Raw genomic sequence first — 144,179 nt, forward strand, 5'->3', positions numbered from 1 at the left:
GGAATTGATTGTATTCATCTTGATAACAGGATATATTTTGGTCTATGGACTTGGATCCAAGGAGGATGCCTTGTCCATGAGACAAGAAAAAGGAATTAAGGATTAATGTGTGGATACCTGAGTCAAGCTTTTGAACGTACTAAGCACATGTTGGGATATATGGTAACCGTTAAACCTAGTACCTGAGTGAAGCCGGGCGCGAACTTTATCCCTCAAGCGACCTGAGACTAGGTCTCCCATGCTAGCTATGGTGGGTACAAGTGCGGTCACTGCACGGCGGCAGCCGGGGTCAGTGGAGCATTGTATGCCAAGGTGGTGAGGCCTGGACTTGAACGGGATATCGATGGGGATGGTTGACATGTGTGGGGACAAAGTGCCCTTACATGTCGTGTGTTTAGGTTTACCTTGCAAGGTTAAAACTCAATTCGAATCATCTGCTTCTCGCAGCTAATGAGACTGCTTGACCCCTTGTACTACATTGAGTAAGAAGTGAAATGAGGTTACATGAGATAACTTGTTGTTTGCACTAAAATGCTTGTTACCATGTATGCTTAGAAGGAGCAACATAGTTAATCTAATGATGCTAGAAATTGAAAAGCTAAAACTTGATTTTAGATACAGCTAGTGCTTTTGGCAAACCATACCCCTCAGCCAAACAACTGCTTGGTCTAGAGGTAGAGGAGTAGTTTCCTCACACCGAGTAAGTCTAGCTGAGTATTAGTATACTCAGCCTTGCTTGTGGCATAATTTTTGCAAGTACGCTTCAGGATATGGTTGATGGTGTGACTTGGCCTACCACCCTGCCACCACCGGGTTGGACGGTCGAGTGGGATGCTGCTCCGGCAGGAGAGGAGCAGGAGGAGTAGTGGGCTAGGCCTTGCCCATTTCCTCGCTACCGACGATATCGATTATCCGCTGCATCTTTTTTTATGAACTTTTACCAGCTACATGAAAAACTCCGATTTATGTAATAATTCAGTACTTTAATTTGAGGTTTTCCTATTTTATTGTATTTCTTCTGTGACTCACCTTCGAGTGAGTATGTGGTATTTGATCCTGGTTAAGTGGCTTTATCAGACTAGATCTGAGGGACTGACGGGTTATTCTGATTTAAGTGTGTTACGGCCCCCGAGGCGTTACTTAGGCACTTAAGCTAGAATAATTCGGGTGGTTCTGCCACAGCTGGTATCGAAGCAAATACCACCATAGAGAAGGACAATAAACCATGAATAATAATTTCAAAATCTAAAACTTGCTTAGAAACCTTTGTCCAGAATTAGGTGGCTAATTAAGTAGGCCCTGTGGGCCAGTACTTAGATTTTTGAAGGATGCCCTAGGAGCACCCTGTTATTCTGAGAGGAGACGTTACTTTCAGCATGCATGCATTATGAAATTTGAAGGATTTAAAAAAATTAAAGAAGTAAAGGTTTGAGCTAACCCACTTCCTTTTAACCCATCAGGCTCTTTTATTTTTTCTTTCCACCATAATCTTTACCATCTGATCCCCTTCCACAGATGAATTCACCCACCCCCGCCAGTGGAGGAGACACTCGTTTTAGCTCTGACTTCCTTTCTCACGATGCAGTTGTACGAGGAGCATCGGGTACCACGTTGCCGAGTCTGGCTGACTTTGGAGGCTCATCCCCTTCAGCCGGGTTGGCGTTCCCTTGACTTCGAGATGATTGGATTCAGGACGGATGACACCACTGAAGCGGCAGCCATGAAGACTCTGACGACTTTCTGTGGCTACCATCCCCTGGAGATGGTGATGCACCCCTTGGGACTCTCCGTGCTGAGAAGAAGGATGACCCCATGTGGTGTAACCGTGTGAGCCATGTGAAAGATGTGTGGGCAATGTATCTTGACTTGGTTGGGAGGGTCACTGTTTAGTGCATGAGTGCGATGTACCGCCTTCAGGCCCTGCAGAGCGGCGCTATGGCACATCTTGCTAACCTCGCTCAAACAACCAAGCTCACCCTCGACAGTCGAGAAGACTTTGTGGTCGACTTGTCCTCCGAGTTGGTAGAGAAGGATTTGCAGGTGGAAAGGCTGAGCCAGCGCATTACCACCTTGGAGCAGCAGGTGGAGATCCGAGACAACACTATTGATGTCTTGGAGAACCAGTTCCACGATGTGCAGCAAGAACTCGAAGAAGCTAATGATCACCAGGACATGCACCACTTAGAGATGGAGGCCAATGAGGCCGGAAGCGAGAATGAAGAGACTCCTGAGGAGTTAGGACCAGCCCCTGGTACCAACGGGACTACCTCCGCGATGCCCCCTTCACCAGCATCCAGTGTCGCTTCCACCACTCAGGGTTGATCAGTCATTTTGACTTCCTAGAGGATAGAAACCTATGCGAGCTTAGTTAATGTTAGATTTTGGACTAGGCTTACGGGTACTTTCCCCTAGTTGATGTAACCCTTGAGAACTTTTAAGGTCTGTGGGATGTTGTAACCATGTTATCTTCTTTCGAACTTAATGATATGATTATGGCAATTTTCTTTCCATATGAGATAATAGCATGTCGTTCAAAATTATGGGTCGAGATAACAATGGCGACAATCTCTGTTTTCAGATGGCAGCTAGGCAGCGTCGTGGGCATAACAAGCAAGTTCCCCCGCCACCTCCTCCAGCTCCCACAGTGCAGGAGCTGATGGCCCAGCAGAATGAGATTCTGCGATAGCTCTTGCAGCGCCAGCCCCACCCCCAGCATCATGGTGGAGGCCAGCAGCAGCGACCTCCGACAGCGGCGACCTACCAGGAGTTCTTGAGCACGCAGCCACCCTTGTTCACCAAGGCAGAAGATCCATTGGATGCTGACGTGTGGCTCCGCGTCGTTGAGTCCAAGTTTCCCCTCCTCAGGGGAGACTACCCTGATGAGACCAAGGCTCGCTTCGCCGCGAAGCAGCTTCGTGGCCCTCCTCAGACTTGGTGGGACCACTTCCGTGCTATGCTACCCGCTGATCGTGACGTGTCTTGGGAGGAATTCAATCTTTCAGAGGGCACCATATTCCAGCAGAATTCTTAATCGCAAGCTGAATGAATTCCTGGCACTCAATCAAGGAACCCACACGGTATTGCAGTACGCTCAGGCTTTCAACGACCTGTGCCAGTATGTAGGTTATCATACTGATTCTGATGAGAAGAAGAGAGACCGCTTCCGCAGGGGTCTGAACACCAAGCTGCGGGAAAGTCTCAACACTGTTCGGGATGATAGCTTCAATGAGTTGGTCAACCTGGCCATCTCCCAGGAGGATTGTATTGTAGCTCACCGGGCAGAGAAGAAGAGAAAGGCACCAATGGCAGCACCATCCGCTCAGGCCCAGAGGTTCAGGATTAATTCTCACAATCAGAGCAGGGGATTTCAGCAGCAGGCAGGCAGATGGGTGATCAGGCCACCTCAGCAGCAGCAGCCGGCACCCACCCGTTTTCCAGCTCCCGCTCCAAGGAACAATCACCTCCGCAGCAGCAATAGTTCCGCCAGGGCAATGGGAACAAGTGCTTTACTTGTGGAAATGTGGGCCACTATGCCAAGAATTGCCAAAGGAACCAGTAGAGGCAGATGCCAGCACTAAACCAAGACAAGGGAAGGAAGCAGAAGATACAAGTCAGGCAAGGGAAGCTCAACTTCACTACTCTGGAGGAGTTACCTGAGGGATCCCCCGTCATGACTGGTACCTTTTTAGTTTATAATCAACCTGCTTTAATTCTGTTTGATTCTGGTGCATCTCATAGTTTCATTAGCCAAAAGTTCAGTGCTAAATATCAACTGCCTTTCTATCACACAAAAGGGTCATTTATGAAAGCCACACCTGGAGGTAAAATTGCAACTAATCAATTCCAAAGTGTGGCTATTCAACTGGTAAGCCACATTATCAAAACCACCCTTCTTGTTTTGGGTTTGGAAAATGTGGATATTATTCTGGGAGCTAATTGGATGACCCTGCACCAAGTAGTGCTTTATGTAGCCAGTCGTATCATGGAAATCAATTCCCCAATCTGTGGGAGTTTCACCTTGTTTTTGCCTAGTCAAGACTCTACTCTGTCATGTGCTTTTGCTATGACGGAGTTGCCCGTGAAGATGATTCCAGTGGTCCCTGAGTATGCAGATGTCTTTCCTGATGAATTGCCAAGAATGCCACCAGACCGGGATATTGAATTCCCCATCGAGTTGCAACCGGGAACGACACCCATTTCTAAGAGGCCTTACCATATGCCACCCACTGAGTTGGCAGAATTGAAGAAGCAATTGCAAGAATTGCTGGACAAAGGTTTTATTCGCCCAAGTACTTCGCCTTGGGGATGTCCAGCCTTGTTTGTGAAGAAGAAGGATGAAAGCTTGAGGCTGTGTATAGATTACCGCCCTCTCAATGCGGCGACTATCAAGAACAAGTATCCTTTGCCTCGTATTGATGTTCTTTTTTATCAGTTGGTCGGAGCAAGAGTGTTTTCCAAGATAGACCTTCGCTCCGGCTACCATCAGATCAAGATACGGGCAAGCGATATTCCAAAGACTGCTTTCTCAACCAGATATGGGCTATATGAATTTTTGGTGATGTCTTTTGGGCTGACGAATGCACCAGCATATTTCATGTATCTGATGAATTCTGTTTTCATGCCTGAATTGGATAAGTCCGTAGTGGTTTTCATCGATGATATCTTGGTGTACTCGAAGAACGAAGAAGAACATGCCGGGCATTTGCATGTAGTGCTTCAACGTCTGCGAGAGCACCACCTTTATGCCAAATTGTCAAAATGTGATTTTTGGCTAAAGGAGATCAAATTCTTGGGTCACACTATCTCTCAGGCAGGTATAGCTGTTGATCCTGATAAGGTGCAAGAGGTGATGAACTGCAAGCCACCCACGATTGTCTGTCAGATTCAAAGTTTTCTGGGATTAGCTGGTTATTATCGAAAATTCATTCCGGATTTCTCTCGAATTGCGAAGCCCATAACTGAGCTCTTGAAGAAAGAAGCCAAGTTTGTTTGGGGTCAGAAGTGAAAATATGTCTTTCATGCATTAAGGCAACATCTAACCACAACACCTGTGTTAGCGCAACCCGACAGCAGCAAGCCATTTGATGTGTATTCTAATGCTTCTGGCACCGGACTAGGTTGTGTCTTGATGCAAGACAACCGAGTCATTGCTTACTCCTCAAGAGCACTCAGGCCTCATGAGAAAAATTATCCCACTCATGACCTGGAGTTAGCAGCTGTGGTTGATGCATTAAAAATGTGGAGGCACTATTTGATGGGAACCCACTACAACATCTTCACTGATCATAAGAGCCTTAAGTATATTTTTACTCAGGCTGATCTCAACATGAGCCAGAGAAGATGGCTAGAGCTGATCAAGGACTATGACCTGGAGGTACATTATCACCCCGGAAAAGCCAATGTGGTAGCAGATGCCTTGAGTCGGAAATTGCAATGCAACTGTGTTATGATGGATTCTCGCATTGACACCTAGTGTGATGAGCTGAGCAAAATGAAGATTGAAGTGATTCCTTCTGGTGCTTTGTCTCACATTTCCGTTGAGCCAGCTTTGCAAGACCAGATCCTCATGGCCCAGCTCAGTGACAAGGGAGTGCAAATTATTAAGGAGAATCTCCATCAGAAGACTGAGAAGTATAAATGTTTCCGCCAAGATGGAAAGGGTATAATGTGGTTTGAAAGCAGATTGGTGGTTCCTAAGAATAAGGATCTCAAGAAGAAAATCTTGGATGAAGCCCATCTCTCCAAATTTTCTATGCATCCAGGGAGCACCAAAATGTACCATGATCTGAGGGCCTTGTACTGGTGGACCAGAATGAAGAGGGAGATAGCCCAATATGTATCAGATAGTGACACCTATCAGAGGATAAAGGCAAGCCACTTGAAATCAGTTGGAGCTTTGCAACCCCAGTCGATACCTTCGTGGAAATGGGATGACATCAGCATGGATTTCATTGTGGGTCTACCAACACCTCTCGTCATCATGATTCAATTTGGGTTATTGTGGACCGACTGACGAAAGTGGCACATTTTCTCCCAGTGCACACCACTGATAAGGCTCAAAAGTATGCAGAATTATACATTGACCGGATCGTGTGTTTGCATGGATTACCTCGGACCATTGTTTCTGACCGAGGAGCCCAATTTGTTGCCCGATTTTGGGAACAACTGCAAGAGTCTTTGGGAACCAAGCTAATTAGAAGTTCAGCTTACCACCCACAGACTGATGGTCAGACCGAGAGGGTAAATCAAATTCTTGAAGATATGCTAAGGGCTTGTGCAATCGATTGTGGCAAGAACTGGGATAAGCACCTCTCCTTGGCAGATTTTGCTTATAACAACAGTTATCAATCCAGCCTGAGGATGGCACCTTTTGAAGCTCTCTACGGGAGAAGATGTAGAACACCTCTCAATTGGTCTCAGCTTGGAGCAAGAGAAGTTTTCGGACCTGACTTAGTGACTGAAGCCAAAAGGAAGGTCAAGCTAATCAGGACGAATCTAGAAGCTGCTGAGGCCAGGCAAAAGAGTTACCATGATAAGAGGAGGAAACCTTTCCAGCTTGAGGTGGGAGATTTCATGTATTTGAAGGTATCACCCACCAAGGGAGTGCAGAGATTCGGGATCAAAGGCAAGTTAGCCCCTCGTTACATTGGACCTTATGAGATCATAGAGGCATGTGGACCTGTGGCATACAAATTGAAGTTACCTCCAAAAATGTCTGCCATCCACAATGTGTTCCATGTATCCCAACTGAAGAAGTGTGTTTGATTGCCGACTGAGATCATAGCAGAACTAGAATTGGAGATAGAGCCAGATCTATCGAACCAAGAGTACCCTTCCAAGGTTCTGGATTGCAAAGAAAGATCAACTCGGCCTAAATCGATCAAGATGTATAAGGTCCAATGGAGTAGTCACTCAGAGGAAGAGGCTACTTCGGAGACTGAGGAATTCCTGCGTTCCAACTTCCTCGATTGCCTACCTAAGGAAATTGGTACGCAATCATGCCCAACCCCTCCTCCTACCCTTCGAATCTAAATTTAAGAAAAATGATCTTAAAATAGAATGAGTTAGTTATAAAACTAAAGTTAAAAAGTACTTCCTTCTGAAGTTGCAAAGAGAATGACATTCGAAGAGCAGTTGCCCTAATAAATAAAGCACCCACTTCATGAAAGTCTCACCCCTCGCTTCACCCCGGGAGGACTCCGACCCGAATCTCGGGACGGGATTCCTTTAAGGGGAAAAGGCTGTGACACCCCAGTGTCACTTAGGGTTTTCTCAGTGCTAACCCAAGAACCATCATTTCATGTAAGCAAATTGAGCAAGAAGCATCAAATTAACTTGAGAATAAAAGATCCACTAAGTCTATATCTAAAAGGATCATGTTCAAAACAAACAAGATTTTCAAAAGGGGGAAAATGTTGAAACCCTAACACCAACCATAATCAGGCTATTTCAGTAGAGATAAAGAAAAGGGGTAAAAGACCATGAAAAACATGAAATCATGGCTTAGGCCAATTATAAACATTGAAATACACTAAATGAGCTACAATAAAGATTATGAAAGCTTGACCAAAATAGTTTATTAAAAACTCCAAACAAGCCATTCAAGTGGAGGTTCAATGGGGATTTCTGAAATTCAGATTTCTGAATTTTCAACCCTTGAACCAAAACCGAGCGTGTTCACCTTGACCCTTAGCTCTAATCCTAATGCTCCCATTGACAAAAACGTGTCTAACTAACCCCTCTATCAGATGCCAGAAGATGGCATTGGGATGCAAGCCCTTAACACGACAAAACCAAGGATTTGCCTTGGGCTCGGGCAGGGAGACAGACCAGACTTCAGGGCTCCAAATCTTTGAAACCAGTAGGCAAAATTCTATGACCCCCACACAAGATCGGTAGCTTATAGGGAGGCGAAGAGGTTTTGTGCACTGACCAAGGCGAGAGCAGGCTCGGATGAATGACCACACGCGCTAGAACTTGGGCAGAATGAACGCACACACGTGTTCGACCCTGGTCGTCACGACGGCATTCGCCAAACCCGGGCGTGCACTCTCCCTAGCGTTCGGTCAAGTCCGCCGCGCGCCCTCGCCCTCGGCCATGCCCGCCCTCGCCTTTAAAGCCTCCCCGGGGGCGCCTCACCTCACCCCGTGCTCACCCTCGCTGGCCAGATGCCCCTCCTTAGCTCCAGCGAGCCCTCTTCTGCCCGCCATCACTGCCCAAGCCTCGGCCACCGTGGCCAGCCCACTCCAGTCGCTTCCAAGCCAGGCCTGCCGTTCGGATAGCTTCGCCGGTGGCCCGTAAAGCTTTCCAAGCGCTCGGACCTGGCAGAACTTCATCGAAGAACCAAGATCGTCCTCGCCGGACTTCAGTCGCCCGCATGCGCGCGTGGAACGAGCAATCCAGTGAGTCATTCTCCGATTCCTTGCACACACACCTTCCTTGATCTCTGGTGAAGCTCGCTGACCCATTTGATTGACCAATCGTTCCCTGGTTAGGCCGGACTCCTTGCCACCAACGAGCTCCCCCGCCTGCGCACGTGGACCGACCGACTCCGACCATCCCTGACGGCGACCCGCACATCGTCGTGACCCTCGAGACCTGCCCTACACCCTTGACCACCTCACCGGAGCAGTCTCGCCGCCGGTAAGCCCCTCCGCCCCTTTCTTCCTCCGCGGCCACTGTTCCATTAGGGAAGGACCGCAGGTTCGATGTCTAGAAACCCTAGGGGGTTTTCTGCAGAGCCGTAGACTCACGTGAATGGTCCACCGGGCACCTGTCTGTAATTCACTTAAGAACTTTCGCGAGGGACCCCAGCGCAAAACTATATTCCCTTTATCCATTTCTTTTTAACCTTTTTCTATTCAACAGAGAACATAGAAAAATTATATCTTGAGTTATATTCAACCAAATTGAACCAAACCAATTTTGCTGGATTCAAAATATTATGGACTATCAATTAAAAAAATTGAACCCCATGCTTTCTGTTTTAAATTTTAGAGTTTGAAATTAATTAGAGAAACAAACCAAACCTTATTTAATTAAAGAAAATTGTTATGCTTCTGAGATAGGCATAAGAAAATTTGTAGATGTTCAAACTTCATTTAGGCACTGTATAAAAATAACAAGCACCCCAGTACTAAAGATTTAAGTAGGGATATCTATTAAAGGCCATTTTTGCCCAAAACTTAGGAAAATCATAAAGGCATTAGAAAATTGTGAATAGTGAATCCAATTATTTTTCCTAATCTACTTAAGTGACAGAGAACCTAGGAAAAATGAAAGGACCCCTAGTCCAGAACAGATTCAAAGTGAAATGTTTTATTAGGCATTAATCAAACCAGAAAAACAATTATTAGAATTATGAAAACGATTTCAAAACTGTTAATAAAAATCCAGTGGACTTGCAACCACTAGAACCCCACTACAAAAAGGATAACCACCCCAGCACATCATTTTAAGTAGGGTAAACAAATAGAATTTGATATTGGGTCATATCTCAATTAAATCATGAGCAACCCCAAAATAGTGCAATAATGGACAAATAAAATTTTACTAGATCAATAATGAGGTAGACCACAAGAGAAAAATGCAAAACCTAATTAAAAGCTGCAAATTATTACCCATTGCCAATACTTCATGAAAAAGGCCATTTAATCCAAATAATTCCAACCACCCTTCCCTTAAGCAAAAAGATACCAAACTTCAGAATGATTACTCTTGCACAATGAAGAAGATAGGAAAAATTAGAAATTTGTTGTTTGACATTTTTCAAGGATAGTGGTAGTAGAAAGCACCCCTTTTGGCTAGAAACTTTGGAAATACATAGCAAAATAACAAATAATTATTAATGGCTGGAAATTTGTACAAAGTCATGTTATAACATCTAAATGCCAGCAAAAATATGTCTTAGAGAATAACCCACTGTTAAAAAGGAGTTGTAGTTCAAAACACCCCTTCTGCCCTAATGTTTGATAATTTTATCCAAAGAAAACTATTCACTTTTTAAGCCCCAAAATTTAAGACAGAGAATAATACACCAGTAAGAAGCCACTGTAATTTGTGCAGCTGTTTTGGAAATTAATTAAGTTAACTTGTAGTTCAAACCCACCTCAAAAGCATAAGAGAAATAGAAGGGAAGAATTGAAAGATAAACCTCGCTCCAATAATTTCAACTAGAAATCTTGATAAATTTTCACTAAGACATTAAAAGGAATTCAATGGAACACCAAAATGGACTTACCACTTAGTTAGCTAAGCTTGACCCTAAATTGCTATGTATACCCCAAGGATCTTCAAGTAACAAGATTTAGCCCTAACTTATTAAAAAGATCATTCACCATCCAAGTTTAATTGCTAAATTGCATATCATACCATGCATATATCTTACTCATTGCATTCATTAGATTGTAAGCTTGCTGACAAAGAGTACGTGCTCATCCCCGAGCAAGGAGCTGTCCACAAGGAAGACCAGGAGCAAGCTCCCGAGACTACCATCGAGGATCTCCCCTTAGCCCCAGCTATTGAAGGCAAGCCCCGATTTTATGCATAACCGCGTCTATATATGCTACTTTACTACACTTAATGTTTGTAGGATTGTAATGTGCACTTAAGTGTAGGAATTTCTTGAAACCTCTAGTTGCATGAACTTAGGATTCCTTTTTGAGATGGATACTAGTATGCTAGGTCGAGTAGCTGTTTTGCTAATCAGGATCTCAGTAGAAGTCGAGTGATTTTTCTAGCACTCACACGAGGTCAGGAATTGATTGTATTCATCTTGATAACGGGATATATGTTAGTCTATGGACTTGGATCTAGGGAGGATGCCTTGTCCATGAGACGGGAAAAAGGAATTAAGGATTAATGTGGGATACCTGAGTCAAGCTTTTGAACGTACTAAGCACATGTCGAGAAATATGGTAACCGGTAAACCTAGTACCCGAGTGAAGCTGGGCATGGACTTTATCCCTCACGCGACCTGAGGCTGGGACTCCCATGATTGCTATGGTGGGTACAAGTGCAGTCACTGCACGGCAGCAGCCAGGGTCAGTGGAGCATTGTATGCCAAGGCGTTGAGGCCTAGACGCGAACGGGGAATCGATGGGGACGGTTGACATGTGTGGGGACGGAGTGCCCTTACATGTCGTGTGTTTAGGTTTACCTTGCAAGGTTAAAACTCGATTCGAATCGTCTGCTTCTCGCAGCTAATGAGACTGCTTGACCCCTTGTACTACATTGAGTAAGAAGTGAAATGAGGTTACATGAGATAACTTGTTGTTTGCACTAAAATGCTTGTTACCATGTATGCTTAGAAGGAGCAACATAGTTAATCTGATGATGCTAGAAATTGAAAAGCTAAAACTTGATTTTAGATACAGCTAGTGCTTTTGGCAAACCATACCCCTCAGCCAAACAACTTCATGGTCTAGAGGTAGAGGAGTAGTTTCCTCACACTGGGTAAGTCTAGCTGAGCATTAGTATACTCAGCCTTGGTTGTGGCATAATTTTTGCAGGTATGCATCAGGATATGGTTGATGGTGTGACTTGGCCTACAACCCTGCCACCGGGTTGGACGGTCGAGTGGGATGCTGCTCCGGCAGGAGAGGAGCAGGAGGAGTAGTGGGCTAGGCCTTGCCCATTTCCTCGCTACCGACGATATCGATTATCCGCTACATCTTATTTTATGAACTTTTACCAGCTATTTGAGAAACTCCGATTTATGTAATAATTCAGTACTTTAATTTGAGGTTTTCCTGTTTTATTGTATTTCTTCTGTGACTCTCCTTCGAGTGAGTATGTGGTATTTGATCCTGGTTAAGTGGCTTTATCAGACTAGATCTGAGGGACTGACGGGTTGGTCCGATTTAAGTGTGTTACGGCCCTCAGTGTGTTACGGCCCCCAAGGCGTGACTTAGGCACTTAAGCTGGAATAATTCGGGTGGTTCTACCACAGCTGGTATCGGAGCAAATACCACCACAGAGAAGGATAATAAACCATGAATACCAATTTGAAAATCTAAATCTTGCTTAGAAACCAATAAGAATCGTCAGGACTAGACCGCTAGACCTAGGACGAAAGGCCTTAGGAATATAGAGAGAATTAGGTGGCTAAAAAAGTAGGTCCTGTGGGCCAGTACTTAGACTTTTGAAGGATGCCCTAGGAGCACCCTGTTATTCTGAGAGGAGACATTACTTTCAGCATGCATGCATTATGAAATTTGAAGGATTTAAAAAAAATTAAAGAAGTAAAGGTTTGAGCTAACCCACTTCCTTTTAACCCATCCAGGCTCTTTTATTTTTTCCTTCCACCATAATCTTTACCATCTGATCCGCTTCCGCAGATGAATTCACCCACCCCCGCCAGTGGAGGAGACACTCGTTTCAGCTCTGACTTCCTTTCTCACGATGGATTTCCTTCCATCCTGTGGGAAGTGCTTAACTCCGCCGGTTACCCTACGCCCTCTTTGTACACGGTGCAGTTGTACGAGGAGCATCGGGTACCACGTTGCTGAGTTTGGCTGACTTTGGAGGCTCATCCCCTTCAGCCGGGTTGGCGTTCCCTTGACTCCGGGACGATTGGATTCAGGACGGACGACACCACTGAAGCGGCAGCCATGAAGACTCTAACGACTTTCTATGGCTACCATCCCCTGGAGATGGTGATGCACCCCTTGGGACTCTTCCCTGCTGAGAAGAAGGATGACCCCATGTGGTGTAACCGTGTGAGCCATGTGAAAGATGTGTGGGCAATGTATCCTGACTTGGTTGGGAGGGTCACTGTTCAGTGCATGAGTGCGCTATACAGCCTTCAGGCCCAGCAGAGTGCCGCTATGGCACATCTTGCTAACCTCGCTCAAACCACCAAGCTCACCCTCGACAGTCGAGAAGACTTTGTGGTCGACTTGTCCTCTGAATTGGTAGAGAAGCATTTGCAGGTGGAAAGGCTGAGCCAGCGTATTACCACCTTGGAGAAGCAGGTGGAGATCCGAGATAACACTATTGATGTCTTGGAGAACCAGCTCCACGATGTGCAGCGAGAACTCGAAGAAGCTAATGATCACCTGGACATGCACCACTTAGAGATGGAGGCCAATGAGGCCGGAAGCGAGGGAGAAGAGGCTCCCGAGGAGTTAGGACCAGCCCCTGGTGCCAACGGGACTACCTCCACGATGCCCCCTTCACCCGCATCTAGTGTAGCTTCCACCACTCAGGGTTGATAATTCATTTTGACTTCCTAGAGGATAGAAACCTATGCGAGCTTAGTTAATGTCAGATTTTGGACTAGGCTTACGGGTACTTTCCCCTAATTGATGTAACCCTTGAGAACTTTCAAGGTCTGTGGGATGTTGTAACCATGTTATCTTCTTTCGAACTTAATGTTATGATTGTTGGGGACTTGTTCTCAAATGCTATGAGTTAAGAACAAGGCAACACAGAAAATGTTAAACGGTAAAGTCCTTCGTCCTTCGAAGCATTATTTCCCTAGGGATATAATGATTTTCGGACGAAGGTTATGAAGGGCGCACCTTCATAAACACAACATACGATGATGAAGAATGAACCATATGAAATATGAAGGATAATATAGACAATTATATATTATTATCAACTTATTTTTGCATCATTATTATGAATAAATCAAAATGACATCAGATTACAAATGTACCTTCGGCTTGGAAGGAGATGAAAGTACAAGTGTAACGTAAAAGCAAATGCCAAGTCAGCCTGAACAGTACGGGGATACTGTTCTCCTATTTATAGGCACGGGACACAGCCCATATAAAATTACATTCATGCCCTTTACATTTGGTAGTAATTCTATAGTAATCCACCGAGGTCTGAATAGCCTTTTCATCTTTAAGTCAGTTTCCTTTTCTACTACCACGCCGAAGCTTTCCCGCTCACATCTTCGGCGTTGTATCAACCTTCGTATTATTTTGGGCTTCTCCTACTATGATATCGACTCGAGTCCGAAGATACCTGTTCACACATTATACTCCAGAAACACTGTTAAATCCTGTTTTTGAGGACCTTCGGAAGCCGAAGGCCCCCAACAGTAGCCCCTCGCAATATTAATTTGTTAACATAATAAATTTAGATTGCGACATGGACGAAGGCTTTAAGCCGAAGGTCCGAAAAAACACCTTCCCTTTGCTAGAATAGCAACATTCACTGACAGGCGGGGTCTTTCAATTTTCAACGCACTGGGCGTATAAATAAGGGCATACCGTGAGCTCATTTGGTACGCCTATTTTGCCATCTGCTCTCGCTCACTCAATTTTTAGCTCTTGCGCACCAAGATTTGCTTAGCTTTTTAAGTTTTGAAGCTTCGGCGTTGAAAACAGTTTTTTAGTGTTTTCGAAGATGTCTGAAGATAAGAAGGCTGCTGCCGAGATGAAGCTGAGTCTCTTTGAAGAGAAGAATCTGGGGTTTCTTATAGCAATGTCGAAGACCAATACAGAAAAAATCACCAAAGAGATTTTAGAAGGTTTGTCTGAAGATACTGATGACAGCGACAGTTATGATGTGGATAGCGGTGGTGAAGATTCCGAAGATCGCCCTTGGCGACCAAGCCATGCGGTTTTCGGCAAATCAAGTATCAAAGAAAATCATCTTGTCAACATGAGAGGAAGATATTTCCGGGACTTGTCCGTTGTGAGAGCCGACGAAGGAGAAAAGACTTGTCCGAACCCTGAAGAAAATGAAGTCGTAGTGTACCGAAGCTTTTTGAAAGCTGGACTTCGATTTCCCCTGAGCAACTTCGTCGTAGAGGTGCTGAAAATATTTGAAGTCTATCTTCACCAACTTACCCCCGAAGCAATCGTAAGGCTGAATATCTTCGTGTGGGCCGTGAGAAGCCAAGGTCTGGAACCTGATGTAAAAAGTTTCTGCAACATACACGAATTATCATACGAGACAAAACCTTGGGGTAAGGAACAGTATCACAATAATTTTGGCTGCTACAGTTTCGTTTCTCGGTCTGGGTCAAGCTGTCCCGTGCCAACCTTTCGGAAGAGATGGCCCGGCGACTGGATGACAGAATGGTTTTATGTGAAGAATGACCTGAAAGCACGGGAAGATATTAAAGGTATAATTATGCGCCCTATTTGGCAAAGCTTCGGCCTGCGGAGGCCGAAGGTTGAGATGAATGAAGCTGCCGAAGAATGCCAGAGAGCCTTCGGAGTTATTTGTTCTTTTATTGGAACGAGAGATTTGGTCCAAGAGCATATTGCCTTCAGAGTATGGCCGCTCGCGGAAAAATGGGAAATGCCGCAAGAGACCATAAAGGAGGCTGACGAAGGTGGACTTATCAGGCTGAAGTATACTTTCAAGTTCGGAGATAAGTTCGTTGAGCCAGATGATGACTGGCTAAAAAGCATTGAAAATTTAAGTGATGAACTACTTGGGGCTTACTCGAAGGCCGAAGATACTGCATTGTCAGCAGCCTTCGGAGGCCGGAAAAAGAAAAGACTGAACCGAGTGTTTGACGCAATCGGGTTCGTCTACCCTGACTATCGTTATCCCATTCGAGGGCAGAAAAGAAAAGGCACGACCTCTGCGAAAGAAGAAGCTGCAGCTGCTCCTAGTGAGCCAGTACCAAAAAGAAAAAGGATAAAGGTCCTCACACATCGGCCACGCTATATTGAACCAGCCTCGGTGCCTGAGTTCACCGGAGAGACCTCTTCGGCCACCGAGGCTGAACAGCCAACCTTGCTGCCGGAAATCGCAGAAATGGCCGAAGCGCCAACAAGAACAGAATTGGAAGAATCAAAGATTTTGTTATCAGAAACCAAAGAGATGGTTGAAGCGCCATCGACAGAAAAAATGGAAGAAGCAAAAGGATCAGCTGAGGGATCAAAAATATCAGAAGTTTTAAGTCCTTCAGCAAATGTTGATACAACAAAAATCCAAAAGGGGCCAGCGGTGACTCCAAAAAGAAAAAGAATGGTCAACGTGCTAGATGTTCTAGAAACAATTAAGTCCTCAAGCACAACTCCGAAGAAGACTGTTGAATCTTCCGAAGCGAAAACTGAGATTTTTGATACTAAGGCTCCAGAGCAAGAAACTGAAGCTGAAGCTGGGCCCCCAGAGCCCACGAAGGTAAAATCCTTGGAAACCGAGGAAGAAAAAATGACGGAGCCAATTCTTGTTGAAGAAATCAGTGCTGTTGCCCCCGAAGCATCCCCCAAAGTCCTTGATTATATTGTTCGGCATGCTTCGGGGAAAAGATTATCAGAAAAAGAAAAGCAAGAGGCCCAGCTTTACGCCCAAAAACTGAAGTATCCAAAGGGGGCGTTAATATTCAACGGCAGTGGAGAAGAAGACTTTTTGTATTGTCTCCCTGACAGCAAGGAGATTTCTGTCTGTCGGGAGATGAGCAAGAGCTTCGGATTCCCAACACTAGAAGACGGGCTCTCGTTGCTGTCGAAAAACGAACTGGCCGATAGCCTGGCATACAATAGCTTAAAGGTGCAAAAAATAAGATCTTTGTATTTTTTCTTGAGACCAAAATTTTTTGTTTGCTTAAATTTATTGACGCACACACATTTTTCTTTGCAGGGCCTTATACTTAGCAATGCCCTCAGGGCCCAAAAAGATGCCGAAGACGAAGGATGCGCTATAGCCCTGAGCAACCTTCGTTCCGAAGTAATTGAACTGAGGAACAAAGGTCTCGAAAAAGATAAAATATTACATTCATTGATAAATAGAATAAAAGAAGATGAAGCTACTTTTAAAGGTCAAGCTGAGGCTCAGAAGCGTGAAATTGAAGATATTCGAAAACAACTGGCCAGAGCTAAAGAGGAACGCATACTTGAAGAAACGAAGCGAGAACTTAGCGATCAATGGGCAAATCATTTAGAAGGAACTGTTGAAGAGCTTCGTTCGTCCAAGAAAAGATGCTATGATAAATCTATGGAGTGTGTTAAGAAGATGAAAGCTAGCTTCGCCAGCGTCGGCGCATTCTCGAGCGAAGAAAACTTTATAAGAGGCAACCCCGAAGGTCCCATCGAATGGATTAATCATGAAGCTGAGGCCTTCGAGGAAATTTTAAATAGCCGCGGAAACATATGTGCTTTCTCGGGTGCCAGGGGGATTGCCACCATTTTGGAGAAAAAGGGCTATGAGCATGTAAAGATTTTAGCGCAATCCGAAGCTGCGTTGCCCTTCGAAGATGCAAAAGATCCTTCAGCCGAAGCTAGCATGGTTGGTGGAAAATTTTTCACCGATGTCTGGGATAATGGTGGTCGAGAAATGGCCCGAGAAATTATCCAAAAAAGCGAAAAGGGTATTCACGATGCTAGAAAAGTAGCAGAGGCTGCTGAGAAAAGCGCAGAGCCCGAAGGGCAAATAGGTATTAACTAATGGTTTTTATTGTGTTGTAATTTTTGGTTTTAAACTTCGTTCGCAATTTGTAATAGCAATGTAGCCGTATCCTGTCCTCCTTCAGATCCTACTAAAGCGTCTCCGGGCCTTCACCCGAAAGGAGACGACGAAATTAAAAAGATGGTTGAAGCTATCATGGATGAAGTTGTTAATCGGCTCCTGAACGAAGCTGCAGAAGTTGTACTTAGAGAAGATTAAGTGCTATTGTAAAAACTTCTGAAATGTAATATGTGTAACATCTTGTAACCCTGAATGTAATACACTTGCTTTTATGGTTCAATTCTTTACGATGCATGAAATTTTACATACGTACCGTTTTTGAGTCTTTGACGAAAAAAAACACCTTCCCTTCTTTTCATGCTTCGTGAAGAAGAGTTTTCATTTATCACAATAATATCCGTAGTGTTCTGAAGAAAATCCAAGCTTCGTGAAGATATTTTCCGAAGCTACACCTCCGAAGATCAATAGTGCATCTCCTTGTGATTTAGCATGATTTTCCCCTTTTTCAAAACATTCTTCTGAAGATCGATATTGTGTCCCCTTCTTGTGTCATATGCAGCATGATGTATGATGCTTATGCCATGCGAAATGATGTGATGATGTTATGCTATGTGAGATGGTATTTATTTCGAAGATACACGCACATCCCTGTAATAAAACACATAATCTTTTTATATCAGCGTTGACTTTTCGCTGTAAGCCTCCCTTAGGAGCTTCTTCGCCTTTTACTTCAGCGGAATCAGCGTTTATTTTTCGCTGTAAGCCTCCCTTAGGAGCTTCTTCGCCTTTTACTTTCAGCGGTATTCACGTTGACTTTTCGCGCTTCGCCTTTTACTTAGGCGGAATCAGCGTTTATTTTTCGCTATAAGCTCTGCATTCCCTTTGGAACGACTTTGGAGCAGAAAACTTACACTGCGCTCCCTTTGGAACGGCTTTTTGTAGCTTCGGCAAACTTACTCTGCGTTCCTTAGAACGACTTTTTGTTGCTTCGAAGAATTCATACCGTGTCTTTTTAAAATAATTTTTTGATAATTCGAAGGTCCTCCTTGCTATTGCAAATCTTCAAGCTCCGACAACTTAAACCTGTGGAGAAAATATATTTTCCTTATGACAGACAACAAAACTATTACTTGAAATTTAAAAAGTGTCCTTTATTATACAGAAAATAAAACTGAAATGAAGAAAACTGCTATCAAAATAGGATATTTGTCAATAGATGTGCTTCGACTCCGGCACAGTGCTATTGACTGTGCGAGCTTCGGATTGTTCTCTGAAGTCCCTTTGGTGTGGAGCATATTGGCTCCCTTCTGGCTGTTGGCCTTGTTGCAGCGGTGGTGGAGGCGGAGGCTGTTGCCAGGAAGCTTGAGGTTGACTTGCCGAAGCAACAGAAACTGCAGGGTGGTTGCCTACATATTCTGGGATGTAAGGCGAATGATACGAAGCAGTGTGCATGACCTGCTTCGGCTGAGCCTGTTGTGCTGCAGCTTCGGCTATTTCCTTTTGCTTCTGGATGGTAACATGGCACATCCTGGTGGTATGGCCCTTGTTCTCACCACAGAACAAGCAAAAAATTCTTCTTGGTTGATCTCCAAATCTTCCGCCGAAGCCCCTGGCGCCTCTGCCTCTTGGAGCTGGCGGTCGGAAGGAGCTTTGTTGTTGCCCCGAAGCCTGTGAGGAGCACTGTGGCCTTTGCTGCTGGCTCCCCCTATCATCATTTTGAGTAGAGTTGTGAATTGACCTAACGTGCCTCGGATAGAATCTTCCTCCGAAGCCCCTGGTCATTTCAGAAAACTTGAAAGCCTCCTCCCTTCTTTGACGAAAATCATTATCGGCCCGAATATACTCGTCCATCTTCTGGAGCAGCTTCTCCAAAGTTTGAGGAGGCTTCCTAGCGAAGTACTGAGCTGAAGGTCCTGGCCGAAGCCCCTTGATCATGGCCTCAATGACAATTTCGTTGGGCACTGTTGGTGCCTGTGCCCTCAAACGCAAGAACCTCCGGACATACGCCTGAAGGTATTCTTCGTGATCCTGGGTGCACTGGAATAGAGCTTGAGCAGTGACCGGCTTCGTCTGAAACCCTTGGAAGCTAGTTAACAACAAGTCCTTCAGCTTTTGCCATGAAGTGATCGTTCCTGGTCGAAGGGAGGAATACCAGGTTTGAGCAACACTCCTGACAGCCATAACAAAAGATTTTGCCATGACTGCAGTATTGCCACCATACGAAGATACTGTTGCTTCGTAGCTCATCAAAAACTGCTTCGGGTCTGAATGGCCGTCGAATATGGGAAGCTGAGGCGGCTTGTAGGACGGAGGCCAAGGTGTAGCCTGCAGCTCAGCGGACAGAGGAGAAGCATCATCAAAAACAAAATTCCCATGATGGAAATTGTCATACCAGTCATCTTCGTTGAGGAAACCCTCCTGATGAAGGTCTTGGTGCTGAGGCCTTCGGTTTTGGTCATCCTGAGTAAGATGACGAACTTCTTCAGAGGCCTCGTCTATCTGCCTTGGCAGTTCAGCTAGCCTGGCCATCTTTTCCTTTTTCCTCTGCACCTGTTGATGAAGCATCTCCATGTCTCTGATTTCTTGGTCTATCTCATCCTCTGGCGGTGTCGGGCTGACAGCCTTCCTTTTCTGGCTTCGGGCCTCCCGAAGGGAGACAGTCTCCTGATTGGGGTCGGTTGCAGAGCTGCAGCCCCAGTTGCTGAAGCTTTCTTCGGCGCCATAGCGAAGGTTTATGATCGCCTAAGGTGTTCACAAACTCTAAGAGTGGAAGTGAGTTCACCGGAGGTGGGCACCAATGTTGGGGACTTGTTCTCAAATGCTATGAGTTAAGAACAAGGCAACACAGAAAATGTTAAACGGTAAAGTCCTTCGTCCTTCGAAGCATTATTTCCCTTGGGATATAATGATTTTCGGACGAAGGTTATGAAGGGCGCACCTTCATAAACACAACATACGATGATGAAGAATGAACCATATGAAATATGAAGGATAACATAGACAATTATATATTATTATCAACTTATTTTTGCATCATTATTATGAATAAATCAAAATGACATCAGATTACAAATGTACCTTCGGCTTGGAAGGAGATGAAAGTACAAGTGTAACGTAAAAGCAAATGCCAAGTTAGCCTGAACAGTACGGGGATACTGTTCTCCTATTTATAGGCACGGGACACAACCCATATAAAATTACATTCATGCCCTTTACATTTGGTAGTAATTCTATAGTAATCCATCGAGGTCTGAATAGCCTTTTCATCTTTAAGTCGGTTTCCTTTTCTGCTACCACGCCGAAGCTTTCCCGCTCACATCTTCGGCGTTGTATCAACCTTCGTATTATTTTGGGTTTCTCCTACTATGATATCGACTCGAGTCCGAAGATACCTGTTCACACATTATACTCCAGAAACACTGTTAAATCCTGTTTTTGAGGACCTTCGGAAGCCGAAGGCCCCCAACAATGATTATGGCAATTTTCTTTCCATATGAGATAATAGCATGTCGTTTGAAATTGTGGGTCAGGATAATAATGACGACAATCTCTATTTTCACATGGTAGCTAGGCAGCGTCGTGGGCATAACAAGAAGTTCCCCCGCCACCTCCTCCAGCTCCCAAAGTGCAGGAGCTGATGGCCCAACAGAATGAGATTCTGCGACAGCTCTTGCAGCGCCAGCCCCACCCCCAGCAGCATGGTGGAGGCCAGCAGCAGCGACCTCCAGCAGCGGCGACCTACCAGGAGTTGCTGAGCACGCAACCGCCCTTGTTCACCAAGGCAGAAGATCAGTTGGATGCCGACGTGTGGCTCCGCGTTGTTGAGTCCAAGTTTCCCCTCCTCACGGGAGACTGCCCTGATGAGACCAAGGCTCGCTTCGCCACGCAGCAGCTTCGTGGCCCTGCTTGGACTTGGGGGACCACATCCGTGCTATGCTACCCGCTGATCGTGAAGTGTCTTGGGAGGAATTCAAGACTGCTTTCAGAGGGCACCATATTCTAGAAGGAATTCTTGATCGCAAGCTGAATGAATTCCTGGCACTCAATCAAGGAACTCGCACGGTATTGTAGTATGCTCAGGCCTTCAACGACCTGTGCTAGTATGCAGGTTATCATGCTGATTCTGATGAGAAGAAGAGAGACCACTTCCGCAGGGGTCTCAACACCAAGCTGCGGGAACGTCTCAACACTGTCTGGGCTGATAGCTTCAATGAGTTGGTCAACCTGGCCATCTCCGAGGAGGATTGTATTGTAGCTCACCGGGCAGAGAAGAAGAGAAAGGCACCAATGGCAGCACCATCTGCTCAGGCCCAGAGGTTTAGGATTGTTTCTCACAATTAGAGCAGGGGATTTCAGTAGCAGGTAGGCAGATGGGTGATCAGGCCACCTCAACAGCAGCAGCTGGCACCCACCCGTTTTCCAGCTCTCGCTCCAAGGAACAATCAGCCTCCGCAGCAGCAGCAGTTTCGCCAGGGCAATGGGAACAAGTGCTTTACTTGTGGCAATGTGGGCCACTATGCCAAGAATTGCCCAAGGAACCAGCAGAGGCAGATGCCAGCACCAAACCAAGACAAGGGAAGGAAGCAGAAGGTACAAGTCAGGCAAGGGAAGCTCAACTTCATTACTCTGGAGGAGTTACCTGAGGGAGCCCCCGTCATGACTGGTATCTTTTCAGTTTATAATCAACTTGCTTTAATTCTGTTTGATTCTGGTGCATCTCATAGTTTCATTAGCCAAAAGTTCAGTGCTAAATGTCAACTGCCATTCTATCACACAAAAGGGTCATTTATGATAGCCACACTTGGAGGTAAAATTGCAACTAATCAATTAAACCAAAGTGTGCCTATTCAACTGGGAAGCCACATTATCAAAACACCCTTCTTGTTTTGGGTTTGGAAAATGTGGATATTATTCTGGGAGCTAATTGGATGACCCTGCACCAAGTATTGCTTTATGTAGCCAGGCGTATCGTGGAAATCAATTCCCCAATCTGTGGTAGTTTCACCTTGTTTTTGGCTAGTCAAGACTCTACTCAGTCATGTGCTTTTGCTATGATGGAGTTGCCCTTGAAGAAGATTCTAGTGGTCCGTGAGTATGCAGATGTCTTTCCTGATGAATTGCCAGGAATGCCACCAGATCAGGATATTGAATTCCCCATCGAGTTGCAACCAGGAACGACACCCATTTCTAAGAGGCCTTACCGGATGCCACCCGCTGAGTTGGTAGAATTGAAGAAGAAATTGCAAGAATTGCTGGACAATGGTTTTATTCGCCCAAGTACTTCGCCTTGGGGATGTCCAGCCTTGTTTGTGAAGAAGAAGGATGAAAGCTTGAGGCTGTGTATAGATGACATCCCTCTCAATGCGGCGACTATCAAGAACAAGTATCCTTTGCCTCGTATTGATTTTCTTTTTGATCAGTTGGTTGGAGCCAGAGTGTTTTCCAAGATAGACCTTCGCTCTGGCTACCATCAGATCAAGATACAGGCAAGCGATATTTCAAAGACTGCTTTCTCAACCAGATATGGGATATATGAATTTTTGGTGATGTCTTTTGGGCTGACGAATGCACCAACATATTTCATGTATCTGATGAATTCTGTTTTCATGCCTGAATTGGATAAGTTCGTAGTGGTTTTCATCGATGATATCTTGGTGTACTCGAAGAACAAAGAAGAACATGCCGGGCATTTGCATGTAGTGCTTCAACGTCTGCGAGAGCACCACCTTTATGCCAAATTGTCAAAATGTGATTTTTGGCTAAAGGAGATCAAATTCTTGGGTCACACTATCTCTCAGGCAGGTATAGTTGTTGATCCTGATAAGGTGCAAGAGGTGATGAACTGGAAGCCATCCACGACTGTTCGTCAGATTCGGAGTTTTCTGGGATTAGCTGGTTATTATTGAAGATTCATTCCGGATTTCTCTCGAATTGCGAAGCCCATAACTGAGCTCTTGAAGAAAGAAGCCAAGTTTGTTTGGGGTCAGAAGTGCGAAGATGCCTTTCATGCATTAAGGCAACATCTGACCATAGCACAAGTGTAAGCGCAACCCGACAGCATCAAGCCATTTGATGTGTATTGTGTTGCTTCTGGCACTAGACTACGTTGTGTCTTGATGCAAGACAACCGAGTCATTGCTTACGCCTCAAGAGCACTCAGGCCTCATGAGCAAAATTATCCCACTCATGACCTGGAGTTAGCAGCTGTGGTTCATGCATTAATAATGTGGAGGCACTATTTGATGGGAACCCACTGCAACATCTTCACTGATCATAAGAGCCTTAAGTATATTTTTACTCAGGCTGATCTCAACATGAGGCAGAGAAGATGGCTAGAGCTGATCAAGGACTATGACCTGGAGGTACATTATCACCCGGGAAAAGCCAATGTGGTGGTAGATGCCTTGAGTCGGAAATTGCAATGGAACTGTGTTATGATGGATTCCGCATTGACACCCTGTGTGATGAGCTGAGCAAAATGAAGATTGAAGTGATTCCTTTTGGTGCTTTGTCTCACATTTCCGTTGAGCCAGCTTTGCAAGACCCGATCCTCATGGCCCAACTCAGTGACAAGGGAGTGCAAATTATTAAGGAGAATCTCCATCAGAAGACTGAGAAGTATAAATGTTTCCACCAAGATGGAAAGGGTATATTGTGGTTTGAAAGCAGATTGGTGGTTCCTAAGAACAAGGATCTCAAGAAGAAAATCTTGGATGAAGCCCATCTCTCCAAATTTTCTATGCATCCAGGGAGCACCAAAATGTACCATGATCTGAGGCCCTTGTACTAGTGGACCATAATGAAGAGGGAGATAGCCCAATATGTATCAGAATGTGACACCTGTCAGAGGATAAAGGCAAGCCACTTGAAATCAGCTGGAGCTTTGCAACCCCTGTCGATACCTTCGTGGAAATGGGATGACATCAGCGTGGATTTCATTTTGGGTCTGCCCAACACATCTCGTCATCATGATTCAATTTGGGTTATTGTGGACCGACTGACGAAAGTGGCACATTTTCTCCCAGTGCACACCACTGATAATGCTCAAAAGTATGCAGAATTATACATTGACCGGATCGTGTGTTTGCACGGATTACCTCGGACCATTGTTTCTGACCGAGGAGCCCAATTTGTTGCCAGATTTTGGGAACAACTGCAAGAGTCTTTGGGAACCAAGCTAATCAGAAGTCCAGCTTACCACCCACAGACTGATGGTCAGACCGAGAGGGTAAATCAAATTCTTGAAGATATGCTAAGGGCTTGTGCAATCGATTGTGGCAAGAACTGGGATAAGCACCTCTCCTTGGCAGAGTTTGCTTATAACAACAGTAATCAATCCAGCCTGAGGATGGCACCTTTTGAAGTTCTCTACAGGAGAAGATGTAGAACACCTCTCAATTGGTCTCAGCGTGGAGAAAGAGAAGTTTTCGGACCTGACTTAGTGACTGAAGCCGAAAGGAAGGTCAAGCTAATCAGGAAGAATCTAGAAGCTGCTCAGGTCAGGCAAAAGAGTTACCATGATAAGAGGAGGAAACCTCTCCAGTTTGAGGTGGGAGATTTCGTGTATTTGAAGGTATCACCCACCAAGGGAGTGTAGAGATTCGGGATCAAAGGCAAGTTAGCCCCTCGTTACATTGGACCTTATGATATCATAGAGGCATGTGGACCCGTGGCATACAAATTGAAGTTAACTCCAAAAATGTCTGCTATCCACAATGTGTTCCATGTATCCCAGCTGAAGAAGTATGTTCGATTACCGACTGAGATCATAGAAGAACAAGAATTGAAGATAGAGCTAGATCTATCATACCAAGAGTACCCTTCCAAGGTTCTGGATTGCAAACAAAGATCAACTTAGGCTAAATCAATCAAGATGTATCAGGTCCAGTGGAGTAATCACTTAGAGGAAGAGGCTACTTGGGAGACTGAGGAATTCCTGTGTTCCAACTTCCCCAATTGCCTACCTAAGGAAATTGGTACACAATCATGCCCAACCCCTCCTCCTGCCCTTCAAATCTAAATTTAAGAAAAATGATCTTAAAATAGAATGAGTTAGTTATAAAACTAAAGTTAAAAAGGACTTCCTTCTGAAGTTGCAAAGAGAATGACATTCGAAGAGTAGTTGCCCTAATAAATAAAGCACCCACTTCATGAAAGTCTCACCCTTCGCTTCACCCCGGGGGGACTCCGACCCGAATCTCGGGACGAGATTCCTTTAAGGGGGGGAATGCTGTGACACCCCAGTGTCACTTAGGGTTTTCTCAGTGCTAACCCAAGAACCATCATTTCATGTAAGCAAATTGAGCAAGAAGCATCAAATTAACTTGCGAATAAAAGATCCACTAAGTTTATATCTAAAAGGATCATGTTCAAAACAAACAAGATTTTCAAAAGGGGGGAAAATGTTGAAACCCTAACACCAACCCTAATCAGGCTATTTCAGTAGAGATAAAGAAAAGGGGTAAAAGACCATGAAAAATATGAAATCATGGCTTAGGCCAATTATAAACATTGAAATACACTAAATGAGCTACAATAAAGATTGTGAAAGCTTGACCAAAATAGTTTATTAAAAACTCCGAACAAGCCATTCAAGTGGAGGTTCAATGGGGATTTCTGAAATTCAGATTTCTGAATTTTCAATCCTTGAACCAAAACCGAGCATGTTCACCTTGATCCTTAGCTCTAATCGTAATGCTCCCATTGACAAAAACGTGTCTAACTAACCCCTCTGTCACATGCCAGAAGATGGCATTGGGACGCGAGCCCTAGACACGACAAAACCAAGGATTTGCCTCGGGCTCGGGAAGGGAGACAGACCAGACTTCAGGGCTCCAATTCTTTGAAACCAGTAGGCAAAATCCTATGACGCCCACACAAGATCGGTAGCTTATAAGGCGGAGAAGAGGTTTTGTGCACTGACCAAGGGCAGGCTCGGATGAATGACCACATGCGCCAGAACTTGGGCAGAATGAACGCACACACGTGTTCGACCCTGGTCAGCACGCCTGCGTTCGCCCAACCCGCGCGCGCTCGCCCCAGCATTCGGTCAAGTCCGCTGCGCGCCCTCGCCCTCGGCCGTGCCCGCCCGTGCCTTTAAAGCCTCCCTAGGGGCGCCTCACCTCACCCCGTGCTCACCCTCACTGGCCAGACACCCCTCCTTAGCCCCGGCGAGCTCTCTTCCGCCCGCCATCACTGCCCAAGCCTCGGCCACCGTGGCCAGCCCACTCCAGTCGCTTCCAAGCCGCGCCTGCCCTTCGGATAGCTTCGCTGGTGGCCCGTAAATCTTTCCAAGGGCTCGGACCCGGCAGAACTTCACCGGAGAACCAAGATCGTCCTCGCCGGACTTCGGTCGCCCGCATGCGTGCGTGGACCGATCAATCCAGTGAGTCATTCTCCGATTCCTTGCACACACACCTTCCTTGATCTCTGGTGAAGCTCGCTGACCCATTTGATTGACCAATCATTCCCTGGTTAGGCCGGACTCCTCGCCGCCGACGAGCTCCCCCGCCTGCGCACGTGGACCGGCCGACTCTGACCATCCGCGACGGCGACCCGCACATCGTCGTGAACCTCGGGACCTCCCCTACACCCTCGACCACCTCACCGGAGCAGTCTCGCCGCCGGTAAGCCCCTCCACCCCTTTCTTCCTCCGCGGCCACTGTTCCATTAGGGAAGGACCGCAGGTTCGATTTCCAGAAACCCTAGGGGGTTTTCTACAGAGCCGAAGACTCATGTGAATATTGCACCGGGACCTGTCTGTAATTCAATTAAGAACTTTTGCCAAGGACCCTAGCGCAAAACTATATTTCCTTTATCCATTTCTTTTTAACCTTTTTAAATTCAGCAGAGAACTTAGAAAAATTATATCTTGAGTTATATTCAACTAAATTGAACCAAACCAATTTTGTTGGATTCAAAATATTATGGACTATCAATTAAAAATACTGAACCCCATGCTTTCTGTTTTAAATTTTAGAGTTTGAAATTAATTAGAGAAACTGACCAAACATTAATTAATTAAAGAAAATTGTTATGCTTCTGTGCTAGGCTTAAGAAAATTTGTAGATGTTCAAACCCCATTTAGGCACTGTTTAAAAATAATAAGCACCCCAGTACTGAAGATTTATGTAGGGATATCTATTAAAGGCCATTTTTGCCCAAAACTTGGGAAAATCATAAAGGCATTAGAAAATAGTGAACAGTGAATACAATTATTTTTCCTAATTTACTTAAGTGACAGAGAACCTAGGAAAAATGAAGGGACCTCTAGTCTAGAACAGATTCAAAGTGAAATGTTTTATTAGGCATTAATCAAACCAAAAAAAAACAATTAATAGAATTATGAAAACAATTTCAAAACTGTTAATAAAAATCCAGTGGACTTGCAACCACTAGAACCCCACTACACAAATGATAACCACCCCTGCCCATCATTTTAAGTAGGGTAAACAAATAGAATTTGATATTGGGTCATATCTCAATTAAATCATGAGCAACCCCAAAATAGTGCAATAATGGGCAAATAAAATTTTACTAGATCAATAATGAGGTAGGCCACCACAAAAAAAATGCAAAACCCAATTAAAAGTTGCAAAATAATACCCATTGCCAATACTTCATGAAAAAGACCATTTAATCCAAATAATTCCTACCACCCTTCCCTTAAGCAAAAAGATACCAAACTTTAGATTGATTGCTCTTGCACAAAGAAGAAGATAGGAAAATTAGAAATCTGTTGTTTGACATTTTTCAAGTATAGTGGTAGTAGAAAGCACCCCTTTGGCTACAAACTTTGGAAAGTCATATCAAAATAACAAATAAGTATTAATGGCTAGAAATTTGTAAAAAGTCATGTTATAACATCTAAATGCCAGCAAAAATATGTCTTAGAGAAGAACCCACTGTTAAAAAGGAGTTGTAGTTCAAAACACCCCTTCTGCCCTAATGTTTGATAATTTTATCCTGAGAAAACTATTCACTTTTTTAAGCACCAAATTTTAAGACAGAGCATAATACACCAGTAAGAAGCCACTGTAATTTTTGCATAATTTTTGGAAATTTATTAAGTTAACTTGTAGTTCAAACCCACCTCAAAAGCATAAGAGAAATAGAAGGGAAGAAATGAAAGATAAACCTCGCTCCAATAAGTTCAACTAGAAATCTTGATAAATTTTCACTAAGACATTAAAAGGAATTCAATGGAACACCAAAATGGACTTACCACTTAGTTAGCTAAGCTTGACCCTAAATTGCTAAGTATACCCCAAGGATCTTCAAGTAACAAGATTTAGCCCTAACTTATTAAAAAGATCATTCACCATCCAAGTTTAATTGATAAATTGCATATCATGCCATGCATATATCTTACTCATTGCATTCATTAGATTGTAATCTTGCTAACGGAGAGTACGTGCTCATCCCCGAGCAAGGAGTTGTCCACAAGGAAGACCAGGAGCAAGCTCCCGAGACTGCCATCGAGGATCTCCCCGTAGCCCCAGCTATTGAAGGCAAGCCCCGGTTTTATGCATAACCGTATCTATATATGCTACTTTACTACACTTAATGTTTGTAGGATTGTAATATGCACTTAAGTGTAGGAATTGCTTGAAACCTCTAGTTGCATGAACTTAGGATTCCTTTTTGAGATGGATACTAGTAAGCTAGGTCGAGTAGCTGCTTTGCTAATCAGGATCTCGGTAGAAGTCGAGTGATTTTCCTAGCACTCGCGCGAGGTCAGGAATTGATTGTATTCATCTCGATAACGGGATATATGTTGGTCTATGGACTTGGATCCAGGGAGGATGCCTTGTCAATGAGACGGGAAAAAGGAATTAAGGATTAATGTGTGGATACCTGAGTCAAGCTTTTGAACGTACTAAGCACATGTCGAGAAATATGGTAACCGGTAAACCTAGTACCTGAGTGAAGCCGGGCACGGACTTTATCCCTCACGCGACCTAAGACTAGGTCTCCCATGCTAGTTATGGTGGATACAAGTGCGGTCACTGCACGGCGACAGCCGGGGTCAGTGGAGCATTGTATGCCAAGGCGGTGAGGCCTGGACGCGAACGGGGAATCGATGGGGACGATTGACGTGTGTGCGGACGGAGTGCCCTTACATGTCGTGTGTTTAGGTTTACCTTGCAAGGTTAAAACTCGATTCGAATCGTCTGCTTCTCGTAGCTAATGAGACTACTTGACCCCTTGTACTACATTGAGTAAGAAGTGAAATGAGGTTACATGAGATAACTTGTTGTTTGCACTAAAATGCTTGTTACCATGTATGCTTAGAAGGAGCAACATAGTTAATCTAATTATGCTAGAAATTGAAAAGCTAAAACTTGATTTTAGATACAGCTAGTGCTTTTGGCAAACCATACCTCTCAGCCAAATAGCTGCATGGTCTAGAGGTAGAGGAGTAGTTTCCTCACACCGGGTAAGTCTAGCTGAGTATTAGTATACTCAGCCTTGCTTGTGGCATAATTTTTCCAGGTACGCTTCAAGATATGGTTGATGGTGTGACTTGGCCTACCACCCTGCCACCGTGTTGGACGGTCGAGTGGGATGCTGCTCTGGCAGGAGAGGAGCAGGAGGAGTACTGGGCTAGGCCTTGCCCATTTCCTTGCTACCGACGATATCGATTATCCGCTGCATCTTATTTTATGAACTTTTACCAGCTACTTGAAAAACTCTGATTTATGTAATAATTCAGTACTTTACTTTGAGGTTTTCCTGTTTTATTGTATTTCTTCTGTGACTCACCTTCGAGTGAGTATGTGGTATTTGATCCTGGTTAAGCGGCTTTATCAGACTAGATCTGAGGGACTAACGGGTTATTCCGATTTAAGTGTGTTACGGCCCCCGATGCGTGACTTAGGCACTTAAGCTGTAATAATTCGGACGGGTCTGCCACACCACTCAGGTTCATTAATGGTGATATCTTATGACCCTTTTTAATGAGTTTTGAAGTTTTCTCATGCTTAGGGCTTGATCATCACTCCTATGCCTGGTTTAGGGCTAAGTACCCTACCTTAGGGTTCCACACATAACAAGTCACATCAATACAACTTGTTTGAAATTTTTGCCTAGTGAATGCACTCTAAGTGTAACAATCACATGATATGCTAATGCTCATGATGTTATGCTCAGGTTTTAGTGGCAGTAAAACCAAGGGTGTTACATCCTTCCCCCATAAAAGAATCTCGTCTCGAGATTTAAAAGTCCTAGGGCAAGTAATGGAAAAGGAAACACGTCATATTTTTATTTCCTTATTTTTGGTACAAGGCAGGGTGGTATGGGGTCTACTCTTCTATTACAACAACTCTATATATCTCACAATTTACATGAAGCTAAAAAGCCTGGGAAATTCCTTTCTAAAAAGTCTTGGGTTTCCCAAGTAGCTTCATCTTCCGTGTGTTGGTTCCATTGTATCTTATAAAACATGAGTGTTCTTCTTCGGGTAACCCTGTCCTTTTGATCCAAGACTCGAATAGGATGTTCTGAATATGTCAAGTTTGGTTCTAAGGCAACATCCGTCGCTTCAACAGTTCGATCTGGAACCCAAAGACACTTCTTCAATTGGGATACGTGGAACACATTGTGTATTGTAGACAATGTTTCGGGTAATTGGAGTCGGTATGCCACTGGTCCACATCTTTCAAGGATAGGAAAAGGACCAATGTTCCAGGGTGCAAGCTTCGCTTTTACCCCGAAACGAGATGTACCCTTCATTGGTGAGACTTTCAGGTAGACATAATCTTCAACTTGAAAGTACAAGGGTTGGCGTCGTTTCTCTACATAACTCTTTTGACGAGCTTGTGCTTCTTTCAAATTATGTATTATTCATTGAACTTTTTCCTCCATGTCTTTAACCATATAAGGCCTGAAAAACCATCTTTCTCCTGGTTCAGACCAATTCAATGGAGTACGGCACCGTCGTCCATATAAGGCTTCAAAAGGTGCCATCTTGATGCTTTCTTGATAACTATTGTTGTATGAGAATTCTGCTAGTGGTAAACAGTCATCCCATTTTTGTGGAAATTCTAAAACACATGCTCGCAACATGTCTTCAAGTATCTGGTTCACTCTCTTAGTCTGCCCACTAGTTTCCGGATGATAGGCCGAACTGTGGAGCAACTTAGTACCCAAGGATTTGTGAAGTTCTTCCCATAATTTGGATACAAATTGAGGTCCACGATCCGACAATATTGTCTTCGGGACACCGTGCAAACTATAGTTTTGCATATGCGATTACTGGATACTTTACTTTAACTGGGAGGAAGTGGGCGATCTTTGTAAGTCAATCAATGATAACCTAGATGGAATCAAACCCTTTTGCTGTCCAGGGTAATCCCACAACGAAGTCCATGCTAATGTCCTCCCATTTCCAAGTTGGGATAGGTAAAGATTGCAATGGGCCAGTAGTTTTCATATGTATGGCCTTGACGCGTCTACAAGAGTCGCATCTCGCCACATAGCGTGCAATTTCAATCTTCATCTTCGTCCACCAATAATGTTGCTTTACATCTTAGTGCTTCCGGGATGAATAGAATAGCGACTAAGATGTGCTTCATCTAAAATTTGCTGGTGGACTTCATCATTCTTGGGCACAACTATTCGGTTGTTAAACCATACAACGCCTTGATCATCTTTTCTGAAACAGTTTGCCTTACCGGCCTCTATTTTCTCATGAATGTGTTTCATACCCTCATCGCTTCTTTGTGCATCAATTATCCTTTGTAGAAGAACCGACTCAAGCTTCAAGTGATTCAAGGTTCCATGTTGAATCATTCCCAGGTTCAACTTCTCCATTTCTTGGCATAATGCAATGTCAGAAGTCTTCACCGTAAGACAATGACAGGAAGCATTGTGACTTAGTGCATCTGCCACTACATTGGCCTTGCCTGGGTGATAGTGAATTTCCAATTCATAATCCTTAATCAGCTCAAGCCATCTCCTCTTCCTCATGTTTAGTTCTAACTTGGTAAAAATGTACTTCAAGCTTTTATGATCTATGTATATATGGCAGATATTCCCCAGCAGATAATGACGCCATATTTTCAGGGCATGAACCACAACAGCTAATTCTAGGTCATGAGTTGGATAATGTTCCTCATGTCGGCGCAACTGTCTTGAGGCATATGCTATAAATCGGCCCTCTTGCATCAAGACACAACCTAAACCACTGCCTGATGCATCACAATACACATCAAAAGGCTTTTCAATGTCCAGTTGAGCTAATACCGGAGCATTGGTTAATAACACCTTCAGTTGCTTGAAGGCTTCATTGCATTTTGAGGACCAGTTAAATTTTGTATCATTCTTCAATAAACTTGTGATTGGCTTCACAAGCTTGGAAAAATCTGGAATAAATCGAAGGTAATAACCAGCCTGTCCAGGGAAACTTCGGACTTGATGTACAGTGGTTGGCGGTTTCCACTCTAGAATATCCTTGACCTTGCTGGGATCAACCGCAATCCCCTTGGCAGACAATACGTGTCCCAAAAATTGGATTTCCTCCAGCCAAAATGCGCACTTGCTGAATTTAGCATATAGTTGATGGTCCCTTAAGCGCGTCAATACGATCTGCAGATGCCGAGCATGCTTCTCTTCATTCTTGGAATAAACCAAGATACCATCAATGAAGACCACTACAAATTTGTCCAACTCGGGCATGAATACCGAGTTCATCAGATATGTGAAGTGGCCAGGAGCATTTGTTAATCCGAAAGACATAACCAGATATTCAAATAATCCATACCGCGTAGTAAATGCAGTCTTGGGTTTATCGTTGGGTCGGATACGGATCTGATGATAACCCGACCTGAGGTCAATCTTGGAAAATACCCGAGCTCTGGTAAGCTGATCAAATAAGATAGCAATCTGGGGAAGAGGGTACTTGTTCTTGATTGTGACCTCATTAATGGGTCTATAATCCACGCACATCCAAAGCGTTTGATCCTTCTTCTTGACAAAGATGGCTGGACAACCCCAAGGCGACGAGCTAGGTCGGATGAATCCCTTCTCTAGTAGATCTTGTAATTGTGTCTTAAGCTCTTCCCACTCATTCGGAGGCATTCGATACGACCTTCTAGAAACAGGAGCCGTACCGGGCTTCAATTCAATCACAAACTCTACATCTCTTTCTGGAGGTAATCCAGGCAGACCTTCCGGAAAGACGTCCGGGAATTCACATACTACTAGAATATCTTGAATTTTTGGTATGATGGCTTCATAGACTTTGCCAAATGGTTTAGCTAGAGTAGCTACAGGGATGGACAAGAGAACCTCTTCCTGGCCATAGCTCAACCTGATGGTTCTCAGATCAGTGTTGAGGATAGCTTTGTGCTGGGCTAACCAATTCATGCCCAGAATTACATCCATATCTTGGCCTTTTAGAACAATCATGTTGGTGGGAAAGTCTCGTTCATCCAATGTTACGGGCACATGGAAAGCCACTTCTTTAGTGAATATTTGTCCCTCAGGCGAATGAATAATAAACCCTTCCCTTGATTCAATGCAAGGAATGCAATATTTTTCCACAAATTTCTTGCTTATGAATGTGTGCGAAGCACTAGAATCAAAGAGAATGACTGCAGGGTGATTGGCCACGAGAAACGTACCCATCATAACCAGCTCTCCCTCCGGTGTTGTGGCCACTTGTGTATAATAGATTCACCCAGTCTTCTTCATATTCTTGCCCGCTGCATTATTTGTCGTGTTCCCCTTGCCTTGGCTTGAACTTTCTGGGTTCTGCTGATAATTGGACTTGTTCTGCTTCAGATATGGGTAGTCTTTGATGAAATGTCCAGGCTTCCCACAATTGAAGCAGTCGGTTGAAGAACTCGGGAGGGCGGGGAAACGAGCACCAGGGGCACTCGGCTGAGTTGTTGAAGTGGGGGCAGTGGCAGGGCGGATGAATACAGGCTATTTGAAGGGGTAGGAGGGTGGACGAGGCGAAGAACGGTTTTGATTGAAAGGTAAGATTACCAACCTTTGTCGCTTTTCAGGCCCCTGGTTGGACCTGTCACCTCCAATTCCCTTTGATTTGCCTGGGCCTGCATAGTTAGCTTCAACTGCCAGCGCTATGCTGACAGCCCTGCTGTAGGAGAGATCAAGACAGGTGGCCATCTTTCGTTGTAGCCGGTCATTGAGGTCTCTCATAAAACAATTCCTCTTTTTCAGGTCATTATTGACTTGGTCAATTGCATACTGGGACAAATGATTGAATTTGTTGAGATACTGCATAACAGTATCTCCTCCTTGCTTGAGTTTCATGAATTCTTCTTGCTTCATATGGAGCACTCCTTCCGAAATGTAGTGCTCATGAAATGCCAATTTAAATCCGTCCCATGTGACCTGATGCTTGGTAGGTTGAATGGCCACATAATTTCTCCACCAGGTGCTGGCAGGGCCTCGTAACTGCTGAGCTGCAAATAATGGATTCTGGGTCTCCGTGCATCGGATGAGTCCAAATTTCTGCTCAATGACCCGTACCCATTCGTCAGCTTCGAGGGGATATTCAGCTTTGACGAAAAGTTGGGGACGGGTTTCCGAGAAATCCAGATACAAAGTTTCGCGGGGTCCCATCGGATAAGCCCTCTCGCCTTGTTGCTGAAGTTGATGTCCCGCCATTTCACGTAGGAAGCGGGTGTTGTCAGCAGTCGTGCTGACCAAGGCAGCAATAACCTCAGCCAACGTGGGCGGTACTGGCGGTGGATTGGGTGCATCTTCTTGACCACAGGACGTTCCCGCGCCGTCATGTGCACGAGTTCGAGATGGCATCTGAAGCAATGAAATATTTGGAAAAATATAACATGCTGATACATACCATCATTTTACATTACTAAGATGTAATGCTACAAACTCATATGTACAACATGACTTCATTACCTATTTTACATTATTTCTAAACTATACTACTGCTAGTATTTATCATCCTTGGTTGCCTCGCTGTCGATTGTAGGGGACCGTTTGTCAGCCAGGTTCATTGAAGGAGGGGGCTTGAAAAGGTCCAGTTCCCCACCAAGTGCTTCACCTGCTATTCCACAAGGTTCGGCTCCCATTCCGACAGGGTCGGCAAGTATGTCGGGGTGCAGTCGCGAATACAATTCATGAACTTCCTCATGTAATGTATTGCAGTACACCTGCAAGTTGTCAACGGCTGTGCTAAGCTCCTCCACACTGGCTCGAGCTTTGGCTACCTGGTCCCAAGCAATGTAACGTGAGTTGACAGCCCAATCGAGTGCCAAATCCCGTTCGGCAAGCTCCTCTTGCAGATGTCGGATGTCAGTTCTTAACTCATTTATACGCTCACCATCCTCAACCCACACAATATTTCTATGACATAGCTCCGTTCGAAGCTGCTCCACCTGGGCTTCTAGATCTCCAATGGGGTCATTGCTGCCGTTGCTGCTCTCCTCATGCCTTGGAGCCAGCTGGTGGTGAGGCACGCCAAGCGGTCCAGTGGACTTACGTGCGGTTTTCCTCGCGCGCGGCGGCATATCTCCATAAGGGGAAAACTTTATTAGTATAGTTTTTAACATGATGCATGCATAATTATAGAATCAACCTTAGTTGATTCACAACCTTCTATACATTGCACTCTACTACCTGGTCTTAAAATAAGTACTTCAGAAGGTAGTTAGATAAGAAGGAAAGAAATTTTCTTAGATAAGTCTTTGAAAATTCTTTTTGAAATGTCTCATAATATCTATAGAGATGGGCTTCGCTCCGATACCAGCTATGACGGAACCTCCCAAGTCATTAGGCCCACCTACAGTTGTCCTTGTCCATCGGACCTCATACAACCCTGAAGGTGCACCTGATCAATTGACAAGTTCGGTATCTGAATTCTTTACCTTGCCCAAGAGCGTTTCACCCATCACACATATATTACAATAGATCGGAGGTACAAATATGCAGAAGCAGTTACAACAACTTATTTTATATTAAAGTATGGAAAGAGTATTATTATTACAGAACAGTAAAATATAAGAGTGCTGGAGTAATATTATTACAACCCTGGAGGCAAAAACCCCTCCCGATTAACAGCAAAAAGGTTTTAGAGGAGGACACTTCTTCCCGAGGCTTCAATCCTGGTTTTCTTCCTTAGGCACCACCTTGGAACAAAAGCAACAAAAATTTGCTGCCTCCTCACCTACAACAACATGGGTTCGAAAACCCTGAGTAGGAAGTGTACTTTCGCAAGTCTTACCCGTCAAAATAAAAGACTCTCAAGGATATGTTGGCTTAAGGGAGTCAAGGTAGGGCTTAATCAAGAATCAAGACTCTGTTTGCAAAAATGCTTACTAATAATGGATCCTTAAAAGTACAGTTTTATTAGCAAGTTAAGTCATTACCTGAGTCTAGAGTTCTTTCTACCCTAGTTCAAGCACATGGCCTATACTAGCCATTTTCTTATCAACCCTTCTTGTTCACTGGAATGCTACGTGTAGGGAAGTGACCAAGTCTTCATGTCCGAGAAGTAACGACCACCTGAATCGATTAATACCCAGCTGGGGATCTCCAATCACACGACATATGTAGCACTTAACCCTTGCATATGTCAACTCGACACCGGGGTTCTTAAGACCAGATCAGGTTCACGCCAACCGAGAGCACAGATACACCACCGTCCAGCCTCTTGCCATAGAGGGTACACGCTACTCTCGCCATCTCTCCACTCCCATTGCGTGTTATCTTATTCTGGTATTAGTCTGCCCGAGGCAAAGCATACCCATGATGAGGCATGTGACCAGTTAAAAGGTCCTCGATCATCAAGCCTACGTCGAGACGGTCCTTAATCGACTCAGACGGAGACACTACACCGAGACTCCCTTCTCTTGCAAGTCAACCGCCCGGTCTCAACTTTATTAATTTCAGCCCAAAGTTTGGTACATGGCAGAGGTACATCTTTTCCGATGTTGAACCCATCACGGCCATGACAGATCCACCATCAAGTTTTATTTTGAAAACATCCCACCCACTTAAAGCATCATCTTTTGTCAAAACAAAACATTTTGTTTTTCTAGAGCAAGGCTAAGCATAAGAAAAACCTTTTTATAACACAGGGGATCAAGGAGAGGTAATCCAATTCTCAAGGAAGGAAATGCGGCAATTTGTTTAGCACACAACTCCTATCACCTAATGCATCAAGCAATTGAGAAAGATTTTAAAATAGCAAGGAGGTGGCAAATGCACCGAGGCTTGCCTTGTGTTATAGGGGAGTCAGGCTCTACTCCACAAATGTCAAAATAAAAGCAGTTCCCGGCCGGTGGGTCTTCAAGTGGTGGTGGTGTAGCTCTTGCTTCTTCAACTTCTACTTCTTCCTCGTTTTCTATATATCACATATCTAACCATGAATGCTCATGTAATGCTTATGAAAATGCAAAGATAATAAAAGTATATTATCTTAGGTCTTGAATACAATTTTCCTTCACGGGAATATTGGAAACTAGGGTTTTTGGAGTCAGTATTGTAGTTCATAGGGCATGCATCACTAGAAGATTAGGGTTTTGGGTTTAGGCACCAAACATTGTCCAAATCATGCCAAACTTTACCCAAGGCTTCTAAGTAATATTTAAAGCTTATCTAAAAAGTTTAGTGATTTTTTGTGTTATTAATAAATTTCTAAAATTCCAGGAGTATAGATTTTGGCTATTTTAAATACTCCATAATTCCTTATTTGGACTAAAAATTATAAAACTATTTTTATTAAATATTATAGAATTTTAGGAGCCTAGCAAAATTGGTCTTACATTTTTAGCATTTTTATACAATTTCCTAGAAATTCTCTAATCCTGGCAGAAAAAGAAAAAGGAAAAATATGAATAGTACTGGGCCGAAACTGGCCCAATACAACCCAAGCCCGGGTGAAAACACGCGCGCCCGCGCCCGCGTTGCCAACTTTGCGCAGAAGACCTTGGCGATTTGAATAACTTGAAAAGGGGTCGCAACACTATTTCTTTGTTTCATAGACAGCTACAAACCCCCCCCCCCCCCCCGGACTTCTATTTCTTTACAAAGCTAGGTCCACGACGTCGCACGGCGGCAGCCCGAGCTCCGGCAAACCCGTACCGGCCACGACACTCAATGACCGGTGCTCTAACTTGAGACCTAATTCAACACCTAACAAACGTTTCCCCTTGATCAATTGCATAGTTCGAGCTCTAAATCACCCTGTCTACGGAGACAGTGCGAACAACGGATGAGCAGAAGTGTTCCCGGCGATCTAGGGCAGTCTAGATTAATCAAACGAGTCAAGGAGCATCAAGGCATGTAAGGGTGCTGAAACAAGAGAGCAGAGGACAAGATCGGACCAAAAACGAGCTAGCCACGGCGAGGACCTTTTTACGATGGCGGAAACCCGATTTGGGGAAAGTGAGCAATTCGGGGGCTCAGTTGAACAATTGGAGGGACGAACGGGTGGATTGGATGCTTGAATACCTAACGGAGCCGAGGGCGTGCTCAATTTATAGGGCTCTTGAGTGGTGGCCAGTGAATTTGAGCTCGCGCGGTGGCGGTCGGAGAGGAGGTGCACTGGCGCAAGCGATTGGTGGCAATTACCGTGGCAAGCTCACCGACGATCACCGGATGAGCTAAGATGACTCACTGCGACACGGTTAAAGCACCAAGGCACGTGGCCCAAGGCTGCGAGGTGTCTAACTCTAGCGAGGGTAGATCCGAAGCGGCCCTGAGCTGAGCGGACACGGTGGCCGGAGTCATCCACTGGGTGATATTTCTTACTCCCTCTGCGTTATCCAACTGCGCCGAGCACAAATCACCACGGCGGGCGCGAGGTCACCGACGGTGAGTTAACTGAGCTGGCGCTCTGATCTGGTTACTGTACCATTGAAGCCCTGATTCAGAGTGACTGACAGGCCGAATTGCAATGCCTAGATCTCGAATTTTTGTACATCAACTTGCCAATACATCTGTAGAAAACTTGTAGCCCTTCATACCAGCTACATTTCTGCTATAGCAACTACCCTCAATCGAGCAATAGATCTTACTCTAATTCGACCCAAAAGTCTGGCCAATGTCACTGGTGACCTAAATTCAGCCAGTAGAGTGACTGGCAGCACAACTTTGAGCTTAATTTTCTCCAAACTTTGTATGTGATCAAAGGTTAGTTACTTAAGCAAAGTTGTTCTCCTATTATAGCTCTAGACTTTTGATGTGTTGAGCCTAGGCAAATTCTTTGTATTTTTAGAACAACAGAGCTTCAAAGTCAGCCATGTTCACTGATTTTCAGACATAGCCATATGAGAGGTGTAGAGTGGCTTTTTGCAAATAAGCCCAAATCACATGGTTTAAGTTGCAAATCCTCAAATATGTGAACCATATGATTTGAGGTACCCTAACACCTTGGTTTTTGCACTTGGATCCAAAAGTGTGCCAAATTTAAACATAACCCCCTAGGGTTTCAATCGAGGGTTTTCCAGGGGTTTGTTTAGGGTTTTTGGCACTTCTAGGGTTTGGGTGCCACTCAGGTTCATTAATGGTGATATCTTATGACCCTTTTTAATGAGTTTTGAAGTTTTATCATGCTTGGGGCTTGATCATCACTCCTAGGCCTAGTTTAGGGCTAAGTACCCTACCTTAGGGTTCCACACACAACAAGTCACATCAATACAACTTGTTTGAAATTTTTGCCTAGTGAATGCACTCTAAGTGTAACAATCACATGATATGCTAATGCTCATGATGTTATGCTCAGGTTTTAGTGGCAGCAACACCAGGGGTGTTACAGTAGGCTTGTAATGTGCACTTAAGTATAGGAGTTGCTTGAAACCCTTAGTTGCATGAATTCAGGATTCCTTTTTGAGATGGATACTAGTATGATAGGTCAAGTAGCTGCTTTGCTAAATCAGGATCTTAGTAGAAGTCGAGTGATTTTTCTACCACTCGTGCAAGGTCAGGAATTGATTGTATTCATCTTGATAACGGGATCTATGATGGTCTATGGACTTGAATCCAGGGAGGATGCCTTGTCCATGAGACAGGAAAAGGAATTAAGGATTAATGTGTGGATACCTAAGTCAAGCGTTTGAACGTACTAAACACATGTCGGGAAATATGGTAACCGGTAAACCTAGTACCTGAGTGAAGTCGGGCACGGACTTTACCCCTCACGCAACCTGAGACTAGGTCACCGATGCTAGCTATGGTGGATACAAGTGCGGTCACTGCACGACAGTAGCCGGGGTCAGTGGAGCATTGTATGCTAAGGCGGTGAGGCCTAGCCGCGAATGGGGAATCGATGGGGACGGTTGATATGTGTGGGGACGGAGTGCCCCTACATGTCGTGTGTTTAGGTTTACCTTGCAAAGTTTAAAACTCAGTTTGAATCGTCTGCTTCTCGCAGCTAATGAGACTGCTTGACCCCTTGTACTACATTGAGTAAGAAGTGAAATGAGGATTACATGAGATAACATGTTGGTTGTATTAAATGATTGCTACCATGTATGCTTAGAAATAGCAAACTTAGCTAAATTAATGATACTAGAAATGGAAAAGCTAAAAGTTGACCTTAGATACAGCTAGTGCTTTTGGCAAACCATGTCCCTCAGCCAAACAGCTGCATGGTCCAGAGGTATAGGAGTAGATTCCTCACACCGGGTAAGTCTAGCTGAGTATTAGTATACTCAGCCTTGCTTGTGGCATAATTTTTGTAGGTACGCTTCAGGATATGGTTGATGGTGTAACTCGGCCTACCACCCTGCCACCGGGTTGGACGGTCGAGTGGGATGCTGCTCCGGCAAGAGAGGGGCAGGAGGAGTAGTGGGCCAGGCCTTGCCCTATTCCTCGCTTTCGACGATATCGATTATCCGTTGCAATTTATTTTGTGAACTTATATCAGTTACTTGAAAAACTCTGATTTATGTAATAACTCCAGTACTTTAATTTGAGGTTTCCTGTTTTATTGTATTTCTTCTATGACTCACCTTCGAGTGAGGATGTGGTATTTGATCCTGGTTAAGTGGCTTTATTAGACTAGATCTGAGGGACTGACGGGTTATTCCGATTTAAGTGTGTTACGACCCCTGAGGAGTGACTAGGGCACTTAAGCTCGAATAATTCGGGCGGTTCTGCCACAGCTGGTATCGGAGCAAATACCACCACAGAGGAAAACAATAAACCATGAATACCAATTTTCAAAAATCTAAAACTTGCTTAAAAACTAGTGTGAATCGTCCGGACTAGACCGCTAGACCTAGGACGAAAGGCCTTAGAAATAGTGGGGGAAATAGGTGGCAAAGTAAGTAGGCCCCGTGGGCCAGTCCTTAGCTTTTTAAAGGATGCCTTAAGAGCACCCTTTTATCTGGAGAGGAGACGTTATTTTCAGCATGGATGCATTAGAAATTAAAGAAGTAAAAATTTGAGCTAATCTGGTTCCTTTTAAACCACCCAGGTTCTTTTTATTTTCTTCTTCCACCATAATCTTTACATCTGATACCCTTCCGCAGATGACCTCACCTACCCCCACCAATGGAGGAGACACTCATTTCAGCTCTGATTTCCTTTTATCACGATGGCTTTCCTTCCATCTTGTGGGAAGTGCTTAACTCCGCCGGTTACCCTACGCCCCCATTGTACACGATGCAGCTGTACGAGGAGCATCGGGTACCACGTTGCCGAGTATGGCTTACTCTGGAGGCTCATCCCCTTCATCCAGGTTGGTGTTCTCTTGACTCCGAGACGATTGGATTCAGGACAGACGACACCACTGAGGCAGCAGCTACGAAGACCCTGACGACTTTCTGTGGCTACCATCAATAGAAAATCCATCTACGGGGAACTGTTTTTACTTTGACATCTGTGGAACAGAGCCCGACTCTCCTACAACCCAAGGCAAGCCCTGGTGCATTTGCCACCTCCTTGCTGTTTTAAAACTTTTATCACCTTGTTTGATGCAATAGGTGATAGGAGTTGTGTGCTAAACAATTGATGCATTTCCTTCCTTGGAAAATTGATTACGCTTCCTTGATACCCTTTTATGAAAAGGATTTTTGATGCTTAGTCTTGCTTTAGAAAAACAAAATGTTTTGTTTTAAAAACAAAATGTGATGCTTCACAGTGAATGTGATGCTGGATCCATCATGGCCATGATGGGTTCAACATCGAAAAAGATGTACCTCTGCCAGGTTCCAAACTTTGGGTTTGAAACGATAAAGCGGAGACCGGACGGGTGACTTGCACGAGAATAGAGTCTCGGTGTAGTGTCTCCGTCTGAGTCAATTAATGACCATCTCGATGTAGTCCTGATGATCGAGGACCTTTTAACTAGTCACATGCCTCATCATGGGTAAGCTTTGCCTCGGGCAGACTAATACTAGAAAGGCCGACATGCAATGGGAGTGGAGAGATGGCGAGAGTAGCATGTACCCTCCGTGGCAAGAGCCTAGACGGTGGTGTATCTGTGCTCTCAGTTGGCGTGAACCCGATGTGGTCTTAAGAACCCCGGTGGCGAGTAGACATATGCAAGGGTTAAGTGCTACATATGTCATGTGATTGGAGGTCCCCACCTGGGTATTAATCGATTCGGATCGCCATTACTTCTCGGACATGAAGACTTGGTCACTGACTTACACGTAGCATTCCAGTAAACAAGAAGGGTTGATAAAAAGATGGCTAGTATAGGCCAAGTGCTTGAACTAGGGTAGAAAGAACTCTAGTGACAGGAAATGATTTAACTTGCCATTAAAAACTAGATTTTTAAGGATCCACTTTTAGTAAGCATTTTTGCAAACAGAGTCTTTGCTACTAGATTAGCCTCACCTTGACTCCCTTAAGCCAGCATATCCTTGAAATTCTTTTATTTTGACGGGTAAGACTTGTGAAAGTACACTTCGTACTCAGGGTTTTCGAACCCATGTTGTTGTAGGTGATGAAACAGCAGACTTTTGCGGTTTTTGCACTAAGGTGGTGACCAAGGATGTGGTGCCTAAGGACGAACCTCAATAGTAACGTGGTTGCGGAAGGACGTGGTCCTTCCTTTTACAAAACATTATACTTTTATGTGGGAGGGGTTTTTGCCTCCCAAGTTTGTAATAATAATACTTATGCACTCTTATACCCTCGGTTGTAATAACTCTAATACTTTTTCTGTATTTTAATGTATGTAAATTAAGTTATTGTAATCCACTTCCGCTTATTCGTTCCTCTGATGTGTTGTAATATCTGCGTGACGGGTGAAATGCTCTTGGGAAAGGAAAAGGATACAGATACCAAATTTGTCGAGTGATTAGGTGCATCTACAGGGTTGCCCAAGGTCCATTGGACAAGGACAACTGTAGGTGGGCCTAATGACTTGGGAGGTTCCGTCACAGCTGGTATCGGAGCGAAGCCTATCTCTTCAGATATTATGAAGCATTTAGAAAAGAATTTTCAATACTGATCCAAGAAAATTTCTTTCATTCTTACCTTGCCACTTTTTGGAAGTACTCATCTTGTAATACCAGGTAATAGAGTGCAATATATAGGGGGTTGGGAATCATCGAAGGTTGATTCCGTAATTATGCATGCATCATGTTTAAAAACTATACTAATAAATTTCCCCCCTTATGGAGATATGCCGCGTACGAGGAAAACCGCGCTTAAGTCCACCGGACCTATTGGCGTGCCTCGTCATCAGTTGGCTCCAAGACATGAAGGGATCAGCAGCGGCAGCAACGATCCAATCAGAGACTTAGAAGCCCAAGTGGAACAGCTTCGGACGGAGTTACGTCACCGAAACAGGGTGTGGGCAGAAGATGGTCAGCGTATTAATGAGTTGGCAGCTGACGTCAGACGCCTGGAAGACAAGCTTGTTGAACGGGATCTGGCGGTCGATTGGGCCGTCAACTCACGTTCGGTTGCTTGGGATCGGGAAGCCAAAGCTCGTGCTCGTGTGACCGAGCTTAGTGCGGCCCTTGACAACTTGCAGGTATACTGCAATACTCTACATGAGTAAGTGCATGTACTGTATTCGCGACTGCACCCGGACGTGTCTGCCGACCCTGTTGCAATGGGAGCCAGTCCATCAAGGACAACAGGTGAAGGGACTGATGGGGAGCTAGACCTTTTTAGGCCTCCTCCTTCCATGAACCTGGCTGACGATCGGTCTCCCACGGCAGGAAATGAAGAAACCAAGGACGACGAAGACTAGACTACTATAGTGTAGGAACTATAACTATGCAAAATAAGTAATGTAGTCATGTTGTACACTTGAGTCTGTATCATTACATCTTGGTAATGTAAAATGATGGTGTGTATCGACATGTTATATTTTCCCAAATGTTTCTTTGCCTCAGATGCCATCAAGGACTCGTGCGCATGACGTGCGGGTACTTCCCGTGGTCAGGAAGATACTCCTAATCCACCACTTGTACCACCAATGCTGGCCGAGGCTATCGCTGCCTTGGCCAACGCGACTGCAGATAATACCCGCTTTTTACGTGAAATGGCGGGTAACCAATTCCAGCAGCAAGGCGGAAGGGCTCCTCCCCAGGGACCGCGTGAAACCTCATACTTGGACTTCTCTTAAATGTCTCCCCCACTCGTTAAAGCTGAAGATCCTCTTGAAGCTGATGAGTGGATCAGGGTAATGGAGTAGAAGTTCGGATTAATCCGCTGCACCGAAACACAGAAGTCGTTGTTTGCCGCCCAACAACTAACAGGTCCTGCAGTATCCTGGTGGGGAAATTTTGTGGCGATTCAACAAGCCGGACATCAGGTCACTTGGGATGAATTTAAATTGGCATTCCGTGAGCACTATATTCCAGAAGGAGTGCTTCACATGAAACAAGAGGAATTCATTCGACTAAAACAAGGAGGGTATACTGTGATGCAGTATCTCAACAAGTTTAATCATTTATCCCATATCCGATTGATCAAGTAAACACTGACCTGAAAAAGAAGAATTGCTTCATGAGAGGACTCAATGACCGGCTCCAAAGGAAAATGGCCACCTACCTAGATCTTACATACAACAGGGCTGTCAGCACGGCGTTGGCAGTAGAAGCTAAGAATACATGCCAAGAAAAATCCATGGGATTTGGAGGTGACAGGTCCAATCAGGGACCTGAGAAGCGAACAAGGTTGGTAATCCAACCTTTCAATCAGAATCATTCTTCGCCTTGACCACCCTCCTATCCGTTTAAACACCCTGTTTTCATTCATTCTACCACTGCCCCACTTCTACAAATCAACCGAGTGCCCCTGGTGCTCGTTTCCCCGCCGTCCCTAGTTCTTCAACTAGCTGCTTCAACTGTGGAAAGTCTGGTCGTTATATCAAAGACTATCCATATCCGAGGCAGAATAAGTCCAACAGTCAGCAGAACTCTGGGAGCTCCACTCAAGGCAAGGGAAACATGTCTAATAATTTAGCAGGAAAAAATGTTAAAAAGACTCGGCAAATTTATTACACTCAAGTGGCCACTACACCGGAAGGAGAGCCGGTAATGATGGGTATGTTCCTTGTAGCCAATCACCCAGCAGTCATTCTCTTTGATTCTGGTGCTTCGCATACATTCATAAGCAAAAATTTGTGGAAAAATATTGCATTCCTTGCACTGAATCAAGGGAAGGGTTTATTATTCATTCGCCCGGGGGACAAATATTTACTAACGAAGTAGCCTTCCATGTGCCGGTAACATTGGCTGAACGGGATTTTCCCACCAACATGATTGTCTTAAAAGGACAAGATATAGATGTGATACTAGGCATGAATTGGTTAGCCCAGCATAAAGCTATCCTCAACACTGACTTAAGAACTATCAAGTTGAGCCACGACCATGAAGAGGTTCTCTTGTCCATCCCTGTACCTGTCCCCGCCAAACCATTTGGACGGGTCTATGAAGCTATTATACCAGAAATCCAGGATATCCCGGTAGTATGTGAATTTTTGGATGTACTTCCTGAAGATCTGCCTGGATTACCTCCAGAAAGGGATGTAGAGTTTGTGATCGAACTGAAGCCCGGTACAGCTCCTATTTCTAGAAGGTCGTACCGGATGCCACCAAATCAATTGGCAGAGCTCAAGACTCAATTACAAGGCTTGCTTGAGAAGGGATTCATTCGGCCCAGTTCATCACCTTGGGGATGTCCTGCAATCGTTATAAAGAAGAAGGATCAACCACTTCGAATGTGCGTGGACTACAGATCCCTTAATGAGGTCACAATCAAGAACAAGTACCCTCTTCCCCGGATCGATATCTTGTTCGATCAACTTACTGTAGCACGAGTATTCTCCAAGATTGACCTCAGGTCGGGCTATCATCAGATCCGTATTCGACCCGAAGATATACCCAAAACCGCATTTACTATGAGGTATGGATTATTCGAATATTTGGTTATGTCCTTCGGATTGACAAATGCTCCTGCCCACTTCACATATCGAATGAACTTGGTGTTTATGCCCGAGCTGGATAAATTTTTGGTGGTCTTTATTGATGATATCTTGATCTATTCCAAGACTGAAGGGGAGCATGCTAAACATTTACGGATCGAATTAACGCGCTTAAGGGAACATCAATTATATGCTAAATTCAGCAAATGCGCGTTTTGGCTGGAGGAAATCCAATTTTTGGGACATGTATTGTCTGCAAATGGGATTGTGGTTGATCCGAGCAAGGTCAAGGATATTCTAGAGTAGAAACCTCCAACCACTGTACATCAAGTTCGAAGTTCGATTGGACTGGCTGGCTATTACCGCAGATTTATTCCGGATTTCTCCAAGATTGTGAAACCAATCACAAGTCTATTGAAGAATGATACAAAATTTAACTGGTCCTCAAGATGCAACGAAGCCTTCGAGCAGCTGAAGGTATTGTTGACCACTGCTCCGGTATTGGCTCAACCGGACATTGAAAAGCCTTTTGATGTGTACTGTGACGCATCGGGCAGTGGCCTTGGATGTGTCTTAATGCAAGAGGGCCGAGTTATAGCATATGCTTCAAGGCAGTTGCGCCGGCATGAGGAACATTATCCAACTCATGACTTAGAATTAGCTGCTATGGTTCATGCCCTTAAAATATGGCGTCATTATCTGTTGGCGAATATCTTCCATATATATACAGATCATAAAAGTTTGAAGTACATTTTTACCCAGTCAGAACTAAATATGAGGCAGAGGAGATGGCTTGAGCTGATTAAGGATTATGAATTAGAGATTCACTATAACCCAGGCAAGGCCAGCGTGGTGGCAGATGCACTTAGTCGTAAGGCTTCTTGCCGTTGTCTTACAGTAAAGGCCTCTAACACCACATTATGTCAAGAAATGGAGAAATTAAACCTGGAAATGATTCAACATGGAACCTTGAACCAACTAAAGCTTGAGTCAATTCTCATAAAAAGAATCATTGATGCACAAAGAAGTGATAAGGGTATGAAACATATTCATGAGAAAATAGAAGCTGGCAAAGCAAATTGTTTCAGAAGGGATAATCAAGGCATAGTATGGTTTAATAACCGCATAGTTGTGGCTAAAGATGATGAAGTCCGCCAGCAAATATTGGACGATGCTCATCTTAGTCGATATTCCATTCATCCCAGAAGCACTAAGATGTATCAAGATTTAAAGCAACATTATTGGTGGACAAAAATGAAGATCAAAATTGCACGCTATGTGGCGAGATGTGACACCTGTAGACGTGTCAAAGCCATACACATGAAGACTGCTGGTCCATTGCAATCTTTGCCCATCCCAACATGGAAATGGGAGGACATTAGCATGGACTTCATTGTGGGATTACCCAGGACAACAAAAGAGTTTGATTCTATCTGGGTTATAGTTGATCGACTTACAAAAATAGCTCATTTTCTACCAGTCAAGACATCCTATCCGGTACTCACCTATGCCCAGGTGTATATTGCCCGTATTCTCAGTTTACACGGAATTCCAAAGACTATAGTGTCGGACCGCGGGCTGCAATTTGTATCTATGTTTTGGGAAGAACTACATAAGTCCATGGGTACTAAGTTGCTCCACAGTTCGGCCTATCATCCCCAAACAAGTTGGACAGACTGAGAGAGTGAACCAAATACTTGAAAACATGTTGCAGGCATGCGTTCTGGACTTCCCACAGAAATGGGATGAATGCTTACCATTGGCAGAGTTTTCATATAACAACAGCTATCAAGAGAGCATCAAGATGGCACCCTTTGAAGCTTTGTATGGACGACGGTGCCGTACTCCCTTGAATTGGTCTGAACCAGGAGAAAGGTGGTTTTTCAGGCCTGATATGGTAAAAGAGATGGAAGAGAAAAGGTTCAACGAATAATACATAACTTGAAAGAAGCACAAGCTCGACAAAGGAGTTATGCAGACAAATGACGCCAACCCTTGTACTTTCAAGTTGAAGATTATATGTACCTAAAAGTATCACCAATGAAGGGTGTGACCTGTTTCGTTGTCAAAGGAAAGCTTGCACCCCTGTACATTGGTTTGTTTCCTATTCTTGAAAGATGTGGACCAGTGGCGTACCGACTCCAACTACCCAAAACTAATGGAGTATAACTTTGTTTAAGTCATCAAACAAAAGTGTTGTGCAAAAGATGGAGTTAAATGGACTCAAAGTTGGGCTGTCAGTCAGCTAAGAATGTGAAATCTTACTGATATTGTCTTGGGATGAACTTTGGGAGCTCTTTTGAAGATAATCCAGTGAGTATTTGAGCCTGGCCACTATAGCAAGATTGTAGCTGTATTATAGGGCTAGTACTTTGTTACAGAGAGATTAACAAGTTGCTACATAGAAATCAAAGTTTAATGCCCTGCAAATGACCCTGTCAGAGTGACTGAATGGGGTTCTGATGATATAGTGCCACAGAAAGATCTCAGGATTCAGTCCCCCTCACCGCCGATGACCTTGCGCCCAGATTTGCGCCGGTCGCCGTGATTCGTGCTTGGCACGTAGTGGATATTCACGGGGAGGCAAAAAGATCTCGCGGGGGTGAGGATTTGGTCGCGACAGAAGCTTATCACCAAGCCTGTAGCCGTGCGACGTGGCTGGATCGCCGGTGTCGCCGTGGAAGTTCTGGTGACCTCAGTTATGCCATGTCGTGGCTCGTTACTGCACGGTAGTAACCGTGGCACACTTAGAATTACCATCTTTGAGCCATTCCACCGTTGAACGCCACGATTAAGCCACCAGTGCTCTCCCCTCTCTCCGGCCACCAGCGCGCCATCTCAAATTCACGGGCCACTGCCCTCGGGTCCTATAAATTGAGCGTGCCATCAGTTTCGCTAGGTAGTCAAGCATCCAATACACCAACTCGTGCCTCAGATCGTCCACCAGAGCTCCCTAATTTGAGATTTCCCCCAAATCGGTCAAGAACACCGCGTGGGTGAGCACGCCGTGGCCAGCTCTCCACAGGTCCGATCATGCCCTCCTCGCTCTTGCTTTAGCATCCCTGTGTGCTTGTGATGCTTCTGGACCCGGCCAATCGAGCTAGAACCCATAGGATCATCGGGAATGCTTCGAGTTGTCAGTTAATCGCGCTGCCACCGTGGGTAGAGAGATTAGGGGCTAGAACCTTGAAATTGGTTGAGGGGAAATGGTTATTAGGGGTCAAATTAGGTGTCAACCACTCCAGAGCATCGGTCATTGAGTATCTTGGCCGGTACAGGCTCGCCGGAGCCACTACTCCGCCGTCCATGGTTGGGGACCTCACCTTGCAAAGAAATAGAATGGGGAGGGGCCTTAATGGAGATGTCAGTGAGACAGAGAAACAGTAAAGAGGAGTCTTTACGGGTTATTCGAACAGCCAGGTTCCCTGTGCAAAGACGCAAGCGCGGGAGCGCGCGCGGGCGCGTTCTGCCTGTATTGGGCTGACTCTGGCTAAATTATGCCCATCACTATTGACGCTTTTCCTTTTTCTTTTTCTACCATACTTAGGAAATCCATAGAAAATTATAGAAAATGATAAAAATATGAAACTAATTTTGTTGGATTCCTAGATTTCTCTAGTATTTAATAAAAATGGTTCTAGGATTTTTAGTCCAAACAAAGAATTAATAAGTATTTAAAAGAGCTTAAGCCTATACCTCTAGAATTTTTGGAATTATTTAATGACTCCAAAAATCACTAAAATTATGGATAAGCTTAATATGATATTTAGATCCTATGAGTGAAGTTTGACTAGCTTTGGACATTGTTTGATGCCTAAACCAAAAACCCTAGCTCCTTAGGATAAAAATGTCTAATCCCACTAAGGTATTGACTCAGAAAAACCCTAGATTCCCTGGAGCACCGTGAAGGAAAGTTGTATTCAAGATACAACTTAGTGTAGTTTCTCTATTATTGCATTTTCATAAGCATTACATGAGCATTCATGGTTATATATGGCTATATATAGAGAATGAAGGAGGGATAACTGTTGAAGAGGAAGAGACTACTCCATCAACAGAAAATCCACTTGCCGGGAACTGTTTTTACTTTGACATCTCTGGAATAGAGCCCGACTCTCCTACAACATAAGGCAAGCACCGGTGCATTTGCAGCCTCCTTGCTATTTTAAAATTTTTATCACCTTGTTTGATGCATTAGGTGATAGGAGTTGTGTGCTAAACAATTGATGCATTTCCTTCCTTGGAAAATTGATTACCCTTCCTTGATACCCTTTTATGAAAAGGATTTTTGATGCTTAGTCTTGTTTTAGAAAAAGAAAATGTTTTGTTTTAAAAACAAAAGGTGATGCTTCACAGTGGATGAGAATGTTTTCAAAAATAAAACTTGATGCTGGATCCATCATGGCCACGATGGGTTCAACATCGAAAAAGATGTACCTCTGCCAGGTACCAAACTTTGGCTTTGAAACGATAAAGCGGAGACCGAACGAGTGACTTGCACGAGAAGAGAGTCTCGGTGTAGTGTCTCCGCCTGAGTCAATTAAGGACCGTCTCGATGTAGGCCTGATGATCGAGGACCTTTTAACTGGTCACATGCCTCATCATGGGTAAGCTTTGCCTTGGGCAGACTAATACCAGAAAGGCCAACACGCAATGGGAGTGGAGAGATGGCGAGAGTAGCGTGTACCCTCCGTGGCAAGAGGCTAGACGATGGTGTATATGTGCTCTCGGTTGGCGTGAACCTGGTCTGGTCTTAAGAACCCCGGTGACGAGTTGACATATGCAAGCGTTAAGTGCTACATATGTCGTGTGATTGGAGATCCCCAGCTAGGTATTAATCGATTCGGATCGCCGTTACTTCTCGGACATGAAGACTTGGTCACTGACTTACACGTAGCATTCCAGTAAACAAGAAGGGTTGATAAAAGGATGGCTAGTATAGGCCAAGTTCTTGAACTAGGGTAGAAAGAAATCTAGTGACAGGAAATGATTTCACTTGCTAATAAAAACTGGATTTTTAAGGATCCACTTTTAGTAAGCATTTTTGCAAACAGAGTCTTTGCTACTTGATTAGCCTCACCTTGACTCCCTTAAGCCAGCATATCCTTGAGAGTCTTTTATTTTGATGGGTAAGACTTGTGAAAGTACACTTCGTACTCAGGGTTTTCAAACCCATGTTGTTGTAGGTGATGAAACAACAGACTTTTGCTGTTTTTGCACTAAGGTGGTGCCCAAGGATGTGGTGCCCAAGGATGTGGTGCCCAAGGACGAACCTCAACAGTAACGTGGTTGCGGAATGATGTGGTCCTTCCTTTTGAAAACATTATACTTTTATGTGGGAGGGGTTTTTGCCTCCCAAGTTTGTAATAATAATACTTATGCACTCTTATACCCTGGGTTGTAATAACTCTAATACTCTTTCTGTATTTTAATGAATGTAAATTAAGTTATTGTAATCCGCTTCCGCTTATTCGTTCCTCCGATGTGTTGTAATATCTGTGTGATGGGCGAAACGCTCTTGGGAAAGGAAAATGATACAGATACCAAACTTGTCGAGTGATTAGGTGCATCTATAGGGTTGCCCAAGGTCCATTGGACAAGGACAATTGTAGGTGGGCCTAATGACTTGGGAGGTTCCATCACATCATCCGCATTCCAAGATCTGGGTATGTCGTTGCCGTCCATATCCTTCAATCTATAAGAACCGGGTCTTGACGAAGATACTACCAGAAAAGGACCTTCCCACTTCAGTTGCAACTTGCCCAATGTATCTGGGTTGGCCACTCTCCGAAGCACCAGATGCCCTAGCTTGATGTTTTTCAATCAAACTTTTCTATCACGCCACTTTATTGTTTCGGCCTGATATTTATTGATGAGCTCTATAGCCTAAAGTCTAGTGCCTTCTATAGTATCTTTTGTTACTTGATAATTAGCTTCGTCTTCTGCCGAAGCTATTGTTCTTATTGACCCTGTCTTTGCTTCTTTTGGAGTTATTGCTTCGTCACCAAATAAGAGCTTGAAGGGTGTAAATCCTGTTGACCTTGACGTAGTTGTGTTGTGGCTCCACACCACTTTAATCAGCTCATTTGGCCACTTTCCACTAGGCTGGTTGAAGATTAGCTTCATTATTCCTGTCATTATAATGCCATTTGCTCTCTCTACCAGCCCATTTGATTCTGGATGCGTAACTGATGCAAAAAGAATCTTTATACCAATTTGGTCACAAAAATCTTTGAATGCTTCGGCATCAAATTGTGTACCATTATCCATAGTTATTGCCTTCAGCACACCGAAGCGACAAATAATATTTTGCTAGAAGAATTTTTGGACCATGACCGAAGTTATTGTAGCTAAGGGCTTCGCCTCGATCCACTTGGAAAAATATTCTACTACCACTACAACATACTTCAAGTTGCCTTGTGCTGGTGAGAGTGGGCCCAACAAATCTAGGCCCCATCTTTGCAATGGCCAGGTTGGCTGTATTAACTGAGTTAGTGACGAAGGTTGTTTCTGGTCTCTTGCACATTTTGACAATTTTCGCACTTCTGAACCAGATCTGCTGCATCTGAAGCTGCCTTTGGCCAATAAAAACCTTGTCTAAAAACTTTTCGTAGCAAAGGCCTAAACCCAATGTGAGATCCACACAAACCTGCATGTATTTCCTTCATTAGCTCTATACCTTCAGTTCTAGATAAACACTTGAGAAGTGGAGAGCAGACTCCATGTTTATATAACTCCCCTTCTATTATGACATATGGTCTTGTCCTTGCTTCCATTCTTTTGTTATAAACTTCATCGTCTGAAAGGCAGTTACCTTGGAGAAAAGATATGTTTTCAGTCCTCCAATCTTCAATATGTATAGGTGATATTGCAAGCACTGCTCTCTCCAGAAGTTCGACCGTAGGTGCTTTTATTGTTTCAAAGAATACTTCCGAAGGTAAAGGGAGCCCATGTGCTGCTGACTTAGCTAGTAGATCTGCATGTTCGTTTTCCCCTCTTGGAATATTTTTTAAAGAAAAACCTTCGAAGGAAGCCTCCAACCTTCGGAATGTGTCCAAATATTTTTCAAGCATCGGATCCCTTGCCTTGCTGCTTTTATCTACATGGCCAGCAATGACCTAAGAATCAGTTTTAAGGACTGCTCTTCTTATTCCCATTGCTTTTAGCTTCCGAAGCCCAAAAGAAGGGCTTCGTACTCAGCAATGTTATTGTCGGTGGGAGAAATCCACCGGCCGGGTGGCGGAACGCACCCGCCGTAATCCTAAGATGAGGAGGGGGCCTAAGCGATTGCCTGTTTGGTGAATTCGGGGTGAACACACGAGGACACGAGGGATTAAAGTGGTTCAGGACGCCGGAGCGTAATACCCTACCTCCACTATGTGTAAGTAGTATTGAGAGTGTGATTGAGCGTGTCCCTCGTAACGTTGTGTGCCCTCCCTTTTATAGTTTAAGGGAGGCACATACAAGGATGCTGAGCCCCGACATCCGGGCCTAGGAGCATAATGGAAGAAATACATTATGGGAATAACTAATGCTGACAGAGTAACGCATGACTAATCAGCGGAAGTCATGATGGCTATAGTCCATGCAGCATTGATAGGCAGTAACTCGCACGAGTATTGGTGAGTGATTGCCCTTGATATAGTAACGTGCGAGTAATTGCGCGGCCCACGTATCATGGACTGGGCATGTCGCCCGTCAGTGGAATGGGCAGGTGCACGCCTTATCCGTAATGAATGCGAGCCTGCAGGTGGGGCCAAAGCTTGTAGTTTGCCTCAACATGGCCTGATTGATGATTGGCGCGCCGTTTCAGTGCGTCTGCTGACACACCCACCGTCAATCAACCTTCGGTCACGCCAACTGCCATATCTCTCCCCGTGGCTGACTGACCCGCGTCCCATGCCTGGTGGTTTCGTCGGGCCACGCGCGGGGTGCCTCGTTGCTGCTGCATTGGTTTAAAATATTACCTTATGTCTTCCACAGCGGGGCCCAGGGAGGCGCACTACAGGCGCGCGAGACGGTTCGCCCTTTCCTCACCAGAAGTCCGGCACACAAACCGTATGACTTGTGGACCCGGGCCCCAGTGTCATAGACTGGGCTTGTCTTCTACAACAGCCCCAAGGAGGTGCACTATAGGGACATGCGGCGGTTCGCTCTATAGGTGCGTGCGGCGGTTCGCTCTTTCCGCACTTGAAGTCCAGCACACAAACCGTATGACTTGTGGACCCAGGCCCCCGTGTCACGGGCTGGGTTTCCTTGGTCCTTGGTGCGCGTTGGGCGAGATTTCATGCGGCGATTGAGGGGCACGCAGAAGGGTTTACCTAATAAGGACTCTGGTTTCCTTGAAAAAGATTCACCCCGCGTGTAGCAGGTACCCTTTCTCATTCTCTCCCAATTGCTTGCGCCCCATTGCCTTCGTGCTCCTCTACTCTACGCTCGCGCCGCCGCACATGCCATGGCTTCGTTTGGTCACCCTGGCGCACGGCCTGCTCGGCTGGAGCGCGCCAGGGCTCGCCGGAAGAATCCATGCTGGAACTGCTCTCCTCGGTGATCTCGCCGCCGGGGAGTTCGTGCTGTTCACCTCCTACATCTCCTGCGGGTTGGCACTGCCGATCTCGCCCTTCTTTCTGCTGCTGCTGGAGGAGTTCGGGCTTCAGCTTCAGCACCTCATGCCCCACTCCGTCCTCCAGGTGGCCATCTTCGTCCACCTCTGCGAGATGTTCGTAGGTGTGCCCCCTGCACTTCTCTCTTCCGCTACTTCTTCGTGCTGGTCTAGTCCGGGAAGACTAGGGACAACATTGGTGCCTACTACTTCCGTCGTCTACATCCCCACCTTCGGCGGCGCGAGGTGGGAAAATTGGCGCAACGAATGGGTGATTGCCAGCTGTTGGGGACTTGTTCTCAAATGCTATGAGTTAAGAACAAGGCAACACAGAGAATGTTAAACGATAAAGTACTTCGTCCTTTGAGGCATTATTTCCCTTAGGATATAACGATCTCCGGACGAAGGTCATGAAGGACGAACTTTCATCATCACAGTATACATTAATGAAAGACGAAGCATATGAAACATAAAAGATAGCACGAATAATCATATAACATTATTCATTTAACTTTATTATATCATCATAGAGAAATAGAGACAATATCGAATTATAAATGTACCTTCGGCTTGGAAGGAGATGAAAATACAAGTGTGACGCAAAAGCAAATGCCAAGTCAACGTGAACAGTATGGGGGTACTGTTCACCTATTTATAGGCACGGGGTACAACCCATACAAAATTACATACATGCCCTTTACATTTGGTGATAATTCTATAGCACTCTATCGAGGTCTAAATGGCCTTTTCATCTTTAAGTCGGTTCCCTTTTCTGCGAACATGCCGATGCTTTCCTGCTTCACAGCTTCGGCGCTGTGTCAACCTTTGTAGCTTTTCCCTTTCTGATACGAGTCCGAAGATACCTGCTCACACATTTTAAGCCGCTTCTCCCTTGAAGACCTTCAGCGACGAAGCATAGACCCAACAGTAGCCCCTTTCGCGGTGCTAGATCGTTTTTCGTAACGAGCTTGATCCGTGAAAAAAGTCTCTTAAGCTTCGGGGAGCCGAAGGTCCAAAAAACACCTTCCCTGAGCTCGTTGCCGAGAAACGATTTAATTTCCCAGCACGCAGCGGTCCCACCTTGCAGAGTTTACTGTTTGTCCCTGCGGTCCACCGCGCAGCGAGCGCAAGCGGGTGTGCGCCTGGTGTAAAAACTCTGGCGCTTCGCCTTCTTACCTGCAGCACTATATAAACAGACGAGTAGGTGTGAAGTTACCACAGCATTCATTGCTATTTGCACTGTTTTCCTGCCAAAATTTTTAACCATCGCCGAAGCTTGTCCGTTAGAAACGAACGAAGCTCCAGTTTGAAACCTGCTTTGGAGGAAGAAAATTTTAAAGTTTCACAAGTTCATAATTGAATGGCCAGAGTCCGCTCTACCGCCAGGGTTGAGCGCGAGGGGGAGGAAACTGAAGCTTCGGAGACTCTTCCCATCTCCGAAGCCATGCAACGATCGGGTCTAGTGACTTCAGAAAAGATCCCTCATGATGATGCAAAACAAGCAGAACAAGCAATCGCTGAAGCAGAGGAAGAAGATATTGAGGAAACTGATTCCGAAGATGATTACCGCATTGCCATGCCTAGCAAGCCGAGCCACTTGGACTTCGGGAAATCTACTGTTTCGAAGGCTGATTTGTCCAAGATGGTAAAAGCGGGCTTTTTCACTGAAAATCAGAAGAAGTTGTTGCGCTTCGGTGGAGAAGAGACTACCCCGAAGCCAGAGAAGGATGAGATTGTTATTTTTAAAAGTTTTCTAAAGGCTGGATTAAGGTTCCCCCTACATGGGATTATTGGAGAGGTACTGAAGAGGTTCGGTATCTATTTTCATCAGCTGACCCCTAACGCTATCGTTAGGCTTATTGTTTATATCTGGGCACTCCGAAGCCAAGCAGTGGAACCATTTGCAGACAGCTTCTGCCGGGTTCACGAGCTACATTATCAAACAAAGGCTAGAAAAGATGGATTACACGATAATTTTGGTTGCTATAACTTTGCCTATCGGAAAACTACAAAGTTCCCTGTAATTAGCTACCGAAGCAAGTGGGCAGCAGGCTGGAAATCAGAGTGGTTCTATGTCAAGGTTGATGACGACAAGGAAAAGCTTGTACAAAGCCCGCTGGAATTAATCTTCGGAGAAACCCAACCTCGCTGTAACATGACACCCGAAGGTCCAACACAACAAGCAATGAGTGAATTCAGAATTATTGCAGAGCATATCAGCACAAGGGACCTGGTTCAAGAGTTTTTAGCATTCAAAGTTTTTCCCAGTTTGAGAGAATGGGAAATGCCGAAGCTACAGTGGGAAAAGAAAGAAGGTGAACTCGTACGTTTACCTTACTATTTCAAGTTTAAAAAGTACTTTAAAGCACCTTGCCAAGAGTGGCTAGATACAATTGAAGCAATGTGTAATGAAATACTTGGCAATTATTCCAAAAAAGAAGATCAATTGATGACCGCAGCCTTCGGCACTCGTCCGAAACGAAGGCTAAATCGAGTGTTGGACGCCTTGGGTTTCGAATACCCAGACTACGAAAATCTGAACAAAGGTGCCGGAGGCCAAAAAAGGAAAAGGGTAAATGAAGCCTTAGATGAAGGTGAAAAAGAGCCAGTAACGAAGAAAATTCCGAAGAAAAGGAAAACTTCTTCTCCGAAGCAACAAATATCCGAAGCAGAAGAAACTCCCGCATCACCTTCTGCTGCTGTTGTTGAGGAAATTCTGAAGGTAATGACTGAATCCTTACCTGCGAAGCTAAGTCCACTAGGTCCTCAACTGACAAAGTTTTTTCAGAAGGACGAGGAGCCCGAGAAATCGAAGAAAACAATCAAGGCAAGGAAACAAAGAATCATTACCGTGACAGAGGTAATTGACAAAACGCCACCAAGAGCTTCGGCCCAAAAAACACGAGCAGCTTTAGAGGGGGCAGATATTGAAATTGCACCTTCGGAGGCCGCAGCCGCCGAAGTTACCTCAGCTGAAGATTTGAATTTAGAGAGCACAATTGAACATATTGACCAAATGCTGCTAGACATGGCTGCAGAAGAAGCTGCCACTGCTGCCGAAGAGACTGTGACCGCAGCGTCAAAGAGAGGAAAAGAAATTCCTGATGAAGCTTCAGAAAACGAAGCCTTCGCGTTCCAAAACTTAGTTGGAGAACATCTAACAAAAGCTGAAATAGAAGAGCTTAAAGAGTATGCCCAATCCTGTGGATACAAACCTGGGGCACTCCTCTTCGGAGGCGTTGATGACGAGAAATTAGAGTGTATTCGGGACCAAACAGGGGCCAAAGTTATCAGTACTCTGTCCAAGAGTATTGGATTCCCGAAGCTAGAAACAGACATCAGCCGCTACCGACGACAACATGTCATTGGTAGTTTATTTTACTCCAACTTCAAGGTGAATGACTTGTCCCTTAACCTTTATTGCTTCTAATAAAAACATGTCTGACGAAGGTTGTGTTTGTGTAGAGTATGTTATTGAGCAAAGCCTTGCAAATGCAGCAAGATCTTGAAGATAAAAAGCATGAAATTATAATCGGAAATTTGGAAAACAAAATAAAGGAGCAATCAGATGCTTTTGAGAAAAAGAACTTTGAGCTCCAGGCAGCCGAAGGCTTACTGGCGGAAGCTGAAGCAAAAATATCAGAACTGAACTCGAAGCTTCTCCGCCAGTCTGAGCAGTTCGAACGAGAAAAACAAGATCTCAATGCAAAACTTGAAGCCGAAGCTCAGCAAAATTCGGATTTGAGAAAACTACTGACAAATCTTCAAGAAAAATGCCTGGAATTTAGCAACAAGTGCATTCAACGACTAAGAAAGATTTTTTACTCGGTTGGAGCTAGCAGCGAAAAATTTACCCCCTCAGCTGAAGATCTACCAAAAACCTTCGAACACATTGAGGGGGAGATTGACGAGCTCGACGAAGTCATAGCTGGGCATGGTGACTTCTGTGCCTGGGTGGCTTCTCGAGGGACTGCTGCAGCCTTCATGAAGGCTGGCTGTGATCATGGGAAAATTGTCAATAGGCCAAATTTTTCTTTGTCACCATCAATCCTGGATGACATCCCTGATCTCGCCCGAAGCATCTCGAATCGATTTGTAAAAATGATATGGACAAAAGGTGGTCGAGAGAAAGCTGGAGACGAAGCTCGTAGCCACCTTGATCCAGTAAGAAATCATACCTTGTGCTTACCTTTTCCTGTAAACTTGATTCTGACTTCCAACGACCTTATTCATGTAGGATGACGAAGCCGAAGCTGATGATCAAAAATAACGCCGAAGCCGAAGCTCCTTGGAGATTTAGATAGTAGACTGCAGACAGTACTTGAAAAACTTTTGAGATAACTTTTGTAAATGTAAACAAAAACTTGTTTTTAATGTATGCTGTTCATACCTTGTAATATATCCTTAACCTTTCACTGATGCATGAGAAATGCTTTGATGTGGACGAAATTTCCTTTTTTGAGCCGAAGGCGAAAAAACACCTTCCCTTCTTTTCGTACGCAACGAAGCATAGAAAACAACATTTTCCTTTTTTCCGAAGCTCTCCTTCATAGAAAACAACATTTTCCTTTTCTCCGAAGCTCTCCTTCATAGAAAACAACATTTTCCTTTTCTCCGAAGCTCTCCTTCATAGAAAACAACATTTTCCTTTTCTCCGAAGCTCTCCTTCATAGAAATTTTTCCCCTTCTTTTTTCTCTTCTTGCCGAAGCAACCATTTTATGCGATGAAGATGATTATCCTACATATGCCTAGATGAATGTTTATGAATGCAAATGCTATGATGTAATGTGATGTGCAAATGAATGGCCAAATACGTATCCGAAGCCATATTCATAGCCATTATTTTCTTAAAAACAATCACACCTCAGCTCTGCATTCCCTTAGGAACGACTTTGGAGCTTCTTCGCCTTTACTTTTGGCGGAATCAGCGTTGACTTTTCGCTGTAAGCTCTGCATTCCCTTAGGAACGTCTTTGGAGCTTCTTCGCCTTTACTTTTGGCGGAATCAGCGTTGACTTTTCGCTGTAAGCTCTGCATTCCCTTAGGAACGTCTTTGGAGCTTCTTTTTTTTTTCTTTTTGGCACTCGATGGTGCATTCTCAGCTTTTACATTTACATTCTTTGGGGGATTTTGCTCTTATAGAACTAAAAAAGAAAATTACACGTGATGGCCCCATTAAAAACCTTTCTCCCCCTTCGGAAAGGAAAAGGGTGCCATGAAAGAAGAACTAAAAAATAAAAAATTTGAAAAATTACATCGAATTATACATAATATCGCCGAAGCTCATCCGCATTCCAAGATCTAGGAATGTCATTGCCGTCCATATCTTTCAATCTGTATGAACCGGGTCTTGACGAAGATGCTACTAAGAAAGGCCCGTCCCATTTCAACTGCAATTTGCCCACTGTTGGCCACCCTCCGAAGCACCAAGTGCCCTGGCCCAATATTTTTTAGCCGAACCTTTCTATCCCGCCATTTAACTGTTTCAGCTTGATATTTATTGATATTCTCCACGGCTTGCAGTCTGATCCCTTCTAAAGCATCTTTTTCTATAGAATAAGCAGCTTCGGAATCTGATTCTGTCGAAGCTACTATCCTTATTGATCCGGTTTTAGCTTCCTCTGGAGTTATTGCTTCGTCACCGAATAACAACTTGAATGGAGTGAAGCCTGTAGACCTTGATGTTGTCGTGTTGTGGCTCCACACCACTTTGATTAACTGATCTGGCCATTTTCCTCTGGGTTGATTGAAGATTAACTTCATTATTCCTGTCATTATAATGCCGTTGGCTCTTTCAACGAGTCCATTTGACTCCGGGTGCCTAACTGATGCAAAATGGATCTTCGTACCAATTTGGTCACAGAAATCCCTGAAAGCTTCGGAGTCAAACTGTGTTCCATTGTCCACAGTGATAGCCTTTGGCACCCCAAAACGACAAACAATATTTTGCCAGAAAAACTTTTGGACGGTAGCCGAAGTTATTGTGGCTAAAGGGTTCGCCTCAATCCATTTAGAAAAATATTCCACAGCTACTACAACATACCTCAGGTTCCCTTGGGCCAGTGGTAACAGACCTAACAAGTCAAGGCCCCACCTTTGTAATGGCCAAGTGGGTTGTATGAGCTGTGTTAAGGACGAAGGTTGTTTTTGATCTCTTGCACATTTCTGACATCCTTCGCACTTTTGAACCAATTCTGCTGCATCCGAAGCTGCCTTCGGCCAGTAAAACCCTTGACGGAAAACTTTTCCAAGTAACGGCCTAGATCCGATGTGAGATCCACACAGGCCTGCATGTATTTCTTTCATTAACTCTATACCTTCGGTTCTGGATAAACATTTGAGCAGCGGAGCACAAACTCCATGTTTGTACAACTCCCCTTCTATCATGACATATGGACGAGCTCTTGCCTCTATCCTCTTGTTATAAGCTTCGTCATCTGAAAGAAATTTACCCTGAAGGTAAGAGATGATCTCGGTTCTCCAATCTTCGCTAAAAACAGGAGATATATTAAGAACTGCTCTTTCAAGAAGTTCCACCGAAGGTGCTTTTATTGTTTCGAAGAACACATCCGAAGGTAAAGGCAGCCCCTGTGCTGCTGACTTAGCTAGCAGATCAGCATGCTCATTTTGTCCTCGAGGGATATTCTTGACAGAAAACCCTTCGAAGGAAGCTTCGACTCTTCGAACCATATCCAGATATTTTTCAAGCTTCGGATCCTTAGCCTTACAACTTTTGTCAATATGACCCGAAACAACCTGGGAATCAGTTTTAAGTATGGCCCTTCTGATTCCCATTGCTTTTAACTTCCGAAGACCTAGAACCAATGCTTCGTACTCAGCAATGTTATTTGTGCAATTAAAATCAAGCTTTGCCGCATAACAAATTTTGACTTTGGAAGGTGAAACCAACACAGCAGCCGCTCCTGCTCCGAAGGTTCCCCAAGATCCATCACAAAACACTGTCCAGGCTTCGTTGTCTTTATTCGTTTCCTCCTCCTGAGTCCCTGGCGTCCAATCAGCAATAAAGTCTGCCAGCGCCTGTGACTGAATTGAAGATCTATGAACATATTCAATACAAAATTCATTGAGCTCTGCAGCCCATTTTCCAATCCTTCCAGTAGCTTCTCGATTCCTCATAATATCCTTCAGAGGTTGTGATGAAGGAACAATTATGTTGTAAGCTTGGAAATAGTGCCGAAGCTTCCTGGAGGCCATCAAGACAGCATACAATACCTTCTCCAGCTCTGTGTAATTTTTCTTTGACAAACTAAGAACCTCGGATACAAAATATATTGGGGCCTGCCTCTTGACTTGACCATCAAGCTTCTCCTGGACAAGCGCTGCACTTACCGCTGAGTGCGAAGCTGCCACATATAATAACAAAGGAGCCCCTGGCATTGGTGGAGTCAATGTTGTTAGATCTATTAAATACTGTTTTAACTCTTCAAAGGCCTTCTGTTGGATTGGTCCCCATTGAAAGACTTCGGCTGACTTCAGTACTTCGAAGAATGGTAAGTTTCTCTCTGCTGATCTGGATATGAATCTATTGAGAGATGCCAATCTTCCTGTCAATCTTTGAGCCCCCTTCTTTGTAGTTGGTGGCTCCATCCGAAGTATAGCTTCAATTTTACTTGGATTAGCTTCAATCCCCTTTGTTGAAACCAAGCATCCAAGAAATTTCCCCTTCTTCACTCCGAAGACACATTTTTCTAGATTTAACTTTAAGCCAGCTTGCCTGAAACTGGCGAAGGTCTCCTGCAGATCAGCAATATGATTCTCCTACTTCGTGCTTTTGACAATGATGTCATCAACATAAGTTAGCACGTTTCTGCCTATTTGAGATTGGAGAACCTTCGCAGTCATTCGGCTGAAACTTCCTCCAGCGTTTTTGAGCCCCTCAGGCATCCGAAGATAGCAATATGTGCCACTTGGAGTTATGAAGCTAGTCTTCGGCTCATCTTCCTGCTTCATCCAAATTTGGTGATAGCCTGAATAACAGTCTAACAGACTCATGAGCTCTGAAGAAGCTGCTGCATCAACTAAAGAATCTATCCTTGGTAGTGGGAATTCATCCTTCGGGCAAGCTTTGTTAAGATCTGTAAAATCGATGCACATTCGCCACTTGCCATTGGCCTTTTTTACCATAACAGTGTTAGCCAGCCATTCTGGGTACTTCACTTCTCTGATAACTCCTGCACTGAGGAGTCTTTTGACTTCGTTGCGAGCACCTTCGGCCTTATCATCTGACATCTTCCGAAGCCTTTGCTTTCTGGGTCTGAAGGATGGATCGACATTGAGTGAGTGCTCGATAACATCTCTATTAACTCCGCAGAGATCATTGGCTAACCATGCAAAAACATCCTTGTTATTGAACAAAAACCTTATCAAGGTTTTCTCCTGCTCTTCGGATAACTGAGAGCCTAACAGCACCTTCTGCTCTGCTATGTCCTCACATAAAAGCATAGGCTTCAGCTGGTCTGCTGAAGCTGCTTTCTCCCTTCTGAATTTGTACTGTTCACAAGCTTCAGCTCCATCGATGTTATGGATTGCTTTTGAGTCAGTCCAATTACCTTCGGCCCTTCTTGCAGCTTCCTGACTTCCATGGATAGCGATGGGTCCCTGATCCGAAGGTATCTTCATGCAAAGATAGGCAGGATGAAGGATTGCTTCGAAGGCATTGAGAGTACCACGACCAATAATTGCATTGTAAGGGTATTCCATGTCGACAATGTCAAACACAACTTGCTCAGTTCTAGTGTTGTTGATGAACCCGAAGGTCACTGACATGGTGATCTTGCCCAATGCTACAATCTGTCTTCCTCCGAAGCCACAGAGAGGATGTGTAGCATCATGAATCTTATCTTCTGGCTCTTGCATTTGTCTGAAGGCCTTAGCAAATATGATGTCAGCTGCACTGCCTGTGTCAACCAAAACATTGTGGACCAGAAATCCTTTGATAACACAAGAGATAACCATGGCATCGTTGTGTGGGTAATCTTTAAGCTGAAGGTCCTCTTGGGAGAAGGTAATAGGAATGTGAGACCATCTTGACTTGATGAAGGGTCCTTGCACCCCAACATGTTGTACCCTTCTCTGTGCTTCCTTCCTCTGTTTCTTGTTAGCTGGCTCTGAGGACGAGCCACCTGTGATCGGGAGCACCAGCTTCGGGTCCGAAGCAGCTCCAGCTTGGTCGTTGAACGAAGCCATCAGCTCAAAAAGTGGAAGTGAGTTCACCGGAGGTGGGCGCCAATGTTGGGGACTTGTTCTCAAATGCTATGAGTTAAGAACAAGGCAACACAGAGAATGTTAAACGATAAAGTCCTTCGTCCTTTGAGGCATTATTTCCCTTAGGATATAACGATCTCCGGACGAAGGTCATGAAGGACGAACTTTCATCATCACAGTATACATTAATGAAAGACGAAGCATATGAAACATAAAAGATAGCACGAATAATCATATAACATTATTCATTTAACTTTATTATATCATCATAGAGAAATAGAGACAATATCGAATTATAAATGTACCTTCGGCTTGGAAGGAGATGAAAATACAAGTGTGACGCAAAAGCAAATGCCAAGTCAACGTGAACAGTACGGGGGTACTGTTCACCTATTTATAGGCACGGGGTACAACCCATACAAAATTACATACATGCCCTTTACATTTGGTGATAATTCTATAGCACTCTATCGAGGTCTAAATGGCCTTTTCATCTTTAAGTCGGTTCCCTCTTCTGCGAACATGCCGAAGCTTTCCTGCTTCACAGCTTCGGCGCTGTGTCAACCTTTGTAGCTTTTCCCTTTCTGATACGAGTCCGAAGATACCTGCTCACACATTTTAAGCCGCTTCTCCCTTGAAGACCTTCGGCGACGAAGCATAGACCCAACACCAGCGCCGAGGCCAACGACCGCCTCGTCCTGCCGAGCGATGGGCCAGCGCTCGACTCCAAGCAGTGGAGGACCAAGCCGTCCCTTTTGCCATACTTCCTGCCTGTATTGGACAGGATCAAGGGCTTGGCTACGGGCGGCCTAACGTCGATGCACGTGGTCGGCGACCTCTTGAAGCGCCGGATCGCACTGCTGTAGAAGAGACCGCGCCTGTGCTGATGGTTCACCGGCCCGAACGACATCGACAGGATCCAGCGCGGGTGTGGCGGAACTGCCCGAATTATTCTAACTTAAGTGCCTAAGCCCCGCCTTAGAGGCTAGACCACACTTAAATGGGAATAACTCGTCAATCCCTCGGATCTAGTCCGACACGGCCACTGACAGGATCAAGTACCACAATCTCACTCGATGGTGAGTCATAGAGCAAATACAATAAAGCATAAAACCATGCATGTAAGAGTATTAAAATTATTACATTACCATCGGAGTTTTGCAAAAGTAGTCATCATTGTTCGAATTGCAGCGGAATAAAACTAACGGTAAATAAACAGAGAGATGGGGAAGCGTGTCCCATCACTCCTCATGCTCCTCCTCAGCCGAGGTAGGGTCCCACTCGACAGTCCAACCCGGTGGCAAGATGGACGGCCAAGTCACTCCAGCAACCATGTCCTCCAGAGAACCTGTAAAATTATGCCACAAGCAAGGCTGAGTATACTAATACTCAGCTAGACTTACCTGGTGTGAGGAGTCTACTCCTCTACCTCTAGACATGCAGTTGTTTGGCTGTGGGTTTGGTTGCCAAAATCACTAGCTGGGTTTCTAAATCAAGTTTTTAACCTTATCAAATTAAGTGTGACTCTCTTAAGGCTAAAGATGTACTATCTATTCATACATGGTAGCAAACATTTTTAGCAATCAACATTTGGTATCATCTCATCACAATTCCACTTGTTACTCAATGTAGCAGCATGGATCAAGCAGTCTCATTAGCTGCGAGAAGCAGACGATTCGAATCAAGTTTTCAAACCTTGCAAGGTAAACCTAAACACACGACATGTAGGGGCACTCCGTCCCCACACACATCAACCGTCCCCATCGATTCCCCGTCAGCAGATCAGGGCTCACCGCCTTGGCGTACAATGCCTCACTGACCCCGACTGCCGTTGTGTAGTGACCGCACTTGTACCCACCATAACCGGAATGGGAGACCACGTCTCAGGTCGCGTGAGGGGCAAAGTCTACTGCCAGGTTCAATCAGGTACTAGGCTTACCGATTTACCATATTTCTCGGTATGTGTTTAGTACGTTCAAACGCTTGACTCACGGTACCACACCTTAATCCTTATTCAAATTTTCATCCCGTGGACAACCAATCCCCATGGATTGTTGCCCACAAACCAACATCAATATGATAAGAAAGTGGACAACCAATTCCTGACCTCGCGCGAGTGCTAGAAAAATCACTCGACTTCTACCGAGATCCTGATTAATAAAGCAGCTACTCGACTTAGCATACTAGTATTCATCTCAATGGGGTTCCTGAGATTATGCAACTAGGGTTTCAAACAACTCCTACACTTAAGTGCACAATCAATCCTACAATCATTAAGTATAGTAAAATAGCATAAATAACAGGTTATGCATAAAACCGGGGCTTGCCTTCCAAAGCAGTGGCAGGCAGGTCCTCTGGTGCAGGCTCTGGTGCTGGATCTGGGGCTACCTCCTGAGCAGCTCCTTGCTCCGGCACGAGGACGTACTCTCCGTCAGCAAGGTTACAGTCTATCGAAATGCAATGAACATGTATGTCATGATTATGCAGGATTTAATAACATTATGCTAAGAGAAGAAAAACTAAGTTAATGAGTAACTTAGGGTTTCCGGGTCATATGTGGCTTTTAATGGTTGATGCTTATCACTTCTAGGTTTAGGTTTTGCTAGGGATAGGCATAGGGAATTTGTATTGCCTCTATAAATTTCAGTGGACAAGTTAATAAGGGTTTTAGGATGACACTAGTTCCTCTTATTCATTTTTTCCTTTCTTTATTTCCTATTTAGGGTTTCTAGTGTAGGTTTGAACTACAACAGTGGTCTAATATTTTCCAAAAATTCTGTAAAAATTACAGTGGGTTGCCAAGGGTCATTATAGCCTATTCTAGGAATTTGGGGTTTAAAATAGAAAGGTTATGCTTTAGACAAAAATGACATCAGTTGTGTAAAATGGGCCACTTTGCACTACATCTCTCAATTAGGTTTGGGTTCTGCCCTAAGGGTTATTTTTGTTGGCATTTAACAGTAATAATAGTCTTCTGTGCAAAAAATCACAGAAAGTTAAGGGATGGTCATTTAGTTGTGATTTTCTAAAGTTAAATGCCAAAAAGGCACTTTCTACTACATGGTTATTTGAAAAATGTCAAACAGCAGATTTCATATTTTTCCTAAGCTCTTAATAACAAAATATTAATTATCCCAAGGGTTGGGGTGTTTTCACCTTGGGTTTATTTTTGTAGGGTTTCTCTAAGTTTTCCTTGTTTTCTTAAAATAAAAGGGATCCTACTTATTTTATACTAAACCAGGGTATAATAGATTTTTCTAGTAAACTACATTGAATAAGTACTCTAACAAAAATAGGGGTGCCTCTGGTTCATTATTTAAATCACCTTTTCTATTTTTCCTAACCTTAAGCATTTTGTAAATTTAATGGCAAAAACTAGCTTAATGGGTTGGACAGAGAAGTTTAGCATTTTAAAACAGGTCAGTAGGTGGATATAAACTTCTCCAAATTTTTCTAACCCTAGCCAATTAGTGCAACTATTTTTATCCCTATTATTTAGCTTTTGGTCAAAACCATAATTAAATCAAAACCCTAAAATTTTCTGTAGTACATAGGGGTTTTATATTTTTCCTAAGTAGTTTACATTATTTAGAGTCTGACAAAATTGGTTTGACCAAATTTGGATGAACTAAACAGAAGTTATGAATTATTAAAGTTTCTGTTCAAATTTAAAATCAGATTAATAAAGGTTTCCTGGAAAAGCAGTTTACATCGAGGACCCTGGGGTATTCCCAAACTAACTCTCTCAGTTATACCCCCGCGCTACTATTCATTTGAGTCTCTGACATTTCACAAAACCCCCCAGACTTCTTTCCTTCTCCCCCACGGTCCTTCCCTAGGTTTAAACAGTACCCGCAAGAAAGAAAAGGGTGGCACGGCTTACCGGCGGTGAGATAGGTCCGGCGAGGGGCGGGGTTGGTTCGGGGAGGCTCTAGCGGTCACAGCGATGTACGGCTCGACGGCGGGGGTGGCCGGAATCGCTCGGTCCACGTGCGCAGGCGGGTGTCTTCGTCGGCGGTGGGTGTGCCGGCCAAATCACGGCGATCTGGTTCAATCCAAGGGCACGGTGAGCTTCACGGGGTGACGTAGAGACCGTGTGCACAAGGAATCGGAAAATGGTTTAGTGGATTACCCGGTCCACGCACTCCGGCGGGGTTGTGAACTCCGGCGACCATGGACTGGCCAAGGTAGGGAGATCTTCGGTCGCCAAATCAGGGTTGTCTCTCATCCGTGAGTTGCCATGGCAGATATGGCCTAGGTAGGGAGATCTTCGGTCGCCAAATCAGGTATGTCACTCTGCCCACCTCGCGACAAAAACCATGCCAAGGCATGTCAAACGTCGAGATCTCGGGCTCAGCTTTTTCCAGTGGGTGCCCTAGGTGGTATGCCACATTTTTGGTATAGAACTTAGGTGGTTTTGGTGCCAGCTTCGAGGTGAACACGGTTGATCTTTAGTGTAGGTGTAGTTTTTAACTTAGAGAGAATTAGAGAGCTCTAGCTCTCTCTCTACTTAGGGAATGGATTTGTGGTTTCTCCAGGGGTCTTTTTGCAATATTTCCTTCCCACCATTGCTGGTTATAAGGTTACTTAAAGCTTGGTTAAAGATTACTCATGGTTTGCACATTTTCTCACTCTCTCCCCCCTCTTAACCATGGCTTTGAGAGATAGGGTTCAAGAGAGGTCTAGGGTTTTCCCTCCTCTTGCCCAAGGTAGCAAGTGCACAAAGGTTTGAGTAATACTTCTTAGGTCATTAGCAATCTTGGTTAACACATGGTCTCCAATGTTCTTATGTTCTCCTTAAGTTATTACCACATGTGACCATAGTCCTTAGCACCAAGGTGTGCTCAAGCCATGGTAACATCTGAGGTGTTACAGCCCTCCCCCTTTAAAGGAATCTCGTCCTGAGATTTTAGGTAGAGTCCTCTAGAGGGTGCTACGAGGCACGCGGGTGTGCTACTCTTTCTTATACTCAAGTTTCTCTTGTTAACTGCTCTTCGAATGTCATTCTCTTTGCAACTTCAGAAGGAAGCCCTTTTTAAGCTAAATCTACAACTTAGACTATCCTGGTTATCTAAGTTTTTCTTATAATTGAATTCAAAGGGCAGGTGGGGGTGGGGTTTTGGGGTACGTAACGACTCCTTTGGGCAGAAAGTCGGGGAAGCGGGAGCGTAGAAAATCCTTAGTATCCCATGTAGCTTCTTCTGCGGAATGGTGACTCCACTGAACTTTATACATTCTGATTGACCTTGCCCGTGTTGATCTCTCCTTCTAATCCAATACCTTGACTGGGTACTCTTGATAAGATAAGTCTGGTTCTATCTCAAGATCTGGTTCAGGTAGCACTTCAGTGGGTAGGCGGGCACATTTCCGCAGCTGAGATACATGGAACACATTGTGAACTGCTGACATGTGAGGTAGTAATTCCAATTGATAGGCTACGGGTCCACAAGCTTCCTTGATCTCGTAGGGTCCAATGTAGCGAGGAGCTAACTTGCCCTTAATCCCGAATCTCTAGACACCCTTGGTGGGTGATACCTTTAGATAAACATGATCTCCCACTTCAAACTGTAGAGGCTTCCGCCTCTTGTCATGATAGCTCTTTTGCCTGGCTTGAGCAGCTTCTAAGTTCTTCTTGATGATTCTGACCTTTGCCTCTTCTTCAAGTACCAAATCTGGCCCAAAATTTTCCCTCTCTCCTGCTTGAGACCAATTCAGCGGGGTTCTGCATCTTCTCCCATATAAAGCTTCAAAAGGTGCCATCTTTAGACTGGACTGATAGCTGTTATTATAGGAAAACTCAGCCAAGGAAAGACACTTGTCCCAATCTTTTCCGTAGTGCAGTACACATGCCCTTAGCATATCTTCCAAAATCTGGTTTACCCTTTCTGTCTGGCCATCGGTTTGGGGATGGTATGCTGAGCTTTGTATGACATGGGTCCCAAGTGATTCCTGCAATTGTTCCCAAAATCGCGCCACAAATGGTGCTCCTCTATCTGAGACTATAGTCCTTGGAATCCCATGCAAACGAACTACCTGGTCGATGTAGATCTCTGCATACTTCTCTGTCCTGTGGGTGGTGTGTACTGGCAAGAAGTGAGCGGTCTTGGTCAACCTGTCCACAATAACCCAAATGGAATCATGGTGCCTGGAGGTATTGGGCAATCCTGCGATGAAGTCCATGCAAATGTCCTCCCATTTCCAAGATGGTATGGGAAGGGGTTGCAAAGGGCCTGCTGCCTTCAAATGACTAGCTTTGATCCTCTCGCAGGTGTCACACTCGGATATGTACTTGGCAATTTCCCTCTTCATTCTGGTCCACCAATATAAAGATCTGAGATCATGATACATTTTGTTGCTACCCGAGTGCATGGAGAATTTGGAAAAGGTGAGCTTCATCCAGTATCTTCTTTCTGAGCTCAGGGTCCTTGGGAACAACCAATCGATCTCCAAACCATAGAATTCCCTTGCTGTCCTGCCGGAAGCACTTGTATTTCTCTGCCTTCTACATGATAATTTCTTTGATAACCTCAACACCCTTATCCTCAATCTGTGCCCTCACTATTTTCTCTTGCAATGTGGGCTCTACCGAGATATAACTTAAGGCACCTGAAGAAACAACTTCCAGGTTCAACTTGCACAACTCATCACACAGGGTGGTAACTCTTGCATCTATGTTCATACAATTGCACTGGGCCTTTCTGCTCAAGGCATCTGCCACAACATTGGCTTTACCAGGATGGTAATCTCCTCTGCCTCATGTTCAGATCTGCCTGAGTGAAGATGTATTTGAGACTCTTGTGATCGGTGTAGATGTTACAGTGAGCTCCCATCAAGTAGTGTCTCCATATCTTAAGAGCATGAACCACAGCTGCCAATTCCAGATCATGTTAGGGTAGTTCTGCTCATGGGGTCTGAGTGCTCGGGAAGCATAAGCATTGACTCTGTTATCTTGCATCAAGACACAACCCAATCCCGTACCAGAAGCATCACAATAAACTTCAAATGGCTGGGTGTTGTCAGGTTGAGCCAGCACTGGGGCTGTTGTCAAATGCTGCCTCAAAGTGTGAAAGGCATCTTCGCACTTTTGGCTCCAATCATACTTAACTCCCTTCTTCAACAGTTCAGTCATCGGTTTGGCAATTCTGGAGAAATCCGGAATAAATCGTCGGTAATACCCTGCCAAACCCAGAAAACTTTGAATTTGCTTCACTGTAGTCGGGGGTTTCCAATCCATTACCTCTTGCACCTTTTCAGGATCAACTGATTTCCCATCCTGAGAAATTGTGTGACCCTAGAATTTAATCTCCTTCAGCTAGAATTCACATTTAGACAACTTAGCATAAAGACGATGATCGCGCAGCCGCTGAAGCACGATGTGCATGTTCTCAGCGTGTTCGTCTTCATTCTTGGAATAGACCAGAATATCATCAATGAAAATGACCACGAACTTATCCAACTCTGGCATGAATACTGAGTTCATTAGGTACATAAAATAAGCCGGGGCATTGGTCATCCCAAAAGACATCACCAAAAACTCATACAACCCATATCTGGTTGAGAAGGCCGTCTTGGGAATATCACTGGTTCGAATCTTGATCATATGGTAACCTGAGCGAAGATCTATCTTGGAGAACACCTTGGCTCCTACCAACTGATCAAACAGAACATCAATGCGGGGCAGTGGGTATTTGTTCTTGATAGTCACCGCATTGAGAGGGCGGTAGTCAACACACATTCTCAAACTCTCATCCTTTTTCTTTACGAACAAGGCGGGACATCCCCAAGGCGAAGTACTTGGGCGAATAAACCCCTTGTCCAACAATTCTTGCAATTGCTTTTTCAGTTCTGCCAATTCCGCGGGAGGCATCCTATAGGGTCTCTTGGAGATAGGAGCAGTCCCGGGTTGCAATTCGATTGCGAACTCAATGTCTCGGTCAGGTGGCATCCCTGGCAATTCATCTGGGAAAACATCTGGGTAGTCACAGACCACTGGGATCTTTTCCACTGGGGATTCTATCGTAACGAAGGCACAGGAACGGGTACAACCCTGGTCGGGTAGATATAAGGTGATCTCGCCATCCAAAAGGGGAGTGGATTTCTATGGCTCTGGCTGCAACATCAATCACCGCATGGTGTCGTGATAACCAATCAGTCCCTAAGATGATATCCACACTATCCAATCCTATTATCAAGAGAGTGGTTTTAAAAATGAAACTACCCAACTTAATTGTACGTGTCTATTGATCTGATAGGTGGCAACCCTGCCTCCTGGTGTTGAAATTGTAATGCCCCCATTGGTGTGGTGAAAAGGCAATTGACACTTGGCACTAAATTTGGTACTGATAAAACTGTGTGATGCACCAGAATCAAAAAGAACAATAGCAGGATAATTCAAAACTGTAAAGATACCAGTCAAGACGGGTGCTCCCTCTAGAATATCAGCCATGGTGGTGAAGTTTAGTCTGCCATGCCTCAATTGCACCTTCTGTCTCTTGCCTTGATTCTGATTCACATTCTGCCCCTGCCTCTGCTGGTTCCGGGGGCAATTCTTGGCATAATGTCCGGTGTTGCCACAAGTGAAACACCTGTTGTCATTTGCCTGGCGATACTGCTGCTGCTGCTGATTGTTTCTCTGAGCTGGAAACTGGGTGCGGTTGGGTGCCTGCTGCTGCTGTTGCTGCTGCTGCGGTCGGATTACCCATCGCCCTTGCTGCTGCTGGGGGCCCTGTTCTGAGTGTCGGACACAATCTTGAAGCGCTGTGGCTGAGCTGAGGGTCCTGCCACAGGGGTCTTCCTCTTCTTTTCTGCAGTCCTCCTGGGAGATAGCCATGTTGACCAACTCATTGTAGCTATTGGCCCTGACGGTGTTGAGACGGTCACGGAGCTTAGTGCTGAGCCCCCTCCTGAACCTGTCTCTCTTCTTCTTGTCCGTATCTGCATGATACCCAGCATACTGGCATAAGTCATTAAAAGCCTGGGCATACTGCAACACTGTCCTGTTGCCCTGAGTGAGTGCCAGAAACTCATTGAGCTTTCGGTCCATAATCCCGGCTAGTATGTGGTGTCCCCTAAAAGCTGCCTTAAACTCCCTCCATTCCACCTCTCGGTCCTCTGGCTGCATAGCAAGAAAATGGTCCCACCAAGTCCTTGCGGGTCCGCGAAGCTGCTGGGTGGCGAACCTGACTTTAGTGACCTCGGAACAAGCTCCATGGAGTAGCGGGAATTTGGATTCCACTACTCTCAACCACACATCTGCATCAAGTGGGTCCTCTGCCCTTGTTAACAATGGAGGCTGGGTACTGAGGAACTCCTAGTACGTAGCTGCCGCGGGGTGACGCTGAAGGTCCCCACCACCATAATGCTGAGGAGGCGGCTGGCGTTGAGCTAGCTGCCTCAAGATCTCATTCTGCTGAGCCATCAGCTCCTGCAGAGTGGGAGGCGGTGGTGGCGGTGGAGGAACGCGCTCAATCTGGCCACGATGCTGCCTCCCGGCCATCTGAAAAACCACATATATACTTAACACCATATCTTCAAGTTCACGGTTTAATCCCGGCGAAAGAGTCAAAAGCAAATTGATAGATCCTGACTTAAACAAAAAGGATTTCAAAAGGCATAAACTTTCCTTCCAAATTTAAAACTAACAGCATCCATCAATCATGCTTTCAAAAGAGTTTATCACGGTTACATCAATGGTCCCAAAAAGACTCAACTCTATCTAGCCTAGTACCCCAAGGGTGCAAAAGCTAAGCTAGCTGCGAGGAGTCCTACCATCACCGACGTCTAACTCTATCCCGGACACCTAGTGAGCGAACGAGGCAACACTCGACTCGGGGGAAGGTGGTCTCCCTGAGCCAGCAGTGTCCACACTAGAGGCAGGCTCCTCTCCTCCCTCAATGTCGACGTCCTCGTTGGCCTCCATATCCTGGATCTCCTGGTGATGCATATCCAAGTGCTCATTAGCCTCAGCAAGCTGCTGCTGAGTGTTAATGAGATGATCCTCGAGAACCTCGATGGTGTTCTCCCTGGTACCCACTAATTCCTCCAACTCTTGGATCTCATTGGATAGCTGCTCCACCTGCAAGTCCTTTTCCACCATCTCAGTGGACAAATCAACCACGAGCTCCTCTCTGTTGTCCAGGGTGATCTTTGTTGTTTCCAACAATGCCATTAGATGGGACATCGCCTCACCGCGCATCACTTGCAGACGGTACAGAGCATTCATGCACCGTACAATCAAGTGCGCAGTCTGACCTGGGTAGATGGCCCAGATGTCCTTGGCATGCTCCACCCGATCCTTCCACATTGGGTCGTCCTCCCTTTCGGCGGGGAACAAGCCAATGGGGTGGGTAGACAACTCCAAGGGATGGAATCCGCAGAAAGTGGTCAACCCGTGCAGAGCAATCGCCTCTATCGTGTCCTCAGCCCGGTATCCAAAAGACTCAGAGTCCAATGAACGCCAGCCTGGCTGTAGGGGATGAGGCTCCAGAGTCATCCTCACCCTACAGCGGGGCACTCGGTGCTTCTCGAACTGCTGCACCGCGTACTGAGGAGGCGTCATGTATCCGGCCCCCTGAAGTACCTCCCACAAAATGCGGGGAAAGCCCTCTCGTGCAAGCCCATCAGTGTGGGACAGTGCATTTCCGTCGTCTGAGGATCAGTGGGAAGCCATCTGTGTACGGTTAAGCGTAAGTAAAAGAAAAGAATTATAAAAAGAACAAGAAAAATAAGACTCAGCCTTTCTCTAGTTAAATAAAATGGTACTGGGGAACTTAGTTGGTTATCATCTTGTTTTTAAGTCTTTACTCAAATATCCATTTGTTTAATTTAAGAATGCAGGCATGCTCGTCCTGAACGACCTCACCAATGTAAAGGGGATAGGGAAGAACTCCCATCCTTTAAGGTGGCCTGTAGGGCCTAATCACTTAGCCACCTAGCTACACTTCTATCATCCTAAGGCTTCACGTCCTAGGTCTATCCTGCTCGTCCCACTATCTATCCAACATTGTTTCTATTCAAGTTTTACTTTGAAAAAAAAGATGGTATTTATATTTTATTGATTCCTCTGTGGTGGTACAAGCTCCGATACCAGCTGTGGCGGAACTGCCCGAATTATTCTAACTTAAGTGCCTAAGCCCCGCCTTAGAGGCTAGACCACACTTAAATGGGAATAACCCGTCAATCCCTCGGATCTAGTCCGACACGGCCACTTACAGGATCAAGTACCACAATCTCACTCGATGGTGAGTCACAGAGCAAATACAATAAAGCATAAAACCATGCATGTAAGAGTATTAAAATTATTACATTACCATCGGAGTTTTGCAAAAGTAGTCATCATTGTTCGAATTGCAGCGGAATAAAACTAACGATAAATAAACAGAGAGATGGGGAAGCCTGTCCCATCACTCCTCATGCTCCTCCTCAGCCGAGGTAGGGTCCCACTCGACAGTCCAACCCGGTGGCAAGATGGACGGCCAAGTCACTCCAGCAACCATGTCCTCCAGAGAACCTGTAAAATTATGCCACAAGCAAGGCTGAGTATACTAATACTCAGCTAGACTTACCCGGTGTGAGGAGTCTACTCCTCTACCTCTAGACATGCAGCTGTTTGGCTGTGGGGTTTGGTTGCCAAAAGCACTAGCTGGGTTTCTAAATCAAGTTTTTAACCTTATCAAATTAAGTGTGACTCTCTTAAGGCTAAAGATGTACTATCTATTCATACATGGTAGCAAACATTTTTAGCAATCAACATTTGGTATCATCTCATCACAATTCCACTTGTTACTCAATGTAGCAACATGAATCAAGCAGTCTCCTTAGCAGCGAGAAGCAGACGATTCGAATCGAGTTTTCAAACCTTGCAAGGTAAACCTAAACACAGGACATGTAGGGCACTCCGTCCCCACACACATCAACCGTCCCCATCGATTCCCTGTCAACAGATCAGGGCTCACCGCCTTGGCGTACAATGCCTCACTCACCCCGACTGCTGTCGTGCAATGACCGCACTTGTACCCACCATAACCGGAATGGGAGACCACGTCTCAGGTCGCGTGAGGGGCAAAGTCTACTGTCAGGTTCAATCAGGTACTAGGCTTACCGATTTACCATATTTCTCGGTATGTGTTTAGTACATTCAAACGCTTGACTCACGGTACCACACCTTATTCCTTATTCAAATTTTCATCCCATGGACAACCAATCCCCATGGATTGTTGCCCACAAACCAACATCAATATGATAAGAAAGTGGATACAGCCAATTCCTGACCTCGCGCGAGTGCTAGAAAAATCACTCGACTTCTACCGAGATCCTGATTAATAAAGCAGCTACTCGACTTAGCATACTAGTATTCATCTCAATGGGGTTCCTGAGATTATGCAACTAGGGTTTCAAACAACTCCTACACTTAAGTGCACAATCAATCCTACAATCATTAAGTATAGTAAAATAGCATAAATAACAGGTTATGCATAAAACCGGGGCTTACCTTCCAAAGCAGTGGCAGGCAGGTCCTCTGGTGCAGGCTCTAGTGCTGGATCTGGGGCTACCTCCTGAGCAGCTCCTTGCTCTGGCACGAGGACGTACTCTCCGTCAGCAAGGTTACAGTCTATCGAAATGCAATGAACATGTATGTCATGATTATGTAGGATTTAATAACATTATGCTAAGAGAAGAAAAACTAAGTTAATGAGTAACTTAGGGTTTCCGAGTCATATGTGGCTTTTAATGGTTGATGCTTATCACTTCTAGGTTTAGGTTTTGCTAGGGAGAGAAATAGGGAATTTGTATTGCCTCTATATATTTCAATGGATGAGTTAATAAGGGTTTTAGGATGACACTAGTTCCTCTTATTCATTTTTCCCTTTCTTTATTTCCTATTTAGGGTTTCTAGTGTAGGTTTGAACTACAACAGTGGTCTAATATTTTCCAAAAATTCTGTAAAAACTACAGTGGGTTGCCAAGGGTCATTATAGCCTATTCTAGGAATTTGGGGTTTAAAATAGAAAGGCTATGCTTTAGACAAAAATGACAACAGTTGTGTAAAATGGGCCACTTTGCACTACATCTCACAATTAGGGTTGGGTTCTGCCCTAATGGTTATTTTTGTTGGCATTAAACAGTAATAATAGTCTTCTGTGCAAAAAATCACAGAAAGTTAAGGGATGGTCATTTAGTTGTGATTTTCTAAAGTTAAATGCCAAAAAGGCACTTTCTACTACATGGTTATTTGAAAAATGTCAAACATCAGATTTCATATTTTTCCTAAGCTCTTAATAACAAAATATTAATTATCCCAAGGGTTGGGGTGTTTTCACCTTGGGTTTATTTTTGTAGGGTTTTTCTAAGTTTTCCTTGTTTTCTTAAAATAAAAGGGATCCTACTTATTTTATACTAAACCAGGGTATAATAGATTTTTCTCGTAAACTACATTGAATAAGTACTCTAACAAAAATAGGGGTGCCTCTGGTTCATTATTTAAATCACCTTTTCTATTTTTCCTAACCTTAAGCATTTTGTAAATTTAATGACAAAAACTAGCTTAATGGGTTGGACAGACAAGTTTAGTATTTTTAAACAGGTCAGTAGGTGGATATAAACTTCTCCAAATTTTTCTAACCCTAGCCAATTAGTGCAACTATTTTTATCCCTATTATTTAGCTTTTGGTCAAAACCATAATTAAATCAGAACCCTAAAGTTTTCTGTAGTACATAGGGGTTTTATATTTTTCCTAAGTAGTTTACATTATTTAGAGTCTGACAAAATTGGTTTGACCAAATTTGGATGAACTAAACAGAAGTTATGAATTATTAAAGTTTCTGTTCAAATTTAAAATCAGATTAATAAAGGTTTACTGGAAAAGCAGTTTACACCGAGGACCCTGAGGTATTCCCAAACTAACTCTCTCAGTTATACCCCCGCGCTACTATTCATTTGACTCTCTAACATTTCACAAAACCCCCCATACTTCTTTCCTTCTCCCCCGCGGTCCTTCCCTAGGTTTAAACAGTAACCGCAAGAAAGAAAAGGGTGGCGCGGCTTACAGGCGGTGAGATAGGTCCGGCGAGGGGCGGGGTTGGTTCGGGGAGGCTCTGGCGGTCACAGCGATGTACGGCTCGACGGCGGGGGTGGCCGGAATCGCTCGGTCCACGTGCGCAGGCGGGTGTCTTCGTCAGCGGCGGGTGTGCCGGCCAAATCACGGCGATCTGGTTCAATCCAAGGGCACAGTGAGCTTCACGGGGTGACGTAGAGACCGTGTGCACAAGGAATCGGAAAATGGTTCAGTGGATTACCCGGTCCACGCACTCCGGCGGGGTTATGAACTCCGGCGACCGTGGACTGGCCTCTCCGGCGAAGTAGGCTTCGATTCCTCGCTCGGGGAGCTTCACTGAGGTGTGCTCAGTCATCTCCGAGGGTCGGACGGGGTTGGGAAAAACTTGGCTGGCCGGTCTACGGCGGCAGGGGCTCGGGTGGCCGCGGACACGTCGTGCACGGGCAAACGACGGTGAGCTGAGCTCCGGTGTGGTTTGAGCGTGCGCGGAAGAGTGTGGTCGACGCCCGAGCAGGCTTTATAGGCGCGGGCCATGGCGTGCATAGAGCGCGTCGAACACGTGGAGCTTTTCTTCTGCCCGTGTTCCACAGCTCACCCAAGTCGCAAACGTGCGAATCTTGGCAAAAATCCGGCGCGAGTCTTTTCCTGGCACCTAGGGCTATCTCTCATCCGTGAGTTGCCATGGCCGATATGGCCTAGGTAGGGAGATCTTCGGTCGCCAAATCAGGTATGTCACTCTGCCCACCTCGCGACAAAAACCATGCCAAGGCATGTCAAACGTCAAGATCTCAGGCTCAGCTTTTTCCAGTGGGTGCCCTAGGTGGTATGCCACATTTTTGGTATAGAACTTAGGTGGTTTTGGTGCCAGCTTCGAGGTGAACACGGTTGATCTTTAGTGTAGGTGTAGTTTTTAACTTAGAGAGAATTAGAGAGCTCTAGCTCTCTCTACTTAGGGAATGAATTTGGGGTTTCTCCAGGGGTCTTTTTGCAATATTTCCTTCCCACCATTGCTGGTTATAAAGTTACTTAAAGTTTGGTTAAAGATTACTCATGGTTTGCACATTTGCTCACTCTCTCCCCCCTCTTAACCATGGCTTTGAGAGATAGGGTTCAAGAGAGGTCTAGGGTTTTCCCTCCTCTTGCCCAAGGTAGCAAGTGCACAAAGGTTTGAGTAATACTTCTTAGGTCATTAGCAATCTTGGTTAACACATGGTCTCCAAGGTTCTTATGTTCTCCTTAAGTTATTACCACATGTGACCATAGTCCTTAGCACCAAGGTGTGCTCAAGCCATGGTAAGACCTGAGGTGTTACAGCGGGCCAAGCACCAATCTGTCCTAGGACGAACTGGCAGTCCTGGTGGGAGGGATTACTGGGGAAACTTTTGTCCCTGAGTCCCAGATCCTCCCCCAGAACATCCCTGTGCTCTGTGACGACCCAAGGCTGAGGACGGTGATCTTGGCCACGCTGCCAACCCTCGACGAGAGCGGCGTGGAAGTTCGCTAGACCGGCAGCCGGGACCCCCACCACGAGATCCGGATCTCAGATGCACCAGCTGGAGGTCCCCAGCCGAGCGGTGTGGCTCCCAGCGCCCCCACCGTGGCCCCCACCCCCTTGTACAAGGGTAATGGGGCTGCAAGCAGCGCCTCCGCCCCAGGTGGCCCCAGGGGGTCGGAGGAGGAGAGGCGACGCCAGCTGCGTCGCGCTGACGGGTCGCTCGTTTCAGAGCCTCCCCAGAAGCGCCAGAGGACCGCAGGCAGGGCCGAGGAGGCGACCTCCCAGGCCCACGACGTGCAGAGGCGCGTCAGTCCTCCGGTCCCGCCGCCACCACCACCATTTGGGCTGATCTCCCCCATGGGCACCAGCAACAGCAGCAAGAGCGGCGATCTCGCTTCCAGGGTCACTGGAAGGTCCAAGGCCCCAAGTAAGTGTAGCCCCTTTTTCTTTGAGCTTAATCATCATGCCAACAAGTCTTAACCCATCGTCTGTTTTTTAGGGCTTCTTCCCCCTCTTCTCCCAAGGTCACACCTCCTCCACCGTATACGAGGCCCACCGACGGGTTCGGCTCTCAGCAGCAGGCACCTGCTGGGAGTGGTGCCGGTGATCCGCCCCCGGCTGCTGCCAAGACAACGCTAGCGGCTTCCCATGCCCCAGCCAGGGATCCAGCGGTAGCGGCGCCAGCGTCGAGCGACGTCACAGCGGCGGAGGAGGTCCCAGCTGGGGGTCCGCGCCACCTCCGGACACTGGGGGTGATGCAAGAGGCGCGTCCAGCTCCAACCCTCTGCCTGCTCCGGAGGAGATGGAGGTGGTGTTCGGGCTACGACTCCGGTCTGGTGCCGAGCAAGAAGTTGCGCCAGTCCCCCTCCCCCGTATGCTGTCCCGCACCCACCAGGTCCTTAGCGACACTGGGGCAGCGATTTTGCGGGAATGGGAGGCCCTTGAGGCTGAGCACCAGCGCCTCAGCGATCGGCGCACCCAACTGGAGGAGCGCACCAAGACGACGTCCCGCCAGTTTATCACCGAGCGGTCCCAGCTCGAGCGGAACCACAAGGAGTACAAGAGGGACCTCCAGAAGGTGTGCGCTAGGGAGCTGGAGGCGTCCCGGAGGGAGAAAAAGGTGGCTAGGAGGGAGGAGGCCTTGACCCAGAGGGAGGCCCTCACAACAGAATACCAGGCCAAGCTGAATGCTCTAGACCAGACTCTGGAAGCCCAGCGGGCCCAGCAGGTCAAGGCCGTGGAGAGGATGATAAAGTGGGAGCAAGAGCTCGAGGGCAAGGCCAGCGACGTCGCCCTCGCCAAGGAGAACCTTAAGGCGAAGGAGCAGTCCTTGGACAGGCGGGAGACGGACCTCGCCAGGCGAGAGACGGATCTCACCTTCAGGGAAGACATGCTTACCCGGTGAGGCGAGATGCTGGCCGAGCACGAGCTCGAAGCAGAAGAGAAGGAGAGGAAGCTGGAGGAGCGGATCCTCCAGTTCAATGTGGCACAGGCGGCGCCGGCCCCCCCAGGCGGTGGAGGCCACCAGGAAGGCCCTTGAAGATCTTCAAGCGGAGCACCGCGCCAGGGTCCAGCGCATTGCCGCGTGGGCCGGCGAGGCAAGCATGGCACTGGTGCCGCTATGGATGAGCCCCATCCCAGTGTCAGAGCTGCCCACGTCGATCTCCGACGCGCTCCCAGTGCTGGACTCCGCCGCCGATCGCCTCCATCGCCTGGACCAGATTCTTGGGGCCCACAAGAAGGCAGAGGTCGACAAGCTCTGCGGGGCAGTGATTGAATATGTCTTGACGTGCTTCCGAAGTCAGGACCCGACCATATCCTTGGAGCCGGTGATCGTTGGTCCGGTGGCTACCACTGAATATGCCGCCCGGGAGGGCGTACAAGACACCGTGGAGCTGGTGGCCGATCGCTTCCAGCGCGACCCTGCTGATGACCTGTAGAGTAGTAGAGACAAAGCAAGGGTTCCGCTAGGAAGTGGCTGTAATAACTTTTGATTTTGTAAGAAATTCTAAGAACCTCTAATGAGGTAGCATTGGAACTTAAACTTATCTGTATGTTATTTGTCCTTACTGTGTGTAGCGTCATTAACTTCCCCTTGGTACTTGGCCCCTCTGGGAGGTAGGCTCGACGTGTCAAGGCTGGATACCAGTATACCAAAGATAAAATTGATGGTCCGGCCCCCAGGACCTGGACCTGCACACAGCTCCGGCTTTGAAGTGTTAGGAGCACACCCATAGTACCCATCATCTGGTATCAGCCATCCTTTGATTCATGCAACAGGACCTGTAGGACTTAGACTGGGAAGCCAAGCCGTATGCTCAGACCCACAGGATCACAGTTCCAAATACTAGGGTGCCCGTTGGAGAGTGGTGGAGCGTGCAGGCTTAGGGTATGGAACCATGCTAAGCAGTTAAACAACTTCGGACCCCTCCAGGAGACGAGTGCCCATTCTCTAGAACTAGTCTGCAGGTTGCTGGACCCCTGTAGCAGTATAGGGGTCCCGAACTGCAAGCCTGGCTACTCAATTTGGATGTCATCATACCAGCAAGGGTGGGAAACTGTATGGGTGGGTTAGATAAAAAATAAGACTCATAAACTAAAGTAGAATAGAACCATCACAAAAGCACATCTGTGGGGTAAATCATTTACTTATAACTTGATATACATGGGTGTAGACCAACAGACCGGGCTTACAAGGGCGGACCTCACCAAATTGATGTACACATATGCGCAACCTAGTTACAAAGAAAGAAAACTCAACCCTCCGAGTTTTGCTTTTATGGGTAGAACTTACGGAGATGCTCTATATTCCAGGGATTGGGAAGAGGTACTCCTTCAGTTGTGGCAAGGCAGACACACCCGGGTTGGCATACTTACATCACCTTGAAGGGTGCTTCCCAACTAGGGAGAGTTTGTGGAGCCCTTCTTGGTTCAGTACTCGCCTTAGGACTAGGTCCCCGACCCTGAGCTCCCTACTATGCACAAACCGTTGGTGGTAGCGCCTGAGCGCTTGGTTGTACCACACATTTTGGATCGCCGCGTGCCATCTACGTTCGTCGATCAAGTCCACGTCCTCACGCCGTAACTGTTCCTGCATAGACTCATCGAAAGACTGGACCCGTGGGGAGCCCATAAGGATTTCTGGGGGAAGACAGGCTTCGGCCCCGTATACCAGGAAGAACGGGGTCTCTCTGGTAGCTCGGCTGGGTGTGGTCCGGTTCCTCCATAGTATCGACGGAAGCTCGTTGACCCAATTTGCACCATGTTTTTTTAAGCAGTCATAGGTGCGTGTCTTGAGTACCCTGAGGATTTCTGCATTTGCCCTCTCAGATTGGCCGTTACTCCTGGGATGAGCCACAGACGCAAAGCAGAGCTGGGTGCCGATGCCCTCGCAATACTCTTGGAAGAGCCAACTTTTGAACTGGGTCCCGTTGTCTGTAATGATACGGATTGGGACCCCAAATCTGCAGACAATCGACTTGAGGAACTTGTCGATGGCGATGAAGAGGAAACGGTACTCGCCGACAGCGCTGGGGAATGGCCCCAGGATATCCACCCCCCATATGATGAATGGCCACGAGGGTGGAATCATTTGCAGAGCCTGAGCCGATGTGTGTATCTGCTTTGCATGGAACTGACATGCTTCGCAGGACTTTACCAACTCAGCTGCATCCTGGAGAGCAGTTGGCCAGTAGAAGCCATGCCGGAATGCCTTACCAACCAGTGTAAGGGATGACGAATGACTTCCGCACTCTCCTCCATGGATCTTCGTGAGCAGCTCACGACCCTCCTCCTGGGTGATGCACCACATGAGAATGCCGTTGGCGCCACGGCGGTATAGATCCCCTTCTACCACCGTGTATCGCTTAGCCAACCGCACTATGCGCTCTGCGGCCACATGGTCTTCAGGAAGGATATTTTCTTTCAGGTAGTCCCAGACCTTGGAGATCCATGCATCGAGACCACTCTGAGATATTGGCTATGGCGCTAAGAGGTTGGCAGGACCCTCTGTAGCACACACAGACCTTGGTGGGTCCTGTGGATGGATCACCACCGGGACCGCTAGCTTCGAGGTGCTAGTCTCGCCCCCTTCGCCCGGTTCGGCAGGCTGGGCGGTAGGTCTCAGCAGCCGTCTTTCGAAGACACCCTCGGGCACGGGTGCCCAAGTTGATGCCCTCGTGGAGAGTTCATCTGCAGCTGAGTTGTTAGCCCGAGGAACATGTTGCAGTTCCATGGCAGTGAAGTCCTTTTCTGGCATCCTTACGTGGAGGAGGTAGGCTGCGAGCCTAGGCTCGTTGCAGCTACATTCTCTGCGGACCTGCTTGATAATCAGCTGGGAGTCCCCCTTCAAAAGGAGTTGGCGGATCCCTAGGGATAGGGCCATAGTCAAACCGAAGATCAGTGCTTCATACTTCGCCATGTTGTTGGTGGCCTTGAACTCAAGGTGCACCATGTACTTCACTTGATCTCCGCTTGGGTCGATGAGGACCACTCCGGCACCGCCACCCTGCTGTCGGGCGGATCCGTCGAAGAAGAGCGTCCAGTGGGGCTCGGTGAAGACCGGAGCCCTGGGCTCTGCAGGTGTGGGATCCGAATCGGGATCCGGACCCCCAGGAGCGCTCGGGGAAGGGGTCCATTCCACGATGAAGTCAGCCAGGACCTGGCTCTTGACAGCGTGGCGAGGCTTGAAGTCTAGTTGGAACACGGCAAGCTCTGCCGCCCACTTGGCGATGTTGCCCGTGGCGTTTAGAGTTGTGGAGGATGGCCTTTAATGGGTAGGAGGTCACCACCACAAACCCTGTGTGCCTGAAAATAGTGGCGCAACTTCCTGGACGCAACAAGTACAACATAGATAAGCTTGTGCGTCTCAAGGTACCTGGCCTTTGCCTCATGGAGGACCTTGCTGACGTAGTAGACTAGCTTCTGGATGGTTCAGACCCCTGTGGTTGGTCCTGGGTCCTCAACCTCCTGGCCTTCCGTCAACATCGTGGTGGTCGGACCACCACCTTCTCCTAGGGGAACTTCCTGACTCCCTAGGGGATGTTGTGTCGTCCTTTCAGCGACCAGCACCATGCTCACCGCCTCTGAAGCTGCTGCAATGTATAGGTACAACGGCTCCCCTGACTCTAGAGCTACCATTATTGGTAGGGACACAAGGTGCTGTTTTAACTCTTGAAAGGCTCATTCTGCCTCTTCGGTCCAAGAGAATGGACCGAACTTCTGCAATAGCCTGAAGAAGGGCAGCGCCCTCTCAGCCAGTCTTGAGATGAAGCGGCTAAGGGCGGCCAGTGACCCCATAAGCTTCTGGACGTCCTTGATGCGGGCCAGAGGCCTCATTGCCTCAATTGCCTTTATCTTCTCTGGGTTTGCTTCGATGCCCCAGTGTAAAACTAGGAATCCCAGCAACTTCCCTGCGGAGACACCAATGACACACTTGTCCGGGTTCAGCTTCGTGCGTGTTGCACACAGCTTGTCTAACACCAGGGTTAAGTCTTCCACTAGGGTCGACCCTCTCTTAGTCTTGACCACGATGTCATCAATGTATACCTCTACCCTGTCCCTAATCAGGTCACCAAAAGTCTTACTCAGCGCCCGTACAAATGTTGGCAAGGCGTTTTTCAAACCGTAAGGCATTACAACATAACAGTAAAGCCCATCCATGGTTACAAAAGCGGTATGCTTCCTATCTTGTCTAGACATCTGGATCTGATGGAAACTAGAGTAAGCATCTAGGAAGGACAAGAGGTCGCACCCAGAGGTAGAATCCACAATTTGATCTATTCATGGGAGTGGATATGAGTCCTTGGGACAGGCCTTATTGAGGTTGGTGTAGTCGATGCACATCCGAAGCTTTCCGTTAGCCTTGGGAACGATGGCTGGAATGGCCAGCCATACTGGGTGATGGACCTCTTCGATGAAGCCAGCGTCTAGCAGCTTCCAGACCTCCTTACGGATGAAGTCCTGCCGCTCAATGGACTGTCTCCGAGGCTTCTGACTCACCGGTTTGGAGTTAGGGTGGATCTTCAGATGGTGCTCGATCACCTCCCTAGGGATCCTAGGCATCTACGACGGTTCCCATGCGAACACGTCGGCATTTGCCTGGAGGAAGGCGATGGGCGTGAGTTCCTATTTCTCCTCCAGATCACCCGCGATGCGAGTGGTCTGGGAGGAATCTGCACTGAGCCAGATGGTCTTGACGGGGACGCCGTCTGCCCCAGATGGTTTCACCTTAGGCACCTTGGCAGGCGTCTTGGTACAGGAAGTCAAGGGGTCCCTCCCTCCGTCATTCGGGCGAGCAGGTTCTGCCGCCAGGGCGTGCAACTTCTTAACAGCTGCAAGTGCGGCAGGGCAGTCGCCCTGCACGGTGAGGACCCCAACAGGGGACGGCATCTTGAGGACCAAGTACCCGTAATGGGCAATGGCCATGAACTAGTATAGGGCCGGCCTGCCAATGATGGCATTGAAAGGGAGGTTAACCTCCGCAACGTCGAACTAGACGTTCTGAGTGCGAAAGGTTTCCTCGGTCCCGAATGTAACCGGGAGTGTGATGCTCCCAAGGGGATACACTGGCTGAGGGCCCACTCCGGAGAATGGGCGTGAGGGCCCCAGTCGGGACACTGGGATCTGCATCTGCTTGAACGTAGCGTGGCTGATGACATTGAGCCCAGCCCCACCATCTATCAGCACATGATGCATCTTCATGTTGGCGATGACAGGGGCGGTGATGAGTGGTAGTATACCAGCCCCTGCCATGTTTTCGGGGTAGTCGGATGCCCCGAAGGAGATAGTGGTGCTCCGCCACCGCTGATGTGGGGCTGCCTTCGGGACCCCTGGAGTCGCCGAAAGGACCTCGCGGCATAGGGACTTCACTTTCCTATGGGAGGTGAGCTCCCAGCTTCCGCCATACATTACGTACAGCTTCTTGTGGCGGTCGTCGTCATCACTAGAGTCGGAGTCTCCAGTGACGATGTCCTTGAGGACTTGCTCGGGGGTCTGATACCCAAGGTCCCGTTCTCTCGTGGCCAGGTCACCTTCGTCGACCTTCTCCTTGCCAGGCCAGCGACGAGGCGGCGAGCCATCCCTGGAGGCTTGCTCGTGCCGCTCGCTGATGCGCTTCACGAGCTTCAGGATCTCCCGGCATTCCGAGGCATTGTGGCGACTGTTGGGGTGGACAGGGCACGACCCACTGTCACTTCCCTATTGCCGGGGGCACTTTTCGCGCTCATCCTGGCCCGCAGTCGTAGCTACGGTGACCGAAGCACCAAACTGCGGCCTATCGTGACCGCAGTTCTTCTTCTTCTTCTTGCCACCGCCCTGGGCGGTGGTACCTAAGCCACCCGTCTGGGTAACTCTGGTTTGTGGCGCCGAGTGCCATGCACGGCCCTCAGCAGCTATGGCACATTTGTCGGCTAGAGTGAAGAGCGTGGTGACGGTTTCCACGTCATGCGTCGTCAATTTCTCCAACATCTTCTTATCACGCACCCACTGTCCGAAAGCAGTGATAATGGAGGCATCGGAGATGTGAGGTATAGTCCCCCGTACCTTGGTGAAACAGGAGATGAAAGCCCGGAGAGTCTCCCCGGGTTCTTGCCTCACTGCATGGAGATGAGCCTCCACGCCATGCTGCTGGTAAGCACTAGCGAAGTTCATTGTGAACCACAAGCTTCCGTAATGGCGGTGACGTAGACCTGCAAGAATTTCGACGGGTTCGACGTACCGTTGTACTTCTCCGGCAGGTGTGGCCGGAACTTGGGTGGCCAAGTCGCCGCACGATGATGATCCGCTAGTGCGGCGCAGCCCACGCCGACCAATGGGACACCTGCCTGGATTCGGGCATCCCTTGGAGTTTGTGTTGAAACTGGAGCGAAGTCACGGTCAAGGTTGCGACCCACGAAGTTTTGTCGGTGCTCACACGCCCTCTCCAGAGAGACCCGAGCATCCTCGCCCGCACGCCTACGGTTGAGCTCTGCTCGTAGGTCGTCATCCCTCTCCAGAGAGATTCGGGCGTCCTCGCCTGCTCGCCTGCGGTTGAGCTCTGCCCGCAGGTCATCAGTCTGTGCACCCCTCACTTAGGGTGAGTGCACAGAGGCTTACACCTCACGCTGACGCCGGAATGACTGAGGCCTAGGCCTGGCTGAGCCAGAATGTGCCATGCCAAGGAGTCGATCGACATCTTCACGCCACTGCTTCATAGCCCCCAGCGAGGCTGTGGAACTTGGGGGTTGTGCAGCAACTCCCTGGCTGCAGACAACGCCCCAGGAGCAGCCCTTGACGGAGCCCTGGATGTCTGCACATGCGTGTGCTGTTGCGCAGCGTGCATAGCAGCAGCACCAATCGCAGGGCAGTTGGAGCTTCGTGGCATGGAAGATGCTGCCTCTTCCTCCATCAGGAAGTCCTTTGGAATCAAGTCGTGGTGCTCGATGATCTGAACCATCACGTCGAGCAGGAAAACAAGCAAAAAACCTAAAGCCAATCCCCCTACCTGGGGTGCCAAATGTCGGTGGGAGAAATCCACCGGCCGGGTGGCAGAACGCACCAGCCCTAATCCTAAGATGAGGAGGGGGCCTAAGCGGTTGCCTATTCGGTGAATTCGGGGTGAACACACAAGGACATGAGGGATTATAGTGGTTCAGGACACCGGAGCGTAATACCCTACCTCCACTGTGTGTAAGTAGTATTGAGAGTGTGATTGATCGTGTCCCTCGTAACGCTGTGTGCCCTCCCTTTTATAGTTTAAGGGAGGCACATACAAGGATGCTGAGCCCCGACATGCGGGCCCAGGAGCATAATGGAAGAAATACATTATGGGAATAACTAATGCTGACAGAGTAACACATGAGTAATCAGCGGAAGTCATGATGGTTGTAGTCCATGCAGCATTGATAGGCAGTAACCCGCACGAGTAATGGTGAGTGATTGCCCTCGATATAGTAACGTGCGAGTAATTGCGTGGCCCACGTATCGTGGACTGGGCACGCCGCCCGTCAGTGTAATGGACAGGTGCACGCCTTATCCGTAATGAATGCGAAGGCGCACATAGCCTAGAGGCATCATGCCAGGTTCCGCCCATTGACTTATGCCGCGCGTATTATGCCACGTGGCAGCATCGGGTCTCCGCCTGAGCGGGGAGCAGAAGTGTATGCAGACAGGTCCGGACACGTGTCGGCACCGGACCCCCACCTGGGCCCTGATTAAAGCCTGGGCGTGTTCTGTCCTGGAAACTTGGGACCCTACTGTGGGCGGCTCGGACCCCATACGGGGGGGGGGGGGGTCCGGATCCCATTCCAGGGGTCCGGTCTGTACACGTGGGGGTCCTGGACCAAACTTGGAGGTCCGGACTGTATATCCAGGGGTCTGGCACTTTCCCATGGAGGTCCAAACTCACAATTGATGTCTTGGAGTATATCACTTTCTCTTGACATGTGGCGGCCTCGGACCCGCCTATGTGGTGGGGTCAGGTGATATTGCTGGCCCAGAGTAGTCGCTCGAGGCTGGGGCGAGTCATGGCCTGGTCCCACATACAGCTCTTTTACCACGCGACTAAAGATAGTCGCGTGGGTACTGTGTCTTTACACAGTAGTAAGAGGTACCCTAGTTTCTGGGTACCGGCAGTTATTTGTACAACTAAAGTCCAGTCTTGTTGCATAACATGTTCTGACTTTAGAGGGCGCTACTAGAACAGCAGTTGCTCCTGCGCCGAAGGTTCCCCAAGAACCATCACATAAGACTATCCATGCTTCGGCGTCTTTTGTTACTTCTTCTCCCTAAGCCCCTGGCGTCCAATCAGCAATGAAATCCGCTAACGCCTGGGACCGAATTGAGGATATGTGTACATAATCAATGGAGAATTCATTGAGCTCGGCAGCTCATTTTCCAGTCCTCCCAGTGGCTTCTCTATTCCTTATTATGTCCTTTAGAGGTTGTGATGAAGGAACAATTATATGATATGCTTGAAAATAATGCCGAAGCTTCCTTGAGGCCATCAGCACAGCATATAACACCTTCTCCAATTCTGTATAGATTTTATTGGATAAACTTAGAACTTCGGAGATGAAATATACTGGAGCTTGTCTTTTGTCTTGACCATCCTGCTTCTCCTGTACCAGCATCGCACTGACTACAGAGTGAGAAGCTGCTACAAATAGGAGTAACAGAGCCCCTAGCGAAGGTGGAGTTAGAGTTGTCAAGTCTATCAAGTATTGCTTTAACTCTTCGAAAGCCTTTTGCTGAGCCGGACCCCATTGGAAAACTTCGGCTTACTTTAGTATTTCAAAGAATGGTAGATTCCTTTCTGCTGATCTTGATATAAATCTATTTAACGATGCCAGTCTTCTTGCCAATCGCTGAGCCCCCTTCTTTAAATTTGGCGGCTCCATCCGAAGGATAGCTTCGATCTTATTTGGGTTAGCTTCGATTCCCTTCGGTGATACCAAACAACCAAGGAACTTGCCCTTCTTTACTCCAAAAACACACTTTTCTGGATTTAATTTAAGACCAGCTTGCCTAAAATTGGCAAATGTCTCTTGCAAGTCGGCAATATGATTTTCTTGCTTCGTGCTTTTCACTATAATGTCATCAACATAAGTCACCACATTCTTGCCTATTTGAGAATGAAGGACCTTGGCTATCATTCTGCTGAAGCTTCCTCCAGCATTCTTGAGCCCCTCAGGCATCCGAAGGTAGCAATGGTGCCACTAGGAGTTACGAAGCTAGTCTTTGGCTCATCTTTCTTCTTCATCCAAATTTGATGATAGCCTGAGTAGCAATCCAGTAAACTCATGAGCTTCGAAGAAGCTGCTGCATCTACAAGGGTGTCTATTCTTGGTAATGGGAACTCGTCCTTTGGACATGCTTTGTTGAGATCTGTGAAATCAATACACATTCTCCATTTGCCATTAGCCTTCTTCACCATAACTGTGTTGGCTAGCCATTTTGGATATGTTACTTCTCTGATAACACCAGCACTGAGAAGTCTCTTTACTTCGTTTTGAGCACCTTCAGCTTTATCATAAGACATCTTCTGAAGTCTTTGCTTCCTTAGCCTGAAAAATGGATCCACATTAAGTGAATGCTCGATGACATCTCTGTTGACACCACAAAGATCATTGGCTGTCCAAGCGAAGACATCTTTGTTATTGAACAAAAACCTTATTAGAGTTTTTTATTGCTCATCTAATAGCTAAGATCCCAGCAGTACCCTTAGATCTGCTACATCTTCACATAGGAGCATAGAATTCGGCTGATCTGCCGAAGCAGCCTTCTCTCTTTTGTGCTTTTATTGTTGACAAGCTTCGGCTCCATCTATGTTGTAGATTGCCTTTGAATCTGTCCATCTCCCTTCAGCCCTTCTGGCAGCTTCTTGACTTTCATGGACAACAATGGGCCCTTGTTCCAAAGGTATCTTCATGCATAAGTATGCTGGATGAAGTATGGCTTCGAAAGCATTAAGCGTCCCTCGACCAATGATGGCATTGTATGGATAATCCATGTCAACAATGTCAAAGATAACCTACTCAGACCTTGTGTTGTGAACATAACCGAAGGTGACTGACATTGTGATTTTGCCATGTGCCACAATCTGCCTTCCTCCGAAGCCACAAAGAGGGTGTGTAGCATCATGAATCTTGTCCTCTGGTTCATGCATATGCCTGAAAGCCTTTGCAAATATAATGTCCGCTGCACTGCCTGTGTCAACCAGAACATTGTGGACCAGAAATCCCTTGATGACACAAGATATAACCATAGCATCATTGTGAGTATAGTCTTTTAACTGAAGATCCTCCTGGGAGAAGGTGATTGGGATGTGGGACCACTTGGACCTAACGAAGGGTCCTTGCACCCCAACATTCTGCACTCTTCTCTGCGCTTCCTTCTTCTTCTTCTTGTTGGCTGGCTCTGAACTTGAACCGCCCGTGATTGGGAGCACCAGCTTTGTAGCCGAAGGTGCTACAGCTTGGTTGTTGAACGAAGCCATCAGCTCAACAGTGGAAGTGAGTTCACCGGAGGTGGGCGCCAATGTTGGGGACCTGTTCTCAAATGTTATGAATTAAGAACAAGGCAACACAAATGTTAATGGTTAAAAACCTTCGTCTTCTGAAGCATTATCTCCTTTAGGATATAATGATCTTCAGACGAAGGTCGTGAAGGACATACCTTCATCATTTCAATGTGTAATGTAAAACAGAAGCATGAGTTATGCGTAAAGAATACAAATAATCATTATATTATTTATATTCTTTATTGAAACGTCATGAATAAACATTAACAATATTGAATTACATTTGTACTTTCGGCTTGATAGAAGATAAGAATCCAAATATGACGTGCCAGTGAATACAAGTCAGCGTGAACAATATAGGGGTAATGTTCACCTATTTATAGGCACGGGATGCAACCCAGTCAAAATTACATTTACGTCCTTATTAACTAATCATAAACATGACACAAGTTATCATGGACTAAACGGTCTTTTCCTCTTTAAGTCGGTGCTGCCCTTTGTCTCAAGACGTGTCATCATGCCGAAGCTCCCTGGGTTGTAGCTTCGGCATATACCTTCTAGCATATCATTTTGCCGAAGGTGTCTTTGCTTAGAGGACCTTTGACGAAGAAGAAGGCCCCCAACAGTGGCTTACTATTACCTATATGCCCTAATCCCAGGGTTGGTTACCCTACCCTAGGGTTAAGTACACTTCAAGTCACCACACTACACATGTTTTGAAATTTTACCTAGTGAATGCATTCTAGGTGTGACAAACAACATGAAATGTCAATGCATATGATGTCATGCTCAAGTTTTAGTGCCAGTAACACCAGGGGTGTTACATCCTTCCCCCCATAAAAGAATCTCATCTCGAGATTTAAGGTCATAGGGTAAGTAGTGGAAAAGGAAACACGTCACATCTTTATTTCCTTATTTGTCCTACAGAGTAGGGGGTGGTATGGGGTTTATTTCAACTTTACATTCAGATGTTCACATCTTACAAGTTGCATGAAGATAAAAACTGAGGAAAATTCTTTTCCAAGAAATCTTGAGTTTCCTAGGTAGCTTCATCTTCAGTATGCTGGTTCCATTGTACCTTATAGAATTTAAGAGTCCTTTTTCGAGTGATTTTGTCCTTCTGATCCAAAACTCGAATAGGATGTTCCGAATAAGTCAAATCTAGTTCTAGGGCAACATGCACCACTCGATAGTTCGATCAGGAATCCAAAGGCACTTCTTTAATTGAGATACATGGAACACGTTATGTACCTTAGATAATGACTCTGGCAGTTGAAGTCGGTATGCCACTGGTCCGTATCGTTCAAGAATAAGAAATGGGCCAATATATCGGGGTTCCAATTTTCCTTTTACCCCGAATCGATTAACACCCTTTATTGGTGATACTTTCACGTATACATGATCATTAACTTGAAAGACCAAAGGTTTGTGTCACTTATCCGCATAATTCTTTTGCCGAGATTGTGCCTCTTTCAAGTTGTGTCTTATCCGTTGAACTTTTTCTTCTGTTTCTTTGACCAAGTCAGGTCTGAAAAACCATCGTTCTCCTGGTTCAGACCAATTTAATGGAGTTCGGCATCGTCACCCGTACAGTGCTTCAAATGGTGCCATCTTAATGCTTTCTTGATAGCTATTATTATAAGAAAATTCTGCCAATGGCAGACAATCATCCCATTTCTGCAGAAACTCCAAAATACATGCCCGTAGCATATCTTCAAGTATCTGATTTACTCTCTCAGTTTGTCCACTTGTTTGTGGATGATAAGACGAACTGTGGAGTAATTTAGTACCCAAGGACTTGTGTAGTTCTTCCCAAAACATGGATACAAATTGCGGTCCGCGGTCCGACACTATTGTTTTTGGAACCCCGTGCAAACTGAGAATACGAGCAATATAAAGTTCTGCGTATGTGGCCACTGTATACTTTACTTTGACGAGAAGAAAATGGGCAATTTTTGTAAGCCGGTCAATTATGACCCAAATAGAGTCAAAGCCTTTGGCTGTCTTAGGCAATCCCATAATGAAATCCATATTAATATCTTCCCATTTCCATGTTGGGATGTGCAAGGACTATAATGGTCCATCAGTCTTCATATGCACTGCCTTGACGCGTCTACAGGTGTCACATCTTGCCACATAGCGTGCAATTTCAATCTTCATTTTTGTCCACCATAATGTTGCTTTAAGTCTTGATACATCTTAGTACTCCCCGGATGAATGGAATATCGACTAAGATGAGCTTCGTCCAGAATTTGTTGGCGAACTTAAGCATCTTTTGGCACAACTATGCGATCTTTAAACCATATTATTCCTTAGTCGTCTTTTCTGAAGCAATTTGCTTTGCCGACTTCTATTTTCTCATGAATATGCTTCATACCCTTGTCGGTTCTTTGGGCATCAATAATTCTCTGTAGAAGAACTGACTCAAGCTTCAACTGTGTCAAAGTTCCGTGTTGTATCATACTCAGGTTCAACTTTTCCATTTCTTGACATAGGGTGGTGCCAGGTGTCCTTACTGTAAGACAATGACAGGAAGCTTTGCAACTTAATGCATCTGCCACCACATTGGCTTTTCCTGGGTGATAATGGATTTCCAAATCATAATCTTTAATTAGCTCAAGCCATCTTCGTTGTCTCATATTCAGTTTTGAATGGGTGAAGATATATTTCAGACTTTTGTGATCTATATATAAATGACAAGTATTTCCCAGCAGATAATGACGCCAAATCTTGAGGGCATGAACGACTGCAGCTAGTTCCAAATCATGAGTTGGATAGTGCTCCTCATGCCGGCGTAATTGTCGTGAAGCGTAAGCTACGACTCGGCCTTCTTGCATTAGGACACATCTGAGTCCATTGCCTGATGCGTCATAATACACATCAAAAGGCTTTTCAATATCCGGTTGAGCCAACACCGGAGCAGTGGTTAACAACACCTTCAGCTACTCGAAGGCTTCATTGCATTTTGAGGACCAATCAAACTTTGTATCATTCTTCAATAAACCCGTAATAGGTTTAACACTTTTGGAGAAATCTGGAATGAATCTGCGGTAATGTCCTGCTAGTCCAAGGAAACTCTGAACATGATGTATTGTAGCTGGTGGGTTCCACTCTAAAATATCCTTGACTTTGCTGGGATCGACCGCAATCCCTTTTGCAGATAAAACATGTCCAAGGAACTGGATTTCCTCCAACCAAAACACACATTTGCTGAATTTGGCATAAAACTGATGTTCCCTTAAGCGTGTTAGCACGATCCGCAAGTGCTTTGCATGCTCCTCTTCATTTTTGGAATAGATCAGGATGTCATCAATGAAGACCACCACAAATTTATCCAACTCGGGCATAAATACCAAGTTCATTAAGTACGTGAAGTGGGCTGGAGCATTTGTTAATCTGAAAGACATGACCAAATATTCAAATAACCCATACCACGGGGTGAAGGCGGTCTTGGGTATATCCTCGAGACGAATACGGATCAGATGATAGCTTGACCTGAGGTCACTCTTGGAGAATACCTGAGCTCCAGTAAGTTGATCGAACATAATATCGATCCGAGGAAGAGGATACTTGTTCTCGATGGTAACCTCATTGAGGGGTCTATAGTCCATGCACATTCGTAGTGTCTGATCCTACTTCTTGACAAAAATTGCTGGACATCCCCATGGTGATGAACTGGGTCTGATGAACCCTTTCTCCAATAAACCTTGTAGTTGAGTCTTGAGTTCTGCCAGTTCATTAGGCGGCATACGGTACGACCTTCTAGAAATGGGAGCCGTACCGGGCTTCAGTTCAATCACAAATTCCACATCCCTTTCTAGAGGCAACCCAGGCAAGTCTTCAGGAAAGACATCCGGAAATTCACATACCACCGGAATAATCCTGGATTTCTGGTACTATAGCCTCATAAACTCGTCCAGATATTTTGGCTAGGACACCTATAGGGATGGACAATTTAATCTCTTCATGACCATGGATTAAAATACCCGGTTTGCAAAGAAGAGAAGTTGAGGGTTGTTCTTTTTTTTGTTTTTTTCCTCATCCGGTTGTTGTTTTGGGGATTTGGAATTTGTGGAAAACATTCATAACAAGGGCAGTAGAATTTATTTGGTTTGGCGCTTGCGATGGGGGCGGGAGCTGTCGCGTGAGCTAGTTGGGCCGCGATTGGAGATTTGGCCCATTATTCCTCCCAAACCCTAGCCACCCTCCCTCCTAACCCCCTCCCCCTTGGTGCAGCCGCCCCCCACCCTTCCCCCACACCTTGGCCGCCGCCCCCCCCCCTCCCATCTCCTCTCTCAATCCTTGCAGCCACACCACCATACCCTAGCCCCCCCCAATCTCCTCCTCCAAAGGTGCCAATCCTTGCCGCTCGGATCATCGTCACGTGGTGCGAATCTTCAATCGTTTTGGTGGAGGGAAGAAGGGAGGAAGGAAAGGGGGAGAATCCAAGGTGATTTTTGTGTTCATCCCTTGTTCATTTGCGCTGCAATTCAATTGATTAGAGGTTGCGTTTGCGATTGGGTAGAGGGGGCTGTCCAGAATTTTAGGTGGTGGATGAACATTAGTAGTTCTAGCATCCCTTGTTCATTTGCGCTGCAATTCAATTGATTAGAGGTTGCGTTTGCGATTGGGTAGAGGGGGCTGTCCAGAATTTTAGGTGGTGGATGAACATTAGTAGTTCTAGCAGTTTCTGTGTTTGTTTCGTAAGAAATTAATGGAAATCAGTTTGGGGAGCATGTAGAATTTTGTCTTACCTTTCCAACGAGTATTTATGCGCTCAATTTAAAGTTATAAATTGAAAGTTATCACCGTTTGAATCCGGGGATGTGGCTGTCCAAAAAAACAGGTTTTCAGGGGGATGAACAGCCGCAGCATTAGCAGTTTCTGGGGATTTTTCGGGAGTAATTAGGGTTAATCAGTATAACAATCATGAAGGGCTCTTTCTTATCTTTCCAACAAGTACTTATGCTCTTGATTCGGAATTATATTTTAAAAGTTATCGCTGTTTGAATCCGAGTATGTCGCTGCCCAAAACAGGAAAAACAGATTGCAGGGTTTATTTTGTGGACCGTTTAGGGGTAATTAGATGTTAGAATCTAATCATAAATTGTATACAAATCTTGTGGGGAATTTTATGTAGTTGCCTCTGGAGTTTTTGTTTGACACCACTGCTCTCTTAATTTTAAAGTTATGGAATTGTTAAGCAGCGCCGCTGCAGTTTGGTTGGTGTGGGGAGATTTGTTACCCGCGGCGGGGTTTGAGATTGCGCGTAGGTGCGGCGTTGTTTTGAGTTTTTTTTATGTGAATTTGGTGCACTAAGTTGGGTGTCAAAAACAGGTGGTGGACTTCCAGATTGTTCTTAGGGATTTGCCCAAACTTCCGGTGAAGGCAGGTAAAACTGTGATGGTTATTCCGTCTGTCAGATGAGGAGTCTTGTACTTGATTATGTTGTGCTATTGTGTTCATATTCATATTTTCTTTTGAGTACCATCATTTGAAAATGTTCATGTTTCATGAATTTTATATGTTGAGTTTGAGGTTTGATTATGTTACTCAAGTGGTTATTATGTGGAATGGGTGGAAGTAAATGTCTAGCACATTTTTATTTGGGAAGAACTCATGATGTTGTCATGCATAATGCACTCATCATCCATTGCATTGAAGTTTCGTCGCGATCTTATGGTCCGACCGTACCGGTACATTGAGCATCATATGTTGCCCGAGAAGGGGTATGGTGCAGCTTCATATCCTTAGAGATATGGAGGCAGAAGTCATTATTGCATTTGTAGCCATGTGCATTCATGGGAGAGGTGTGGAATCTATTATGTGGGTGTGGATAATTTGGACTTATGCATGGTGATTCTACTTGGCGTTGAGTTTTTAGTTACTTGTTTGCTTGCTGCAATTTACTGTTCAAAAGAAAAGAAAGAAGTTCTGAACCACGTGGTTGTGTAAGCACAGTTGATTTATAATGTCCTATTTATTGTTGTTATGTTTACTTGCTGAGATGTGTTATCTCACATCTTGCATTGTTTGATGCAGGCACCTAATTTCTGCTTTGGGAATAGAGGGATGTAGCAGCACGGCCACCAGCGCCGGTCCTGACATTTTTGAGGCCCTGAGCCAAGTCTATATGAAGGCCCCATCTTATATATGTATATATATACACACATGTCTATATATATAATTATTTATATGCTCTTACAAACATATCACTAAACTACCAAGAAAAATATTATTTGACGCAAAAAAAATAATTGATATATAATACTTTAATATTTATATATGATAAGTACAAATTATAATCATAAGCACTTACTTGCACTTGAAATCATCTAGAAAAATTCCTTCTGACATTTCGTAATACAAAGTCATCAATTATACTATTGATATCAATCTCGTCCAATAATTTTTTCTCGATGCATAAAGTCGCCAAATGATTTAACCTTTCTTGAGACATTGTTGACCTCAAATAGTTCTTCAATAATTTCAATTTTGAAAAGCTTCTTTCTGCCGATGCAACAGTCACAGGCACAATTAATAATATTCGATAAGCAATGGAAACATTAGGATAACAATCCACCTCTGTGACATGCTCGAAAATCTCCATAGCAGACAATACTTCATCTGGCAAAGTGAATTTCATAATCTTCAATTCACAATTGCTATTATTCTTAATAAAACTTGCCTCAAACGTTCTTTCTCCTTAGATATTTGTTTCTGCAAATCTTTATCAATAGTTTCCTCTTTCTGAAGTTTAATTCTCAATTCATTCCACCTGTTCATATTACTAATATGATCAACACTATTTTCATGCTCTTTAAGCTTCTCACTGATATGCCTCCAATTTTTATATCCATCATGTGCTAAGAAACTCTGACTCTTGCTACCACTAGTCTTAAAAATCTTACAGCAGAAGCAAAAAACTTTGTCAACATGCTTTGAATAAACTAACCATTTTCTATCATGTACCTCTCCATTGCTTAATTTTCTATAATAATGAGTATATGAGAAATGTCTCGAGGCATCATCTAGAGGAAACTCAATACCTTGCTCTCTTATAGGCCCTTTCTCAACTAATATATCTATTGCTTTATTATCAAGATGATCCCAATTTCTAGGATCATAGATATCATAAGTATAAACCGGCTCCTCATCAACATTAGTAGGTTGTGTCCGTGCTTCTGATGAAATATTGGGATTTTCAGCACCACTTACATTGTTATCATCGAAGTTGTCGGTGTCAACATTTCCCTCTTCTTCAGAAATCTCAATACCTGGTTCCTCTTCCTCCACAACTATTGCCAATTCATTGTTTGGATTCATCGATGCACTAGAATTACTCTTTACAAATTTATCCATTGCTCCTCTCTGCGATTCAATGAAATCATCCACCCGTTTTCTCTTTTTCCTTTTTTCACTACCGGATGGTTCCTTTCTCCGTGGCATGATTGCACAAAGCACTGCAATAAAAATTAACACATCAAGATACGAGTTACCAATAAAAAACAAAGAATTAAATATTAGAGTATTTCTTTATTTTTTATGGCTCACATTTGCTCTTCTCGGTCACTTGGGTTGGGTGCAAGGCCCAAGGCGACTAGGAATTACAGGACAGCAAGTTCAGAACAGATAGAATAGAACACGTATGGGTGTATGGCTGTATCCTGACAATCCTGTATACATCATTAAATTAATTAGACTACTTGAAAGAAAAAATAACAATATTCTATACATTATTAAATTAATTAGACCACTTGAAAGAAAAAAATAACACTACGGAAAGCAAGCAAACAATGATTAAACTCCATGCGATAGTCTCACAGGTGCATACCATGCATACTGAAGTAGCGCAACGGCGACTGAACCAGATTCCATAGTTGGGATTTGGGAACAGCGCCCTGTTTGGGAATAGCTGTAGCTGCAACTGCGACAGTGCGACGCGTGAGCTGGTGCGGCTGTGCGTGACGGCGCGATGTCGAGGAATAAGAATCAGGAATTAGGGAATATAGGTCACAGAACAGATGGATTGGACAGTTTATTTCTTCTCTCGCTTGGACTTTTCTCGAAGAGATGGACTGGGCCAAAATGTTTTAAAGCCTGGCACCTACAGACCTACTGTACATATCTAGGGGGCCCCACAAATTTTGAGGCCCAGGGCGGCTGCACACCCTGCCCCCCGCCAGGGCCGGCACTGACGGCCACTACACCTTTAATAAAGGAACCACCATTTAATAATGTTGTTAATTAGAGTTGGTCAAGTCTAGTGAATTGCTTTGTTCTTGGTTGAGCGTTTATTTTGGGGTGGGCTGAGTTTCTTATCCCATTTGTTTCACTTCAGTTGGGGCATAAATGATCTTTACCACTTTGCATCTAGTTTCTGCTATGTGAATTATATATCTTTATATCCTGTATGAACTTCATGTTTTCCCCTCCTTGTTATGTTAGTTTCAAAGGAGGTGCTGCCGGATTTTGCTATATTTTTCTTTCTTTATTATGCCTCTTGTGTTGAGTAAGTTAGACAAGTGGGGTTTTTGGTGATATCCATTGTGTGTTACCAGTGGGGTGTTACAGTTGGTATCAGAACAATAGGCTGTAGATCCTAGCAAGTGGGGTAATAATAAATTGACACACTGCACATGTAGGATGGGATTTCTGTCTTGCTATTGATATGTTATGTTATTGTATGTGCTAGTTTGGCATTATCTGAAGAGATGTTATGCCAATCTTATTTACTTATTATTCTCATCCCTGTGGCTGTAGCTATGCCGCCTCGTAGGGCTCCAGGTAGTCTGCAAGCTCCTAGTGGGGACTCGATGAGTCCGGCGGCAATGTTAGCCGCGATGCAGGCCATGTAGCAGGAGTTGGCCCTTCTGAGGCAAGCCATTCCTGTCGCCCCTGCGGGTGCTGCTCAGGGTGCTGGAGGTGGAGAAGTGCCCGGGGGCGCTGTCCCTGCGGGTGCTGTTCCAGGTGGCGGGGCCGAGGTGCCTCTTTCAGTCAGTGGTCTTTCTCTGATGTAGTGGATGGGCATGAAGTTGGATTCTTTTGATGGCAGTGGTACTCTGGTCGAGGCGGCAGATTGGTTGACTTATGTGGAGGATAAGATGAATGTCTTCGAGATTGCTTATGGAGATCGGGTTCACTTTGGCACTCAGCTGCTGAAGGGAGAGGCTCAGATTTGGTGGAGAGGCGTGAAGGCAGCGCACTCCTCCTCACCATGAGTCCTATCTTGGGATGTTTTCATCAGGCAGTTTGAAAGGAGATTCTACCCGGTCACCTTTCTGGAGAAAATGAAGATTGACTTGCAGTCCTACAAGCAGGAGAAGAAGTCTGTCACAGAGTATGAGGTGGGCTTCAACAAGATGGTCCGCTTTGTCCCTCATGTGGCTTATAATGAGATGGAGAAGGTGAGCCAGTTCCGTCAGGGTCTGAAGCCTTCTATCAGGCATGCACTGGGGGCCTTTCTGTTGGTGGACTTCCGTACCACGGTGGAGCAGGCACTGGGTGTGGAGATGCAACATCAGTATACCATGGAGTCGCAGAAGTCTTCGGGTGTTGATCAGCCTCGTAGCCAGGACGCGAGGAGGGGCAACACTGGAGGTCCAGCCCACAAGAGGGGCAAGTCTCAGCATCAGCGCCACCATCCTTACCGTGGCAAATCTTCTGACTCGGGTACTTCGGGAGGAAGTACTCAGAGGTTTCGGGCCGTTCCTAAGCCCGGGCTGGGGCTGGTGTGTTTTCGCTGTGGTGATGCGCATCGCCGTGCAGAGTGCCAGTGGAGTGGGAGGTGTTCTATCTGCAGTCAGGACCATAAGGATGTGGTGTGTAGGAGGAATCCTAATGGGAAGCTCAGATGGGAGCCGGTGACTTCCTCCTCTTCTCAAGGCACCATCAACATGATGTCAAGTGCTGAGCAGTAGTTTTCAGTTCCGCTTCCTCCGCAGCAGCTCTATGTGCCTGGGACTTCTTAGTTCGTGCCGATGCAGGGTTTTCCTCAGTATCAGGTCACGCCTACTCCTGCACCGTCTACTCCTATGCCGTCTCAGTTTGGAGCTCCGCGCCTGCCTCATCCAGTGGCTCAGTGGGGTTCTTCTATTAATTTCACTCCGGGGGCTTCCTCTTCCGCGGTTATTTCTGGAGCTTATGTGCTACCCGCTACGGATGGCAGGGAGCAAGGAGACGTGGTGACAGGTACGATTTCAGTTGATTCGTTTGCAGCCCATGCTCTTTTTGACTCTGGCGCTAGCTATTCGTTTGTTTTAGAGGATTTTGTGTCGCGGGCTGGTCTTTCGGTGCAGAGGTTGGGTCACCCAATTTTGGTTAGATCTGCTAATGGCTCCATTAGTAGCTGTTCAGTTTGTCAGGGGTGTTCCGTCATTCTTGCTGATGAGGTTTTTTCGGCCAATCTGGTGGTGATTTCCTTGGGGGCATTTGATGTTATCTTGGGTATGGATTGGTTATCCCAGTATCGCGCGGTTATATCCTGCTTCTGGAAGACAGTGTTATTGCAGGCGCCATCGGGTAAGGAGGTGGTATTCTTGGGAAGTTCCCCGAAGTTCACGTTATCCTTGTTGGCACAATTGCTTCCTGATCGCCGGTCAAGGAAGTCGGGGATCTTTTTCTCCATGGTGGTGGAGGGTGAGGCTGCCTTGCGGGTGCAGGACATCCGGGTGGTGTGTGACTTTGCTGACGTGTTTCCGGCGGAGCTTCCAGGCATTCCTCTGGAGCGCGATGCAGCTTTTGAGATTAAGCTGATCCCAGGTACGCAGCCTATTCATAAGGCCCCGTATCGAATGGCCCCAAAGGAGCAGATTGAATTGAAGCGGCAATTGGATGATCTGCTGGCTAAGGGTTTCATTAGGCCTAGCAGGTCTCCATGGGCTTCCCCAGTATTGTTTGTTGAGAAGAAGGATAAAAGTAAGCGGCTGTGTGTGGATTATCGTGCTTTGAATCAAGTGACAATCAAGAATAAATATCATCTTCCCTGAATTGAGGTCCTCTTTGATCAGTTGAGGGGTGCCCAGGTGTTCTCCAAAATTGATTTGAACTTCGGTTATCATCAATTGAGGATTCGTGAGGAGGATATTGAGAAGACCGCCTTTTGCACCAGGTATGGGCATTATGAGTTCATAGTCATGTCTTTTGGCTTAACTAATGCCCCTGCTGCCTTTATGGAAGCAATGAATAGGATACTGCATGAATTCCTGGACGATTTTGTGGTCGTGTTCCTAGATGATATTTTGATTTATTCAAAGACCGAGGCCGAGCATGAACAGCATCTCCGTCTCGTTCTGGGTGCCCTAAGGAAGAATCAATTCTATGGCAAGTTGAAGAAGTGTGCCTTTTGGCTATCCGAAGTGGCTTTCCTGGGGCACGTGATTAATCAGCAGGGTATTGCGGTTGATCCCAAGAATGTTGCGGCTGTGGTGGAGTGGAAGAGACCTTCTAGTGTCTCTAAAATCCGAAGTTTCTTGGGGCTTGCTGGGTATTATCGGCGCTTCGTACCAAATTTTTCCAGCATTGCTAAGCCTTTGACTAGGCTCTTTGAGAAGGGCGTTCCCTTTGTCTGGTCCGGCGATTGTGAGGTCAGTTATCAGTCATTGAATAGCAAGTTGGTGGACGCCTCTATCCTAGCTTTGCCTGAGAGCGGTAAGTGTTTCACAGTTTATACGGATGCTTCGCGTATTGGTCATGGCTGTGTGCTGATGCAGGAAGGCAGAGTGATTGCTTATGGCTCAAGGCAGTTGAGGAAGCATGAGGGGAATTATCCAACTCATGATCTGGAATTGGCCGCGGTGGTTTTTGCTCTAAAGTCGTGGAGGCATTACCTTTATGGCGAGGCTTGTGACATTTTCACTGATCACAAAAGTCTCAAGTATATTTTTACTCAGAAGGAGCTGAATTTGAGGCAGCGTCGGTGGCTGGAATTGATTAAAGATTATGATTTGTCCATTCATTATCACCCGGGGAAGGCTAATGTGGTGGCTGATGCCCTTAGCAGGTCCAGGGTTCCAAAGGTGGCCTTGCCGTTGATCGCTGATCTGGACCGGTTGGGGATCGCTTTGTGTTATGTCGGCACCGCTAGCAAGGAGACTCAGATGCTTCTTCAATCCTCTCTCATGGAGAGAGTGCGTGCGGCTCAGCAGCAGGATCGTCTATTGCAGGAAGCTCGAAAGAGGGTGGGTGATGGTAAACCGCGGGAGTTCACCATTGATGAGAATGATTTGGTTCATTTCAGGAGCCGCCTCTGTGTGCCTCAGAAATCAGAGCTGAAGATGGATATCTTGAGAGAAGCTCATAAAACGCCTTACACCGTCCATCCTGGCGAAACCAAAATGTACCGAGATTTGAAGCAAAACTTCTGATGGAAGCAGATGAAGGTTGACGTTTCTAAGTATGTGGCCGCCTGTGAAGTATGTCAGCGTGTGAAGGCCAAGCATAAGCGGCCTGCAGGTTTGCTGAAGCCATTAGAAATTCTAGAGTGGAAATGGGAGCATATCACCATGGATTTTGTGGTGGGTCTACCTCGTTCCCCTCGTGGCAGGGATGCTATTTGGGTGGTAGTGGATCGCTTGACTAAGTCTACGCATTTTATTCCCATGAAGACCACAAATTCAGCTTCAGATTTGGTTCCCTTGTATATGAAGGAAGTAGTCAGGCTTCATGGGGTACCTAAGTCTATTATTTCTGATCGAGACTCCAAATTTGTATCCAAATTCTGGGAGAGTCTCCATAGTTCTTTGGGCACCAAGCTTTCGCTTAGTGTCGCTTTTCACCCTCAGACGGATGGTCAGTCAGAGCGAACAATCCAAACCTTGGAAGATATGTTGCGTGCTTGTGTTCTATCATGGAAGGGTAGCTGGGAGGATCATCTTGCACTGGCAGAGTTTGCTTATAACAACAGCTACCAGGCTAGCATCGAGATGGCACCATTTGAGGCTTTGTATGGCAGGCGGTGTATCTCTCCTCTGTGCTGGGAGACTTTGGGAGAGAGATCCCTGGTTGGTCCTGATTGGGTTCAGCAAACTTCCGAAAAGGTTCGGGAAATTCGTCAGAATATTTTGGCAGCTCAGAGTCGTCAGAAGAGTTATGCTGATGTGAGGAGGCGGGATCTGGAATTTGCTGTGGGTGACCAAGTCCTTCTCAGGGTATCACCCACTAAGGGAGTTTTTCGGTTCGGTGTCTCTGGGAAGCTCAGCCCGAGATACATTGGACCGTTCACTATCTTGGCCCGAGTGGGCAGCCTGGCTTATCGCTTGCTACTGCCGGATTCTATGGCAGGGGTACACCCGGTTTTTCATGTCTCTATGTTGAGGAAGTTCTTGCGGGATCCGGACCATCAGATTGAGATGGAACCAATTGCGGTGCACCAGGATCTGACTCTGGAGTGTCGTCCGGTGCGTATATTGGAATTCTCGGAGCGTGTATTGAGGAAGAGATCAATTAAGTATGTCAAGGTCTTATGGACTAATCAGTCTGAGCGCGAGGCTACGTGGGAACTTGAGGAGCTGATGCGGCAGAAGTACCCGGAACTTTTCGTTGTGGGTAAGTTTTGTTGATTCATTAATCTTTTCTTTTGTCATTCCGATAGAAGCGCCAGAATTCGAGGTCGAATTCTTTTTAAGAGGGGTAGAGTGTGATACCCTGTTTGCAAAGAAGAGAAGTTGGGGGTTGTTCTTTTTTTTGTTTTTTTCCTCATTCGGTTGTTGTTTTGGGAATTTGAAATTTGCGGGAAACATTCATAACAAGGGCAGTAGAATTTATTTGGTTTGGCGCTTGCGATGGGGGCGGGAGCTATCGCGTGGGCTAGTTGGGCCGCGATTGGAGATTTGGCCCATTATTCCTCCCAAACCCTAGCCGCCCTCCCTCCTAACCCCCTCCCCCTTGGTGCAGCCGCCCCCACCCTTCCTCCACACCTTGGCCGCCGCCCCCCCCCCCTCCCATCTCCTCCTCTCTCAATCCTTGCAGCCACACCACCATACCCTACCCCCCCCCCAATCTCCTCCTCCCAAGGTGCCAATCCTTGCCGCTCGGATCATCGTCACGTGGTGCGAATCTTCAATCGTTTTGGTGGAGGGAAGAAGGGAGGAAGGAAAGGGGGAGAATCCAAGGTGATTTTTGTGTTCATCCCTTGTTTATTTGCGCTGCAATTCAATTGATTAGAGGTTGCGTTTGCGATTGGGTAGAGGGGGCTGTCCAGAATTTTAGGTGGTGGATGAACAGCAGTAGTTCTAGCAGTTTCTGTGATTGTTTCGTAAGAAATTAATGGAAATCAGTTTGGGGATCATGTAGAATTTTGTCTTACCTTTCCAACGAGTATTTATGCGCTCAATTTGGAGTTATAAATTGAAAGTTATCACCGTTTGAATCCGGGTATGTGGCTGTCCAAAAAAACAGATTTTCAGGGGGATGAACAGCCGCAGCATTAGCAGTTTCTGGGGATTTTTCGGGAGTAATTAGGGTTAATCAGTATAAGAATCATGAAGGGCTCTTTCTTATCTTTCCAACAAGTACTTATGCGCTTGATTCGGAATTATATTTTAAAAGTTATCGCTGTTTGAATCCGAGTATGTCGCTGCCCAAAACAGGAAAAACAGATTGCAGGGTTTATTTTGTGGACCGTTTAGGGGTAATTAGATGTTAGAATCTAATCATAAATTGTATACAAATCTTGTGGGGAATTTTATGTAGTTGCCTCTGGAGTTTTTGTTTGACACCACTGCTGTCTTAATTTTAAAGTTATGGAATTGTTAAGCAGCGCCGCTGCAGTTTGGTTGGTGTGGGGAGAATTGTTACCCGCGGTGGGGTTTGAGATTGCGCGTAGGTGCGGCGTTGTTTTGAGTTTTTTTATGTGAATTTGGTGCACTAAGTTGGGTGTCAAAAACAGGTGGTGGACTTCCAGATCGTTCTTAGGGATTTGCCCAAACTTCCGGTGAAGGCAAGTAAAACTGTGATGGTTATTCCGTCTGTCAGATGAGGAGTCTTGTACTTGATTATGTTGTGCTATTGTGTTCATATTCATATTTTCTTTTGAGTACCATCATTTGAAAATGTTCATGTTTCATGGATTTCATATGTTGAGTTTGAGGTTTGATTATGTTACTCAAGTGGTTATTATGTTGAATGGGTGGAAGTAAATGTCTAGCACATTTTTATTTGGGAAGAACTCATGATGTTGTCATGCATAATGCACTCATCATCCATTGCATTGAAGTTTCGTCGCGATCTTATGGTCCGACCGTACCGGTACATTGAGCATCATATGTTGCTCGAGAAGGGGTATGGTGCAGCTTCATATCCTTAGAGATATGGAGGCAGAAGTCATTATTGCATTTGTAGCCATGTGCATTCATGGGAGAGGTGTGGAATCTATTATGTGGATGTGGATAATTTGGACTTATGCATGGTGATTCTACTTGGTGTTGAGTTTTTAGTTACTTGTTTGCTTGCTGCAATTTACTGTTCAAAAGAAAAGAAAGAAGTTCTGAACCACGTGGTTGTGTAAGCACAGTTGATTTACAATGTCCTATTTATTGTTGTTATGTTTACTTGCTGAGATGTGTTATCTCACATCTTGCATTGTTTGATGCAGGCACCTAATTTCTGCTTTGGGAATAGAGGGATGTAGCAGCACGGCCACTACACCTTTAATAAAGGAACCACCATTTAATAATGTTGTTAATTAGAGTTGGTCAAGTCTAGTGAATTGCTTTCTTCTTGGTTGAGCGTTTATTTTGGGGTGGGCTGAGTTTCTTATCCCATTTGTTTCACTTCAGTTGGGGCATAAATGAGCTTTACCACTTTGCATCTAGTTTCTGCTATGTGAATTATATGTCTTTATATCCTGTATGAACTTCATGTTTTCCCTTCCTTGTTATGTTAGTTTCAAAGGAGGTGCTGCCGGATTTTGCTATATTTTTCTTTCTTTATTACGCCTCTTGTGTTGAGTAAGTTAGACAAGTGGGGTTTTTGGTGATATCCATTGTGTGTTACCAGTGGGGTGTTACAAATTTAATGGTCCTTAAGTCTGTATTGATGATGGACTTATGCTGGGCTAACCTGTTCATGCCCAAGATTACGTCTAAGTCTTGCCCGTTTATAACAATCACATCTGTAGGAAATTCCCGTCTGGCCAATATTACTGGTATGTGGAAGGCTACTTCCTTAGTAAATATCCGGCCCCCAGGTGAGTGGATAACAAATCCCTCCCTTGATTCAGTGCAATGTATGAAATGTTTTTCCACAAAAGTCTTGCTTATGAAGGTATGTGATGCACCAGAATCGAAGAGAATAACTGCAAGGTAGTTGGCAACAAGGAATGTACCCATCATCACTGGTTCGCCTTCCGGTGTAGTAGCCACCTGGGTATAATAGATCCATCTAGTTTTCTTGAAATTCTTGCCCGTTGAAGTATTGGCCGTGTTCCCCTTTCCTTGATTTGAATTCCCAGGAGTGTGCTGAAAGTTGGATTTATTTTGCTTCGGGTATGGGCAGTCCTTGATGAAATGTTCGAACTTTCCACAGTTGAAGCAACCACTAGAGGAACTGGGAAGAGCAGGGAAACGAGTACCACGGGCACTCGGCTGATTGGTAGGAGCGGGGGCAGTAGTGGGACGAATAAAGACGGGTTGCTTGAATAGATATGAGGGTGGGCGAGGCGAAGAACGATTTTGATTGAAAGGTCGGATTACCAACCTTGTTCTCTTCTCAACTCTTGATTGGATCTCTCACCGACATAACCCTTTGATTTTCCATGTCCCATATTTTTAGCTTCAACTGCCAGTGCTGTACTGATAGCCCTGCTATAGGTAAGGTCCAGACATGTTGCCATTTTTTGCTGGAGCCTGTCGTTGAGCCCCCTCATAAAACAATTCTTCTTTTTTCAGATCTCTATTCACATGCTCAATGGCGTACTGGGAGAGGTAGTTGAATTTATTGAGATACTGCATCACCGTATCTCCTCCTTGCTTCAACCGGATAAACTCTTCTAGTTTCATCTGGAGCACTCCCTCCGGAACATAATGCTCCTGGAATGCCAACTTGAACTCCTCCCAGGTAATCTGATGTCCAACAGGCTGAATTGCGGAAAATTTCGCCCACCAGGTACTGGCAGGCCCTCTTAGCTGTTGAGCTGCGAACAGGGGCTTTTGCGTCTCCGTGCATCGAATTAACCCAAACTTCTGTTCCATTACTCTCACCCATTCATCGACTTCTATGGGTTCCTCTGCTTTAACGAAGAGCGGCAGTCGAGTCTCAGAGAATTCCAAATAGGTAGTATCACGCGGTCCTTGAGGGGGAACTCTGCCTCCGTGCTGTTGGAATTGGTTGCCCGCCATTTCACGCAAGAAGCTCGTATTATCAGCGGTGGCGTTTACCAGGGCAGCGATAGCCTTGGCCAAAGTAGGTGGTATCGGTGACGGGTTGGGAGTGTCCTCCCTAGCGCGAGATGTACCAGCCCCATCCCGCGCACGTGTCCGGGATGGCATCTGAGGCAAAGAAACATTTGGAAAGAATATGACACGCCAACATATACCATCTTTATTTCATTGTGGAATAGTAATAATTATACAGACTCCTTTATACAACTCAACTTCTATTACTTATTTTACATAAGCACAATACCTAAAGTATACTACTCTAGTCTTCTTCATCCTTTGCTGTTCCGTTGTCTACTACAGGAAATCGTTCATCAGCAAGGTTCATGGAAGGAGGGGGCCTAAATAGGTCCAGCTCGCCATCAATTCCTTCATTAGCCGTTCCCGATGGTCCGGCTCCCATTGCAGCAACGTCTGGTGGCACATCCGGGTGCAGCCGTTCATACAATACATGCATTTCTTCATGTAAGGTATTGCAGTACGCTTGTAGGTTTTTGAGGGATGCACTAAGCTCTGCCACTCGAGCTAGTGCTTTTGCTTCACAGTCCCAAGCGAAAGAGCGCGAGTTGACAGCCCAATCAATGGTTGTATTGTGTTCCGAGATTTTGTACTGCAGTCGGCTCACTTTGGCTAACAGCTCCGCAATACGGTGGCTATCCCGCTCACGTGCCTAATTCCTGTGGCGTAATTCTGACCGAAGTTGCTCCAACCGGGCTTCCAGGTCTCCAATTGGGTCATTACTGCCATTGCTAGTTCCTTCGTGTATGGAGGCTAGCTGATGTCGTGACACACCATGAGGTCCAGTCGATTTGCGCTGGGTATGCTTAGTGCGCACCATATCTCCATAAGAGGGGAATATTTATTAGTATAGTTTTAAACATGATGCATGCATAATCTAATAATTATGGGATCAATCTTTCGTTGATCCCCTACTTCCTCATATACAGCACTTTGTTACCCTACTTTTTCAAGGGTAAGTTACTATCAGAAAGTGGTAAGATAAGAATGAAAGAATATTTTAAGGTAAGTATTTAAAATTCTTTTGGAAGTACTATGTAATGTCTGAAGAGACGGTCTTCGCTCCGATACCAGCAGTCATGGAACCTCCCAAGGTATTAGGCCCACCTAGAGATGTCCTTGTCCTAAGGACCTCGGACAACCATATAGATGCACATAATCACTTGACAAGTTCGGTCTTCTGTATCAAGATCATAACGCCCAAGAGCGCTTCACCCATCACGCAGACATTACATCACATCGGAGGAAAGAATAAGCAGAAGCGGATTACAATAACTTAATTTACATTTATAAAATATAGAGAGAAAGAGTATTATTATTACAGTACAAGGTGTTATGAGTGCATAAAGTATTATCTCCCTATGTTATAAGACTTGTTCTTATCTCCCTTCTAAGTTTTTTGAATACCTATCTTTGCTTCACAACCCTATGTTATAAGACTTGTTCTTATCTCCCATCTTTGACTTGTTCATAGCCATGACAATGTTATTTGGACCCCTCTTTTTGCCCTATAAGCCATATCCTTGTTTTCCCTCTGATCCCTGCCTTTGTTGCGATCTCAATTTTGATTGTGAGACTTGGTCATTTTCAGTTTCAGAGATGGAAAAAGAGCCACTTGACATGGTTGAGAGCTCAGTTCGAGTCATCGAGACACATGTTGACATCATTCGCAGTCTAGTGACTGATGGGGTTGTGGATACTAGTGAACCGGAATCAGTGTACAAACTTAAGACCACTTTGTTTCAAATTGGAGATGTATGCGACATGCTTGAGAAGTGTGCTCTGTCCATCAAAAAGTATGCTGACTCCAAGAGGGCTAAAATTATTCAAGATGAAGCCCTGCAATATGCTTTATGCAATTTTGATGAAGCTCTCTTTTTTGACGAAGCTAACTTAAAATGATGGTCTGCTCGAGAGTGCAGTGAAAAAGCTTCGGCTATGGTTAAATTTTTTAACAGCACAACAGTGCAATGGCAATGAATGTTGTGGTAACTCCACACCTACTCGTCTGTTTATATAGTGCTGCAGGTGGGAAGGTGAATCGCCAAGTCGCCCGCACCCGCTGAACAGTCGCCCGCACCCGCTGAACAGTCGCCCGCACCCGCTGAACGGTGGACCACTCGGCGCCTAGAAGGTGAATCGCCAGAATGCTCGTACCCGCTGCGTGCTGAAATATTTTAATCGTTTCTCGGCAACGAGCTCAGGGAAGGTGTTTTTCGGACCTTCGGCATTCCGGACCTTCGGCATTCCAAAGCCTTTGAGATTTTTTCATGGATCAAGCTCGTTACGAAAAACGATCTAGCACCGCAAAGGGGCTACTGTTAGGGGTCTGCTTCATCGCCGAAGGTCCTCTAAACAAAAACACCTTCGGCAAATTGGTACATAAGCAAACAGAGCACGAAGGTACAGGCCGAAGCTACGATCCAGGGAGGTTTGGCATAGTGACATGCCTTGAGACGAAGGGCTGCACCGACTTAAAGAGAAAAAGACCGATCAGTCCATGATAGTTTAGGTCATGTTTATAGTTATTTATCGAGGGCATGAATGTAATTTCAACCGGGCTGCGTCTCTTGCCTATAAATAGATGAACAGTGTAACACCCCAGGTGTTTACCGTTTGCTCGACAACGAGTATGGACTTAAGCACGTAAAATCAGTGGATAAAACGGACGCTAAATTTTAATCATCTTCGTCTATCGTGATTTTAATATCGCATCTGTTTCGTCTGTCACGAGTTTGACGTCGTCTTTATCTATCCGGGCTCTTGCTAAATTTTCTTGATATTCGGAACATAGTTGTTCTGAAAATCGGTGCGTTCGGTGATTATTTAAAATTCATCGCTCGCGCGAATACGAATTCGGAAGCCCGACCTCCTCGGATAATTTTGTCCTGAACAAATTAATTAGAACTCAACGACAAAAGTATTAATGCAAAATTAAATTAGATCAAGATAATTAGAGCTGGTATTGAGTATTCATAATTAATATGTTTCCTTATTCAGACTGCGGATAAAATTTTCCAGTTTCGAATTAAATCAAATCTAGTGCAGTCTAAGATATCGAAGATAATGACGTGGTCTGGTACTAGTTTAAAAAAATTATTCGATTAAGGCAAATTGGAAAGGTCATCTAAGTATTTCGCTCTGTTCGAGCAATCTCTACAAACTCAGTAGAACACTACTTGGAACAGGTTGTTTAAATTAAACCGAACCCAAAACTAAAAAAGACCAAATTAGTTGCTAGCCGATTCAGTTTCCTATTCCAGAATCCGAGAAAAATAATATTGTATCCAAACAGTATTTTGAACCAATCTATTTGCATCTCGCCCACGTTCATTGTTCTGATATAAATAATTTCTAAATCAAGTGGGTTCTCTGTTTTGTAATCTCGGAAATAAAATTTGTAGTCCGAAATGTATGTTGGGCCAGTTCATTTAACCTCTCCAAACTCTAACACTAAAACATCGAGCGATGCATATAATATATAATTTTGTTTCCTCTAAAGAAAATATGGATAAGATGAGAAAATATTTTTTTCCATTTCTCTTCATTTGGACGTCACCTATCTCCACGTTGATTTTTCCCACTGGAGCATTCTCTTCTTCACGCAACCCCGCTCCCACATCATCCCTTCACGGTTGCCATCCTCATCCTCTACCACCGTTGAAGGCTTAATATTTTTTTCTTCTTCACATAACGTCTACACCGCACCAGCGCTCAGCCTTATCTTCTCCGTGTCGCACGCTCGATCTCCAGCTCAAAAATTATCTTCAACTCTATGCCCTGCCGCCGCAGTGGAGATTTTTTTCTTTCTCCCACCGGTCACCGTTCTCCTCTGATTTTCTGTTGAATAATTAGATAAATTCCAGATTAAATTCCGAATATAAATCATGACCAAATCAGAATAACTGAAATAAAAAGTCAAATCAGATGATGCGTACTGATCAGACATACTGGTTGATGGCGTGAAGCGGAATCAGTAGGGTCGACGACGTCGAAGCAGCGAAATCAGCAGGGTCAACGAGGTCAGAAGTTCACGAGCAGTCATGTGAGGACGCTTTCCAAAAACCTTATTCGCATCTCCCGGTGCAGGATCTAGAAGACGAAGTGTTCCGGAGACCTGCTCTCCTGATCACAGATGCATGTCTGCGGTCGGGATGAAGAGAACTGAAAGGCGGCTCAACTATGAAGAGAGGCGAAAGCGAAACTGGGATAATTTGGATGCTGGCTGCCAGGCTCCTTTTATAGGGTCGAGTCCTCGACCAGATAGTTATGTTCGATCTTATCCGCCACGAAAATCTCGCGTTCAGTTTAAATTTTATAGCGATCGGTTAGGATTCTAAACTTAAAGGTCAAGTAACCAAAAAATCAAATGGCAAAAGGAAGCCACGCCCTCGCAAGGCGAGGGGCCGGATTTTAGAGGACCATTCACGCGTATGTCGTGCGTCCGCGCCCTTCGCCCCGCACCGGCCTGGCGAGGTGAGCGAGCGCGCGCGTATGGCTCTCCACACTCTCTCCACTCATCCATGACTTGGTGAGTGAGTGTGGCTTCCATATTTAATCTAGCTCTACTCCATTAGAGCTAGCAATATGGTGCTATTGGTTCCACCATTTCCTAACCATACACTTATATGGGCTTTTGTGATTTTCCTAGGATTTATTTGAATTTCTCAATTGGGCCTAGCCCATAAATCCTAACAATCCCCCACCAGATCTCAAATGCCCATCTGCAGTTTTCGCCACTGTTCACTACTGTTTAATATACTAGTGTTTCAGCTGAGACTGTTAAGTTCAACTTCCACCTAGAACTCCAAGCTACACCAACCCACAACTTAGACAATGGACTATGCCTTGAATTGCAAGTTTTGCGTGAATGGGTTTCACTTGAAGTCATGACCAGTACTTGGCTACCAGTAGTCCCCTTCTTGGGTGGAGCATATACGTCGTACTCCAAGGTCTCTTCATGAGTTTACTAGATATCACCCAGATCTCATAGACTGCGACGTTAGACAGTCTAACTCATATAGGTGTGTTCTTTCAAGAATGTTCTGCAGGACAACATCTTCGCTAATACAAGCGAACAAAACACATTATGGCACAAAGCCAACCCGCCTTACAGCATTTGAGAGTATTGCATCTTTACTTAGAGAGGGTCAAAAGTTACTCTCCTCTGTTCACCAATGGCTTGTTCTTCCCAGGACCTAATTCACGGGATCTTCGATCACATAGACTGGGTTTCCACCATGGCAACTTATATGGGTCTCATACCCGTCTCTCTTGATGTGATTTCTATCACATTACGTCGTAGTCCCTTGGTAAAAGGATCTGCCAGATTTTTATCTGTTGAAATATAAGTCACACTTATAACTCCGGAGTTTCTCAACTTTCTGACAGACTTCAATCGTCTTTTGACATGTCTTGATGACTTCCCATTATCCTTAGAACTTGTCACTTTAGCAATCAATGTCTGATTGTCACAGTTCATAAGGATAGCTGGTATTGGTTTCTCAACCACCGGCAAGTCCATCAAGAGTTCACGCAACCATTCTGCCTCAACGGTTGATGTGCCAAGTGCAGCTAGCTCGGCTTCCATGGTTGACCTCGTCAAGATGGTCTACTTGCATGACCTCCATGATACCGCACCTCCACCAATAGTAAAGACATAACCACTGGTGGCATAAAGCTCGTCTACATCAGATATTCAGTTCGAATCACTATATCCTTCAAGTACTGCATGCTGACCAGAATAGTGAATTCCATAACTCATTATACCTTGCAGGTAGCGCATAACCCGCTCAAGTGCATGCCAATGATCAGTCCCGGGGTTTGACATGAACCTACTTAATTTGCTCATAGCAAAAGAAATATCAGGCCTTGTTGCACCAGCAAGATACATGAGTGAACCGACGATCTGAGAGTATCTCAATTGGTCTAAACCAATTCTCTTGTTCTTTCGCAGTGTCACACTGGGATCATAAGGTGTTGGAGAAGGTTTGCACTCAGAGAAGCCAAATCGCTTCAAAATCTTTTTAACATAGTGAGATTGCGAGAGAGTAATCCCACCATCTGCCTTAATCAGCTTGATGTTTAGAATCACATCAGCTTCCCCCAGATCTTTCATATCAAAACTCTTTGATAGAAAAGACTTGACTTCATTGATCACATCAATGTTTGTGCCAAATATCAATATATCATCAACATATAAGCACAATATAACTCCTTCGCCCCCACCACAGCGATAATATACACACATGTCTGCCTCATTAATGGCAAAGCCTGCAGACGTTAGAGTCGTGTCAAACTTCTCATGCCATTGCTTTGGTGCTTGCTTCAGACCATACAAAGATTTCAATAACTTGCACACCTTGCTTTCTTGACCCTTTACTACAAATCCATCAGGCTGTTCCATATAGATTTCCTCGTCCAGCTCTCCATTAAGAAAATCTGTCTTTACATCCATCTGATGAACAAGGAGACCATACGAGGCAGCCAAGAAAAGTAGTACTCGAATAGTAGTCATTCTAGCAACAGGTGAGTAAGTATCAAAGAAGTCTTCTCCTTCTTTCTGAGTATAGCCTTTAGCCACAAGCCTAGCCTTGTACTTCTCAATTGTACCATCAGGCTTGAGCTTCTTCTTAAACACCCACTTACAACCCACAGGTTTGCATCCATAGGGTCGATCAGTGACTTCCCACGTACCATTTGAAAGAATGGAGTCCATCTCTTATGAACTGCTTCATTCCAATCATCTGCATCTGTGTAATAACCAATTTGTAATTAATATGAAGAGAGCAGATCTCATTGTATGCTTTTACCCCATACTCATTATCACATGGTAACCACCATATAAAAAGGGAACAAATGACTAAGGATACCCAAAATAAACTATGCATCATGCTGGAGTTTTGTTTGTTTGCTCATTTAATAATAACAACAATAATGTTAATAAAAACATAGTGAATATTTGAGGATTTGGAATGAACCCCAAATTGAAATTTAGAAAGATTTGGAAAATAGAAAAGAAAAGGGGATACAAAATAGAGAATGAGAAGGAAATTCTAGGATTTGAGGAAAGGGAAGAAAACACTAAACAAATAAAATAAAATAAATGTATACAATCCTCCCACACTAGTATGTTCTAATTGGCACATTTAATATGATTGCAAGTTCACATTTAAATTTGAATTCAAAATTTGAATAAAAAAACTAGAAAAGGGAAAGGAGAAATATAAAAGAAAATGGGAAACTATTATTGGGCCAATTACCACCAGGCGGCCCACCTTACATGCACGCGCGACCTGGCTCACTTCCACGCGGTGGCGCCGACACTTTGGTCCCATCGGCCAGCCGCTCGGTGCATACTGTCTCTGCCCGTGTCCATGGCTTGTGGGCCACTGGGCCGGATTAGTTCATACCTGCGTTCCCTAGCGTCTATGACCGGTGGACCCTGCGGGTCGGACTTGTTTTCCACGCGTTGGGTCACTTACCGGCGGGGCCCCCGTGGCAGGCGCATTCCTAGCCTTACGCAGACTCACCTCAGGTCACCGACATGTGGGGCCGTGCGCCACACTTCCTTGCGGGCCCAGACCATCAGGTGACCTCCACTACCCCTTGCTCGCGCGACTCCGCCGGAGATCCTTGCGCACTTCTCGGGCGCCGTAGCAATAGACGTGTCGTCCATAAATTCGTGGTTGCAGGACTCACCTCACCCTTCTGTGAGCCACAATTGTGCCGTCGTGCCCTGTGTTGAGAGCAAAATCGCCGCCGCCCGATTGTTCCACCGCCGCCGCTGTCGAACCGCTCCTGTATTCGCCTTCGTGCCGCGGTGTGAGCCTTTGGTGAATCAGTGACCCTCCACGAAGACACGCGGGGCGACGGGAGGCGCGCGGGAGCTCATCGGTGACGAGAATTCCTCGCCGATCATCGTCACCAAGCACGGATCCGCGCCGCGCCGCGATTGGGGGTCGACTACCTCCGATTTCGGTGAGAAAAACCCGCCACTCTGTTTGCCTTCATGCTCTCTTGCAATATCCGTGATCGGTCATCGAATTGGGGGCCTTCGGGCAGGGAATAAGGTCCGCTCCGGCGAACCCCGTCGTGCGTGCGGGGCGCCGCCGCCGTTGGCTTGTTATGTTGGGGGTGAAGGGTTGGTGACCGTTGGATCTTAACCAACGTTCACGATTAGATCTCGGGGAATTAATATATGTGTCGTTGGATGGCCGCGGGTCGGCCAGGATCAGTCCGTGACATACCAATTCGCTGGGGGATCTAGAGCGTTCGTTTAGGATCGGACACGTACGCTTAGATCCAGACTCATAAAACCCGAGCTATTGATCCTGGATCTGGCGGTCTTGGTTACATACCGGTTTGCCGTGAGCATAATCTAATCTGCGCCCTCCGCGCGAGATCCGACGACCAGAAACCCTGGATACCCCTTCGGCTAGCGTATTATACAAAAGAAACCTTATGTTGTTTTAGTATCAACCCGCCGTCCATATTCACTATGCTCTGAGTCTAGGATATCTTGCACTGCGGTCCCTGGCCTTTTCCGAAAATGGGGCCCAATCCAGTGCCTAGTTAAATTGTATAAATAAATTAGAAATTGAGTATTTAATACAAAAATAAATCCTAGGACTTGTTTATTCCATAGAAAATTCATATGAAGTCCAAATTTACCCATTCCAGCTTCTAAAATTTGGAAATATTATTCTCTATCACTTGGAACCTCTGTTTTGTCATAAAAACAGTAAGAAAATTAATTCCTCACTTAATCCTATTTTAAACCTTTGGAAATTCATATCTTAAAATCTATAACTCCAAAAATTATGATTCCTGTTTCTAGGATTTTATTTTAACAAGTAGATTATTATTATGTATTTTGTTTACATGTTTGGTGTGATGTTAATTTTATCTATATACTATGCTTGTTTGTATTGTGGCGAGTAGAAGAGCCCGTGATCGAGGATCCGAAGAATCATCCTGGTAACTGGAATCTCAAGTGCCAGGCAAGTTGTGCCCTTGATTCACTTTTGTTACCCAATAATGTTCTTTATAATCATTTACCATGCATAGGTTTAATTTTGATGGGACCCAATAGGTCACCCTAGTCTGTTTATCCACTTTACCTTGTTTACCCCTGAATCATATGGGTAGTTATGCTATTGCTTTACATGGTTTTGGGTTAATATTTCATTATATCCATGTTCCAGTTCTTTTGTTATTTTGTTTATGTTCATGTCAAGATCATTAATGTTAATTGGAACATGGAGCTTAACTTGAGAAACATGTGCCACCACAAGGGTTTAATGGGTCGCCCTTGGCCAACTAACTAGGAAAGCTAGTGGAAGACTACCTTACCCGAAAGGGGCAAGGGCAGTAGGGGATTGCATGCAAGGAGGTTCTCGGGTTGATTTTGCTGCAATGGCGGTCAGACGGGGGATTCTTGCAAGTGCTCTTCCCATAAACTATTGCGGGTTTTCCGAAGCTAGTGGAACTTTGTAAAGGCCTCGTAGTGGATCCCTAGCCATTCACCTCGGTAGTGTCTAAGGGTCTAGCTAACCCTGGCGACATGGGATACACGACTTGTGGGTAAAGGGTAGAACCTCTGCAGAGTGTAAAACTGGTATACTAGCCGAGCTCACGGTCATGAGCAGCTCAGGACTCTTTGATGATTAAATAATGGAACCTAAACTCAATTTGTCATTTGCATCTGCATGGGATTATTTATTAATTTTGTTTTATTATTTTTATTAAGGTTTGGTATCTACTTACATTTAGTAATTGCTAATAAAACTTTGACCAACTTTAAAAGCAATGCTCAGCTTTAAACCCCTATTGTTGATCAGCCTTACACATAACATGAGCTCTCACCTTTGGTGACTTCGTGCCACATTATTCCCCACAACTTGTTGAGCGATGGACATGTGTGAGCTCACCCTTGCTGTCTCACACCCCCCCACAGGAGAAGAACAGGTGGTTCAGGAGGAGCCACAAAAGCGAGGGGTTTGATCTGATCTAGGTGGCGTTTCTCCCAGTTGACTTTCTGGCGCCAAGGATGGATTTTGGATCCTGTTGGTGTTGAAATTGTAATACCCCCATTTGTGTGATGGAAAGGTAGCTGACATTTGGCACTAAATTTTGTACTGATAAAACTATGTGATGCACCAGAATCAAAAAGAATAATTGCAGGATATTTCAAAACTGAAAAGATACCAGTCATGACGGGTGCTCCTTCCGGAATGTCAGCCATGGTGGTGAAGTTCAGCCTGCCTTGTCTCACTTGCACCTTCTGCCTTTTGCCTTGATTCTGGTTGGAATTATGTCCCTGCCTCTGCTATTTTCTGGGGCAATTCTTAGCATAATGTCCGGTGTTACCACAAGTGAAACACCTGTTGTCATTGGCCTGACGGTACTGCTGCTGCTGCTGATTGTTCCTCTGCACTGGGGGATGAGATCGGTTGGGTGCCTGTTGTTGCTGTTGGGGTCGAATCACCCAACGTCCTTGCTGCTGCTGGGGTCCCCTGTTCTGGGTGTCAGATACAATCCTGAAGTGCTGTGGCTGAGCTGAAGGTCCTGCCACAGGGGTCTTCCTCTTCTTCTCTACCTGACGGGCTGTGATACAGTCCTCCTGAGAAATGGCCATGTTGACTAACTCATTATAGCTGTTGGCCCTGACTATGTTGAGACGGTCACGGAGCTTAGTGTTGAACCCCCTCCTGAACATGTCCCTCTTCTTCTCATCGATGTCTGCATGATACCCGGCATACTAGCACAGGTCATTGAAGGCCTGAGCATACTGTAACACTGTTTGGTTCCCCTGAGTGAGTGCCAGAAACTCATTGAGCTTGCGGTCCATAATGCCTGCTGGTATATGATGCCCCCAAAAAGCTGCCTTGAACTCTCTCCATTCCACCTCATGGTCAACTGGCTGCATAGCAAGGAAATGGTCCCACCATGTCCACGCGGGTCCGCGAAGCTGCTCGGTGGCGAACCTGACCTTAGTTACCTATGAACAAACTCCATGGAGTAGCGGGAATTTGGATTCCACTACCCTCAGCCATACATCAGCATCAAGTGGGTCCTCTGCCATGGTGAACAACGGTGGCTGGGTACTGAGGAACTCCTGATAAGTGGCTGCCGCCGGGTGACGCTGATGATCACCACCACCATAATGCTGAGGTGGCGGCTGACGCTGCGCCAACTGTCACAGAATCTCGTTCTGCTGAGCCATCAGCTCTTGCAGAGTAGGGGGCGGTGGCGGTGGTGGAGGAATGCGCTCATTCTGTCCACAACGCGCTCTTCCTGCCATCTAAAAAATCATGGATATTCTCAATATCATATTTCTGAGGTTCAATGTTCAATCATGGTGAAAGAGTCAAAGGGGGAAAAACCAATATAATTTCTTGCATAATTTATAAAAGATTCCACATGGCATAAACTTTTCTTCTTAAATTTAAGCTGACATCATTCATCATCCATACTTCCAAAAGAGTTTGTCACGATTACAACAATAACTCAAAAGACTCAACTCTATCTAGCCTAGTACTCTAGGGGTGCAAAAGCTGAGCTAGCCTCGAGGAGTTCTACCGCCACAGACTTCTAAACCTATCTCTGTGACCTAGTGAGCAAACGAGGCAATGCTCGACTCAGGGGAAGGTGGTCTCCCTGAGCCAGCAGTGTCCAAGCTGGAGGCAGGCTCCTCTCCTCCCTCGATGTCGACATCCTCGTTGGCCTCCATGTCCTGTGTCTCCTGATGGTGCATATCCAGATGCTGGTTAGCCTCCGCAAGATGCTGCTGAGTGTTGATAAGCTGATCCTCGAGAACCTCGATGGTGTTCTCCCTGGTTCCCACTAACTCGTCAAGCTCTTGGATCTCATTTGACAATTGCTCCACTTGTAAGTCTTTTTCCACCATCTCAGTGGACAAGTCTACCACAAGTTCCTCTCTGTTATCCAAGGTGATCTTGGTAGCCTCCAACAATGCCATCAGATGGGACATTGCCTCTCCTCGCATCACTTGAAGACGATACAGGGCATTCATGCACCGCACCGTCAAGTGAGCGGTCTGACCTAGGTAGATAGCCCATATATCCTTGGCATGCTCCACTCGGTCCTTCCACATTGGGTTGTCCTCCTTCTCCACGGGGAACAAACCAATGGGGTGAGTGGACAGCTCCAAGGGGTGGAATCCAAAGAAGGTGGTCAGTCCGTGAAGGGCAATCGCCTCGATAGTATCCTCAGCCCTGTATCCAAAAGACTCAGAGTCCAGCGAACGCCAGCCTGGCTGTAGGGGATGAGGCTCTAGAGTCATCCTCACCCTACAGCGGGGCACTCGGTGCTTCTTGAACAGCTGCACCGCTTACTGGGGAGGCGTCGTGTAACCAGCTCCCTGAAGTACCTCCCACAAGATACGGGGGAAACCCTCTCGTGCAAGTCCGTCCGTGTGAGACTGTGCATTCCCTTCGTCCGAGGATCCGTGAGAAGTCATCTGTGTACGGTTAAGCGTAAGTAAAAGAAAAAGAACTATAAAATAAAAAGGGATCACAACTTAGCCTCTCTATAACTACGACAATGGCACTGGGTGTACTTAACCTGTCATTATTGTGTATTAAAGTTCTTACCCAATTATTAAGTAGTTTAAATAAGGATGCATGCATGCTCATCCTAAATGACGTCATTTCAAATTTAGAGGGATTAGGGAAGAACTCCCATCCTTTATAGTAGCCTGTAGGGCTTACTCAAATAGCCACTTAGCTACCCCTCTATCATCCTAAGGCTTCACGTCCTAGGTCTATCCTGACCGTCCTACGATCTATCCAACATTTGTTTCTATCAAGTTTTACTTGAAAAAAAGGATGGTATTATAGTTTATTGGTTCCTCTATGGTGGTACGAGCTCCGATACCAGCTGTGGCGGAACCGTCCGAATTATTCCAACTTGTGCCCAAGTCCCGCCTGAGACCACACTTAAATGGGAATAATACGTCAGTCCCTCGGATCTAGTCTGACGAGGCCACTAACAGGATCAAGTACCACGTACTCACTCGATGGTGAGGCATAGAGCAAATACAATAAAGCATAAACCATACATTAAGGAGTATCAAATTATTACATCAACACCGGAGTTTTAGCAAAAGTAGAGATCATAGTTCGGAATGCAGCGGAATGAAACTAACAATAAATAAACAGAGAGATGGGGGAGCCTGTCCCATCACTCCTCGTGCTCCTCCTCTGCCGAGGTAGGGTCCCACTCGACTGTCCAACCCGGTGGCAAGATGGACGGCCAAGTCACTCCAGCAACCATCTCGGCATGTGCTTAGTACGTTCAAACGCTTGACACAGGTATCCGCACGTTAATCCTTATTCCAATTCCATCTCATAGACTACGCATCCCCATGGATTCGTGTCCACAGACCAACATCAGTATGATATGAAAGTGGATACAACCAATTTCCTGACCTCGCACGAGTGCTAGAAGAATCACTCGACTTCTACCGAGATCCCTAATTAGTAAAGCAACTACTCAACCTAGCATACTAGTATCCATCTCAAAGGAAATCCTAAGGTAATGCAACTAGGGTTTCAGGCAACTCCTACACTTATGTGCACAATACAAGCCTACAATCATTAAGTGCAGTAAAATAATATATAGAACTGGTTATGCATAAACCGGGGCTTGCCTTCCAAAGCTGGGGCAGGCAGATCCTCTGGGGCAGGCTCTAGTGCTGGATCCGGGGCTACCGCCTGAGCAACTCCTTGCTCCGGCACGAGGATGTATTCTCCGTCCGCGAGGTTACAATCTATCGAATGCAATGAATAAGATATATGTATGCTATGATATGTAGAATTTAGTAACAATTATGCCTAGTGCAGAAAAACTAAGTTAGTTAATAACTTAGTGTTTCCTTGTTATAAGAGGTTCTCAGTGGTTTATGCTTATCAATTTAGGTTTGAGGTTTTTGCCTAAGCATAATGGATTAAGACTTGGATTGCCCCTTAAATGTTTTAGTAGGCACTCAAGGGGTTTTGCTGGTTTGGTTAGGGTAACATTAGTCTCCACTATTAATTCCCCTTTTTATTTTCTATTTATGATTTTAGGGGGGGGTTTGAACTACAACAGTGAATTAACTCTTTCCAAAAATTCAGTAACAATTACAGTGGTTTATTATTGGTCACTGTATTCTGTCCTATAAATTTGAGGTCCAGAATAATTAGAATATGCCCTGGACAAAAATAACAAAAGTTAGGGCAAAGGGGTCACTTTGCACTACAACTCTTATCTAGGGGTGGGTTCCGCACTAAGAGTCATTTTTGCTGGTATCTATAGGTAATAACATGCTTCCGTGCAAAAAAAATAATAGAGGGCTACTTAGTGGTTATTTAGTTATGATTTTCTAAAGTTTAATGCTAAAAAGACACTTACAACTAACTTGTTATTTGAAAAATGTCAAACAACAGAACTCATAATTTTCTATGTTTATAATAACAAAACATTAGTTATCCCAAGGTTTGGGGTGTTTTCTCCTCAGGGTTATTTTTCTAGGGTTTTTTCTAAGTTTTCCTTGTTTTCTTAACATAAAAGGTATCTCATTTCTTTTGTACTAAACAAGGGTATAACAAAATTTTCTAGTAAACTATACTGAGTAAGGGAGCTAACAAAAATGTGGGTACTCACTGGTTCTTATTTTAAGCTACCTTTTATATTTTCTATAACTTTAAGCTAGAAATGATTTAAATGGCAAACTCTACCTTAATTTGGTGTACAGAGGGGTTTATTATTTTTAAACAGGTTAGGAAGTGATTAAGTGCTTCTCTAAATTTTCTTAATCCTAGTCTAGTAGTATAGCTATTTTTCCCTATTTCATTTAGCTTTTGACTAGTTAATCATTTAAATCAAAACTTTGAAATTTTCTGCAACCCTTAGGGGTTTTATATTTTTCCTAAGTAGTTTACATTATTTAGGATCTGGCAAAATTGGTTTGACTCGATTTGGATGAACCAAACTGAAGTTATGAGTTTTTCAAGTTCTGCTTGTATTTAAATCAGAAATATGAAAAAGGTTTTCTGGAAAACCACTTTGCATCGGAGCTCCTGGGCTTCTCTTAAAACAATCCCTTCATTTATACCCCTGTGCCACTATTCCTTTGAGTCGCTGACATTGCACAAAACCCCCTGACCCTAACCGAAATCTAACCCGCGCTCCCCGGGCTGGCTTAAACAGTACCCGCGGCATAGATTACGGCGGCGAGGCTTACCGGCGGCTGTAGAGCTCCGGCGGGGTTGTCAGTGACGTAGGGGAGGTCACGGCGATCACGTCGGTGTGCGGGTCGGCGTTAGAGGTGGTCGGAGCGATCCTGGCCACGAGCGCAGGCGGCGGAGGTCGTCGGCGGCTCCTGCTCCGGCCAAACCACGGCGGTATAGTTCAATTAAACGGCACGAGGAGCTCCACGGGGTGACATAGAGGCTATGCGTGTAGTGAATTGGAAAATGGTGCAGAGACTCACACGGTCCACGTGCTCCGGCGGGATTCCAAACTCCGGCGAGCACGATTGCGCTATTCTAGTGGCGGGGGTCCTTTGTTCAAGCTTGGGCAAGCTTCACGGCCTCTTAGTGGAGCTATCTAAGGGCTTGGATCGAGCAGAGGAGGGCGGGAAAGGGTTCAGCCACAGTGGTTGCCCTTGGGCGGCTTTGGCGGGTCGCGGGAAGGTCGCCGGAGCTATGGGCGAGCTCGGGGGCGTTTGGCGTGGTAGAGAGGAGGCAACAGGGAAGCTAGCCGGGCACTGGGGAGGGCTTTATAGCCGTGGCATGAACGTGGTCACGGGGCGGCCGCGGGCGCACGGGCGTGCTCTGAGCGCGCCCCCGAGTGTCAGCCCTCGTCGAACACGTGTGGGTTTGCTTCTGCCATGGTTCAACGGCCGATTTGAACGCCTTAGCGTGCAGATCTTGGCAAAACCCCCATGTACGGTCTCTTCCCTCCACCAAATCCTACCTTTTTTATGTGAGTTCCAAGCAAGGATACGGTCGGGGTAGAGAGATATAGAAGCGAGAAGTCGGCTCTGTCAGAGTTGTCCACACCGAGACAAAAGCTATGCCAAGTCGTGTCAAACGACTTAGGGTTGGGTTCAAACTTTTCTAGGGTATTCTAGGGGTCTTTAGGCGCCACTTTGTCAATTGGGCCAAGTGGTTTTGAAGTTTGAAAGAAGGTGAACATGTTTGATCTTTGGAAAAGGGTTGGTTTTGGACTTAGAAGAATTCTGATTTTTCCCTTAGGTTTCCCCCTTTGGTGAACCTTTTGGGGTTTTTCTAAAACCTTTTTGGGGTCACTTCCTTACTATTTTTAGTAGGGTATTAGGTGTACTACAAATGTTATAATTGGCCCAAGTCATGATCATGTGGTTTTTATAGCCTTATGGTCATGCTCACTTATAGTGCTCCAATTGTCCAAAGGGGTTTGCATTAGGGTTTGGGCATGTCTCTCCACTATATGTACATGATAAAGCCAAGTCATGACTCCTAAGAGGAGTTGCACTTACTTAGGATCTTGATTTCCAAGTTTGGTGTACTTTGCTCAAGTTAAACCACATGTGATGATGGGCAGGACTTGTGTATTCTTGAGTGAAGACCCTAAGTAATACCTGGGGTGTTACACCTTCGTCTTGACGATGAATGGACCCTCCCACTTTGTCTCCACCTTGCCCCGTGACTCTGTCTGGGTTGTTCGGACGAGTACGAGGTCCACTTCGTCGAATTCTCTTGGGACGACTACGTGGTCGCGCCAGGCCTTCGTTTGAGCTTGGTATTTGTTGAGGGCCTGCAGGGCGAAGACACGGTCTCTGTCGATGAAGTCTTTGGAGGTTGGTTCGTCTACGTCTGGGACGGCTGCGGCGCTTGTCCGTGGTGACCCATGTTTTATTTCCTGTGGGGTCATGGCCTTCGATCCGTATAGCAGGCGAAAGGGAGTGAATCCAGTCGCCCGACACTCGGTCATGTTCAGCGCCCAGACTGCTTCAGGTAGTAGGTCGGCCCATTTACCCTTCTTGTCGTCGAGAAGCATTTTCTTGATGGCAGTGAAAATCTTGCTGTTGGCGCGCTCCACGATGCCGTTAGATTGTGGGTGATATACTGAGGCGAAGGCAAGCTTGGTGCCGATGGAGAAGCAGAAGTCCCTGAAGTCCTGGATGTCAAAGTGTTTGCCATTGTCGAATGTGAGCTCGGACGGGACTCCGAATTGGCAAACAATGTTTTGCCAGAAGAATTTCTAGGCAGTCTTTGACGTTATTGTGGATACTGCCCTTGCCTCGATACACTTGGTAAAATACTCGACGGCGACGAAGGTGAACTTGAGGTTCCCTTGGGCCGTGGGTAGTGGCCCAACAATATCCAGCCCCCAGCGTTGAAGTGGCCATGTGTGGGCAATCAGCTTTGTGTGTTGCGAAGGGTTGCTTGAACGGGGAGAGAACTTCTGGCAAGCTTCGCACAACCGCGTGACTTGATTCGCGGCGCAGATTATAGCGGGCTAGTAGAATCCTTGACGGATCACATTGGCAGCGAGGGCCCTAGGCCTCGAATGAGAGCCACAAGTTCCGCTATGGATTTCGCGCAGGATCTGGACGCCTTCGGTTTCGGTGACGCATTTAAGCATAGGTTGACTGACCCCCTTCTTGTAAAGCTGGCCCTTAATGATTGCGAGGTCCCAGCTTCGGTGCTTGAGGCGCTTGGCCTCGTTGACGTCGCTTGGATGGTAATATCCATGCAGGAACAGGGTGATTGGGGCCCGCCAATCTTCGGCCATGATGAGGTTGACTATGCGATGGCCCTCGGTGTCGTTGGTTATTTGTAGGCCCTCTGGACTGCGAACGGCTAGCGTGTTGATGACGTGGTAGAACACATCGGAGGACAGGGCTTCGCCTCTGGCTGCGGCTTTGGCTAACGCATCGGCCTCTTCGTTCCTTGTGCGGTCCACATGCTGCATGGTGAAACCCTTGAATTGTTTCTCAAGATTCCGAACGGCCGTAAGATACTGCATAAGTGCGGGGTCTTTTGCTGAATAGTGTTTCTCGACCTGGCCAGCAACGACTTTGGAGTCTGTCTTGATTATGCAGATGGTCACACCGAGTGCTTTCAGCTTGCGAAGGCCCAGGATAACGGCTTCGTACTCTGCTATGTTGTTTGTGCACCTGTCGGATTCCAGAGCGAAGCTGAGGCGTGTTGCGTATCTGTGCTTGATGCCGGTGGGTGATGTGATAATTGCAGCCATGCCTGCCCCCGCATGGCACCATGCGCCGTCACAGTGGATGGACCAAACCTTCTCTGAGGGCTCTTCTTGCTGCCGTGCCGGCCCTGTCCAGTCGACGATGAAATCTGCGAGGACTTGCGACTTGATTGATGTCCTAGGCTCGAAGGTGATGTGGTATTCAGAGAGTTCGGCTACCCATTTGGCGATAAGGACGGATGCCTCCGGATTTTTGAATAATTCGCCGAGTCCCTTGCCCGAGTTGACCCACAGCAAAGACAGGAGGATGGCCCCTCACGAATTCTGCCACAACAACGACAGGAGGATGGCCCCTCACGAATTCTGCCTGCTTGTCTCTGGGCACCTGTGACATCTGAACTTGCACTTGAGGCTGAGGTGGGGGTGGCTGCTGCTGCACCTACTGTATTGCTGCTAGGGTCTGACCAATTGCTTGGACTGCCTGAGTTTGCATAATGAACATCTGCTCAACTGTCATCGGGGGTGGCGGTGGCAACTGCTGCTGCTGAGCTGCATCTTCCTGGGGTGCCTGCTATTCCGGCTGAGCATGCCTTGCACCTCTGCGCTTGTTCTCAGACATCTGTAGAAAGCACACACACATCAGATCTGACTCTACAGTCTTTCAGCACAAGAAAAGAGATACGAAAATCTTTATAGCACTGAACAATTGATCATCTTCACTGACAGCTTCTCAGATAAAGAGGAAAGTGGAAATAAATGGATTACCCAACTAAATAACTGACTTTATTAATAACTACACCAAGTTGCAGGGGATACCCACACTTGATGACAATCATAACAAAGATCCAACTTCATTACATGTTCATCACGACAAGCATCAAACAACTGATAAGCAAACTAACTCTAACTAAGACTGACTAAGACTAAGATACTGAACTAATCATTATTACAGACTCCGATTCCATCGATCTATGGATACAAATCTATCCGGGTCCTGCAGTCAGGGGTACCATAGTCGAAGCAACCACGGGGCGGTGAGCGGTAAGGGTGCTGAATCCCGACAGGGGCGGGAGAACCACCATCCAGATAGTGGCGTGCGGCGCACTCAGCACGCAATTCCGCAACCTCCACCCGAACCTTGCCCAACTCGTCAAGGGTGTGGTCCAGGTCTATGTTGAGCATGGCAGCCAGGTTGACCATACTGTTCAGCCTGGGGTTGCCCTCACCGACTGGCGAGACAATCACACCTCCAACACTGCCGGTCGAACAGCGAGGGTAGTACTTCAGGTCAAAGTCGTCAGCTACCCAACTGAACAACGAGCAATATTGAGAAAGTGCCCATCGTGCTGCATCTTGCATGGCTGCCTCGGCAGTATCCCTCTCAGTAATAGAGTAGTGCTCTGAGAAGGCCTCTGCTCCTTAGAGATCATCGTCCGGACGACGCACCAAGCAAGTAGTCCGGGTATAACCTTTGATGGTGCTGGTAGACTACACAACGGTACTCGATAGACCAAGTGTGTCGGTCGAAGGCCCGACGCAGCAAGGTGTGAGAGCATCGTGGAAGTGACACCCGCGAGCGGCGTCTCGAGTCATGGGTCTAGAATTCCATCCCTCTGGCTCTAGCTCCTCTGAGAGCTCCGTGCCGTGGCTCGAACTGCCACCGGCATCGTCGTCGTCTTCGTCTCCGTCTCCGTTAGGGTCTTCTCCAGCAGCCGGGATGCCCTGTGGTGGTGTAGGGGGCATCTTTGGCTAAGGTGCAGGGGAAGACGGTCTCCCAGACTCCACCTCCTGCTGAGGCGAGGGGAAGAGTCCTACTGCTCCTGGTCTTGCTCCTGCTCCTACTCCTCGTGCAGGCGACGATACAGTCTCTCTAGGTGACTAGACTGACTGGCACCGTGCGACGTAGTGGACGCTCCTCCATGCGAGAAGGCAAAAAGAGGATCACTAACTTACGTGCAGTGCACCTAATACGAGCCATCTACGAAAGACATCGTAAGCACAAGAGTGAGAGTAGAACTATAAGACCAAAATGTAACCAGAAAAGAAAAGTGAGACAAAATTTTTATGACATAAGTAGATAACATAGAATTGATCAAGATGATCAACTTTTGAGAAGACACTAAAGTTAAGGTAAGACTAGGGGTCTATAGTCCTTACGGTGACCATTCTAGTCTGCCGAGGCAGCCATGCAAGATGCAGCACGACAAGCACTTTCTCAGTATTGCTCGTTGTTCAGTCGGATAGCTAACGACCTTGATCTGAAGTACTACCCTCGCCGTTCGACCGGCAGTGCTGGAGGTGTGATTGTCTCGCCATTTGGTGAGGGCAATCCTAGGTTGAACAACATGGTCAACTTGATTGTCGTGCTCAACATAGAGCTGGACCACGCCCTTGATGAGTTGGACAAGGTTGGGGCGAAGGTTGTGGAATTGCGTGCTGAGTGCACAGCACGCCACTATTTGGATGGTGGTTCTCCCGCCCTTGTCGGGATTCAGCACCCTTACCGTTCGCCGCCCGTGGTGGCTTTGACTATGGTACCCAGACTGCAGGACCCGGATAGATTTGGATTCATAGATCGACGGAGTCGGAGTCTGTAATAATACTTAATTCAGTGTCTTAGTTTAGTCAGTTTTAGTTAGAGTTAGTTTGCTTATCATTTGTTGGAATGCTTGTCATGATGAACATGTAATGAAGTTGGATCTTTGTAATGATTGTCATCAAGGTGTGGGTATCCCCTGCAACTTGGTGTAGTTATTAATAAAGTCAGTTATTTAGTTGGGTAATCCCTTTATATCCACTTTCCTCTTTACCTGAGAAGTTGTCAGTGAAGATGATCAATTGTTCAGTGTTATGAAAATTTTCCATACATCTTTTCTTATGCTGAAAGACTACAGAGTCAGATCTGATATGTGTGTGATTTCTACAGATGTCTGAGAACAGGCGCAGAGGTGCAAGGCGTGCTCAGCCAGAACAGCAAGCACCCTAGGAAGATGCAGCTCAGCAGCAGCAGTTGCCACCGCCACCACCGATGACCATTAAGCAGATGTTCCTGATGCAGACCCAAGTAGTCCAAGCAGTCCAAGGTCGTTGGATCTCAGGTCGGGAGTAGCAGCCGTCCCTGCTACTCAGGCAACCCACCTCAGCACTTCAAGCAAGGTCACCAACACTAGCACTAGCATCAGCGCTAGAACCAGCAGCAGCAGTACTAGAGGCATTTTCCTCAGCAGCAGCAGCCGTACCATCAGAACATCCTGCAGGGAGGAAATCAATATCAGTGTCAGAGCAACCAGGCACCCCGTCTTCCTGCCCCAGCAACCAACCAGAACAACCAAGCAGCGCCAGCGCAAGGAGGAAGTCGTGCATGTTTCCACTGTGGGGAACAAGGCCATTGGGCGAATCATTGCCCAAAGAAAGCAGCTCACCAGCATCCAGCTCCTAATGCCCCAGTCAGGCAGAATGAACCGCAGCAAGGAGGCAACACCCGTGGCCAGCCTCGTGCCTAGCATGGAAAGGTGAACCACTTGGAGGCCGGCACAGTCCAGGAGACTTCAAGAGTGGCACTAGATACGTTTTTAGTCGAGTACCATTCTGCAAATGTGTTATTTGATACTAGAGCAACACATTCTTTTGTGACTGCATCATGGGTAGAATAACATAATATACCAGTAGCACCCATGAATCCACCTATGAGGGTTAGTTCAATTGGTGGGAGAACCCAAACGGATAAATTTTCCCTAGTGCAAGAGTTCATATAAGGGGGATAGAGTTCCCCGCTGATCTAATAGTTATGGGTAACCAGGATGCAACTATAGATGTCATCCTAGGGATGAACTGGCTAACCAAATATCAAGCCAGTCTTAGCTATGACAAGAGAACGATGAAGTTAGTGTCCCTATCAAAAGAAGGAGTGTTAGTGGAGTTGGTCTTGTTTGGACCAAGGAAAGGAAGCTGTCACCAAGTCACCCATATTGAGGAGATTAAACCATCACAGGCTATCAATGTAGTATCAGAATTCCCATATGTGTTTCCCGAGGAGTTACTAGGTATGCCACCTAAAAGGAAAGTGGAATTTACCATAGAGCTTATACCAGGCACCACCCCTATTTCCAAGAGAGCCTATCGAGTGTCCGGACCAGAATTGGTGGAACTCAAGAAGCAGATTGATGAGTTGTTAGAGAAAGGCTATATAAGACCAAGTACCTCACCGTGGGCAGCCCCAGTGCTATTTTTGGAAAAGAAGGATGGAACAAAGAGGATGTGCATTGATTACATATCCTTGAATGAAGTTACTATCAAGAACAAGTACCCCCTGCCTCGAATCGAAGACCTATTTGATCAGTTGAGAGGAGCTAGTGTGTTCTCGAAGATAGATCTGAGGTCAGTTTACCATCAGCTCAGAATCCGACCTTCGGATATACCAAAGGCAACATTCATCACTAAGTATGGGTTATATGAGTTCACGGTCATGTCATTTGGGTTGACGAATGTGCCAGCTTATTTCATGTACTTGATGAACAATGTGTTTATGGACTACCTCGACAAGTTTTAGTGGTGTTCATCGATGATATTCTTATATATTCCTAGAATGAGCAAGAGCACGAGGAACATTTGAGGAAGGTACTTCAGAGGCTACGAGATTGTCAGCTGTATGCCAAGCTTAGCAAGTGCAAGTTCTGGATCAGTGAAGTCCTGTCTTGGGTCACATAATAAACCGAGAGGGATTGGCTGTAGATCCGGAGAAGGTCGCAGCTATTTTGGACTGGAAAGCACCAAAAGACGTCTGAGGAATCAAGAGTTTCATCGAAATGGCCGGTTACTATCGGTGTTTCATTGAAGGATTCTCCAAGATTGCCAGACCAATGACAGTCTTGTTGGCAAAGAAGGTTCAGTTCAAGTCACTACAAGAAAACGTTGAAGGAGTGTCGGTAAGTTTAAGAGTGTCGGCTCCGACACTCTTAATACGGATAAAAGTGTGGGTTTTACTGTACCGACACTCTTAAATTAAGAGTGTCGGGGTCCCGAGAAAACCCACACTCTTAATTTAAGAGTGTCGGCCGCCCACTCGCCGCACACTCTTAATTTTTACCCTAGCCAAAATTAGCCATTCGGTTCCATCCCGCGCCGTTCTCCCGCTCTTCATTCTCCTCCCCACCGCGACGCCGCCGCCGCCGCTATCCTCCACTGCCCGCCGCCCTCGCGCCCTCCTCCACTGCCCGCGACGCCGCCACCCTCGTCCTCTCACGACGGCGCCGCCCAGCCGCGCTGCTCGGCCCGCCCGCTCCGCTGCTCGCCGCGCGCCGCTCGACCCGCCCCACAGCTCGCCGCGCGCCGCGCGCCGCCCGCCCCCCAGCTCGCCGCACGCCGCCCCGCGCCTCCCGGCTCCCTCCCGCCCGCTCCCTCCCGGCTCCCTCGGGCGCGCCAAGCGCCGCCCACCCGCGCCGCTGCCCCGCCAGCTCCCGCCCGCTGCCCGCCCGGCGCCGCCCGCCCAACGCGGCTGCATCCCGCCCGTAGCCCGCGCAGCCGCTGCATCCCGCGTCCCCCGCTCCCTCCAGCGCCGCCCGCCCCGCCCGCTCTCTCCCGCGACGCCCGCCGACGTCCAGCGACGCCCACCGACGTCCAGCGACACCTGCGCCGCCCACGCCCTCCTGCGTCTGAGCACAGAAGCGCCGCCCCGCCCGCAGCACCCTACATTAACCTGTGAGTACAAATATCTACCAACTTTGAGTATAAATATGCAGTGATTAACCTGTGATGCGATGTGCAATATAGATATATATTTTATTGCTGATTGTTCATTATTGTCTTGCATATTTTTCTAATGTGTAATTGTAGTGATGCATTAACTCGTACCTAAGTGTATATATGTTGTTAAATATGTGTCGTTTCTTTAGCTTTGAATATGAGTGACGATCGAAAAAGGGCGATGTACGATGGATTCGACAGTGTCACTCATGGGCACTCTGAATATGAGTGACGATCGAAAAAGGGCGATGTACCAAAAAAACAATGATTTTATGTTTTAGAATAGAAAACATATCACGTGTAGTACTTGTTAACGTTTTGTCCTGTTGTGTTCAACGAATCCTGCATACCCAAAAGCATTATTGTTCAAGTTTCAAGAAAACAAAATATGGGAACTAGGCTGCATACCCAAAAGCATTATTGTTTGGTTGCTTTGCATAAAAACTTCCTGCATGAGCTCAAAAATTATTAAATAAATAAATAATGTATCAATAGACACTAATTATATGTCAAAATTATTTAATAGACACTAATTATATGTTTTTTTAGCTTTGAATATGAGTGACGATCGAAGAAGGGCGATGTACGATGGATTCGACAGTGTCACTCATGGTCACTCTGATGCATGGTTGAGAGTTGCAGATGAATTCGTGGCACTCGCATTTGTTGGTGATGCTCGTTTAGCGAGGTGCCCGTGTATAAAATGTCGGAACTTGGTTCGGTTGAAAAAAGTGGAGCTCTCGTATCATATTTTCAAACATGGCTTTATGCCAAACTATCTGGTATGGCATGAGCATGGAGAGGTGGACCATACTATTGAATCGGATGGGGACCAGGATATAGACCGAATGGAAGAGATGTTGGATGATATTAGGAATGAGTACCCAGATCTACAGAATAATCAAGCTTTTCCAGAGGATGTGAGAGAGTTCTACAAGCTTCTTGAAGCCTCAGAGGCTAAAGTGCATGAAGGAACCAATGTGAGCGTACTGCAGGTGGTAACACGTCTCATGGCGATGAAGTCAAAGTACACCTTCTCCAACAAATGTTACAACGATATTGTGAAACTGATTATTGATATCAGCCCACCGAATCATAACATGCCGAAAGACTTGTACCATTGCAAGAAGCTCGTAGCTGGTCTTGGCATGAACTACCAAAAGATTGATGCTTGCAAGGACAATTGCATGTTGTTCTGGAAGGAGCATGAAAATACCACACATTGCATCCACTGCAGTAAGTCAAGATATGCAGTGGTGCTAGATGAGGATGGAAACGAGGTTACGACAAAGGTGCCGATCAAGCAACTCCGGTACATGCCTATCACTCCACGGCTTAAGCGTCTCTTTCTAAATCAAGAGACAGCAAAGCAAATGAGGTGGCATAAAGAAGGGGATCGTCAGGGCCAAGATCCGGATGTCATGGTGCATCCCTCAGATGGCGAGGCCTGGCAGGCTCTCGACCGTTTTGATCCAGAATTTGCAAGAGACCCTAGGAGTGTTCGTCTTGGTTTGTCGACGGATGGATTCACTCCTTACTCCAATAATTCCACTTCTTACTCATGTTGGCCAGTTTTTATGATGCCCTACAATCTCCCTCCTAACAAATGCATGAAAGAAGAGGTCATGTTTCTTGCCCTTATTGTTCCAGGTCCGAAGGATCCTGTAACAAAAATCAATGTATTTATGGAACCGTTGATCGAAGAACTAAAAATGTTGTGGCAGGGGGTTGAGGCATATGATAGTCATCTGAAATGTTGTTTTACTCTACGCGCAGCATATCTATGGTCAATTCATGATCTGCTAGCATATGACATTTTTTCTGGTTGGTGTGTCCACGGCATACTGCGTTGTCCGATATGTATGGGTGACTCACAAGCATATAGGTTAGAACATGGTAAGAAGGAAACATTTTTTGATGTTCACCGACGCCTCCTTCCCTATAATCATCCTTTTAGAAAGGATACAAAGTCATTTCGAAAAGGCAAGAGGGTTAGAGATGGGCCACCGAAGCGACAAACTGGTGAAAATATCATGAGACAACATCGTGACCTAAAACCGGGTGTAGGAGGTCGATTTCAAGGGTATGGTAAAGAACACAATTGGACGCACATCTCGTTTATCTGGGAGCTACCTTATACGAAGGCATTGCTGTTACCACATAATATAGATTTGATGCACCAAGAACGTAATGTTGCGGAAAGCATCATAAGCATGTGCTTCGACTTCACCGGTCAAACCAAAGATAACATGAATGCAAGAAGAGACTTAGCTGAACTTTGTGATCGTCCGCACCTTGAGCTTAGAAAAAATCCAAGTGGATCTGAGAGTCGGCCACAAGCTCCTTATTGTCTGAAACGGCAAGAGCGAGAAGAGATATTTCAATGGTTGAAAAAGCTGAGGTTCCCAGATCGCTATGCGGCTAATATAAAACGGGCAGTTAACCTCGACACTGGTAAACTCGTTGGGTTGAAGAGTCATGACTATCACATTTTGATTGAAAGACTAGTGCCGGTAATGTTTCGTGGATACTTCAGTCCCGATGTGTGGAAGATATTTGCAGAACTCAGTTATTTTTATAAGCAGATATGTGCTAAGGAAATCTCAAAGAAATTGATGTTGAGGTTTGAGAAGGAAATCGTTGTCCTTGTATGTAAGATGGAAAAAGTATTCCCACCTGGATTTTTTAATTGTATGCAACATTTGCTTGTGCATCTACCTTGGGAAGCGTTGGTAGGAGGACCTGCACAGTTCAGGTGGATGTATAGTCAAGAAAGAGAATTGAAAAAACTCAGAGGAATGGTGCGGAATAAGGCAAGGGTTGAGGGGTGTATTGCAGAGGCGTTCGCAGCCAGAGAGATCACATTATTCTCAAGCAAGTATTTTTCAGACACAAACAACGTGAATGCGCAAACGACACGGTACCATGTTGCCGAGCAAGCTCCAATCACTGATCTAAGTGCTTTTAAGTGGGACGGTAAAGGTGTCGGAGCTTACACATCACATCTTGTGGGAACGATAGAGCGTAACAAGACCCTGCTTTTTTTGTATGTCAATATGCCAGAACTTCATCCTTATTTCCAAATCTTTGATAGCATATATAAACCCAACAAACAACTTACTCAAAAGCAGTTGGATGACCTACGTCTGAAAGGGTTACACGGTGGCCCGTCCTTCGTGCAGTGGTTCCACGAGCATGTAATTTCCTCCATGCCCATCTTTTTTTCGAACTTAAGTTCAGATGTTACATAGTATTTATTTTTATCCGTTCCTCATTTTTGTAGTGTAAGAAACCTGAAGCCAGTGTCTCCAAAGACTTGCTACAAATATCACATGGTCAATTGACCGCAAGAAAATTTGATCGCTATGATATTAATGGATACCGTTTTCGAACAGCAAAACTAGAAGCGAGTCGTCCACTTGCAGCTACAACAAACAGCGGAGTTGTAGCAAGTTCGTATAGCGACGATGGACAATTGGAGGACTATTATGGTATTGTTCAAGACATAACCGAGTATACATTTGGAGGTCACAAACCTTTGAGACTTGTGACGTTTGATTGTATATGGTTTGATCCACAAGTTGGCACACGAGTTGATGAATTCGGGATGGTGGAGGTAAAGCACGCATCAAGGTATAAAGGCAATGAGTACAACAATATCATCCTGGCACATCAAGCGCATCAGGTGTACTATTTGAGTTATCCTCATAAAAGTTTTAAAACCTGGTGGGTTGCATATAAAGTTAATCCAGAGGTTCACCCTTACCGATATCAAAACTACAATTTAAGCACCAATGATGATGATGAAGATGATGTTGTCTTCCAAGAAGTCGGTGATCAAGCAGACGATAGCGACAATGATAGTATTGTATCCGAAGGGGCAGGACTAAATGAGTTAGCTTCTCTTACCGTAGAGTTAATGGAGGAACCAATTTCATCAAATTCAAAACATCAAAGGTTGGAAGAAACAGTTCTTGAAACACAACAATGGGTTGAACAACTTAATACACGTGTCGCCGAAGAGGACTCTGATGCCGACGATTTTTGATACATAATTCGTAGATGTAATGGCACACTCTTGTTTTTGTTTATTTAATATGCATTACTTTGTGAAAAATTTATACATACTTACTATTTTGTGAATTATTGCAGATGTTCAGGATGGATTCGTCTGGTAGGAGATCCAGATCACGAAGGTCGAGGGGTTCCAGTGGTGCTCCTAACATGTTTGAGGTACTTGTTTTTTTCTTAGTTTAGTTACTGGGGCCAGCTAGCAATCTAAAATTGTTTATATTTCAGGGCACCACAACAAGCAGAAGCAGGCAAGAGCAGTTGCTTGCCTCCCTAGAGCAGATGCGGGGTAGCAGCGGACCCTCCAATACAGAAGGGACTACTTCGCGTGCAGCTGATTTAGTGGCACCTACTATGGCACCTACTGCGGAGGCAGCTGTGGACGCGGAGGCAGCTGTGGACGCGGAGGCTGAGGAAGCTGCCGCAGAACTGGACGATGGAGAGGAGACTTCGGGAGCAGACGCTTCTACAGAGGAGGCTGCCACACAGGCTCCGCCACGGCGTGCCATCAGGTATTCTTATTGTTGAGTTGAAGTTTTATTGTCAAGTTGAAGTTTTAAGTAAATGATTTTCTTTGTTAAATAACAAACTTTCATTTGTAGGTATCGTCGGTCCCTCACATTGAAGCCTTCTAAACCCTTCGATCAACGGAGGGTTATTGAACCGAAAGGCACCAGGGCGTGGAAGGAGGTTAGTTGGGACGGAACAGGGCATCGCACACCAATCCTCACAGAGTTGGGGATTTGTTTGCGATTCGCCTACCCGGCGATGGTGACAGAGGGCGGTCAAGAGATAGCTGCTCATTACTGGGCTCATTGGGATCTCAAGCCGTACGGGAACGACGGGACACACACAAGCAAAGTGTGGGATTTGTTTTGGGTAAGTCCCTTGTGATATTCAAATTGAATTCAGATTTTGCATTTGTAAGTCTCTGGTGATCTTCAAATTTGCAGGGCCAATTTCGCGTGTGCGACCCCTATACCTTGGATGATTCATATGTGCGTGAGGTATTCAATGGCTCAGCAGATAGAGCTGTAAAGGGTATGATGTATAAAGCACGATTGAGGGCCGTCACGGTGTACCAAAAGCGTCAGGGGAACTATTGTGACGCGAATATGGCAAAGGAAATTCACCTGACGGCTCAGCAGTACAAAGAGAGTGAGGTGGATTGGTTGAGCCACCATTCGGATGCTTGGGCGTGGATGTGCGAGTATTGGGCTTCTGAGGAGTTCTTGGCCATATCTAATAGAAATCGTATGAATCGGTTGAGCAAGCCAGGGGTCCACTTCTTCGGGGCAGATGGACACGTTGGCAAGGCTGCACGTATGGTATGTGTCAAATTGCCTGGTCAATTGTTAATTGCATAGACTTGTCTAGACTTTTTAATCATGTGTTGCAGGCGGCTCGAAATGGAGTGGAGCCTACTTTGCTTCAAGTCTTCGTCGAGGGACACAAGGGTCCCGATCCGAATCATCCGGAAATACTGAATGACAGTAATGCGACAGAGAAACTGGTAAGTATGAAAATCGACTCTAAGATGAACATGATATGCCTTTGTTGTGACTTGGATGATTTTTTCATAGGCTCGCTACATTGACAACGTGAGAGAAAAAAATGGTCCAGACGCGGATTGGCTCACTGGTGAGTTCGATACGGAGGCGGCTTATAAGGCTGGTGGAGGCGTACCACATGGGAGGTATATGCGCTTGTCACATTGTTACTGTTTAGTCATGTCTTGTCATTTACTACATATATATATATATATGATACTCTTACAGGTTAGCAATTGGTGACGGTGTTGTCCCCCGTCGGAGTTACACTAGACGGTCCAATTTCTCAGCTGGGTCGAATCGACCCCGACGACCATCTGCACGTGAAGGAGAGCTGCTTGAGAAGATGACTCAGATGGAGGAGAGTATGGCGCAATATAAGCAACAAGTGCAGCAACAGATGCAACAAATGCAAAATTGGATGCTACATCAGGTATCATTTTTTTGTTATTTCGTTGTTTCTCAAGTCCGATTAACTGAAAAACTGATGAATAATCTATTTGCAGATGTATGGAGGTGCCGGAACTCAGTTCGGCATGCCGCCTTTTCAACAACCCCCTATCATCACACATCCGGTGTCTGGACAATCATCGGACCGCTCCACTGCAGCGGCAGATGGATCACAGGTACAATCCTCTACTAAACATCATTTGTCTGATAATCATTGGTTGCTTGCTCTCTGTCTTTCTACATGTTTGCTTGTACATGATCTATTTTAAACTTTTGTCATTCGCATGATCTATAGTTACTTTTATTGTTGATCACCGTAACTTCTTAATCATAAACAAGAGTGTGTCTTCTGTTTCAGGGTTCTGCAACTTCTGTCCAAGACCAATTGATGCCATTGGGTGTGATAGGAGGGCAAATGATGCCGTGGGCACCTCGTCAGCCAGGCATTTGGCCACCGATGCAAACACAGATGCCACCGCCGATGCCGTGGGGATTTCCTCCTCGTGGGCAGTCACAATCACCAGGATTGCCCTCACACTCACCAGGATCAGTACGTTAAGTTGATATCCTTTGCATCTCTATTTGCTTCGTTGTTTAAGCAGTTACTAGAAAACATGCATGTATATGTTGCAGTCTATGTATATGTTTAATTAGTTACTCGGTAAACTAACAAATGTTTGTTTCTTTTAAAGGGTTCGGGCTCACATCATGCTAGTCCGCCTCCGGATCAGAGCACGTTTATGGACTTATTGATGAACACAAGTGGCGGCGGCTCCAATGACCCACCAACAGAATGAATTAATATGGAGGCTTGTGTGGAACTTACTATGATTGCGTTTTGTATGGACTTTAACTTGTTTTAGATGGATTTGAACTTCTTTCGTATGGACTTGAACTTGTATGAATATTGAATATGGTGCTTGTGTTATGTTATGTTGAATATGGTGCTTGTGTTGTGATATATTGAATGTTGTGCTTATATTGTGCTGTTATGGAGGCTTCCCATCCGGGGAGGGAGAAAAATAAAATTGGATATTAAAAAAAATTATTCACTAAGAGTGTCGGCCCCCACACTCTTATATGCGCCCAGGTAGCTTACTGGCGTGCGCGCAGTAAGAGTGACGGCCACGGTACTGGCCGACACTTTTAACATAAGAGTGTCGGTTGCTTGTTGAACCGACACTTTTAACATAAGAGCGTCGGTCCCCACACTTCTATACGAATAAGAGCGTCCATTTTAGAGTGACGGCTAAGAGTGTCGGTCAACCGACACTCTTATACTTAGAGTGTCGGCTTATTTCAGTAAGAGTGTGGGGTTTTGGCCGACACTCCTTGCCTTTTTTCTTGTAGTGAGTGGACCCCAGCATGCCAAAAGTCCTTTGAGACATTGAAGGAGAAGTTGACAACGACACCAGTATTGATTCTGCCAGATGTTCACAAGCCATTCTCAGTATATTGTGATGCTTTGTACACCGGACTGGGATGTGCGTTGATGCAGGAAGGGAGAGTAGTGGCGTACTCGTCTCGCCAGTTGAAGATTCATGAGAAGAATTATCCTACTCATGATCTGGAATTAGCAGCCTTGGTTCATGCATTGAAGACCTAGAGGCATTATTTGTATGGGTAGAAGTGTGATATCTACACAGACCACAAGAGTCTCAACTACATACTCACTCAGTCAGAGTTGAACATGAGGCAGCGAAGATGGCTAGAGTTGATCAAAGATTATGAGCTGTAGATTCATTATCACCCAGGCAAAGCAAATGTGGTTGCAGATGCCCTTAGCAGAAAGAGTCAAGTTAATATGTTGGTCGCTCACCCGATGCCGTATGAGCTAGCGAAGGAATTCGACAGATTGAGTCTCGGATTTCTGAACAACACTCAAGGAGTGACAATTGAGTTGGAACCCACTCTAGAACAAGACATCAGGAAGGGTAAGAAGGATGATGAGAAGATCAACGTAATCCGATAGCGGATCATAGATGGAAAAGGCAAGGATTTCTGTGAAGATGCAGAAGGAGTGGTATGGTTCAAGGATAGACTATATGTCCCCGACATCAAATCGATCCGGGAACTGATTCTCAAGGAAGCTCATGAGATAACATATTCTATACATCCTGGTAGCGAGAAGATGTACCAAGACCTAAAGAAACGATTCTGGTGGTACGATATGAAAAGGTAGATAGCAGAGTATGTGGTTGTATGTGACAATTGTTAGAGGATTAAAGCAGAACATCAGAGACCTGCAGGTTTGTTGCAACCGTTGCAAATCCCTCAGTGGAAATGGGATGAGATCGGGATGGACTTTATAGTCGGTTTGCCTCGCACTCGTACTGGTTATGACTCCATCTGGGTAGCAGTGGACCGTTTGACAAAGGCGACCCATTTCATACCAGTCAAGACCACATACAACAGTGCAGTATTGGCCAAACTATACATGTCTCAGATTGTTTGCTTGCATCGCGTACCAAAGAAGATAGTATCAGATAGAGGCACTCAGTTCACCTCTCATTTTTGGCAGCAGTTGCATGAAGCTTTGGGCAAACAGATGGTCAAATAGAGAGAACCAACTAGATTCTTGAAGACATGTTGAGGGATTGTGCTTTGCAAGATAAGATAGGTTGGGACAAGAGGCTACCGTATGCAGAATTATCTTACAACAACAGCTATCAAGCAAGTCTGAAGATGTCACCATTTGAAGCGCTTTATGGGAGGAATTGCAGAACTCCATTGCATTGGGACCAACCCAGTGAAAGATAGGTGCTCGGTCCAGATATTTTGCTTGAAGCCGAAGAGAACATCAGAATGGTCCGAGAGAATCTGAAGGCAGCACAATCCAGACAGCGAAGTTATGCTGACACCCGAAGAAGAGAACGGAGCTTTGAAGTAGGAGACTATGTCTACTTAACAGTGTCACCAATCAGGGGAATCAAAAGATTCAGAGTCAAAGGCAAGCTAGCACCTCGATACATCGGACCATACCAGATTCAAGCAAAGCGTGGAGAATCTGTCACCTGTGTATGATGTGTTCCATGTGTCTCAACTGAAGAAATGTTTGAGAGTGCCAGAAGAGTAGTTGCCAATAGAGGACCTTTAAGTTCAAGAAGATCTGGCATATATTGAGAAGCCAATTCAAATTCTGGAGACAGAGATCAGGTCACTCGGAGAAGCACCATCAGGATGTGCAAAGTTAAATGGGGCCATCACTCAGAAGAAGAAGCAACCTAGGAAAGAGAAGATGATTTGAAAGCCAAGTACCCTGAGCTCTTTTCTAGCCAACCTTGAATCTCGAGGGCGAGATTCATTTTAAGGGGGATAGGTTTGTAACACCCTGAATTTGGGGGTATAAAATTTCTTTCTAATTATCAACCAAATTTAGGTGTTACTCTTCTCTCTCTCACTCTAGTTTCTATCTCTCTCTAGATTCTCTCTAAATTTCTTTCTAATTATCAACCAAAGTAGCTCCACCTGTCAGAGGAGGTTTCTTTCCCTGCGCGCTCACTCTTTCCCCTCTCTCTGCCCGGTGGGGCCAGGCAATCGGCGCTAGTTGCCTCCGCCCTCGCGCCCCTCTTACCTCTCTGCCTCGAGGGCCCGATTCGCCAGACATCGAGTCGTTTCCCCCGCGCGTTCGCTCTCTCTCTCTCTCACTGCGCTGTGGGACCCCCCTGTCAGCTCGGCCTTCCCCGCGCCCACCGTGGACCAGCTCGCGCACTCACGCACGTCCGCCGGGATCCTCGGCCACGTCGCCCGCCCATGCCCCCATCTCTTTTTCAGCACCGCCCACGCCCACACTCACTCCCCCGTCCCATTTCGCGCAGCCTCGCTCTCTCTCTCGTTCTACCCATGCCGCTTGACCTCGCTGAAGACCCGCGCTCGCAGTGCCAGTTGTCTAGCTCGCCGGAGGCAACGCCAAGCGACCCCGAGCTTTGCCCCAAGGTGAGACATCTTCTCCCATGCTCAATTTCCCCAGTTACACTTTGTCGCTGGCCAATTTCGGCTTTGCCGGAGTCAGCCGTGGCGGTCCGCCGCGCTCGCGCAGTGACTGGCCGATTTAGTCTGGCCCAGCGCCCCCGTGTAGGTCGTTGAGGTTCCCCTCCCTCTGCTGAAGCTATTCCAGGCCCTAGCGCGCCTCAAACACCCTCCCCGCGCCGGAATCCCTCATCAGAGTTACCCCGACCCGCCCGGAGCCTTTCCCCCGCCGTTCTCCCCTCTCTGAACCCGGTCTTGTGGCCACAACCCCACCAATGAGTTCACCGTGCCGTCCCCTTCGTCTTTGGCCAGCTCCGGCGACCTCGGGGCCAACATAGCTCGCACCCGCCCCAACTCCGGTTACTTCACCGCCGCGAGAAGGAGCGGCACCGCCGCAACAGTTAACCCCTCCCCGGTTTTGATCTCCCCCGTCAGATCTCTATTGCACGGCTCAGATCATGGGCACCGGTTCGCGCACGCACGCCCCGCGTCCGGACCTGCCTGTCAGCACCTGCGCCCCCTAGCGCTGTGTCCGACCGGTCAGCGCGCCCCTCTCCTCGGTCACTGACACCGCTGTCCCGCTTGTCAGCGCCTCGCTCGCCCCCGCGCGCGCCCTCACCCGCAGATCTAATCTCGGTCGTTGGTTTTTGATCTAACGGTTGAGCAGACCCCGTACCCTTTCGTGCGGTGATTTTGTTAAAGAGAC

Source organism: Zea mays, chromosome 1 (assembly GCF_902167145.1).
Source record: "Zea mays cultivar B73 chromosome 1, Zm-B73-REFERENCE-NAM-5.0, whole genome shotgun sequence".
In the NCBI taxonomy this organism is placed as follows: domain Eukaryota; kingdom Viridiplantae; phylum Streptophyta; class Magnoliopsida; order Poales; family Poaceae; genus Zea; species Zea mays.